We start from the raw sequence: 144,179 nt of genomic DNA, 5'->3' as shown, positions 1-144,179 counted from the left end.
GAGTTCGTTTTTTCTCTTGGACATTTCTACTTCATGAGGGGTAAGTGCTAGCTGATTTGAAATAAGCTAAAGGACCAATTAAATGCATCTTTCTTCCTCTCACTTTTCTTTCGATCCATACCTGGATATAAATTTCTGCTTATTTTCGGTCATTACCCTGCGTTTATTCTATGAAGAGTGTCGGATGAAAAGTACCTAAGCATCATATGCTTCCGCTATTTTGTGCCCTTCAAATTCGCAAATCTCTTTACAAAAATATAAGAAACTGTTTAGTCTAAATTTTTTTCTGTTTTTTATAAGTGTTCATTTAGTAGAAGAGCTTTCGAAATAAAATAAGTGTATAAAGCAGTTTCCAGAAACGAACTAGCTTTTAAACTTGATTTTAAAACATTACTCTGTAAAATTTCATTCTGTCAAAATGTATATTTGTAATTATTTTACAGGCTTGTTCTGCTAATTTCTTCATCTTTCAAGAGTCTCACCTTTATAAAAAGCGAAATTTCTGGGTGTCAGTTTTACAGCTATTGTGGAATCGCACTAGCGCACTGTAGCTACGTAGTTTTCATCAATGCTTGGATTACGATAAGCAGATTTTGCTTGGTATAAAGTGTTTTTTCTGCGACAAATATTGGGTGAAAGGGGGTTTTGATTTCCCCCATTTGATCTTAGCTGACTCCCTGACAACAATTACAATGCTCACACCCTGTGAAGCTAGCATCTCATTTCGATTACACCGTCCCTTCGACTTCAGAATCATAAATAGAATTTCAACTTAGTTTTGCCTTTTTCTCCTTCTTCGCAGTATCTGCCTGTTTATAAACCAAATGAAGAGGTCAGTATGTTTGCTGTTTGTTGTCTACTTTCTGTCTGTTCTCTCTGTTAAACGAGAACCTTGAAGTTTACCATTGTGTCTATGTATAGTCTGTCTATGTCTAGCCCCTGGACACTGTGTTTCCAAAAAACATCGAAAAGGAACAGGTTAACGAGGAATTAAAAACTAGATTTGCATCTTTAATGACCGGATGAAGAAGCCTCGTTCTGGGTAATAGATATCACTGAGTTTATAAAAGTTAAAGCAATATTTGGTACTTCATTTCGTCATTTTAAGTTAGTCGTTTCAGACGCGTTAAGTTTATATAAATTGGACTCGCCTGCTCGAGAACAGCGTTAAAATTATGAATGATTATACTTTAAACGAGGTTTTCCTTCATGAAGCAGAGGCTACACGTGTTTTCCCTTAAAGAGATGCTGGTATCCTCTGAAATGGTATTGACGTATATTGGAAGGGTACTAATTCAGACCTAATTGTTTTTGGTAATATTGAGGTTTGCTGTGCTTGAAATTAATTATTCGTAGTTTCCTTCAATAAAAAGAGTTTTTGTCCATTTAGGAACGTGCAAATGCAATACTTTATGCAAATAATGTTAGAAAAGTAATGGCAAGGTGAGAACAGTTTTTTCCCTACATCGCATGCTAAGTTTCCATTACGATGAAAAATTCGAGGTAACACGGATTAGATTAATTAGATAGTACCTCTTGATCGCCTTTGTAAGCGTATTACCGCATGTTGCATTTTGGTCACATTTTTTGATTGACTCATGGCTTGAGGGTCATTCAATCTGATCTCATGTCTGGTCTGGTGGTCACTCTTTCCAATGAAGCGATAATTTCTCAAAAATTCTTTGCATTCTACTTTCGTGCCTACTAGCTAATTTGAACAGACTTTCTCGTATACTCTTTGTAGTTGCTGTTTCATGCAAAATACTGCTCTGTGTCACCTTTCATATGCAGCCTTGTTCCCATTCAGATCTGATTCTGAATTCTACATTTACCTTTTAGCGCCCTTGGAGTGCCCACATTCGATCATAGTTTTGAAGATTGCCGCTTAATGTTGGAGGCACATTCAAAAGGCTTGCCAATGGAAGCTGGTTTGGTAGAGTACAGCAAAATCAGTCTAGATTTAGGGTAGGAACTTACTACTTTTTTATCCCAATTCAACGTTGTAAGCAACCAGATTTCCAGCAAAAAGAACCATGGAGCCATTCATGCTTCCACGTTGATACCAGATTTGAAATTATCATTTATCATCAACATCCATTTCTTATTATCAATGTTTTAATAATTTCGTTTAAAAATCATCAATCTTTTAATCGTTTAAAATTCCGCAAAATGCTAACAGCAGTCCTATTCCAATCCTCGATTCACTTGTTCCTTTGTCCTTTCAAAGGTTGAATACAGACAGATTAAAGGAGCTACTTGGACATTTTGCAAATATAGATATAAATAAGGATGGCTTGGTAACATTTGACGAATTTTCAGTGTATTTATGCAGTGTGGATAAGGAAACAGCAAGGTCAATATTCAAAAAAATCGACAAGGTGCTTCATTCTATTTAATAATTTATATTTCTTCGACTTTTTTTCAATTCCAAATGTTTTATTAATGTTTTCAGAAGATATTTGTTGTGAAAAAACATCAATGTCTTTGTTCCTGGTCAATTCTTTTCTAATTCAATTTGAGATAAAATTAGAAATAAGGGCAAAAGGCTCTCTCGCCTTTCAGTCTCATTTTGTACATAGGACCTCAAATTGAATTAAAGAGGGTTTATATCTAATCTAAGAGATGACTGCAAAGTAAAAAAAACTGACAACTTTTATGACAACTTTCATACATGATTTTTATTAGATTGCATCAAATAATGACAAGGAGCAGTGATTGCTGTTGAACTAACATCACATTTTAAGTATCTGAAATTGGACTGATTTAATTCTATTTTTATTTTAGGGTCAGCGTGGTTTCATAGATTTCAAAACATTTGTGTATGGTGTGACAAAAGAAGAATTCCCAGAATTTAATTTTAGTGAATTTAGTAGAAATTCACATGTAAAATAGTAATTTTCAACTCACCTTTTTTAATTTGAATGTAACGTTTATCGTAAAATAATAGACAATGATTTGGCATCATATTTTTAAACACAGTTAGATTAGTTTGTTGCAAAATCATGTAAGCTAGAATATCATTTTTATTATCCCTTTAATATTACTTGTCGTTTTTATACGAATATTACTTCTTTTATTTGTAATTCTTTTTTCCCCCTGTAAACTGAAAATTAAAGTATTAAAACATTTAGAACATTCGAGTTTCAAATCACCCAAACAGCTTGTTTTCTTTCACAAGATCGTATATGACTTGGTTGCTGTACCCAGGGACTCCATATTGCAATTCAACCAGCGGAAACAACGCACTTCAAACTCTAAATGTGTCAAAATAATGCGCTGCAATACAAATATCTATAAGAATTCGTTTGTACCAAGAACCATCAGTGATTGGAACTATTTGCCTGACCCAGTGGTTCTACACTAGAGCAATGAGGACTTTAAAGCTGCATTGACAAATTTTCTGAAAGTAGTCTAAAGCCTGATTTCTGCTGGGCGGACTATTCATGTAAAGCGACTGTTCTCTAGCTAAATTCATGTGAACACAAAGTGACGCCTATTAGCAAATGTTTCATCAACTCCACCGGCATGTGCTGGCTTCATCATTAAGCTGTAAATCTAATTTCCTGAAAATCAAACTTCTTGCCAGTGGCCAAACTTCATTTTGCAACAAAGTTTGTAATTATGCTCATGCTGAAGGTCGAGACAGCTTCGAATGAATAGAGGCGTTCAGTGGAAATCCGGAATCAACAATAGACCCTGAGCGTATGTACTCATAAGTAACATAAAGAAACAGAAACAGAACCATCCAAAAAACAAGAACCTTTTTCAAAAGATAATCTAAGTGTGTATGGAAGAAATAGTCTAGCAATGGTTGTTTAGTTGAAAATTCAGGTTATATGATGGATGTTCTGCTGTATTAAAGATGACAATTTTCACTTTTTGACAGCTGCAGAGAAAGATATTTGAAGACGTCTTTGAAAATTGACTTCTTGATTGAAAAATTTAGCTTTAATTTGCGTAGTGAAAGTCATTATCTTTTTTTTGGGAGTCATCTTCCTTGCCCACCGCTCCCCTACAACACCCCGATCTTTTGCTTCTGATTCATTCTGTGATGCTATTACTAGTCTCTTTCATCACTATAATTATCAAATCAACATTCTGCCTCCAGTGAACAGGGCTGAAGAGAGGGGGGAGGGCAAGGGGACATTTTGCCCCAGGGCCTCGCATTGTAGGGCCCACATTAAGTACTGAATTCCCTTTTCAAAACATACCTAAAAGTAGTAAAGCATTTTAAATGAACAAACGAATTTAAGCTTGATCGCAAAAACTTGATGCCCACCACTATTTGGCATACTTTCTTTGTGTCCCCTGTTTCCATTTCTGTTCATAATTCTAAAAAAAGTATTGTTAAAAAAGTATTGTTTTCTTCTTGTTTTGAAGTATATTATATACCTAGGTTGAATCTATTTCCCGTGTTGGTTAACGCTTACTGACATATTATTACAAACGCTGGTATGACAATGCCTCAAGGCAATTTAAAATCTACAGCGAAATTGACTGATTTGATGGACTAAACTTGGATAAGATTAAAATTTCCTAACACGTAAGACATGTCAATTTACAACTATCAGTTAAATACAGAACACGATCAAAGCAAATTTAGGCCATAACTGGTCTATTCCTCTAGTTCTCTATCAAGAAAGTCACTTTGGGACAGTACGACTAAACCAGTGGTCTATGATCAAATTTTATTATCCTTTTAATACGAATATTACTTTATTTCATAAAAGATGGTTCAGATACTGCAAGGAGGAAATATTTCGGGGCCAAATCGAAATCTATCAATCAATTCAAAGAACATCCACTGAAGAAATTGAAAATTCAAAGCGTTTGAAGAAATTGAAAACTAACCTGAATAACAACAAAATAAGAAATTCTGAAGAGGCAGGAGAAGTGTTTGAATTGATATAAGTGGTGTTCAGGATACATTGTCTGCCGGAGTCTGGTACCCAGGTGCGTCCAGGAGTGTGAGCATAGCAGCGAGCTTATATGAAGAGGTCTTTCTGCTGATCCTCACTCGAGCCAATCTCCTTTGATAATGGAGTTCCTTGGTTGATTGAGAAAATAACATTGCAAAGCAGAAGAAAATCTTTTTTTCCAAACTTGGGGTTTGATATCCATTCTAGGTGTCTATATCATGTTCTTGTGATTATAATGTATAGCTTTATGTATCCTATTAAGTCTGTAAATAATTGCTGGAAAGTGATAACCAAAAGTAAACGAAGCATTTTCGTTATGTTTTGTTGTCAGTAGAAACCTGCGAAAGGTTTTGTTTCCTCTAAATTAAAATTAAAAAATTGCTGAAAAAGCTAGTTGAATTGCGACTTCTAGATGAATTATTGCTTCGAAAACCTCTATTATGCGATAACATTATGTTGTTGAAGACAAGCAGGAGTCACCTAAAGAAAAACAAATTTCAGATTTCAAAAGTGACTTTGTTGCATGCTGATAATCAGGGCTGCCAAGTGATGTTGGAGGTCCTCGGGCAAAACCCAAAGACCTGACTCATTGCGAGGATAAATTTTTGTGACCATGCCTATCTATATTAAATGAATTTTAGAATATTTATTTTCTTCGCTATCCGCGCTAATTTGCGATCGCAATCTTTTTGTGGAAGTGAGTTTGCCAATATAACTCCCTCTGACAAACAACAATTTTTTTCAACTCAAGGGACCTCTTTTGAGGCCGTCAAAAATTGCAAAGCCGACGATATTTCACGTCGTCTTGCGGGATATTGGGAAAAGTTTTCAATTAGCAATAACCGCGTCTCGGTAGGACCTCATTGACTACGGTAATGCCACTGCGCAAAGCTGATCTAACTTGTCGCTTGATCACCCAGAGCAACAGAAGTCATGACACCACATATGGGATAGCGTTTGGCGCATGCGCAGATGTAGTTTATATGGACTGACACAATAACTAAAGTATATATACGAGTGTCATTTTGTAAGATGGATACTGATGGGATGGATGGTACGAGCTCTAAAGGCAAATATGTGACCAAAGGAGCCTGTTTTCTTGATAAGAAGATCATTCCACCAATGGTCAGACCAGGCCAGCAATTGGTAGTGGGCGCGAAGCTTTCAGTAACGTAACAGAGAGGAGGATTGCAATGCAAAGAATTGGAGGGAGGTTTTAGAATAAGCTTGAGATGTGAAGTCAGGTGAAGACGAGTGATTCGCAACGTGGACCCTGAACAATGAAACAAATCAATTGAAATAGCGTCAGTGAGAGAGAAAAAAAGGAGGAAGAAGATAGAGAAAAGAAGGAGAAAGTGGGTAGAAGAGGTGGGATAAAAGAAGAGGAAGAAGCGGGAGAAGTCAAAAAAGGGGGAAGAGAAGAAGAGAGATAAGAAAACGAATGGGAGGAACAACGATTATGCTTTCAGCTCTACGAATAATGTATCAATTCTTTATCTTGAAAACTTCCTACGTGTCGCAGCAAAATCAAGAAAACAAAAAGCAGTTAATCTCTAGACAAAGGCAGTCATTCATGTTTGAAGTATTATTGTATGTACGGAAAAAACGAAAATTTACACGTTCGTACTTATTTTATTTACGACCATTATCGATTGTTAATTATCAAACATACTAAACAAAACTAGAAGGCTAATAAATAACTGAAAGCCAGAAAATATTATAAGAACTGAAATCCCCATATTAACGTGCAATACCTAAACTAAAAACATAATGTATTTTAAGATAGTAATACACCCAACCCTGAATTAATATATCTTTGATATCTCCCAAACGGTTTTATCACGACGTCATACTGACGAAAAACGACTTGACATATTTGAAAATAAGCAAAGTTTTGGATATGCTACACTTGACCTAATGCATTAAATTGTGAGAATTCCAAAACTAATTTATGAAATGTTTAATACGATTAAGATACGAAAATATGAAGACCTCACAATAAACAAAACCGGATGTTGAGTATTAGTTTCTATGATTTCTGGTTATTCTATCATTCTGTAAATACATCTTGCTTTGAAAGGTCGGAATCAATCAACAACCAGTATCAAAACGGGCTTTCGAGTAATATCGGTGGAAGGAACGAATGATTTTGAAAAAATAGGACAAAATTAAACACGAGCTGGGAAATTCTGTAGATGATTGACGCTATAGCCAAAGAATGTGAAGTTTATCTACCCTAGCAAAGAATAGGTTTCAAATCTTTGTTTGGCAAAGAGTTTCGAATACTCAACAGGTTAGCGACCAATGTCTCACGGTTAGATTTTGGTATAAAACAGTGGGTGCGGGTCAGGCTGTTTTGAGGAGTATGACCAGCCTGATTTGGAGGCCGAGAAGGCGAAACGTGTCACCAGCCTCAAAACATCAAGAGTCTAAATTCGTTTTAAGGGTTATCTTAATTTTTAATTCCCTTCTATACTAATGGGTTTTAAAGATGAACGAAGTTTGTTCATCATACTGCCGGAAATGGCAACGGGGACTATATTTCTAATATATCTCGAATTCGTATTTCGTATTTCCTCGAAAATAAGCCGCGGCTTTTTATTATTTATAAAGTGAAATTTTTCGGCATACTTATGAGTCGGCTTATTTGCGAAGTGTTTTCTGAAAAGAGAAACAAAATTTGAACAAACTTTTAAAACAATTTGCCAGTAGATTCGAATGAACGAACGATTTGATTCGAACGCTTCACTGTGTCTAGGCTTATTTTCGAGGTCGGCCTATTTTCCCTGTATTTTCTAATATTTTTCGGCTTATTTTCCAATCGGCTTATTTTCGCAGGTCTGTCAACTTTCGAGGAAATACGGCATATATCAAACGAGTAAAATTGCTGAGAATGTTTTACTTGCTCAAAGTCAAATCCCTTAATTAATGCTAAACTACCGTCAACCCAAGAATTCTGAGATTTCTTAAATGATGTATACAGCTGATTTAATTAATCACATCCTCCATTCTCATCACAGACCTTAACTAAAATAACAGTTAACGACTATATTTGTCTTGATACATAAATAGATTGATACATAAATTTATTGAACAAAATGGCAATGAAATATGCGATCAATTCCTTTGAGCTTAAAACTGTACTTATTTAATTAATGCAAGGTACCCATATTCTGTACCCATATTCCCTCTATAACAAATGAAAGTCAAAGCGAAAATTCAAACATTCAGGGGATCCTCGCAGATTTGTGACCTTGTGCCAACAATTTACGCTACCTTTGGGTGGTATTAAGTAATACACTGCAGTATTCAACACTGCACGGTATTCTTGCAACAAGTTAACCTAAGTACCTAACTAAAACATTACGCTTAATGCAATAAAGTGCGTGTCTTTCATTATAAATATATAATGGATGGAAAAATTAAAATGTCCATATGATTCATTGCATGAAATTGAAATACGGTGATGCAATACCTCACATAGTCTGTCCGAGCATTATTTCATAAGCTGGATATATCCGGCAAGCCTGGAAAACAGTAATTCGCAAAGTTTCATGCACCAGCATCTCACCATCCATATACTTCTGGTTTAAGCTCAGTTGATCAGGAAAATCCATTCCAGAAAAAAACACCAGGAGAAAAATACAGAGAACAGAAGAGAACTGGTTGGATCATCTAACTTATAAAGCTCTTGTTGATAAACCATTACAAAAAGGGATCCACTAAAAATGACTAGGAATACAAGTCACAAGGAAGGGACAAAGAAAAATTTACCATTCATTTTCTTTTGGAAGGGGTTGTTCCAAAAGGTCCATCCCAAAAGGTTGAAGAAATGCCGAATCCTGCAATATAAATTACAAATCAGGACATCGAAAGCAGCACTTTATGAAATTTATCTATCATTAAATATTTAAAAGTATAAATAAGACAACCTGGCAACCAGTTAAAGATTAAAAAAAGGAACAGGATATTCAAGATTGGAAGTGTCCAATCTAATATCGGTCCCACTACAAGGCAGATTAACTTTAATGTTTGATAGTATTTATAGTGCCCTTTGCATTTTGATTTTGATTGGGTGTTCATTTGTGCTTCATGAATGGGACAGTTTCATCTTTCTCCATATCTTCTGGATTCAACAATACAACAAATTAAATACCTTTTTCCATAGCTTTTTCAATCTTAGTTCAACAGTACACTCTAACACTTCAGAAATTGGATTGTCCTAAAACTTTATCCCGACCAAATTTTTTTTTACTACAAAGACAAGCCTTACAACCTTAAGCAAAACCATCCAAAATTAAAGTTTTTGTCTGTCATTGATCCTTGAGCTCATTGAACCATATCAGCTTTGGTTTTGCAATGCTTTCATGAGTTGGTTTCAGAATTCTCATCCAGGGGTGGACACTTGGTCAAATATTGTGGGGGGGGGGGGGCAGCAAGCCTATCGTTTTAATAAAACAACATCACATTTCCTATTTTTTTAGAACAAAAGACTATTGTCCTCTAAAGTATTGGGGGGCAGTCAATCCACTCACCCCCCTCCCCCCAAGTGTCCGCCAATGTTCTCATATAAACAGATTGTTAAGGTCTCAGTGCAAGGAATTTTAAGAATCACTTGTTCACAACAAATGCTTGAACTCAACAGAATAGTAAATTTTCTAAAAGGGGAGAACAACTCCATACTGCTGTTATTAAAACTAGAATCTCATTCATGATGGGATAGTGAGAATTCTTATGATTAAGATAATGAGGAATTGAACTTACCCAAATTTTGATTTTCAAAATGATGCTTCAGATGATACTGCTTTAATCTATGAAGGTAACTTCCAGGAGTAGGCTGTCCATGGTGAATATAATAGTGAGTCATGTCATAGACAACATATCCAAGCAATCCACCAGCAAAGATTCCTTGGCCAATTGCAGATGGTAGAATGTTGACAAATAGCAAGTAAAATGGCACAGCAAAGGCTAGTGCTGCCACAGGTGGAAACACAAGTCGACCAGGATCAAATGGAACCTTCATCGGAAAGAAAAAACCGGTAAGAAAATGAGCACTAAAGTGTTTAAACAATTAGGACAAATGACAAAAGAGCAGGCTGCATGTATTTTTCTTGAAATGATAATTGCTTAGTGGAAGAAGAAACAGTGGCGGAAAACTGGGGGGGGGGGATGATAAGGGGACAGTCGCCATTAATACTTTGGAGGTCAATGGTCTTTTGTTCTGAAACACTGGACAATGTGACATCATCTTATTAAAACAATAGGCTTGCCCCCACCAAATATTTGACCAAGTGTCCGCCCCCTGTGAAGAAACAAAGTACTTGAATGGGAGAAGAGGAGTTATTCTAGCGCAAAACTGATTCTAGATAATTTGAGGTGAGTGATTGTGAGCTTTGGCACGTGCTTACGCAAGGTCATTTGATCATTTGGGAAAATATCTAAAACACTTTTGCTTGTTTTGCTTGTGACCCCTCTGAGTTCCCAATGTCTGATTATAGTATGAAACTGAATTAAGAGCAAGGAAGCAGCTCTTTGCCATAAAATGTGTAGAAATTATGTTCTTCAAAAGGTATCTAAACACAAGCTGTGATTTGAATAAAGTGAGTTAGATGAACTAGATGTAAACAAACCTTATGGTGTTGACCATGCAGGAAAAAGTGCAATGTAATCCAGAACTTTGAATCTCCAGGTGGGTTCAAATGGAACAAGAAGCGGTGCAAAATGTATTCCACAAATGTCCAAGTACAGACTCCAATAATAAATAGCACAGAAACAAAAATTAATTTTGCAAGATTTGAGGTGCTCCTTAGATATTCAAGATGACCAATGTTGACAAAGGACATGTATGTCATGATTAAAATGACTGGAAGCCAAACCATAGGGACAAGAAACCATGGTGTCTTTGAAAAGAATTCCAGAAACCTCGAAGTAAACAATTTTAATGGTTTGTTGACAGGTGAATGGACCCATTTCAAGTACTCAAACCCATATCTGTGGACTTGCAAAACTAAGCCTTGATTCCAATCTATTTTTTCCTGAAAAAAAAAGAAAAACACTTCTTAGTTTAATTCTGGCAACATGATTGGGCTTTTGCTCTCAGAAACCAATGCAAATGGGGAAGAACATTTGTGATATGTGCGGGATGTGAAACCAGAGAAAAACTTTTCAAAGAACCTATATTGAGCTAAACAAGAAGTTCTAGCACTAAAAAGATCACACCAAATTATTGCAGAGTTGTAGTCATAAAGTGCCTCTTTTTCTTTTAAATCAGATCAACTACGATTCTTTCTTCAATTAATCTGCAACCAATCTTAGCAAAATTAGAGCTGACTGTTACTATGTAGACCCTTAGTTTTAGATTTCTAGGGATAGTTAAAGGTAAAATTATGACAACAAACTACTATTGTGATCCACTACACACATCTGGCTTCCATCACTTTTCAATGAAGGCATCTGGTAAGCAGAACATTAGAAAAGGCCTTTCCTGGAGACAAGGGATATAGCCAGCATCGGCACAAACCCCATGCAGAATAAATTTGTGCAAGCTTCCTTCTGCCCGCGCATTTCTTTCAATACAGAAAGGGGGTCTAATTTAGGGAAGAAAGTTCAAGCGAGCAAGGGTAAGAGTGCCTGCGGGCACGGGTTGTCTGGAGGCCAATATCAGAAGATTTGAACAAGTGCGTTATTGTTGTCATGATCGGTGAAAATTGAAAACAAACCAATTTTGAATGAACATGGCGCAGAAAGGATGAAAGAGGAAAAACATTTTCTATTCTGGACAAGCTCTCACCAGTGAGGGTTAGCAAGTAGTATAATTCTATCATTACACTAGGTTTAAATACCATTTTATTCCATTTATAATGGGAAAGTTTAGCATCTAATACCTATTAGGCCAATAAGAGGTCGGTTGTGAGCGGCTCAAAACTTTATTTTTGACTGATTTAATTCTTTCTTGGTTATATCAGCCTTTTTAATTTCATCGAAGTGAGCAGCCCTTACCGCTAGGCAGAAGCTTGCTTTGTGCCGATAAATACCCAATCGACCGAGAGCTTTCACAATTTTTTTCGGATTTCACATGATCAATTTATTATTTGTTGATGACCATCGGACCGTAAAAATACTAGGTTACCAAAGATTCAGTCATACTGGTTTCTCTCACTTGTTTCTCGCAACATGTATGTAATACAAAGCGTGTAAAACCATTTTTTGGTAGAACTTTTGTCCCCACTTCATATGACCAAAATCTTTTTGCAATTTTTGGGGATCAAAATTTTGCGTTGGTGCCTCTTAAATACTAAAAATTAAAAAATAAACAACATTTCAGCGAGGGCTAAATAGCCCATGCAGCCAAACTGGCAAGGGCGTTTGACAGCCCACGCTGTATTTTTTCCCGGAGAGGCCTGATTAGAAGATAGTCATCTTGCTTGCTTTATCTGATAACATATCAAAGAGTTTTGTGACATCTTATTCGAAGTCAGAGAGTCTTATTTGAGCCAACAATCTACATAAAATCCCAGTTAAACAACTTTTATGATATTCACCCCACTTTCTCTTTTTAAAAAAAACAATAAATACAGAGCTTTCCTTCATTTACAGAATGGGAATTGTAAAACAGAAACTAGAGGTAAGGATAACATTGGTGTCAAATGAGATCATGTAAAAAACATTAGTTTTGATTTGGTAATTTGATCCCCTGTTGGATACTTGCTGTTTAGATTGTAGAGCTTCGATTAAGAAGAGCAAGAATATGTTTGAAAGATGCATCCGAAACCTGAATTCTGAAGAAGTTTCACCCCTAATAAAATAAATTTGTATTCATGTTTGGTTTGGCCCTTATCAAACTCTATTCACTCTCCCTTTTACTTTTAATTGAAGTTAAACAAAACAATGCAATCTTACCTCTTTCCATCCTTTCATTTCAGATTCTTCAACATCATGATCATCAATATTATTCTAAAATATAACATTGATATTTAATGTACTCTTGGTTTAAACAGTATATAATACAAAAGAAGATGCTGGTTACTTGCAAATATCAAAAGTACAATCATATTATGAAAATATCCAAAGGATCAAATGCAGAATGATAATAAGGGTATTTTGTTCTAGTTGTGCAAGGTGAAGCTCATCAGAGAAGTACTTAGACTTAAAAGGGTCTTAATCTTGTGAATGCCACATACAAACAAAACTGGCAGACTCAAAGATCATATGGGAGAACCTCTTTCAGTCCATTCCAACAACAAAATAAAGATTTGAAGACCAATGCAATGGTTATTGTTGTATGTTGCCTTGAATACCTAGGCTGTTAATTTTACAATGTTAGTGTGAATCCCTTACTAGTTTCAGGAGAATATTTGGTTGTGCTAGCTTGCATCCATGCAGAGGCTCCATGGAGAAACATGTTGGAAAGTAAAGGCTCATGCCGACGTATCTCACAAGATAAGTGCTGGCATACATTTGGAGAATCTTTAGCCATAGCATCCTTGTACCAAGATTGGTTGCTTATTGTAACTTTATTAGTGTATAAAGTGAGCCTGAAATGCATCTTACTACTCGCTTTTTTTATAAGGAACCTACCTCAAGGCATAGTTTCAAAAGTTCCTTATTCATAGACCTCAAATCATCAAATTGTAGCACCAAAAGTTCCTTAATAGTTCCTTAATTTTCGCTGCACACAAGTGCCGTAAAAAAATTGTACAGAAACAGGAATAACATAAAAATTTTGAATTTTGCCTTTTCTTTTGGCTAGAACTCAGGAGCAAAAACACAAAGAAGGCTATGTATGGTGAAAATTTCGGCCTTCTACCTGTAGGTTCCTTTTAAAGTGGTTCCTTATGAAAAAAGCATGTACAGCTGATTTTTTAATTTTCTGCAAATGTGTAGTATTTTCTCTGTTGATGCTCTAAATAAATTCTTTCTGATATTATCAATATAACTTCAAATTCAAGAATAAAATATGCAAAACAATGATATTTATTCTAGGCAAAATCTGACCATGACTTGCTAGTCTGCAAAGTTTTTCGCTTTGTCACAAAAAAGCTTCTGGTTCAATAATTCATTTAAAATAGCGCCAGCAAAATAACTGGAATAGGTTTTCCAGTTCAAAAGTTAAGGCAGAATCTTTCACCGACGATAAGTGATGCAAGACATTAAATTCCGCTTCACTGCTTCAGTACAAAGTTCCCCTGACAAACAATTAAGATGTCAGATTGTACAAAAGTTGGACTCTGGATTCACGCGTGCAGTGATTTGGAAGCAAGTGTGAAAAACTGCCATAGACTCCTTTCACGACCTAAGCTGTAGGATAAGTGACAAAAAATAAACGAAAACACAACTCTGGCTCCAATAATTAAATACAAAGACTGGTGTGACCACGTGTTGATTAAGACCTGAAAATGGGCGTATTCACATGAACATGGCAGGATTAGATGTTGAATTCACGAACAAACAATTCACCTCGAAGTGTCAGTACTGTACATAAAGTTTTTAACAAGGATGATTTTCAGCAAAAAAGCTGAGTTTTCACATAATTAAAGAGAGAGGCCAATTTTCCGAAAGTGAGGTAAAAAAATAAACAACTCTGGTGCGCTAAAAATAGTGAGCCTGCACATATTTTGGTAGTACAAAGTTTCAATTTAGGTGTCGAAGGCGATCTAGCTATTAATAAAAACCTAAAAAATACCGCTAATTTTCCAATCCTGTAGGTTTCTAGCAGCGAGTATGCAGCTTCAGAATGAACGTGGATATCTTCTTGTTTCATTAAACCAGTGACAATCTCTCCAGCATTTTGTAAAAGAATTTCTTTGCCGCCAGGATGAATTGCGGCGAATTGTGTAACATCGTAAACAATGCCATTCACTACAATCCACGCATCTTCTTCTGTGTTGTGTCTCTTTACCTCTTCAATGTTAAACAGTGACATTTCTTTTACTGCTCATACAGAGTACGAATTGCATTCAGCTGCATAGAGTTTTTGCTTTGGATATTTGTTTATTACGGAACATAAATCGATCCTCTTTTCTCGCAAGATTCTTATGAAGAACTGTTACGTGTTACGTTTCTCGAGGATATAATACCAGAACGAGGCAGTACAGTTAAATTTGATTTTTCAAATACATGCAAAAACTATGATATAAAACAATTAATATATATATAAAATGTATAGAAACAATATATTAATTTGAAATAAGAAAAACTACATAAAGCAAAAGAAGGACAAACAACACTACAGGATTTGCACGAAGATAAATTTTTCAGAAAGAATCTCTTAGTAGCAGTCATGCACTTCAAGCGCGAAGATCCACCAAAATATTTTTGGACGCAATTTGGTTTTCGAAATTCCAGAAACTAACGTCAAAGATCTCCTCAAAAAGATAGCTGTTGTTTGCAGATTTAAAAGAAAAATTGAAAAAACACGCTAACCTACACTGGTGTATTGTAAAACCACTTAAAAAGGGGGTTTTACAAACGTGAGTTCGTAGAAACGTACACGATAAATACGGCAAAAACTGTTATCCAATTCTCTATACACTTCTTCTAATTCATCAGTTCACGGCAAACGACTAAAAATATCTTAAATTGCTAACGGCGACAATGTAACGGCAAACACAATTCTGCAAGCTAGCGACAAGGTACAATGAGTTCGACAAAGCTTACGGCAAGACTGAACCTAACTATAAAGCCACCCCTTATATACCCTAAGAATAATACAATTTACAGAAGCTGATGCAATTGCAGGGCAATGATGCAATTGTCATGTGATGTCCTGCAATGAATGGGAACCCTGTGTTCTAACAGTATGAGTGGTGTATGACGATGTAAGTGGAATTGCAATTTGTCGAATGAAGTGTATTTTCTATCAGAACGTTCTTAACGATAAAAATAATTTAGCTGTTATTATCACTGGGTGAATTTCTGCACAAGATTCCTTTGAGCTGACGCCGAAAACAAATGTGTCCTATGGTATTCATTTTGCTGTTCTATGCTTCATTAAATTAAATTTTCTACGTTTTCTTTGAGGTGAAACGATACAGAGTAGTGGAAATTTAGTAAAATAAGATATATGTTATTGCAGCCAAGAAAAGCTGTTTTTTCGAATCGCCATCTTCTTATGATATGTAAACCTTGGTTCCCTAGCAGATGACTAAGTGTGCACAAATGCGTTTATCTCTGAGCGTTGTAGTGGAACGCCAAGTCAGTGAGACTGAGACAGTTTTGTGTCCCAACATGCATTTATATTCGCGAGTACTAACTTTAAAATGCTTGATTTTATTTACTGCTTTAGAAGAAAATTCCAAACTTTGGACTCTTTGGAGCATTCTCAGTAGAATTTGTTATACTTGGATATTTCATTATCTGAGAAAACTTTCTGACTTTCTGATAGCCTTGTATACTGATTGCAGATTGGCAGACAGACTGACCCACTGAATGAATGGGCACAAAGGCAGAAATCTTTATACCATTTTGTTTTCGTCGGTTAAACGATGCTGTTGAAATTTTCTTTGCAAAGTAAAGGCTATACCTATCTACTTGAGAAAAATGACATTAGTTGACACCACTTATGTAATTCATTGTAACAGGTCACCAAGGCCACCTGTCGATGCCGTGATGGTGAGCGCGTCCGGGTCGATACAGCCACAGGTGAACCCAGCTTATATTTCAAGAAACGCGGGATTTTCAAGCTGTTTAGGTACATAGCAAGTAGAGCCTCGGTGAGCAAAACACCGAACCGTAATGTCATTTGTCAGTGGTGGTTCTTGGATCGTAATTCCTAGAAAAGCAGAGCAATACCGCTGAATGGTTGCTGGAAATCATTTCCCGTACAAATTTCTTGAATTTTGGCATCACTATTGTACTGAAGTCTCTTGCTCAGTTTGTTATCAATTTGGCATGATCAATTTCGGGAATAATATGCTAACAAATATTAGAACATTGAATCGAATATTGAAGAAGTGGAGATTTCTAGAATCTTTTACAAGTAGCTTTGCTACAAAAGTGCATTACGCATTTGTAAATGTTGCATCTCCTGCCAATTAACGCACTGAGAAGTCTAAGGTCTGAAAAGGATGACAGCTAATACATGAAATTATCAAAAGAAACATCGTTTGAGTACATTATTCAATTATAAATAGCCATAAAATATTACTACTTTGTTACTGAGATATTCTATTGAGTTCAGTTTTGATAAGAAAAATGACTGGAATGAATTGAATAAAGGTATATGCAATGCGGAAACATCAACTCGATGATATCTGAAGCGAGTATTTGCAAGGTAACTGGTTGCTAGAGAAATGTCAGTAACTCAATTACAACAAAAAATTATACCATAGAATAGAAGTTCGCAAGGGCACGGCAAAAAGGTTGCCGTAACTAAGTAAATGTCCCTTGCCTACAGAAACTTCCCAGAACCGAATTGTCAGCCTTTCCCATAGAAATGCTGCGGGTGTGCTTGGCAGAACACTCAACCACCATTATTGGAAATACAGAAATTGGCCACCATTTGAAGGCAATCAAGGCCAGGTAAAACCAGTGAGCTTTATTGCTGTCACCAGCAACGTAGGCCAGAGATCACTCTTAAATAAACTACAAGTTAGTTTATTCGTGTAATATTACAATAACTACGAATGCATATGCAAATCAAGTAAGAAAGGTTAAGTAAAAATCAATATCATTCTAGCAAATTCTTATATTCAATTTAATGCCTCGGTAAAGCCCCCTTCAAATTACCAATTTAATTATTTTATCATATCATCAAATAATAGTTGATATCTGATGCTCATCTGTTATATTCATTGATCTTCAAGAACATTTGTAGCCTTGCCCTTTTGCTAAATTCAAGAACTACCAACGTGCATCATTTGTAAAGCGAGCCGAAAAAACTTCAGTGAATTTTGAACATTTTTTACTAGCTAGATTGCATCAAAATACAATGAAGAACATAACTCAAGAGCAGGGTTTCACATATGAGTGGAATTACGTCATAACTCGTCCATAGCTTCTACCCAAGGGATCCTAATGTGGGTAATAACGATTAACACGACAAAAGCATATGCAACCTACATATGAGAATGAGAGTTAATCAACTGGTTTCTCACAATCTGACCTTGGCTAGATATTAAAATTTATTTCCTATCATATGATTGTCAAAGTTTGGCAAAAGCAACAATGAAATGTATTCAAATTTGCACAAGCAAGACGGATGATGATAAAATATTTAATCGAAAAAATTAATAATGCTAACGAGCTTGACAGCATATATGACAAGAAGGGGTATTTTAAGGCACTGCACTGAACAGAAATATGTTACTTCAATGTAAGACTAGGCAGGAATCAGATCTATTTGAAAGGAGCGAAGGCGACCGCAATCATCTGATCCCCCAGCGGATCAGCTGAAGCTAGTAGTCATAGAGAAGGCCCATCGCTTCAGCAGTTCTTGACCGTACTTTCGGAGAAGAATCTTTCAACAGCATTATTAAAGCTGAAATTAATGCACATAATCATTGTTAGGCAGGAAATAAAATGGGATAAAAAAGCAGAAACAATGAGGGCTAAAGCAGTTCCCAAAAAAACGACATTCATATGTAACTCTTCTGTCAGTGGAGCTGCTGTTCTTGCAATGCTTGAAAGGAAAAAGTACTCGTAATAGCAGAGCATATAAATTGCTATAAAGAATAATAAAAAAGATATTATCAATAGAGAAGATAATTATATAATTCATTTACATTTGTTTATACGCAGCCATCTTGATATACACAACAGAATGTGTTCCTAGGTAAAATAAAGCAACTTTTAATAAGTGTTCAACTGAAAAAGTCTAACTCATACCACTGCAAACATGTTCATCAGAAATGCCATCCCTTTTAGCGGTTGGCAAATTGCCCAGCAAAAAGCCAGTAAGGGTCGCTGCGTTTGACCTTATGTCTTCATAAGAGCTCTTGAAGAAACCAACGCAGCCCATAACATAGAAATTAACTTTTTCTTGAAAATCGGCAATCTTGGAAAAAAAGTAGTGATAAACGACAAAAATTAAACATTATCAATCAGCAATATATTTAGGAGCAAAATGAATTAACAACATAAATTGCAAAATTAGCAAATTAGCAGAAGTATCAAAATAAAATTCAAAATTTTCGATGTTTGCTTTATTCACTGTCAACAGGAAAATCTAGTCGAATGTAAAACATATTTTGTAGAAAAAGACATGTTGCATGACAGAAAAGTACTGACAAAAAAGACTAAACCTTTGAAAATAGGATAGTCAAAAATTATACAGAGGCAAAACAGGAAACAAAGGAATTACTGTTTTTTATTGTTGCAAATTTTTGGAACCTACCATCAACCTTGATAAATTATTTGTAAATTCTCCATAGTGAAGCATTCCTCCCTCGATTAAATGCTTCTGAAAAGATTCGTTAATTGAAGCGGAGCCGAGTCGGGGACCAATTTTGCGAAGTGTTTCTTTGCAGGCCTACAGAAGAAAGAAATAAGGAACTTAGAAGACGAAGTAACATCCGCAACGATGTGTAGAGCAACCTTTGGGAAGGATTTCTTACAGGGGCATCGCCAAAGGAAGGCGGCACGGGGGGGGGGGGGAGGGGTGCGGTACCCCCAAAATTTTGTTTGTCGGCACATTAAGGATTTTTGTTGGCAAAAGATGGAATTTTTTTACTCACTCTGTAACCTTTTTGCAACAATTCTAACATATTAACATATCTGTGAAGCTGAAATTTCAAATTATGGCACTAGAGTATAAACTTTGAAACAGAAACGCATAAAAGTAGCACATAAAAGTAGTATTTATCTTTCGACCAAACCCTTAAAGAGTGTGATACGCCCTTTTCCCGACAAAAATCGCCTCTTCACCCTTCCAAACATGATGAGAACTGAACAAATATCACAACTTGGGAAATGTTGGAATTCGAAAAATGGTATCAACAGCCTATTCACCGGTGATTAAAAATGTGAAAAGATTGTCTACCTTTGAAACCTCTGGCTCTTCATCAAGATGGAGGAGAATGCTAATGAAATTCGTATGTATTTGCTCCAAAAAAGGCATTTCTGATGCACCAGTGCCGAAGCGGGAAAGATCTCCAAACAATGATATGGATGCTGCACGCACCTCTTTGCTCTCCTGAATTTAAAAAAAACGTTATATTTTCAAAGTATATGGAAATCCCTGTTTACTAAATAGTTGATCTTACAGACTGCTTTCATTATCTGAAATTAGAGGGAAGCACGCGTTCCCAAATGTGTGATTGATCACATTATCATCACGACCATCCGGGAATCCAACATTTTTCACCCACCTGACCATTGGTTTATGTCGACTTCAATTTATCTAAAAACTTGAATCCCCTTATATGAAAAAAGTCACATGTCATTCCGTTAAGGCACTGTCCTTCAGCGTGTCAACAATTAAGTCTCATAATGTTATCAAAAAAGGAAAGATATATGACGTCTATCATTATCTAAACAAATAAACTGATTGCTTGGCAGAGCAGAAGACTTCGAGAGATGTTTGTAAGCAAACAGACAAAAACGATATCGCAAAGCAACCAAACATATAAAATTGCACGCAAAGAATTGTTGTACAAGCCAAAAGGAATGATTTGAAACAACAGAAAAACTTCAATATGCAACAGGTGTGTGTACCTTTTCAAAGCAAGGTCTAATTCTCAAGCAAATATTGATAAGAATTTGCCGGACACTAGTTTCATCGAGTTGCGCCAAAATCCGCGATAAGCCAGACATTGCTTCTAAGGTTATGGTATTTTCAGGATCTTCTTTGTCATCCATGCCAGCCATCATCGCGGACAGGATGGTTGTTGAGTAAGTCTGCAACTGATAAAAAAAAGAGCACATAGCTGTTAGTCTTCAAAGTCTGCAATTAAATGGTCAACGATACTAGAGCTTAGTTAAGGATGACAGAACTGAGAATAACAGAGATAAATTTTACAATCTAAGCAGCATGTGTAAACTCCGTCATAACACTGACTTCTGGCACAGAAACAGAAAGATAAACAAAGGAATTAGAGACAAGGATAAGGTTAAAGATGTTTGGTATTTTATAAGAAGACAATTCACAGCTTCCTAGCAGTAGACATAAACTTTCAGAGCAGCTTGGCAATGGATAAGAACAACGTTTAAAGCTGTCAGGCATTAGGCAGAAAATTTATTTACAGAAAACGCTTTCTTTAATATCAATGGTAACACTCATAATTATCTACCAAAGAATCTAGAAAGGAGGGGCTTACGTGCAGTGTTTGAAACTTACTTTTTGACCACCAACACTAGATACATTGCCCAGTCCTTTAATGCAAAGCTTTCTCACCAGATGGCAAGGATCGACAAGCTTCGATAACATACTATTGATTAAGAGTTCTACCAGCTGCAGATCACCGCGACATCGCTGATTGATTAACTGTGAGGTAATAGCAAATTGTCAAGATGTCATAAGGTCAAATGGTAGCATTTTAAAACATAAAGAATGAAGCATTATAAAAGTAAGGCTGAAAGCTTTCCGATGTCTAACTTTGATTTCTTTTCATGATTTACAGCAATAAGCACTGATTACCTAATAAATTGTTTTGCTTCTTCATTCTGATCATCTATCGTTAGGTCTAGAAGAACTTTCCGTACTAAAGGGTACAGTGTTTAAACTCTAAACAATGCCGAAAATTCACGGACAAATCACAATTAAATGCACAATAGCACAGAGTTGCCGAAAAACATTTAACTCGTTTGTCTCTCACAGGTGTCTTTCAAGGATAAAAGTGATTCCCAACAGAGTTTCAGTTATCATCTAACACCCATATGACAGCTTTCAAGCAGAGCATTTTTCGGTTTGCTACTGAAAATTTTATCATTTCTTGTGAAATTCAATCAGTCCAAGAAGACCAACTTTTTTGATTCAGATTTATAGAATCAGGCATTCTTTAAGCATGGAATAAATTAGCATAGAACGAAGAAGGCAGATCAAAACAAAACTGACCTCTGCAAATAAGCCAGCAGCCACAACTCGTTGAGTGTCGTATGTGCTTTGAAGTGCTTGCAACAGGCATGTGACAATATCACTGATGTGCTTTGAAGCAACGTCGCACAAACCCCTATGGAAGCGAGCAGGTGATCACAAAGAGAAACCATCACTCACACGGCATGAATTTAGCCCTTAGCCCACTTCCGTTTGTACAACTATGAAAGTCAGGGCAAGTTGGAGCATTTGCTAGATTATTCTAAAAAAACCTGGTGATCATGCTTTATAAATGATTATTACAGATTGTTGCTCGAGGTTGTTACAGAGACTGAATAGCACAATAAGGCGAAAAGAAGACAGTTTTGGACTGGTGCTGCAGTGCTAGCTTTCCGACAAAAGCAACATTTAGAAGCACTAGTTATTAAAAATTCCTCTAGTCTTATTCCCATACTATCTTTCCATACTATTAGGCAATAGCCTTAATGATATTACAAACGGAAAAAAAACTAATTATGACTCCTATTGTGCGATTATACGTCATGATCTACCTGACAACAATCTCCAGGCCAGTAGCGAAGGTCTTTTCTTCTTCTAACATTTTCCAGCCATTCATTTCTTCAATATGTGAAAGCAGTTTCTCGAACTCACTCCGTGCGAGAAATTCCTTGCAACATTCTGTGGCTAAACTATCAACATTGAATAAAAAAGAACAATTAACACGTGATTAAATGTTGATTTTCTTAGGGAAAACCTTTCCTTAAACCAGTTTCAATACAAAATCTACTCTTGACTTTCTGCAGTAGGTATTATATCAGCAAGTGCATTAAACGTGCTTCCATACCTTGGTTTTATGCTCCACAAAAGCATTGAAAGAGATACCGGCATTATCAAGCAATGTAATGGGAGATATGATAATTTCTAAGAATGCGAGACTTGCAAAGATGATATTGTCTAAGACCGACTTTATTCAATCATTTTTCCATCATTGGTCTAATGTAGAACATCATTGCATGCTTGATAACTTTGTTACATTCACATGAGATTGGAAACTTTGTTTGCTCAATTCTACACTGTAGTTAGCAAAAGTTGGATGTCTAGTAGCTGCATTCTGGTTGCAGCTTTTTCTCTCCAATTGCTCGCTCATACATCAATTCATGACCAATTCGACTAGCGTTTCTAGCGGCCTCGTTTTGGAATTTTCTCTAAACTCCATTACACCACTTTTTCAAGCTCAGATTTTGTTTTATCACCATAATTTCGGGCTGGATACAATTTTTCACATTGTTTGTGCTGGTATTTTAGATTTTACATAGAAAGGAAGTTGTTAAGGATTTGACCGCAAAAATCGTTCCGGTGAAACTTTACCTCCTTCACGGTCAAACCGCTTCACGGTACCCAATCACAATCAAATCCTTTTGTCGTCATAACATCGATATCGTGAGCAATAAAATAATGAAAACTTCCGATTAGACCAAAATACTTGCTCTCAATCTGAATCTGAATAAAAAATTTCGTACATAGGAATTTGAAATTTTTTTCAAAAAGAGGCGTAAGTTGAATGCTTGTGACGAAAACAGATGCTTTGTTAACACAAACTTCTACACATGTTGGTACACGCAATTCTGTTAAAAATAGGACCAATTAAATTTTAAAGATATAAACGAATTTCTCAACTAAACGGAATTGGAAACAAAAAGAACGAATAACATAACTAAGGCACACCTCAATGGTTGCAGTTGAACCTGCTTTTGTGACTTCTTCTGATCTGGCAATGGAGGTTTAACGTTGAGACATGAACCCATTCGGAGCAAAATTGCAGAAAATAGCTTCGGGAAAAGCGTGGCGACCAGTTCTTCAGTCTCCGGAACGCGAAAGATCTCAGTAAGAGCGCAGGTTACCTATGAAAACAATCAGGCATAGATAAAAACCTCTTCGTGATTAACCTTCTTTGAATCCGTTAATCCATCAGTTACTAGATTGCAAAAATATTACTTTCTTTCTTTTCCATCCCGTAGTTGCGTAGATTGAAATCGGAAACCATATTTGCTCGGCTGATATTGAAATAAACTTACGTTCTTGCGAAAAACATAGCAGTAGAAATACTAGATTTCTATTAAAGTAGAAAAAAATTTAAGTAGATTTCCAGGTATCATCTACATCAATTAACACGTATGATAACTATTAAAAAATGAACAATAGAAAGCGTTTAGTATGACAAAAACTTGTGTTGAAAGAATAAGTATTTGATTATAAGTAGAGAAATTAATTGATATAGAGTATTAATATCTGTATTCAAATACAGAGATTTGCCTTCTTTAAAGAGAATTGACTCTTCTCACCGCTATGGGTAGCACTGTTGCAGTCCTGATCGAGCTCTTCTTATCTCTGGCATCTTCCTTTTCCGTGAACGGAGGTGATCGACTCAAAATGTCCAAAAGATGGTCAAAAGTGTCTTGAGTTAAGTCCTTGTCCTTTGCTAATGTCTGCCAAAACTCTTTAGTTATCCTGAAATGAATGACACAAGTATGCCATCTTTTATGCTATTGTTTAAAACTATGTTACAAAAGATTGTGCATATTTATGTCTACAATGTTAAAGTTTCCAAGCTTCTTTACTCAAAGTCCTGCAAGCTATGAAAAAGTATTCTATGGAATATATCTCTTTATCGCCGTACAAAAGAAATTTAGAAAAAGAATTTTTAGCAAAAAAACACAAAATTTCCTGAAATAGAAAGATAAACGAATGTAGAGGAGAATTATGAGTTAATGGTTGGCTTGTTAGATCAGGTTCAGAAAACAAGTGGATTTGCAAGTGGAACTCTGGCAGGAATTCTGATCTTGTTTGTGATCTATTTTTAAATAAATTAATAACTTTCGACATCCTCAATTGATAGAAACGATTTGCTGGCTTTAAAAGTTTATAGCATTTCTAAAATCAAAGAGAGTTACTTTTAGAAACACTAGATTGAATGAATTAGAAACGAAACCCATCGCGATCAATAGGATACTATGGTGTTTCAACTATCAGCTGTATTATTCAAAAGCTGTCAACAAATTAAAAAATTCAAGGCTTCAGATAGAATTCAATATTAGTAAAAAGAGTTTAGACTACGAAGTTTAGACTTTAAAAACAAGGTACGGAGCAACTTACGAGGAAAAAGGCAACGGGAAGCCAAGGATTGCTGTTAAAACAACTATCAAATGATGTGAGGCCAAAGTTCGCATTGCTACAATCGTTCCAGTTATTGTTGCAGGAAAAGACACTGATAATAATTTATTGTGTATTTCTGTTATGAGCTTCGTAATCTGTCAGGATTTAATAAAAATTGATCAAAATCACATGAAAAGAATCAAAATTTTTCAAAAACCTTGATAAGTTCAAGACTGAAAAGTCAATAATGATAGTTCCTCGTAATCTAGACTTGTCCCTCGTAATCTAGACTTTTCTTTCATAATCTAGAATTGTCCCTCATAATCTAGACTTGTCGTGCATAATATAGACCTGTCCCTAACAATCTAGAACTGTCCCGCATAATCTAGATTTTTCCCACATAATCTAGACAGGAAGCTTGCAAAATTACAGATTAGAGCAGGTTATTGATTACAACAAATTTGACAAATTCAGTTGATTGAAGGGATTATTAGAATAAAACGAAAAATAAGGAATATCTCGTAAGGTCATTGGTGCCTACATCAAAGCTAAAAAGTCTCTTTTTTATCATGGGCTACAGAAATGTCTTCTTGACCTTAATATAAGGCTTGTCTCAAAGTATGCAAGTTTCGTGAACAGTTTTGAGTCTTAACTCCCTTTTCAAAAAGGCAGTATAAAAATCGTTGTTACATTGCATACGATATATTAAGCACTTCCCATGAATACTATCAATGGAGAGTTTAAAACACATACAGCCTAGTTGAATCAAAACACTGATATTAGTACTATTGGTGATAATAATTGGACCAATGCTAATAAATATACCTACTTCAGAATACAGTTCAGCCCCCCTGTGTTTTAAAATGCAGTTCAATATGGCACATGCACCATTTGAGCTCTGCGCATGCTTGTCAGTCAAGCCATCTAGTAGTGAGTATATGAGGTGTTTTAACTGGCGATCCGGGGTCTTCTTGCTTAAGACCTAGAAGTGAGAGATATGAACTCAGAGAAAATGAAGGTAAGGTATGGCAGTTAGAGTGACAAGAAAGATTTTGCACCACTTTTAATTTGTCAAATAGCCAGCCAGTTACAGATTAAAAGCAACGACAGCTCGACTAGCTGTAGGTTCAATGAAATAAAATATCAACTAAATCAGAAGATATAATGTTAAGAGCAGCTTGTAAACTGTAAAACAATAGCCTCGATAAGCATACTAAAGTAACTACTTCAAATTGTAACGTACCGTAGCTAGCTCATTCACGACATTGAAAAGGTCAGAAGCTTCACTACTGGATACGTTTTCCTTCAATGCTGAAAGGTTTTTCAATCTTTCGTCGCTCACATCTGCAGGTATGCCTAAAATTCAAGGTTTGAGGTACAATGCCTGCCAAAAGTCTTGGAACAATGACATCAATTTCCAAGGTTAAAACCAATCATCCCCCTCTCCCCTACAGAACAATGTTGGTTTACTATCAAACGGGTTAGGATTTTAGGAAGCACTTTCTTTTGCGCTTCTTTTATGATATTTCTCTAAATCGTCAACATTGTTTTAGGGGGGGGGAAGGGGGCAATTTTTTCATGAAAGAAATGGAAGATATCAAATACAACGTAAATTGCTGGGTGTTCTAAGTACTTTTGGCAGGCATTATATGTGCAGCATACGACAAATGTACATAGCTTAACAGAGACAGTTCACTTTGATAGGAACTAGCTATTGTAACTAGTTCATATAGTGGTGACAACATTTAAATAGACATAAATTATTTGAGGATTTAAAAAAAACTAAACTTTACTGAAAAAAATATTTAATTTGTTTCTAATGAACTTCGTTAAGAAACCATAACTCATTATGGTCTGCAGGCAGCTCTTTACTATGCATATTTATATTATTGTTCTAGATATTATGTTTTTATTAACCGTCTTGTCTGTCTCAAACCGGATATGTGGAGACGACATAATATCGAGAGAGGACATACTTCTCGCAGTCCCTATAGTAAAATATGACAGCTGCACAAAGTGTAAGTATTCACATTAACCTGTAGTTCATCGGGCAAACGATTTGTAGAGTTCATGACGAAGTGGCATACCTTGATAACGATCATTGATGTTCAATAGGATGTGAATGCAGTCGATACTATCTTTTCTAACAGAAACCAAGGGGTCTGTACAACGTGGTAAGACTTTGCCCAGCAACAGGCCAAGCTGTGAAAACTGGTCCTCTTCCTGTACACATGAAAGGAATTAGATTCAAAATCAAGGAGGTCCACAAAAGAACAATACGTAAATAAAGGGCAGATTTCTTAGGTCCTGTTTGATAAATGCTACGGTGGTTGTCGTTGTTTTCTTTTCAAAAGTGAAGAACTTCCAGAACATCTCACCTGATGTGAGGCAAGTGTTTATGATAAATGCTCCGTAAGTGCGTGACGCAGCCTTGTCTAATTCAATGATACAACCTCAATCGAAGCCTTTACATGGTCTAACTAAAAAGTTAAAAGCCTGTTAAAAAAAGAACTAAGCACATACGGTTGCTGTTACGGATTCCATAAAGTGATCCAAAATCGCCTTTACGGTTTGAATGGCTCCTTTTCGTTCATGGTTGTGACATGAGCAAAGAAACGGCTCGAGATGCTGAAATGGAAAAATTGACGTCAAAACCCCTGAACAGGATGTGAACGATAATTATTTGTTATTTAGGATACAGTAGTTGGTAAGTGCATTTCAACTTTGTTATGGGGTTAGGCAGCTGCTAACCTAGCTTTATCAAATCACACATTATATTAGAACATCTCCTGGATACAAAAAAAGAAAAATTAGGCTATGATACTTGATTACTTACGGCATGCCTAACGTAACCTTTATTGACAAACCTTTACAAGAGACTTTAATCCTTCAGGTGTACCATCTTTAGCAGATATCTGTGTCATCAGCTCATTTATATTTTCCAGCGATTTAGAAAAGGTATTATTCGTTTTTTCCTGCAAAATGCAAAAACTAAATAACCAAATCTTTAAAACATTAAAAACTTTAAGGTACCACAAACTCAAGAATATACTCAGAGTACTGTTGAAAGTGAATAATTAAAAGCATTAGCGTCAAAATCACTGAAAAGTAAACGATATTACGCGAAATATCCATGGCTACATATCGTATGTCCACAGGCGAACCAACATAGGCTAGTAAGAAAGAGGGACATGCCAACTCGATCAAAGATTGGCTACTGGCAATGTTGAAAAAATCATGATTGGCGAAGAAGTTATCTCATTATACATAACCTCTGCTCGTTTATACTGGTAAAGACAAAACCGAAGATTGAAGATAAAAGGCCCCATCTGTTCCTCTAAAATAACTACCTTTTCATGGAAATAAATATATGAAAAGCAGCAAATATTAAATGAAAATAAACAGTTTCCTTGAACAAAAAACCTTACTGGTGCTGTCAAATGCTTTCAAGGGATTCTCAGTAAATTGAATGTTAATAAGGGTTTTTATAGACAAAAGTGGAAAATATCAAAGCACAACGGCTTTGCGATTTCACAAGTTATATAAGACAACTAATATTGTGTAAATTTTGAAATTCCTTGGTATCCTGGCGTTTTAAAGGAAAACTAGGTTTATAATTAAACTTATGAAATAGAAGCAATATAAAAATAAAATCTTTTGCAGACCTTCATACCAGACGTCGCAGCAATATAACAAAATAAACGCTCCTTAGAAAAACACTAATTTGATTTTGCGCAAATCTGGCAACACTAAACATAAAAGTAAGGACAATTTTTTGTTTGAGATTTTTGCTGACATTAGTTAAAAAAGCGACAATAAAAGTTGCCCTCTACTATGCTTATATGCTAAATTATACTTATATGTGAACTCTACCGCAATACGTCTTCACCTGAAAGAAACACAGAAATGGTAGAAATAGTACTGCTTTTACAAAGCAACATACACTAAGATCAACGTCAGGATCAAGGTTTTCCAGTGCCGGGAACACACTGTCCGAACAAATTTTGATCAGTTCCTGTACTTCTTGCTCTGGTAGCTTGGGATCTAAAATACTGGTAATAAAGTTAAGAAATTTTAATGCAACTTGATGCAAATGACTCCTTGTGGGTGCCTTGTTTAACTTACGGTTAAAGTTAAACTTTGCTTGTGGTGTCTCGTCTGACTAAAAGTAACAGTTGATCCCTGTTTGTGAATGTCTTGACTAACTTACGGTTACCGTCAAACCCGGTTGGTGGCTGTCCCGTCCGACTTACTGTTACACTGAAACCCTGTTTGTGAATGTCTTGACCGATTTTCGGTTCCAGTAAAACCCTGTTTGTTGATGTCTTGACCGATTTTCGGTCACAGTTAAACCCTGTTTGTAGATTTTTGTCTGACTAAAGAAGCTTCTTTGCTTCTCTTTATCGTATCAGTCCATTGGAATTTTTTTTACTCAGCCTTACGAAGTTCAAAGAAAAAAAATATGCAAAAAGGTCTGATTTCATGGAAACTTAAGCCCCGTCTTTTCGCCAAACATTAGAAAAACAATAAGAATTGGACAAGGATACACTAGATTTGTTATGGCTTCGATGGCCAGAGGACGCAATTCTGAATTCGAAGATCTTGGTTCTACCAACAAAAATCCCTGCAAACAAAAACAAGAAAATCATTTCCAATAGAAAGTTTCGGTGAAAAACATTGAAAATGATGAATCTTAAGGATCTGTCATTATTCTAATACAAGCTGGGGACAGCATTCGAGAAAATATCCGAGAACAGGCACTTTTTTCATGATTTCTAAACTTTAAAGTCCAGCTAAGACAAGGCCACGTTTTGAAATGCAGATAGAAATATTCCAAAAATCTCAAGAATCATTGCTAGATTTTTGAATATGAAATATAGAAGAAATACACTTCATACAAGCAACAGGAATGTTATTTTTTAGCAATCATGAAGAAGATTGCAGCACCGTATACGTAGAAAGATAAAAAACCTTCACAATGACACAAAGAGTTGGCAAAATTTCAGTAAAACTTTATTGCAGTCAGATCTTAATTGGTAATGTAATTGAGTGACGAAAAAAATAGAAACATGAAAGAAGAAAGCCAGAATTCAAATTAAAGGTAATATAGGGCTAAAAAAAGACTTCGATAGTTCCTGGTATTAAAGTGTCTTAAAATGAATAAAAATTTTTGGAATGTAACCGAAATTGCTTGGGATACAGTTAACTTCGTGATTCAAATTTTCATATTTATCATTATATAAAAAAGTTGATTCATGGTCAAAGCTGCCACCTATGTGTGTTATTATCAAAACGAGCTTCACATAAACATATTTTATTTCTCTCTCATCAAGTCAAAGGAATTGAACAGAAAACCTAGACATGCCGAAAGTTTAAAGGCAGGTTTGCTGCGCCAGTCTTATTACGAAGTCGATAAAGTCTCTGGCAAAATCACTACGCGGCTGATAATGCTCTTTTAGATTGTAACTCTCACAAACACCATGGCCATTGCCCTTTTAAATTTCATTCTGTTCTTGTGAGTAATTTTGAAGGCAAAATGTCTTTATCAGTTCTTTTACATCAAGATAAACACAAAACTAAATACAACTAGGCCTACCTGTATAAACTTGATCATCGAATCTCTCTTAGCAAAGACGTAATGCGTATTCAAGTGGTCTGGGCTCAATGCTTTCCCAAACAGCGAGGCAGCTTTCACTAAGTTTTGCTTGACTCTGGGATCTTTTGCAGACGTAAAATATGGACTCAAAACACGGAGGACACTCGTTTCAAGGCGGGATGTAATAAGGCTGAAATCGAGAAATTAGTGGCAATTGAGATCAAAGGTATTGGCAAGAAAGGAAACAATATAGATGAGAAAGCGAACACCGAGATAATAAGAGGGATAGAGAATAGTAGTATATTTACTTAAAGTTCTTTGCATCAATGAATCAAGATATTAGCAGCAAAGCTTGAAAAGTATTGTCATAAACAGAAAGAGAAAACTCACCCAGTTGGTCCATAGTATATGACATAACCATAGGAAAGAGCAACCGTACATTTGATGCGCCCCACGTCGGCTTCCGTCTTGTCCTAAAAAAATGGTGCGCACAAAATCTTCAGAAACAGACATTATGAAGTTTTCTTTATACTTTTCAGCTGTCTAACAGCGTCTAATAGGTCGTTTAAAGCACCCAAAGATGCCTTCATACCAAATTTAAAATGTGAACAATAGAAATACCTTCATGAATCCCATAAAACCAGTAGACTTTCTAACCATATCAGTTTTGGTAATTTCTTCCAACTTTACGAGGCACTGATCAAGATGCGAGGCAGCACAAAAGCCAAGTGCCATTGCACAGCCTTCCCTTTCGATCTGGCTTGAGTGATCAACAGTAGCAAAGATGAGATTCAAGTGTTCGCGAACAAAATCGGCCGTGTTTGTTTTCCTTAGTACAACGCCAATGCATTTGTAGAGAAACCCCTGGGAAGAAGCAAATCAGATAAATGATAAGACTAGAATATCGTATATCTACTGACAAACAGTGCAAGACAATCAATTTAGTTCTTCTTTAATGCATCTGTTGCTTTTCGAACTTCGTTTTCAAAAGCAGAAACCGAAGATTCTCGGGGCTTTCAAATAAGATTTCAATGTCATTCATCTTATCACATTACTTTCTAAGCAGTCTAGAGAAACACCAGCATGAAGATGCAAAATTCTATTTGAAATATTGAAGTAGTCGTTTAATAATAATTTCTCAAAAACAAAAACCAAAACCAATTTAAAATTGTATTTGCTCAATTTGACAAAAATAACATCTTGGATTTTACCTTTTCTTCCGGGTAATTTTGATAAAGAGCTATCTGTTCACCAAGAAACCGTCCGAAGCTTAGGTTCCAGTCTTCAGCTTCAATTTCACTCAACGTCTTCGACAAAAGCTAGATTCAGCATTTTGAAAAAATGAAAACACTTTAATCAACTAGACAAAGAGATGTCAATAAACCATTGCAAAAAAACAAACAACTCTAATACGTTTAATATTTTTTCAATGTTTTATACCTAAATAATTTTCAAAGCCTTGGCACCATTTCAAGTGACTTAATAATAATATAAAAAGCAGAGTCTTGATTTAAAACTGACTTAAGCTTTTTCTGTTTACCTCTTTAAAGCTGCAACTTGGAAGCGAAGTGAATAAACCTAGTTTTGAAGAAAAAGCTTTAGGCAACGCTGCTTTGAAGCAGCCAGTTCTAAAACTAATCACGTTGCAAAAGTCAACCTAATGTAGTCATGAAAGCAAAAAATGGTTTTTATACCAAATGTTGAGGCTCTTTATGAAACCCTACTAAAAAGATCGTGATTTTGAAAAAAGGAGGAAGATCATCATTATGCAAGTAACGGCACTCAGGCACATGTTATGCCGACGTTACAACAGAGAAGCAAGCCAAATCAAATAGCAAAATGCCAATTTGGTTTTTCTCTTTTCTCAATTTTTCAATGCTTTTCGTAGAATCCTTGTTGTTCCGGATCGGGCTGTCTTTCGTAAGAGTCTTTGTCTTTCCAATTGTAAACCTTTGGTACCACAAAATTTGGAAATAGCATGGAAAATCAGACTCTTCAAATAGGTGAGATATAAGTGGCTGTGGTAAGGCAAAAAAAGAACCAATCAAACGATTTTCTTTCTCTCATGCTACTTTCGATCCCCATCTCCATATGAATTTTCTGTTTACCGTTGAACATTATCCGACGTACAATATACTCTGAGGAGTGTCGGACGGAAACTACTTTAATATGACATGTTTCCGCTTTTCCGTGCAATTTTCACGGAAAGACTTTCCAATAGTCTTTAAATCGTCAATCCCCCACCCAATGGGCCTAACGCAGTACCATGAGACGGCAACTTCCCATGCATTAATAACTATGATATTATCTTTTCCATTTAACTTTGCCTCAAAACCATTTTCAAATTAAGCCTAACATTCCATTGCTTCTGCTTCAGTTGATCAATTTCAATCAGCTAACCCTAACTTTGTCATATGCTTCATCAATCAATCCATGCCATGGCGAGTTTGGTGCGTCTCCTTTAGCTATCTTTAAGTATCGCATTTTCAACTAGCAGTTGGTTCTTAGTCCTTTTGCTCCCCATCTACACCATTAAGGTAAGATATTGTTCTCCTCTTTGCATTTACACTCGATCACAGCAATGACATCTGTCATGATCTTCTATATTAAGGGGAGGCATGAAATTGATCAGAAATTTTCCACTGCATTCCCTTTGTTTGAAAAAGCTAGCCAAATTCAAAACATTTCGTCACCATTCAAGATCTTCTTATTCATGTTCCCATGCACGGCACTCAATCATTTCAATCAAAAGCCTTGAACTACGTCCCTAGCTGGTACTTGCCAGGCTGCCTTCTTTCTACAGTGGACTTCTTTCATTTCAAATGTTACGACCAAGTCAACTACTGTTCTTCATCGATATTATTTAACCATTTAGAACTTTAATTGTATTTATTCCATACATTCAAACCTTTTTTCCAGAAAGATTGGCTTTTCTGGTCATCAGGTATGACATCTTCAAGGCCATACAGTTCCTGATAGAATCCCTTCAATTATTGTTAACAAAGATACATTCTGTCTGTACTGTGCTACCCATTATTCACACCTTTTGATTTTTGTAGCTTTTGCAATCAACCTCTGCTTCAGTAGACACTAAAGTCAAAACTCGACTCAGAACTTGACCAACTAAAAAGGATCTTTCTGGAAAACGGATACCCAGAAGATGGTATTGCTACATGAGTTAAGGAGAAAGTCGCAAGTCTTCAGCCACAGAAAAATTTAGTTCACAAGAGTACCAAGTTTCTCTACAACTACAATGAATCGGCATTATTTCCTTGCGAATTGAAAGTCAGATTCAACAGGCCATTACAAAATATTTCTCTACTGTAAGTCCTCGTACTGTTAACAGTACAAGGAGAGCCTTTCCATCCATTCAAAGGATTGCATTCCTTCTCTTTCAAAAGAGTTATGTTGTTTATGAAATTACGTGCCAGTGTGATTCTGGCTACGTAGGACGCACAACCCAGAGACTGGGGATAGAAAAACAGCATGCCTCCTCCAATCTTGGAAACAAAATTCTCCCCCTAAGAGAACAGCCTTCTTGGTCTTGCAGATCCAGAAGGCTAAAATATTTGGCTCTGTCATCGGACAGCGTTTACAAGATAACCCAGGTTGTGTAAACGATTATCATAGGAGCATGATTGAGATTATTGGTAGAGCCCGGTCGCCATTCTATCGAGCAGCTTTAGAATCTATCTACATAAAAATGAAAATGCCACTACAGTGTAGACTGGAGGAGTTCATTTTCACAAAGGACACTATTAGTAATATTTACAACAAGCAAGCGGCATTGATTGGGCAGCCTTTTAAACAGCCATAAAATTGTTTCTCCTTTTTTAATGGATTTTTTCCATTCCTTTCCAGAAAATTTACATCCTTTTTTAACATCTCAATATCCCTTTCAAGCTTTCTTTTCCCTAAGGTTGCCTCCCTTGCTAGTTCTTTGCTTTATTAGTCCTAGGTCCTTTGCAACAGAAATACAGACAACATTTATGGGTCTGCTAGTTTTTGTTACGGTTTTGACTGGGATCATTTCCATGATAATATTTACTTTCTTCGTTATCTTTCCTAATTGTTCTCCATTTTTAGAAATCTCTGGGTTATTAGCATGGTCAATAAACATCTCTAGAATCTCTGAAAAACTCTTTTCATTCTCTTAATTAATGTCCTTTACATTTTCAATGTATTTCAATTTCATATCTTACATAATCTTGGGTATTTCCTTTCATCTTATCAAGTTTTAGCTGATTGGTAGACAGATTTTCTACTCTTTTTGAATTTGTTAAGATCTGCAAGACCGCATGATGAGATTTATTTTGTAATTTCATTATCCGTTGTCGAGGGATATCTCCAAAGATATTAGCCATAACAAAATAAAAAGTACAAAAGATTTGTAACTACCTTCAAAATGAGATCTTCCCAAGCCTTCTGATTCCAGTTATCCATTTCCGTGGAATTTTCTAAAACACGAAACACAGATATTTGCCAAGGCAATAATATAATTAAAATGATTTTTACTATGGCGACATAGTTACGGCTTTCAATACTGTCTGACTGTAAGGAGATCAGTTCTGTGTAACTAGCGAAATCGTACAGTGCTATGACCAAAATCAGTTGAAAGGAAAGCGCAGTTACCTTCAAGATATTGAAATAACTTCGGTATCACAGTGTCCCACATTTCAACAATGGCAGGGTGAAGATTTAATGACATTGCTTGCAGCAACTTTAGAATGGGCGCTCCGCGACCATTGCCGTTGTGTGGATAGCCTGCAAGCACCTAAAACAGATATGCTTGTCATTGATAAAAACATAGGTGGCAGAAAACGCATCACACAACACAGTTTTAGGTAAAAAGTGTAGTATGAATGTATCTGTACGGTCAACCTGAAAAATGTAGTCTAAGTAAAATATTGCAAAACCAACTTACTATTAGCCTTGCTATTATGGCAGGCGGTCTTGGGATGTTGACTGCAAAGGATAATCGAATGCTAATTAGGTATTATAGCAAGCATATCAGCTGCATCAGCTCGAAAACAATGAATTTCTACATGGAATGCATGCAAAACAGAACAGAACAGCTACTTGTATTGCCAATCCATCTCGGTTTTATATTTGTTACAAGTGCTCTTAAACACACAATAGCTCTTTTCTATAGAAAAAGCAAACTAAAAATGCACACACATTTTACATTCTATAGAACTGCAAAATGAAATTTTAAGCATTCGTCAATTTATCTTAGCGTTGTCTTCTTTAAAAGCTGTCAATCGTTTTAAATGAAAGACTTGCGTTGTCAATTCTCTAAAAAATCTCAAAATATTTCTTGCCTATGGTTTCATTTGGAACTTAAAAATAACACTGTGAAACTCTAGTAACAGTCTTGGATATACATATAATTCACTATGCTCCTAGATTTAAGTTACTATAGATAATAATGGTCTTTTAAAAGAATACAGAAATATGGGTGGAACAAATTACTTCTAAATTGACGCACACACAGTGATTCTTACTCTGAAACTGAAATAGCGGCTAAATTCACAAGAGACTGCAAACCTTGCTGAGCGAAATCTATTTGATAATCTGCAGACTCTTCCTCCCGTTTCTTCGTGGCTAAGAATGAAAGACTTTTGCAAAGGCAGGCCGAGGCCTCTGTGTACTGTACAGGCACTAACAATTGTAAGAGGTAAGGCCATAAAACCTACAAGGAAAAGGAAGTGATGACGTGTCATCTCACCAAAGTTGGTAGTTGATCAGGGATGTATCACAGAATGAATGTTTATGATGCTTAAAAATCTTGAAAATATTCAAACTTAAAATGTTGTTTAAAAAATTTCCAGCTTAATATAACACAAAAGAAAGATAAAATTTCCGGAATCAGTTAATTAGATCTTAAACTTACTGCACATTTCATATATAAACATTCTTATATACAGCTACATAATTAATATCAAATTTTGTAGTTGAAACTAGTTTTAGAAATATCTATGGCGCTGGCACTTCATGGTTACTTTCGCTCGCATAAAACTTTGAAAACTCTTATGAAATATCAAATCGAGCATTCATCGATACCAAAATGTGTTTTGTGAAAAAGAGAAGATATATAAAAACCTCTTCCATGATTTCCACAGTCGTTGTCAACAAATGCAGAATATTCTCGCAAAGCAACTTCAGTCCATTTAAATCGGATGACTTTGCATCAGAAACCTAAAGCATTAAACACTCAATGTAATGCTTTGGGTAAAAAGACTGCCACGATTTGCAAAACAAGATACCATACAAAGCAAGCAGACTATCTGTTTGAAAAACTGCGACATAGTTTACTTTTCGAGGTTTAATTCAGGTTTGCAATGAGTCTTTCATAGTACGATTTATCACTATTCCTCTAAGAGAATTCGACTAGATCGAATGGTACAATTTCAATATGCTTTAAAGGCATTTGACACAGGTAAAAGTGGCTTACAGCCATTTGACCCCCAGCTCTTGACCAATCAAATTGCACACAGAGAAAAACACGTGAACAGTTTCCGCCTTTCTGCAAAACGGCGAAACCCTAGAGCAAGCAGCGCACAGTGGTTTCACGTGAGTAGTTTCAAATTCTTTTCAAACGCACGTGCTCTGAACAAGTTATTTTTGGATTCACTGTACTTATGCATATCAAATGCCTCTAGCTGCTGAATCATACAAAGGGGTCATTTCGAAATACAAAAATCCTGAGAAACATCCTGCATGCAGATACGCAATAAAATATTGTAATAAAAATTGAACACAAAACATACACAATGACATACCGATGAAACTGCCAAAGAGCACTGCCGGGCTATGAACTCTACAAGCTGATCGCCTCCTTCCAGAGAAAGGTAGCCATTATGAGCCATCGCCGTTATGACTTGAGCCAAAGCTTTCCGTATCTAGTAATATATTTGATAAGGGTGTTCAGGTACAACACTCAATAGACAAAGAATCATGCTTGGCTCGCATGGACTGATCAACTCATAACAGAAAATGCATGACAGACTAGCTTAAAAATTACAATGGCATAACAAAAGGGAACTATTTTGGAAAAGAAGGAAAGGCCTCTTACATAATTTGATAATTTCGTATTTGTGCCGATAGTTCATTTCAACCTAGGCCTTTCCAATACCTTGAAATAATTTGTAGACATGAAAACCCACGATAACAATCAGAAAGGTGTAAACCATCGATGCCCTTTAAGCTTGGTTCCCACTAGGCGACTAATGCCATTGATGCCCTTTCAAGATCTTTGCTTACCTGTTTGCTGGCCATTCTTTAAAAATGATAAACATGTGATATATTCTAGAATCGTATATCTGAATTAGGAATGGTTAAAAATCTGAATTAAAGTTAGAACAGGTCACGTCCTACAACGTTCGTTGAAATAATAAGTTCAATAAACAACTATAAAGCATTAGCAAATCTCAAAAACAACAGATAATTAGAGAACATACCTTTACACTGCTGTCATTGAGTACTGCGCCTAAGCCACTTATTATAACTTCTCTCTTGTTTTGTAAAAGCTCGTCTAAAATAGAGTAACTAAAATAAGACCAGAGCCTCTACAACCTTCGACTGCAGTTGGACCCAGAGTCCCGCTGCCACGAAAGTCACAAATCGGCAGGTTAAAACAGAAGACAAATTAGTTTGATAGCGATATAACTGTTTGATGTATTCGTTGATCCGGGAATAAAGTATGAAATACGTAGAAAACAACATTGGGAATATATAAATAACGGTGTCAGCAATATCCGACAACTGTCTAATTTCCAATATCCGAAGTATTTTACGATACTAAAAAGCAAAGCCAATGTAAGCACCCAAAAAATAAAAAACCATCAATTAAAATTAAAAATTAAATTAAAAATTAAAATTAAAAATTAAAAAAATGGAAAATTAAAAAAAATAGTTATGAGTGACAATTACCGGCCGAATAAATAATATGCCTCATCACATTCAAAGTGGCTGCTTTCGACTTCTCATTTCCAGATTCCAGCTTTTGCAGTAAAAATCCAACAACACGATCCGAAAATGCTTTTGCTAAAAAAATAATTTAGGGTTAAACGAAACGAAACGTGGTCTATGAAACGGAATTCAGTTTTAAAAGTTTCAGAAAATAAGTGCATCAAAATTCAAAAACGCTTAGTATAAAAACAACATAATTTTTTGAAGATTCAAAAGCTGGAACTAAATCTGATTACTGCAAGTATCATAAAACAGGTTTCTCCATCGTAAAGCAAGTAAGGTGCAATTTGAGTCATTAATTTAAGCTGAAAGAATAAAAAACAAGGACGATTTTGAGCTTAAAAACAACTTATTTGCTTGATTGGTCAAACGCTGAAAAACTCTCTGTAAATACGGTAGGCCCTTTGCCTTAAGTTTTGGGAGTTTAAAGAAAGTGGGAAAAAAGGAATACCATGAAGGAATAGCATGGAATGAAAAGAATATATCCAGGTACTAAACGACCGACACACGAATGGTACTACACAAGTAAGAATTGATAAAAGCTGAACAGAATTGTTAAATTATCTGGCATACACTTGGTTTTCAGATTTGTTTTCAAATTTCAATCTTCAATAAGTCGTGACATGGAAATCCAAGAAGAATTGCTGCGCTGTTTCAAAGCCCAAAATTTTCCTTTCTTAAACAAAAATGAATCTTACTTAAGACTTGAAAACATCTTAAGACCTCGTTGTAGTTTTTTACTGTATGGATGTCCGCGTAGTTTGGTTCATTGCAGGCCTAGAAAAAAGTGCACATTTCATTAAAAAGTCCTGGAAGTAGCCAATTTAAAACATGAATCAGCCACGAACAGTTTGTTGACATTGCAGAAATTCACTGAAGACCATCACAGAGGCATATCATACTTCTTGTCGTTCGCATACAAATGATAAAAAGGTATAATATAGTAAAAGATCATTAGAAACTGTTGACTTTGTGCCTTTTGTTAAGTGGCTCAAAGTTTGCTGTTAAACACATAAGCGGTAATAAATTAAAGCTTCTGCATTACGTGTGCGTAGATTCCATTTAGCAAGTTGTCTAAGAAGGAAAGCAGGATTTGAGAATTATCTGCTGTTGCTGCATCCAAAACCATGCACATGCTCTGAAACAAATAAAAAGATCCTTAAAAACCATAAAATAGTTGCAGGATTGCAAACAGAAATACTGGACAGAGAAAAGCTGAATAGAAAACATATGTTCCAATGAAGAAATCGCAGTCATTTTGCACTTCAAATTCTACAATCGCAAACGTTTTTCAAAGCACCATACTTTGCGAAACAATTTATCGAAAGTAAGCTCAGATGCAGCTTCGAGATGACAGCTTCTCAAAAGATCTATCAAAACCTGGCCACAGTGCACCAATAATTGCCTTTCCCTAATCCCGAAATAAGGGCAAGCATGACATTTGACTAGCATATTTTTGGAGTTCTAATGCCGGAATCAAAGTGCAATCTGCTGAGAATTATCCACCCTATAAATAGCCAAAACCAAAGAAGAATGAAGTTAACAACAGGCGTTACTTCATCTCGTGGAAGTTATTGATTCGACATTGACATAAGGTTATTGATTTGACATTCCGGAATACTAAGACAAAGTACCGACGTAAACGGTTGTATGCAAATGACACAACGGTTAGAGTTGACTCAACATTTCAGATAAACGGTTGTGTTATAAGATGAACATTTCGGTAGGTCCCCTATCATTCTGAGTTAGAAAGTAACAGTGGAAATTTGGGTTTGTAACCAAATTATCATTCAGCATGCATAACTTATTAGTTATCAAATAAACAAGCAGAGTGTCTGTGTTTACAGATGAGCGTGGCTCACAGCATATTAACGTCAGGCTATCAGCAGTGGTTCAAGTTGGAAGTAATCGCCGCATGATCAATTTTCGATAACAACATTGATAGAAGTGCAGAAAATCTATTCAACAAGAGAAACATGAGCAGCAAAAGGCTGCAAATTCCTGCCGAAAGTCTTGGAACACTGAAGTCAGTTTGCAAGGTCAAATTCAGCCATTCCCTCTACCCCACAGAACAAGGTTGGTTTACTACAAAAAAGCAAAGGGAATTAGGAAGTACCTTCTTTTGATATTTGCCTAAACTATCAACATTGTTTTAGGGGGAAGGGGCGGAAGTAGTAATCTTTTTTCGGAAAAAAAAGAATGAAAGACATAAAATGCAATGCGAATTGCTTGATGTTGCAAGCAGGTATAGTTACATGAACAGAAAAACATACTGTCTAACAATATCAAGAGGTGGGCGAGAAAAGCAAGATGTGGACAGAGCAAGGCGGTCTGGTGGCGATGTATCAAAACCAAAAGGAAAGAGCATCAACCATGACAAAAACTTGAAGCCAATTAAATATGTCACCTGAGTGATGATATGATGCTCCTGATTTTTCTTATACATCGCGGTAATTCCTTGGAGAAGTCGTAGTGCTTGCTCTTCAAGTTTGTCTTTTGCCATGAGATGACTCATGTGACCCAAAGCACCGACAATTGCAAGGCGAATCTGAAAGCAGACATTGAATTTTTATGAGTGTATATACCTTTAAAGAGGCACAACAGATTACGATTAAATTTCAATGCATCGGGCGTTTTATAATCATACTTCTCTTTTCTGAAAATATTTGCGTTTTTAATACAGTGGATGTTCTCGTACCTTCGGTTCCTTGGACTGAAGCCAGACATTAAACATGATCTCGTAGGCAGAATAGATTTCTCCAAAGAATCGATCCTTCGTTATGTCCGGATATGGAGCATTTTCAATGTTTGCACAGTAGTCCAGAATTGCCTCACTAAAACATCCAATGCCTATAAAATGCGGAAATGAAATGATCACAATACACATTTGCAATTGAACATTGAGCTAGCAGCACGGGAAAGCAGGCGGTTTTCAATGAAATTTAGCAATGCAGTTATAGCTTTCCAAAGTTGAGCCATCACTTGCATTGAGCCCTCACAGCCAACACCATTTCACAAATATAAACTGATTGCCGTCATATCATCTATATACAAACTAACACAAATGCAGTTCCTATTGAGACATAGTAGTTTTCTCGTTGCTGGCAGTTAAGCTAAATCTACCAATAAAACCTAATCAGGCACCATCTAATGGCTTAAGTTAATAAGAAACACTACAGATTAAATGATAGCTGTCAAGCAACGCTGGAAATTATATGCAACAGCAAAAGAAAGATTGTGCCGAGCTTCGGTAAACTAGAAGAAAACAGAGAAATCGCCAATGATGCAGTGCTGACCAAACCGCGGTGGGAAATACCATCATGAATCATAAATCATTGAAAACTTACAATGAGAGAAGACCCATCTCATGTTGTCCTGCTTCACCATTCCAAGCATAGCAAGCATTCTACTGAAAATATCTTTCAAGAATGGAACAACACCAAACACTGAAACCATAATAAAAAAATAAGGTTACGTTACATCCGTAAAATAACTTAATACGTTAATTCTGACAAGAACATGCATTAGAGATGGAGCCATGTTTATCAAAGGGAAAATATATGATTGCTAAAAAAGAACATACCATTTTCGGTTGCCAAGTTTGCTAGAGTGAGAACAACAAAATAATGCGGCAAAGTGCCAGGGACAATCTTTTGCAGTAGCTCATCCATGACGTCATTGCTAGCTTTTGACCCTAATGCAACCAAAACTTTTGATGCAGCTGTCTGCCATTCTGGTTGTAGGTCCTGGAAAGAATATACATTTCTTAATTAAAATTTGTAATATATACTGTCAAAAACATAAGATTTTGCTTAAGTTGTAGATAACATTTATAACTAAGCCTTCAAGTAACATGTAAAAGTGATTGAAATCATATTTTTTTGTTTTCTACTGTCTATGAAAGTAATGTTTTCCATTTCTAAGAAAAATCAGGGTGTCAGTAAGATAATTAAAAAACTTTAGTCTGATCGGAAATCATCAAAGAACGATAGCAAAGTATAGTTGACCATTCAAAAGAGAGATGCCTATCCTTTGAGACAGGATGTGCAAAACAGATAGAAGAAGTATAAAAAATAAAGACCTCAGTATTTGCTTTGATATGATTTAAACCTAACAAATAGTATGACAGAATGACAATCGCTGGACTAACGGAACGTAATTCAATATAAAGTAAGACATAAAGAATAAACCACATTTACAAGAAATAAAAGCTCTTATTTCATTAACAGCAGATTGTCGGATTCTCCCAATGAACATGATAAGCTTTTGAATTTCATTTTACAATATATCTTTTTGAAAAACATAAACATGAAACAGGATCACTGGTGCTCCTGGAAATCACAATATCATGAAAAACCAGTCTCTGCGAAACATCTGTAAACTCACTGTACAGCACTTAGATTAATGGCAAAAAATTGATTTACTTTGAGACAATAAGGGAGAGCAGGTTTTTTCACTTTACTCTTTATTGGATTGCCAAAATAATTACCTGCAATTGTTTAATTTGCAAATACATATGATATTGCTTGAAGCAGGGAAATTCCTCAATTGTTTTCTTCTGGTTGCCTACTGTTACTTTCTATGTTAATCTTAGTTGTAATAGTATTTGGAAATTTGGTTTCTTGCAAATTAAAAAAACATTCAGGTCATCAATGGTTCTCAATTCCATGCTCCTGGCAATCAAAGGTTTATGGCAACCAAAGCACTATTTCTTAGAAGACAGTGGGAAACGGCACAATAGAAAGGAGGATTAGAGTTTGTAGTGACTATTGTGGAACTGTTATCATTTCTTTCATTGTACCTCTCTAATACACACCTTAAATTGTCTCCACAGTATCTTAATCAACATTACTGTTGTTGTATGTGTATATGCCATGTAATGTAAGTCAGTCAGTAAATGAATCAAGATGCAACAGTCATGTAGCATTGTCCCTTGCTGGCTCTATGTTTTGTGAATGTTCAAACTAGATCTAAAAACAGCAGCACACTCAACAGAAGCAAGTAATAGAGTTGATATAACATCAAGACATGTTCCTATAAATGGGGATGCCAATGGTTGCTACAAGTTGAGGAAAGTAATGTTAGATTTCTCCATGAACATGACATGAACCTAACCCAACAATATTCTGCAGTCTACTCATAACAGAATCATCATAAAAAGTAATATTAGGTAGAAATAATAAAACTTTGTCACACAGTTATAAGCAAACACATTTTTAAATTCTAGCAGCCAAGCAAATGATACACCAATAGATTCCATACCTTACTTTTTGTCATTTCAGAGGAAGCAAGATGTATCAGTTCTTTTGTCAAATCAATGTCTTCCCAGTTAGAGGTATCTCTTATGATTCTTGCCATTGCATCTAACAGAACAATCCGGTGGCCTTGTATCAGCTGGTTAAAGTAAAAAGACATTAGTAAAACAGGCTTTTTACCTTAGGAAATCAAGTTCTTAAACTTGCTCACAAATACAACTACAACTTTCTGACATTTTTTAATTATATAAGGAAAAAATTAAAATGTGTCAGTCATCAAGATGGAAAATGAGCATTGATTTTTGAAGTGTGGAACTTACATGACTATTTTTAACACTAAAAACAACACAGGCACCACTGGAGGCTTGCAGTGGTACTGGTTGTACTAGTCTAGTCTCATCTATAAAGGAAATATTTTTCTACAGTATCATTTTACTTCTACGGTATGATAAAGACACAAACATGTTTCACTTATGATGAAAACAAATAGAAGGAAGGGTGGCAGAACACACCACAGCAAATATCTGGCTGTCAGACCCTATTCATCTTTGAATGTTTGGCAATGAATAAGCTCTTCATGAACACCATGGTACTAGACCTCATTCATCACCTACTGCAGAAGGCTTGTCATTGTTACTCACAATTATGTTAAAATGTTTGTCTTTCAATAATCCAACAAAGGAAAATATGCTTACAGCAGGCCTTTCTGGGAATAAAAAGCATGCGGGCTAAAAAAGACCCCTGCTGGATTGGCTGGGTGGGCTTTTTAGCCCTTGCAGAATTTGTTGTTTATCTATTTATATTTGAGTATATACAAGCCAAAAAATATATTACTGTCTACTTGTAAACATGATTTATCTTAAGAAGACTGTTGTTTTGTGTGCATTACTACTCCTTAAAATGACAAAAGAGATATCTGATAAAAGTTGGCGAATAATATATACATAAACCTCAAAGCATAAAGGGAAGCAGAAATCTGATCGAAAGTAACAAGAGAGTTCAGAAAGGGTGAATGATTGATTCTATATTTGACAAATCCCAACCGCTTACCTCTCACCTTGTTGAAGAGTCAAAGAGCAAAAACGAATTATTTCTGAGACTTTTTTAATATTTTTCTGATTGCCCAGTTATCATTTCTTATAGCATGTTTCTTATAAAAAATGAGTGTACTCGTAACACAAATTTCGTACTTGACAGTGTTGTGTAACAATTCTCATTTTTGCTATTTTACGCTATCTGTTGTTCCTATCCTACACAACCATTTTCTATTCCTTTGCTAGTTGTAACAGGTAATACTATAGTTTGTTAACATTTGATGTCAAAAGAAACAAAAATTTCCTTTTTATAATGATATTTATAAAAACCATATATCTCTTTGACAGGATGTTATTTATGAAAACCCTGATATATAGCAGTAAGTAGTTAAAACATTAGAGAGTGAAAAGTTGTTATAAACAACTGCGTGGGCGGAAAGAAGCCCTTGCAAAACTTTTTTGCGTGGGGTTTGCGTGGGGGCAGGCTATAGCCCACAACTTCGGGAAAGGCCTGGCTTACAGTACTGAATTCCTTTCCTTTGTTATATAAAATGCTACATGGCTGTTTAACTCCTGCCCCCTGTAGCCTAATGAAATGGTATCAACAAACCTAGGAATTCAAAAGGATGTTGGTAAACTTTTGGTCTGTCTGCTGTTAAAAGACAATACAATCATACAACTTAAATAAAAAACTTAAGGCCAACCATGTGCATCCCTATCTCAAGCTTGTTCACTCTGTCCACAGATATTGTGGCCTTTTGATTTGCATGCCAAGCAAAACTAAGACCATTATATGGGCACTGAAAAGTTGTGGTAAATCATCCTCAAAATCACATTTCAAAGGCATTATCTATGTAATGGTTTAAAGCCAATACAACACAGAGTAGGACAAAATAATGGATGCATAAATCTTAGAGAAACACAAACAAGAAAACTGACCAAGGAGATACAAAAATGTATCCCTTGTCTGTTTAGCCACAAAAGTATAAGATATATACTGAAAATAAATAAATACTTCTCCCAAACAAATTTAACAGATTAATTCACCGTAAATAAGTAGAAACAAAATGCAAACCCTTTGGTGCTTATTCAAATATGAGTTACAAGAACTGAGAACCAAAAATGGCTGTCGTTTTCCAAGCTCAACCAAAGTCCTTGAGATATCATCTCTAACTTCCTGTTTCTTGTCATGGGCAACATCAATCAATGCAATTACCATTTCTAGGAAAAAGTTTTTCGATCATGACAATTATTATTTCAGTCATATCAAATTTGTAATCTAATAACTTTCTTTGTCATTTTAAAATGACTTCAATACAGAGCCTATAATTGCTGTGGCAGGTAATCCTCTTTTTAATCTGGTAAACTGGAGGTCCAATGTAAGCAATAACAATTATTTCAATAATTTCACAGATGCTAATAGTTAAATTGTTGTGTGTTTGATCATTAATAATTTAAGGGGGAGTTGGGCTTTCCTGGCAAAACTCATATGACATAACAAAATCACATAGCAATGACATAGCAAAATCACATAGCAATAGAAATTACATTGCAATGTCACATAGTAAAATTTGATAAGGGTTGCTTCTTGTCATCAAGGCCAGTCACCAGTGTACATCTGTCATTGAATAATAGTGCATATTACATCAGCCATTAGATGCATGCAACAAATTTTATACCATGTCATAAACACAATAAACTCGTTTTTCTTTAAGAAACTTGCTATATGAAGCGAGTACTAGACATTCAGAAAATGTTAGGAATTTTTAGTGCACAAATCAAACAAAATATTATCAAGAATAGCACCATCTTTGAATTCACAAGCATAAAGTTAAGTGACATTGCGATTGACCTAGTTGGAAAACTAGCACTCATTCGCAATCAAGCATATTCAACACGAAAGGCTATTGTAAATTTCTTCTAAACTGCTCAAGGTTATCGTCGCTCTAAGAGGTACGTTAAAGTATCAGCAGGGCTCCCTCAGTTGTAAATAATTACTCTGCTAGGGTGGAGGCGTTTAAAGACAAAACAAAATCTCACCATCAATTTGGCCACCAGTCTTTCTGACAAGCTTGTCCATTTTGAACAAGGGTTTTCAGCAAAAATTAGCGCTCTTTTGTCACAGAAACACTAGAGTTTAGGGACATCGTCTGTGACAGTCACTTGATCTTCCACTTTAGTTCCTTTTTCAGGAAACAGGGAGTCAAAGTTCTCTTTGCAAACGAGGATCGAAGATCGCAATGAATTTATGGACTCGAGGCTGTAAAACACAAACCAACCAACGTCCTTTAACCATGCTTTAAATAAAAATAAAAAGAACCAATCAACCATGAAAAATTAAATATAAATAAATAAAATCAATCAACTATGAAAAAAATAAATAGTCGTCGAAAAATAATAGTTATGATTTGTCTGTTATACAGCACATATCATTACCTAAATACACTATTTTAAAAGTTTTAATTGAAATGTCTCATGAAAAAAGGGAGACACGAACTTCATTCATAGTTGCCAAGCCTTGTGAATCTGTGGGACTGAAGGATTTCAAAGCCAGTTTTCTAGCGAAGTACGTATAATAACTTGCTAAGCTTTCTCCGGTTACAAACACAAGTTTGTTAAACTACAATCCTTGCCAAAAGTCTTGGTACAGTAAGCTAAATTTTCGCTTAACGTCAGTAGCATCCCCCTCTTCCCCTTAAAAAAAATTTGAATAACAACAGTTTCAAAGCTTGAAATTCATCCAATGCCACTTCATCAGCTACAATCCCGGACAAAATTGTTGAGAAAAAATGCAATTTCTGCAATTTTTTACTTTATTTCGCCCCTATAAATTCAAATCCCCCCTTTCCCCCGATTCAATGTTGAATTTGTAGTTCTATCATTTCTCCTGCAAAATCATGCATTCAAAATTGAATTGGGGGAGGGGGGAGTTATTATTGAAAGGAAAGTAAAAATATAAGCTTTCCTTGAAAAGTCTCAACCATTTTTGTCCGGAATTGTAGGGTAAGCAATAGGCTTTTCAATCAACATTATTTTGGGGGGAGGGGGATATTTCTGCATCATACGGCTGGAAACCGCTATTTCATCAAAAATATTAATTGGCTGCAGGTTGTTCCAAAGACTTTTGTCAAGGATTGTAGTAGATAGAATTTCTTTTTGAGCGAGGGAAGCACCTTAACAATTATGTGGTAATGATTGTAAAATATTTATTTTCAAAACCTAAAATCTCTTTAATCAAGGCAATTTTAGAAGCCTAATTTAAAATGAATTTGAGGGAGACATTTTGCCTTCGAGTCGATACCAGATAGCCTGACATATTTAAAAAATGCCTTCAAAATAACTTCTTTCAAAAAATAGGAAAGTCAGAAATGTTTTTTGTAGCCTTAACAGCTCTCTTAACATGATTATGGTCTCCTGCTCTCGAAACAGGACCGAATCCAGGGAGCGTGGGAGTGAACCCCCTAAATTTGGTAGACCAACGTTTGCTTTCATGTTATTATTTTCTTCAATATGCAGCTGTTGTGGCCAAGAGCTGCTACCTTTGTCAGTGTGAGACTCCTTTTTAGCCTTGCCCCTTAACGGCTCGCCACCGTCGGAACAAATACGCCCCCCCCTGCTATGCTGTATCCCTGGAACTGGCCCTACCAAAGACTACCTATAATATTTTGAAACTTCACTGGGTGCATTTTATTGGGGATGGAAGAGGCTCTTTACTCTAGCTTTTTTGCCTGGTGTCACTAAATCACAGTCTCAAATCACAATCAGAAACAGAGCCTTTAATGTACAAAACTTAAGACTACGTGCTCGCGAGTTGCGCCTCTATCTCCCAATCAAAAATTTCTAAGCTATTTCGAAGCTCGGGGACAGGAAAATAAAGGCAACGCTTCGTACATTATGTACCAAAAAGTCCGGTTTCTTTTTTTGGAAATCTTATTTTCGACACCATGCCTTTCTTTTCTACTTGAAAAATCTACTCGGCAACCTGACACTTTACACATCCATAAGAAACTTTTCTAGCATCGCCCCTGTTTATCTAATTAATACAGCTGGTCAAACTTAAATTATATATATAAATATATATATATATATATATATATATATATATGGCTCAGTGGAATGAGCGGGGGTTTTCGACGCAGCAGACAGGAGTTCGATTCCGACCAAGAGTAGTTCGATACAATTGGGCAGCACCCTTGTGGAAAGAATTTTCCTCCTGTCAGCATTTGCCTTATGATTATATATATATATGTATCAATTCTATTGTATTGATTTTATATATGTTAGCTCCGTTTGATTTGTAAAGTATTACTGATGAAGACTTCGGTCGAAACGTTTAAGCGATAGTGTTTTTTCTGAATATCTATGTTATTTTTATTACACTCGGTGCATGAGCTTTTGATGGTATATATATATATATAGTATAGATCGTATTTTCGGATCGTATTTTAAGGCCAATATAGTTTTTGCTGACAGTGTCTTCGGTTGTTGTGATATGTGCGATGTAGATGACCTGTTTCTTCTTTCACCCACACGAAAAAGAAGAAACAGACAGCGCAACATAATCTGGTACAATCCACCATACAGCAAGAATGTACAAACTAACATCGGCAGAACTTTCCTCAAGCTCATACAAATACACTTCCCCAAGAATCACAAATTTCATCAGATCTTCAACAAGAACAACGTGAAAGTAAGCTACAGCTGTATGGATAATATGCAAACCATCATCGACAAACACAACAAGAAAATCATCAACACCAATCCCACCACTAGCAACGAGAAAACATGCAACTGCCGAAAAAAGACCAATGCCCACTAGACAACAGCTGCCTCTCTTCCAGCATCATCTACAACGCACATATCACTAGAACCGAAGACACTGTCAGCAAAAACTACATTGGCCTAACAGAAGGAACCTTCAAACAACGATTTACACAACACAAACTCTCATTCCGCAACCGAAAATACGCCAACAGCACCGAACTATCAAAATACATCTGGGACCTTAAAGACAAAAACAAGGATTATGACATACAATGGACCATCATCACCTCATTCAAACCATACAACAATATTACAAAAAGGTGTGACCTGTGCTTAACTGAAAAACTATACATCATCAAAGCAAATAACAACACTCTTCTAAACAAACGATCCCAATTAATCTCCAAATGCCGACACGAAAACAAGTTTTATCTCATGAACAATAGAACTCCACCTAACTAATTAACCTGTATTAAATAAAATTTCTTTTGTCTAACTTTATCACACCTTTTGTATATTTATACCGCAGTAACAGGAATATTCTTCATTATAGTCTGTCTGATGAGTGCCCAAGCACGAAACTCGGAGTAACAGAGAACATGTCTCATTTCTAGACTATAATAAAATATTCTATTTTATTATATATATTTATATATATTGATATATCAGCAAAAGATATCGTGGCCAGGAGATATCTGGAAAGAACCTCAAATCATCAATGTCAACATATACATTTTAGAAACTTTTGTTGTCCTCTTCGGTCTTTGAAGAAACAAAAAGGGTTCTAAAATAAAAAGGCCGCTCCAAACGGGCCAAGTTCAGAACGAAAAATGCAAAAGAGATCAAAAGCAACTTGCCATTGAAAATTTAAGTCATAATCCCCTCGGCGTATTACCTATATGGAGGCTTAATTAAAGCTGAAGTTATCTAAGAGAATTTTCAGGTCACTATTGTTAAACATGTTGCGCCTGGGTCAAAGGTAGATAGTGATCAACAAAGAAACAAATAAGTGACCTCTTGTATCATCCAAGAAACGAATAAACAATCTTGTAGTCGATTGAATGGTATAAACAACGCAGCTACAATCCATTGTGTCAGAATAAAGGTTGAGCTATTTTATTTTGTACCAAAGCAGGGGTATAGCCGACGCAAAAGAATTGTGGTGGACTAAAATGAGGGTTTTCAAGCAGCTTTCTACGGGCTTCTAGAGAACACGCCGATAAATGCCATTTTTAAAATGTTGTTCTATTTCTAAATACTTGTAAAACAATGTTTCATGTTGATCCATATTCTTTGCTGTGAAAGGGGTCGGCCATAATACACAAAGGAAAGTCAAGACAGAAACGTTCACTCTAGCCCTGTTCCCGATGGCCTTGTACCAAAATGAGTACAGATTGGTATCTGGTTCAAAGTTGATTAGTTAGATCCACAGTGAATCTGCTATATGTACCAGATTTGAAACGGATCCAAGCGGTCGCGGATCAAATACGAGACAATGAAGGGTTGGGAATTAGTAACAGTGGTTTTTAACCTGTATATAAAAGAAAAGGAAAAAGACACTAATATGCATAGTTTTCGTAGCCAGAACAATTCCTTTATTCAAATACCGTGCCTAACTGTAGAAAAACAGAAATCTTTTTGAATACGCGGCCAGTTGAATCGAGTAGCTCCAGAATAATTCTAAGTCAGTGCAAACACGAACTGATTCAGATTCGTCCGAACACAAAGTAGATCTTGCTTATTCGATTCCTTATCAGCGCAAGCGGTTTTGTCTTTACCCGGTTTTGCCTTGATTTTTAACCGGCTATTATTCCGGCTAAAGCAAACAACGTTCATTTTAGCCGGTAGTACATCCTTAATCTGCAACCTCTCTTTTGTTAAAAAATCTTTGCACTTTATGTCTTTTAAACATTACTGATTTCAATTTTGAAACCGCTAAGCTCGTAGAATTGTGTAAAATGGAGGGAAATAGACCGTAGCTCGTATAATTGTGTAAAATGGAGGGAAAAGTTTTTATTAATTGTTATGTAACTTTCTTAAAACGCTTACGTCACCATGATAATGTGGAATAGAAAACCAAACATTATAAAAACAAGATGCAAAATATATGCAGTAAATATTAAGCAAATAACCCAGTCCAGAAAAGGTTTTGGAATATTTAAACATACACAATGGTGGGACAATTACCCAAACAGGCCATCATCCACCCCCTCCCCACTGCAGTAGGATTTGATGGCCGCTTACCCGCTTATAATTACTACAACTTACACGTGTGCTGTTATTTAGATATAAAAGCTGGGCAGCCTTAGATGAAATAAGTGAGTTTCTCTTAATTTGAAACTGCCTGTGTATAATTGCTCTACCACACCACCACTAAGGAAATTTGCCCCACCAGGGACCAGATCCATTTAAAAAATTGAATCTTTTGATTATTGAGGAAGACCCAGAAATCTGTCTTGACCCAGAAGATTCTTGCTTGCTTGCTGGCTATAAACGTTTTCTGAAAAGCAAGCAGTTGCAAGAAGTGTCTCTTCTATAAAAAATAGTCTTCACTTTCTAAATCACCTAGCTATTAAGAGAGCAATTCAAAAAAGAGATTGAAGTAGAGTCTCAATTTTATAAAAGTGGAACAACAGAACACAGCTTGGAAATTTCGGGATTTAGAAACAGCTACGCAGACTAAAATGTTTCTAAAAAAGGGCTTCAGTTGCATTTTTTGAGTTTGATTTTCAACTTTCGGTTGCTCCGGAATGAATTTCAACAATTTTAGATACCCAAGCACAAAGTACGTATCTTTGAATTCACCATAACAAAATCCCCAAAACAAAGAAAAGTTTTTTTAATGGAAATATTTTACAGGTACACCTATCATCAAAGCTCAATTTGCGTGTTTTCGTAATCATGGATATTGTTCATAAATAGAAGAAACTCGAAAGCTTTTTGCAATTCATATCTTAACTACAATTTTTTGATAAATATTCTATTATTTCCTGCTTGAACTAATTAAAACTTTCTGTTACTTGTTGCGGTTATTTGAATTTTTTAGTTAAAAAACTTTGGCGGCTGTATGGCAATTTTTTAGCTAAGGGTGCAATACTTTCGGGCCGTAAGTGTAAAACCTTGAGAGAATTTTGGGGCATCACTCCTTAATGTATTATGAAAGTTTCATACATTTGGAAAAGAAGGTATTGCTTGATTTTTCTCAACAACGTATTCCGAGATGGCATATCCTTCATGCTTTGATTTATGATGCTTCTAAAATTGTCAGTGTTTCATGGGCTCTGAGGCAGGATGGAAAGTTGGGGGGGGGGGGGGGGCTTGTGAAGGGAAAATTTAGAAATCACAACAAAAGATTTTGAACAAAGCTCTCTTGTTTTGCAAAAAGAAAGGATGGGATATGCCCTGTGTTCATTTCTTTCTTGCATCAAACACATTTTACTTTCCGCCTATACTTTCGCTGTCGATCAATACTTCAGACTTCATCTCGAGGCGAAGATAAACATGTGTGCGTCGAGACGAAAGACAGAAATGTATATATATGTTGCTGTTGCTTGCCTCGTTTCTGTTTTGTTTCCCCAACTGGGCGGACATTGAAAAAAGAGATGGGGGGAAAAGACCATAAATTCAAAAACCAAGTTAAGGCAAAAAGTAGCAATAAAAGTGCGACCTAAAGAAAATTTTCAGATTTGCCCGACAGATACACTGGCAGCCATAAATCTACCCGACAAAATTTGCTTTCTTGAAGATTTGGGGGTGCAGCACCCCCCTCCCCCCATACCCGCTAGCAGTTTCGCCTCTGCATTCCATCCCCAATCATATGCCTCGTGGAGGCATAGGGATTTTAGTTACCCTGTAACCAATGTGTCCATGTGTTCCAAAGTGACGTGCTCCTTCTCTTTCTATATTTTTGTCTATTTTTGTTTAAAGTTCTTATTATTTTTCATGAATTGGAGGTTGTAGAATAAAGACACTACATATTGGCATTTCCTATGGACACAAAATAAGGGAGCACAGCATGCCCTGTTCTTTGGGGTTATTCAGTTCATTGAGAGTGATATAAGTTTAAAAACTGACTAATATTTACGTACCAGAAAGATAAATGAAGTGTATTAATGAGATAGACTTAGAAACTTGAATGTTACATTCGACATAAAGTTATGTTCATTAAGAATTTTAGCAAAGGGCTACAAATCTGTAAAAACCAAGTACCGATGTTTCAAAACAAGGTTTGTTTTCCATTATTGCTCTTCAGAAAGCAAAGCACTTCGAAAAGCTAGAAACAGTTATACAGAGTGCAAACGTCCAGCGCTGTAGCAGTATTGACAACAACAATATGCAAATCGAGAGGAATGTGTTGTACTGTTGTGTTCGTATTTTTTCCAGACAAACTGTAAAGATCAAACCATTAATGATTTTACTTAACTCCCATTTCTTAGAAACTTTTAGTTCAAAAGGCGGAAGGAAAAATTTTATCCGGGAGAAGGCCGAGAAGGCGTTTTCAAAACTCTGCAGTTATGGGTGCATTTATAAATGGAAAATCAAAGAGCGCCTTACTACGTAGATTAATTAATAAATGAGAAGATTCTTTTATTTATGCATTTAAGCGCTGCAAAAAGGTCAAACTTCGCATTAACTTTTTCATTGTGGCACGTTATCCTATTGTCCGATTTCATCAACGTTACTCGCTTCCACGTTAATATACGTACAACCTTGGGAAGATTATTTTTGTACCGATAGCTAATTCTTTCTAACACTCACGCTTTCTGGCTCCAGAATATGAAAAGATCGTAGGATCAAAGTCCCACCCCCTCTCCCGCAATAGCCGACATTTTCTGCCTTCGTAAAAGCAAGGATTGTAATAATCTTGATCTAAAAACCCTGAAGCCCCAGAAGATCTAGAATTCATCTCTATTGGCAACAATCTTTTCAAAGGATTACTCAAAAGATATAACGTGGACAAAAGTTATGACAAATATTGTTTTTAAGAAGGCACTGAATTTCATGATGCCATTTGTTTTTGTGCAGGCTGAAATCTTTTGAATTTCACAGCTTTATCTATTTTTGCCAAGGTTGTTTACTGACATTTGTTTCCATGTCATTATTTTGCAAGCTGTTCATTTGCTAATGATTTGTTTTCCAGCTTGGCCTCAACAATGGCCACCATTGTAAACCACGTAGCTAAGCGATAACAGATTACTCCAACAACGCTGTTGTCATGGAGGACGAAGGAAAACCTCTTGCAGGCCTTCGTTCAAAAATGACCGCAAAACTGCAAAATAACACTGGAATGGATCACTTGATAAAACATATGTTCAAAGGATATTGTGTAAGTAAGAGAATCGCGCCTTAATAAAAAGTTGGTCTGCCTGTTTTCCAACATGGCGCTGACTCATGGACAAGGACGTTTAGGACTACTGGGCCTAGAAATTGGAGACAGGGAACAAGAATTTGATAATAATGGTTGGGCACACGTGCACCATGCAGCTTTTAATGGGTATCAAAAGAGTGTCTTACGTTTTGTAAATACTAAACCGGACAGGTTGGAAATATTAACAGAAGATGGCCAGGGTCTGACCCCTTTTCTGATCGCATGTGTAAGTGGGCAAAAAGAGATCATTGAAACTTTGATAGACCTTGGAGCAAATGTAAACGCAGTGGACCGCAAGATGTTAGGGGCTGTGGAGTTATCGTCTTTAAATGAAAATACACATTTGCTAGAATTTTTTATAGAAGCAAATATAGGCATAAATGTCTTCAGCATATTATTTCAGTGTTTATCCGGAAAACACAATAACGCAGACCTTGAGATGGCAGCATGTAAATCGATTCATTTGTTGTCAAGAAATTCTGCATTTTGTGAAAAAATAGTCGAAAACAGTGGCATAAAGTCCCTACTTGACTACCTTAAATCAACAATTGCAATTGATTCTTCAAAGGACACGTGCCTTGAGATATTACTTAATATTTTCAAAACTTGCTCTGTGCATGATCAGGTGTTAAGAAATGGTGGAATTGAAATTTTGATAGATAATTTGAAATTGGCAAACGAACCTTCAATTTATTTAAAAGCTGTGAAGATATTAGGAATGCTTGCTATGCACGCTGGCAAAGACATCAAATATAAAATTGATGACCTGTCTGGCATAACCTCAATTGTGACCATTCTAAAAAGTGCAAAAGAAAATGGACCACTTGTTTTGGAGTGCTTGGCAACATTAATAGTGTTAATTACTGACGATAAAAAAATGCAGACAAGCTTCTGTACAAAGGCTGCTTGTATGAAAGTTTTGATAGATTTGATGTCAGAATCAACTGATCCAAGGCAGAATGTTGCCACTTTGCGAGTAATAGTGGCTACTGTCTCTGACAACAAACAAGCCCAAGCCATGTTTGCAGAGCTCAATGGTTTTAAAGCATTATCTTTAATGTTGAAGTCAAAATCTAGTGATTGTGTTATTAGTGCTGTTATTGCTGTTGAGAGATTGGCAAAAAAAAATGAGCAAAACCAAGACATTCTCTTAAAGCAAGGAATTATCAATGTTTTGATAAAAATTCTTAAAAAGAGTAGACATGTAGAAGGAAAAGCTGCAACAGCTGGAGCATTGTGGGCAATTGCAGGAGATAAATTTCACCAGCAAAGAGCAATAGCAACATTGATGGGTACTGGAGTGTGCATTGAGTTTCTTGGAAGCTCGGTTCCAAGTCAGTTGCATTTTTATGGATCAGAAGGCATACAAACATTAACAAAGGGAGTTGGCAGAGAAATTGATGAGATTGCTAATGCTGGGGGTATCCAAAGGATTTTGCATATACTTGGCAATGCAACTACACCCTCTTATGTTGCTTTGAGTATCCTGAAGTCTTTAAGATGCTTATGTATTGCCCCTGGTTATGCACCACATATTGTTAATCAGAAGATGTGTATGAATGAAGGTGCTGTGAGAATTATAATAAATTATGCCAAAAATGCAAGAACAGAAAAAGAGCAGGCAGAATCCTACTACACACTTGGAGCTATAGCTTATGGCAACAAGGAAAATGTCTCTATTATCACAAAGACAACTGACTTTAGTTACATTGATGTGTTAACATTGCTGTACAGTAATAACATCCATGTTAAAGAAATATCAGGCAGTGCCTTAGCACTTTTTGCTTTTAATAGTCAGAAACAACTGAAAGAAATTGCTTACTCTGGTGGAATTCCTTACCAACATTTTGTTCCTTTCTTGATGTCTAAAGACAAAATGTGTGTGGCACATACTGCTTTTCAGATGAGTGTTCTTTCAAAAATCATCCCTGATGAAGCTCCTGCACTTTCATCAGCTACAGGAATTAAAATATTGGTTGACCTTCTTGATTCAGAAAATGAAGAAGTCCAAGCACTTAGCAGCAACCTTATATCTGGTCTGTCAGCCTTGAAGTCTGGTGTCCCAAATGCCATAATATCCATAGGAACAATAACAAAGCTGTGCAAACTACTCAGTAGCCCATTTGATATTGTTCAAGCAAGTGCAGCGGTAACCTTGTGCCAGCTAAGCCAAGAGCCAGCAGGACAAAGACAACTGCTCAATAATTGCAGACATGACCCTTACTTGTTCAAAGTATTACAGAGGTTTCCTCACAGAGTCAAGTTTACAGAACAATTTGTCAAGAGATGGAAGCACAACAAGGATGTTGGATTGCCACCGATAAGGTAAATGAATTATTTCATTTTATGTTAAGAAGAATCTTTCATTTTATAATAAAAAGCTATCAAGTTTTCTCTAGATACAAATATCTTGAAAAAAATTGAAGCATTATAATTTGCTTTAGGCCTCTACTTTTAATGGTTCTTGTTTTAGAAAATGATTGATAAAAATGAAATGAAACTGAACTTTCAATTGTTTTTATTAATTTGGTTGGTTGAACTTCACAAAAAAGTGATCCTCACATTGCATTGCAAAACAGTCTTTTTCCAATCCACTTGCTAGGTGGTTAAACAAATTCAAACAAAATGCAAAGCTTGAAAAATTGCATACATTTCACCTGTTTATTCAAAAGTTACCTTTTAACTAATTGTAAATAAGATTTTGAAACCTCTAGAAGACCTGCAGAAATTTGAATGAAGCCTTCAATCGAAAAAGCTGTTGAGATATAACAAGTCGTATTCAGAATAGCATTTTTGAGCTCACATCATCTTATTGGATGGAATGCAACAATGATCGTCATTGAGCTTGTATTTTGCAAAGTGGCAAATTCTTCAACTCTTTTTAATAGACTTAACAGATACATTTGAAATATATGGTGGGCAAAGGAATTGGTACCTAAATCATTCATATACCAAGGCATGTACTTCAGTGCAGCCAGACAGCGCAGGCCATTGTAGGCTTAGAAAAAGCATTTTACCATTTGCTTTTAAACATTTTCGAGCCACGATAATCAATTGGTGCAAAATTCCATGACGAAATCCTTCTATAAAACCTTGCTATGAGCTAAGGTGCGAGGATGGCTCAGTTGTTAGAGGCACTGACTACAGACCCAAGGGTCCGTGGTTTGAGTCCCTGACATGACCAAACCTTCACCCAGAGCGAGGAGAGTCGCAAACTCTCTGTTATTCCAGGCATAGGAATCACGAGGTGTGGTCACATCGAGAGGGAGGATCAGGACACTGCTCGATAAGCATAGCTTCTCAGTGCCCTAGAAACTACCTTCTGGTGCTAGGTGGAAATACAAATACAAATAAAAAATAAATGCTAAAATCTTTGCTTGCACCTACAAAATAGTAAAAACAGTAATAAACATATGATTTTGTACTAAGTTTTTTGTAGCTATACCGCTATTCTTGTTTTAGGATATGCATTTCTGCTGTTTCCCACACTCTTATACCAACTGTATAAAAAAAGCTGACGGACAGTCTAGAGGTTTACAGCATGCAGGAAAAAAGCAAAATTGAGAAAGAAACCCGAGTTTCATAATTATCCTAACTGTCTAACTTTAAACTTTACAATCTACATATTCTGTAAGTGGGAAAGACTTATTTTGCAATACAATGACATGATGCTGTCGTTTTGGGGTACAAGTGAGGGAAGTAGATTTAATCAGGACCAAAATGAGCTAAACGATTAATCACTTTTCTCTGGTTTGCGACCAGATTTTGATAATTGGGATGGCAAGGTTTAGATATACTCTTTTACTATGTGTAATTGCATAAAACTCTGCGATAATGAAAATTTTCGCGTTCGGCGATAACTTTTTATGGCGGTGGTTTTTTCTCACAGCTTTTTCTACGAGATGCGAGCTGATCCGATGCTATTTTCTCTCCAGGCTGCTATTATCTTTTTCGCAGTTGCAATTGGCTTGCTGAAAATGTAAAGAAACAATCTGATTGGATTAAAACATTCTTCACAAGCAGTTGTTGCAATAGATGCAAGTGGTTTCAGGCAACCCCCAAACTTTATCTGCTTCAATGAAAGCGTAGACCTAAAAGTGTTCGACACCAAGCTGAAGCCTTGTCTAAAGGTATCAGGGGCTAATTATTTTTTTGGCAGAGCTCTCGTTGCTGGGACGATTGCCCATTCACTTCCAATTTTCAAGGTACTCTAGTTATGACATCGAAAATATTTTAAGGATAGGCAATGAAAGGTACTGTACTTTCGAAGCATCTACAGTCTATCACTGAAAGATCTTCATACAGGGTATTCTCGTACATCTAGTACACAGGGTATTGCATAAAATACTTAAGATAGACCATGGATCCAGTTCCCTGCTCTGTGGAGAAAGTAGTATATAATTTCAGATATATTCAAATATATAGGCTGGCTAGGCCTTGAGGCAGGTAACTCTCTTGAATTCAATTGTTCTCAGCAATGGACTGTCGATAGAATCCATTGTTTGAACGTTTGAAAATCATCATCAACAACGGAAGGGTCAGGTGTTGCTCGCCGTGGCAAACGAAATGGTTGTCTGCCAAAAGTCTCTGTCCTGTGCACGTAGCAGCAGCTCAGCCATGGACATTCCCACAACCTCCTTAATATCGTTCTCAAGCTTCCTTCGTGGCCTTCCTTTTCTTCTTTTACTGCTCACTATACCAGACAGGATATCATATCCTATGCCTTTATTTATTGCAACATGGCCAATAAATGACAATTTTCTTTTGCTTATTTTGTTCATTAGGGCTGCTTGGCCGATTTTTTGTAGGATCCAATCTTCGGTTTCCTCGCTCTCCAACTGATGCGTAAGATTTTTTTTATAGCACCAAATCTCAAACGATTCTAATCTATATTTGTCAGCTTTCTTGAGAACAAAATATTCACAGCCCTATTTTGCCACAGGGAAAATCAGGGTGTGTAGTATTGGAACCTTCATTTGGAGTGTGATGGAACAGTCTTTCCAGATGTTGCTGTTGCTGATGACTGCATTTATTCCGATTGCTAATCTTCTTTTGATTTCTTTGCTGTCATTACAGTCATTTGTGAAATTTGCACCGAGGTAGATGAAATCTTCAACTGTTTTAATTATTTCACCGTTTACAGTAAGGTCTCTCATTTCGATGTTTTCTAGATCACCAGCCATTTTCATAACATTCGTTTCATAACATTGTGCCATTTTCTATCTTTCCAAATCTTTTTGCAGAGAACATGGAAAAACTCGACGACATTTTCTCTTCCGTTATTAACAAGCTCCGCAGCCACTTCATTGATAGCTACCTGTGCTTTTGTTGTTCTTTAACCCATTTATTGGTTTTCTGATTTCGCTTCGCAGAGGCCGTGTTCCTCTTCATTTGGGTCCAACACAATGTTGTTGCGCATTAAATTGTCATGGACTTTATAGAGATCTTCACCGTATTTCTTCCACCTTTTTTGACATCTTCTCCATTGCACAATGCGTTCCCATTCTCATCTTTTATTGTCTCGGTGGTTAGCTTGTATTTTCTGGTTAGATCTTTAAAGCCTCGGCACAAATCTTTGGTTGAGTTGGTTATCAATTTTTTGGCGGGCTCTGTTGATTTGCTGCTTTTGTCTTTTCTCGTCATTCTTTGAACGGTTGCATTTTGTTTCTTGTACTTATCAGTTGTTCCTTTCAGACATCTTCGTTTCTCAATTTCTGCTCTTTTCTCTTCTGAGATTCAGTTATTCTGTATCTTTTTGCATTTTTAAATGGTATTCTTTGCAACTTGTTCTAGACATACCTTCCCTAACATCCAGAAGTCGTCAGGGGGAATTTTGTCCGTGTCACATTCCAATAGGGCCTGAAACCTGTTGTTAATGTCAACCTTGCATGTTTCACCTAGAGTTGAGAAATCTAGGCGTAGTGTTGGTGGTGGTTGGGCTATCTTTTTTAGTCTCACCTGGATCCTAGCCGACAGGAGTTGATGGTCACTGTTGCAGTCTGCTCCTGGTAGAGTTCTTGCATCTTTCTTTCAGGCAGCTTTTCCAGTTTTGTTCTATCATGGTTCAATCAGTCTGATGTCTAATAGTTCTATCAGGCGTCTTAGGTGTTGATCAAAAAGCGTGTTAACTATGACAAGATCGTTTGCTTCGCAGAAACCGTTAATAGATTCTCCTTTTTCGTTTCTGAGGCCAAGTCCTGATGTTCCATAGGTTGATGTGGCTGTTTTTGCTGTTCCTACTTTGGCATTCAAGTCTCCCATCACGATTTTGAGGTCACGGCGTGGTATCACGTTTGAACAATAGGTCTAAAATAGATCAAATCGCAACTTTGCCTCCGTATAGGGCATACAATTAAACGAAAGTTGACCAAGGGAAAGTCGCTAGAAACATGAACTAAAACACGATGAAATTTTTTACAAGAGTTTTGAGTCATTCGCCTCGCCATGGCTTGCTCTAGTCAAAGGTGGTCTTGTTTCAGACAAGAAAGCCCGTTCCACCGAGAGCTGGACTGCGAAAGGGGAGATAAATCGAGGGGCTTTAAGTTAGACTTGTCTTTTAAAATTGAATTCTGGCAATGTTATGCCACGCAGACACCACATAGCCTCAGCACAATTTATTGGCATACCTTGTCTTTAAATACAATCGTTCTTTCGTGTGGATAAACATTGTCCACTTTATTAATGGAAGCTTGTATTTGCAGCAGTTGTTCACGCCGTTCTGCCTTTCCATGATTCGTTTTCAATTTGAGAAGCATTTCGGTCATCCTGACCTGGCAAAGATTTCAAGAGAAACCATTTACTGATACGATTTTACAATTGTTTAAACAGAAGGCTTTCAACGGCTAACTGTTTCGGCAGTCCTGCTATAGGATTGTTCATTTTCGTTAACTAGTTGATTCTTACATTCAAGGATTTTATTCCTAATTCTGTTCTACAACAAAATTTGTTTAACTCTAACCACAACTAGAACTTTCATTTTATCGATGTTTAGCACCTGATACTAAAGTGCTTAGATTCTTTTTACGATTATCTGATCAAGCAATATTATTAGCGTGTAAAAATACGTTTGAATTGTTAATGATGTCCAAAATAATACCTTTGCTAAGCTGTTCAATTGATGATATCACAAGTGTCACTTGTGCAGTTTCAACTTACAGAATTTCTTCTTGCTAAAGACTTGCAGCCCAAGCCAGGCACAATTCAAATTCTTGCAAAAATCCTAATTACAGACACCGAAAAAAAACAGTTTAATCATCTTCGTAAAAATAGACACTGGGCTAGATTCCACATTGGGATAGAAGCGGTAACTGCTTTTTGAAAACTGTCTTTATTTCGCCAAGCAAATGCACCTATCAAGATAAATAGCAACTATGCTCGATAAAATATTGTTGCTGCCAACGAACAGGTGGAAATGTTTTGTTTGATAATGGCAAATATTCCGTTGATACTTATTTTATATCTCTCTTCAAGTTTGACTAGGCCCATTTTATTAGATGTGACTCTACTTAGCAAATGTAGGATGTGACTCTTATTATAAAAAGGCATGAAGCATAATTTGGAAATAATCAAATGTGCAACATTTAATCAGTGTCCAGAGATATTTTTTTTAAGAATTTGTTTCACAGTTGATTTATTCAAGCAATATAACAAATGTTTTCCAGGTATCCGCAGCAGCAGCTCACAACAGGCAACTGTATATTTGGAATGGATCGAGCTAGTGCATGCCTTACGCCGTCTGTCTTAATGGACGATGAAACAGATGACACTGTTGATGGAAGTAGCATTACTCATTATGACAATGGCTCATCTGTCAAACTGCCGTCAGTATAAGGTTTGAATAAACAAAAGGTTTATCTTCATGTCCGTTGTAATATTGGTGTTTTTAGATAAATGGTCTGACGTCATAGGAATACATCGAAACGGCTTTTTATGACTGTGCCATTATAAACAATTTTTTTTAAGAATGCAACTTATGAATTTCAGTTCAGGCTTGAGGAACGTCTATGAGAGGACCATTTAAACTAGCTAAGATTTATTTCAGGCAGTCAGTCTTTTACTATTTGTTTGATTATGGATTAAAAGTGCAACACAAACTCAGCAATTGCAGGATCCGTCTGGTTGTTATGCGTGTGATGGGTTGCTGCATCTACTTCTGCATTTGCCGTTTGACTTTTAATTGCTTTCTATGACGAGTTTGTCGGTGTTTATATCAGGTTTGGGTCGTTTAGAATATTTTCTGCACTGTTTGTAATGATGAAAGAACAGTGATCGATAAAATGTTTTCACATTTTCACGTCCTCATGCCCCAAGAACGAGTGAGAATTGCCTGCTTGATAAAACTTTTGGTTTTTCAATAAGTATTTGCATTAAAATTCGTCATTTGAAGTAAATTGTTTCAAGATAAAGACTGTAATATAATGCTGAAGGTTTTAAAGCCTGTCAGCACTTTTGTGTGAGCCTGTGTTGAATGTCTATCATTAGTAGTTAGTTGTTCCAACGGATGACAAACCCAGCAAATGTTGTTTTTGCATCTTCAAAACTAGCAAGAATGCCGCGCCAGCTCAGGAAATTTGTTAGGTTTTGTTTTAGTAGATTGTTCGCGGTTCTAAACTCTGAAAATATGGGATTCCCTATCCTCAATTTCAACTATCACTTTAGGGGTTGTGGTTAAATTTTTATTGAAAAGCTTTCTTGACCGATCTTTATAGTCATTGATTGAAACAAGCCAGTTCCAAAGTGCCTCTAGAAAACCTTGTTAAGCAAATTCTAGCTTCGAAAGATTAAAGAAACAATTTTAAACGGATTTTGCTCGCAAAAATCATTTTATGTTGCTGTTGTCCTGGTTAAGTTTAGGTTTACATCTACTTTTTAACATGAATTCTGTGGCTGCTTTAAGTTAGTTGCCTTAACAAGCGTTAAAGAAGTAGCGCGTTCACAAACTTATCAGTAACTGACAAGCGTAGCAAACGAAAACAAGTCCAATCTTTTTTGTAAATTTACAGTGCTATGTAGCATAAGCAGCCTGTTCACTTTTGCTACGTAACAGCAAGTATGACGACTTCCTTATTTCAAAACTTTTTTCATCTTTTATTCTAACTTCAACCCTCTCACTACAGTTGAAATGCTTAGAAAAAATGGGAGTGAAGGACTTTGCAAAGTGGCACCCTTTCTCATGTGCGCTTTGCATTAAACAAGTGAACATATTCAAATGCTTTTTATTCTTTTTTGAGAAAATAAAAATGACAAATTCTTTGCAAATTCACACAACGAGGATGTTTCACACGTTTAGTGACGAAACTGTATCAATATTATCAAGATTAGATAAGAGAATTAAGATAGCCGAACTAAAACCTCTCGATTTACCTCCCTTTTCGCATCCTGATTCTCGGATGAACGGGCTCTGTTGTCCAAAACAAGACCACCTTTGACAAGAGCAAGACTTGACGAGGCGAATGAGCCGTTGCTCTCACATTTCTATCACGTTTTAGTACCGTTTTTAGCTACTTTTCCTTCACCAACTTTCGTGTTTTTTATGCTTTTGTATGTCCTTTTCGGAGGCGAAGTGACGAAGTAATCGATTCATGATCTATTTTTGCATCAAATTTGATTGTTCTCAGCTATGCGTGACGATAGAACCCAATTGTTTGAGCGTTTGAACATTAGTTTAAAAGTAGATTAGAAAGGCCTGCTCTTGTCAAAGCTGCTCTTGTCAAAGTCGGACAACAGAGCCCGTTCCACCGGGAATCGGGATGCGAAAAAGGAAGTAAATCGAGAGGTTTTAGTTAGACTATCTTAGTTCTCTTATTTTATCTTGATAATATTATAAAGTGACGGTGTCACGTGTTTTATAGCAAATTGCAGGCAGCTGATACCCGATGATGAGCAAAGTTGGCATAATGAAATCACGTGTAAGATGAAGGTCGCTTTATAGTGTAAACGATATGGTATGGGCTAGATTATACGATATCGCGATGATTCTAGACACAATTTTTCACTTCTACTGATAGCATATTGTATATTTCTATGTCAGTATATATTTCTTTATCTTATAACCTACACAAAGTTTAACTTCACGTGTTGTTTATTAGAAGTATTTCCTGTAATATTTTACTGGTGAATCGCTAATATATTAATGATCATAGCATATAAAGATGTATGATTTAAATCTCAAGTTTGTATATTTTGAATATTTGTAGATTTATTTTGATTTTTGTGATAAAATGATTCTAAGAGTGTGATTGAATTGGATTGTTTTTTCGTTAGAAATATGTTCCTAAGCAAATGTTTGCTGGATATCTCATACTATTCGCAAATCAAATCCCAGAGCGACTTATGTTACAAACGGTTTATGTATTGTCGTCCAGTAAAAAGTTTGACAATGGCTCCTAGTTTGTCCTACGGTGTAACTAGCTCTTCTCTACCGGTATCTCCACTATAGCAGCATAGAATTCTAAATGAGTTGCAAAAGGACGGATATACGTCCTTAGATAAAGGATTTGCAATCATTTTGACTGTAGATAACCTGTTTTGGGATCGTTTTCCGTTAGATCAATTTCTAACATTGTTTTATCTAAACATCTAGTCCGAAATATCTAAACAAACTTATGTAGATTTAATAAACTACTTGAGTCGTTTGTTAAACAAATGCTAGCAACCTGCCGTTGCTAAGCAACAGCCAGTTTGTTCTCTTGCATTTGATTTTTTTGTTATTTGATTCTATTGTTATCAAGGGAGTATCTGACATCATCTGGTGATTTGGTGTTTATGTTTATGAATTTTGAACCTTGTTTCGTGTTGTTTTTGAACTTCTGAAACCAGCACCTGATGATGTACTTCAAATCATATCGGTCCAGTCTATTATGACTCCCAGACCAATATGACTCTGGTTGGACCAGTATGACCCCTGAATCGGCCAGCCTCTCTTGCAATCTATTTTAGAAAAAAAATAAGCTAAAAATACTTGCCCGTTTCTGCAAAATTAAGGAGCTTTTGCACTTTATTTTGAAAAGCTTGGTTTATCAACTATATTTGGCTTGCTTCTTGAGGTCTTGCGTTGTTCCTGTCTATACTAGACGATTCCGGAGCTCGCAATGCCATAACATAAAAGGGGCAAAAGCTGCGTAAATTGCAACGACAGCCTAAAACATTGAGATTTGTAAATTTTTCTGTAGCTCAAACAAGGTTTAGGCTAAGGAAGAGCTGGAAAAGAAAAGGCTTTCCTTGCGTCGCAACTCCGTTAGCACTTGCAAATATCCATGCGATATTTCCATGCGATATAGCTTGACGGTTTTAATGGGATTCGACATATTCATTGTTATTAACTGCATAGAACGCCCAAGAACTGCAGTTGTCTTTTCCTTATAACCTTCATCAGGCTTCCCTCATCTCCTACTCTTCTTAAAACATCTTCATTGAAAACTCTGTCAGTAAAATTGATATGTAAAGTTAAATCACATTTCCATTGATTTAATACTGCTTCCATGCTTTCACTAATTGTCCAAGCATCACATCCATAGAGTAAAACTGATCACACACAACATATTAACACTCTGGTCCTAGTTTTCACTTTTAGCTGCCTGTTCTTAAATACAGCATTCATCTTGTCGAAAACCTCCTTTGCAATCCCAATTCTTTTCTCGGTTTCAGGTACACTTTCCATCTAATGCTATCAAGCTTCCTAGATACGTAAACTTCAAAACGTTAGTTATTGCTGTGTACAAGGAACATTTGTTTTTCCGTTGATATAAGCATACATTCTGTGTATTTTACATCAATTTGAAGACTTGTCTTTTGACTTTCTGACACAACTTTATTCAGTGCTGCTTAATTTTCCACAGTTTATACAGTGTCATCCGCATATCTAAAGTTGTTAATATTGACAACATTAACTTTCACACCTGGCATATTCTTTATCTCCCTCGGAATGACTTCACTGTATAGATTAAAAAGATGTGGGGATAACACATATCCTTGTCTGACACCTCTCATAACTGATGTCAACTTGCTGGTCTCTCCTTAAATTCTAATGGATGCGCTCTGTTCCCAACATAAGTTCTCTATCAGTTGTAGATCTTTTCCATCAATCTCTAATGCTTCCAGAACTATAATAAAATTTTAATTGCTTACTTTATCAGATGCCCAATAGCGTAGCTAGGGTGGCAAGATTTTGGAAAGGGGGCAAAGACGAATTGCGCAAGGGAAAATTGGGAGTCAAAACCCTTTTAAATGCCAGAAAAAACTCTTTTTCAAAGAGAATTCTTGCCAATGGGGGGGGGGGGGGGGTGGGGGGTTCTCCCTGGTTATGTCATCGCATAACAAAGCGTAGGCCTAAAAGACAAATGACGTCATAAACTGATTTTCATTGATAAAGAAAACGACGAAGAATAATATCTTTTAGCTCCTATCTTTTCTTTCTTTACTGGAAAACCGCACAAAGCTTTGGGAATTTTTAAGCTGCCTATTACCCAATATAACAGGTGTGTCCCAGTATAAAAAAGCAATAGCAATCCGGGCCTTCCGATATGTAATGTAAAGGTAGAGGAGATTTTTAGAAAATAGTCAGGTTTGTTGACAAGATGGCTGAACAATGAGCAGGTGTTGCTCATGAGCTGGACTTTGTACGGAAAAGAAGAGAAGTGACTGCCCGAAAAGGTAAGCAACGATGATGAAGAGGTATATAATACAAGTTTGGGAAAAAAAGGCTACGATAGATTAAAAGAAGGTTTTCGACGAACCAGAGATCACTACCTATATTTGGTGGTAAATATTACAGCCTTGAAGATTTGCCGAAGCTAAAATTATGCTGGCAAGCAATAAAAGCCTTCTAGTGTAACATATGTCGACTTGGAAGCGCTCGGGGATAAACTTCTGGCATACCAGCTGTATTCCCTTTGTGTTCAAAACGTTATCCTTTTATAGAATGCATGTTGCAGCCATGCCTCGCGCAACATTGCGTATAAATGCAAGATGACACTTTTGCTGCATATGTTTCTTGCGAAAAACTATGTAGGGAGCTGGATATCGTCAAGAACAGGCTGCACCTTTTTAGAGTCCTGTATCTGATGTTTTAGTGCGTATGAGTTTTGAGGTGACTGATTTTGAAATTGTGTCAAGTTACTAAACTGATGACAGGACTACAAGGTGACAAACAGGTTGTATTTCTTGGCCTAATTTGTAAATTTCACATTTGTTAACTACTATTTAAATGTCTTATCAGAATTGTATTGGAGTAGCATATATATGTTTTTATTGTGCATATAGGTTAGGTTACCTGTAAAGAGCATTTGATTCAAATACAGTACAAACTTGCAAAAGTTGCATCTCAAATTAAAGATCATCTCAAATTGACTGACCGTATCTGATATCGATTGAGCATGCAATGGGTGTGGGTCAACAAATTTCATCTGTCACACCGTGAACCGGGCACTTTTAGTTTCTAGCCACCCTGTCAGAATGATGCCAGACCGCCCCTGAGTATGGAAGAAGGTTCATAATCTAACAAGCATTCGTTGTTACATTTAACAGAGAAAAGTTCCTTTCTAATCTAGGGGAGGTTATTGCATGATGCCCTAGTCTGCGAAACAGGCTATCATGAATAAAATGAATAAAAATATGCTGCTTTCTTTAAAAGAAACTGATAAAATGTCACGGCTCTGGCGCAGCAGAAAGATTATCGTTAACCAATCATGTACATTGGTCGATTCTGCTCTTAGCTTGCCGAGTCGCATCGCACCTCTTGGGATGAAATTTTTTCATGTAAATATTAAACTGTTTGGAAAGTGGAATAAAGATCTTACCTATGTACATGGGTTAGCATTCTATAAATGACCTGCTGTGGTATTAGGGAAAAGCTCAAAGGTAGGGTAAAAGAGAAGCCATACGCTTGAAGGTGGGGTAGAATTTGCATGTAAACTTGCGATGATTTAGTCCAGCCTGCCTATTCATAGATTGCAAGGTGGAAAAATATGTGCAAATAAGCATGCCTTAAGACACATTCCTATCGTGCTTGCCAGAAGACACTTTTTGCAAAGAAGCAAGAAGCCACACCACAGCCCAGGATTATATGCCTCAAAATCAGCATCTTTGACTTTTCTGATTTTGAGGAGCCATAGAACATGGATAATTTTGCCAAAAATTTGAGAAAGCTCTTCACAAAGTTTGATTCGGTTTCATGCCCCAACTTTTTTCCCAAATAGTTTAATTTCCCAAAAATTGTCCTCAGAAAATTTCCTACCTTTGTAAGTTTCCTTCCGCCCCATTATCGGTCAGACTAAATGTCTTCTCCCTCGTAGGAAAACGCTTTGGCTCTCAGTGACTTTCTTAACAGTTGATTATAAGTTCATAGTATGGTGTCAACATTATTTTTAGTTGCATTCCACGAAGGAGGTTAGAGTCTGCACGCACGGTAGCCTCGATGCTGCCTGGCACATAGTACAAAAACTAGGCAATGTTTGCAGAAGTTCGGTAATAGACCGCTAGATACGTTTCTTATTAAAACCTTGCGCTTTGCTAGTGCAAGTAAAACTTTCAACAGAACAATTTACGTTTGTCTTTGAGAGTGGTTGCAAGCTTCAGAGATTTGCCCTTTCACAGCATTGAAATGGTTATTTTCCTGAATTTGCAGGTTCCTCTTCGCAAATTCAACCATTGACCAGATCAATATTACAAATCGAACCTCTTTATTAGGATAAAAAAGGTAACCACAAGAATAATCTATTAATCATGCTTTTATTTGTCATTTTGTTGAATGTGAATTGGATCCCTGCAGGTCCAGCTAAATGTATTACTTATTAATGAATTCAGATCTTAACGAGACAACATGCCATATGAAGATACTTGACCCAAGTCGCTCATAGGGATACTGCAGCCAAGCAATCAAGATGCGAGCTGTCTTTGCAACAAAAGTCCTGTTCGCAGTTATTCGTAAGTACTGCTTGAGTTGTGAGTGTTATTGATTAATAAACTTTCTATTGGAACATGACACAGATCGACACTGAAAGTATTTGGAAAGTACCTGTTTTTCAGCATTTTAAAATCTTTTAAAGACTATTCTATCAAGATGATTTTCCGTGATCCACGAATCGTTCGCAGTCAAATTACCTGTTTGAAATAGCAATGATTCTGCTAAGTAATACTATAATGACTTCAGCTAAGTAATACTATCGACTTAAATCAGAAGCATACTTAACGAGTGCGGTTTTGTCAATATTGATTGTGCGCTACAAGATCCGCTACAAGAACTACTTGATCAAGGCTATAAATATACAGTCTGGTGGTAAGGTTCCACAATCCTATTCAGGAATACTTGTCGAGCTCGCTTTGATCACTTTTCCAAACTTTTGCTTGTAGTCTTTGAAATAATAGTTGGTCTTTAGCAATCATGAATATTAATACCTGCAATTAACAACTAGCAAGAAATATGCTGAACGTGAGCGAATCTAAGTGATTGCCTATGGAAAATCTCACGTTTAAGCACATGTTTTAGCGTAACTTTCGATTGAAGCACAGCTTGGAATGTTGGATTTTGCAATGCTTGTAGAGTTGCGGAGGTGTTCCGGCAGAAACAACATGCACCGGTCCTGATCTTTCTGAATTTTCAGCTATCTTGCAGCAGGTGGTGTAATTGTCAACCGGATACGTTGCAAAAAGTTACGATTAAAAATGGAATTGGACAGAAGGAACCTTCTTTGAATTATTGCAGCTGCATGAAACGCAGTATATTTGAAGCTTGAAAGAAAAGAGGGAAGATTAGAATAGAAAGACTCGAAAATAGCGAGAAAACTTTTTCTGTCTCAATTTTCATAGGCTATCAACAGATAACTCTTCCTTCTACATTTATTTCTGCCACTGACAAAGCACCATAAAATTGACGCTTCTTCCAAATTTTCAGAAAGAAGGATAAAAAAGTTCGCTTAATATGATATATATCGCATGATAGATTTTATTATAATAACACATGTTCTGAATTTTAAAGGTGATTCCTTTTAAGGAATAACAGGTACAATAAGCTTTAAAGGTGATTGCAATAATTCGTCTGCAACGAAGCTACATAAATCTCTAAGGGAACTCGTTGATTTCATTTACAGCCACCATAGAAATTCAAGCAAAATCTTGTCAATATGATGTTTTAAAATACATTTTGGTGAAAAGTTTGAATTAAGATGAAAACTGATGTTTAAAAAAGCAATTAAAAATTTCGGGCAAAACGTTTTTGCGAGCAACTTAAAATCTGTTTGCAGCAGCAAAAATAGATTCTATTTGAAACAGAAGGCATTTGACAGCCGCAAGTATGTCAGCTAATATTTTTTTCTGGTATTTTTCCAATTTTGAAGTGCAAAAAGTAGTGGAATAAAAACCTTCTAGTGTTGAAACTTAACAGGAATTGAAACGGCGATCACGATTAGGTTGTTTGCTTAATACTTGCGAGAATTTATTTTGTATGCTCTAGCATGGTGAGAAAATTTCTACCTTGCCTGTGATCGAACAAACCTTTCACCGATGATGCCATTGGTTTTAAAAATGGCATCATGCGGGTAATTCTTCTTTGCACGTTATACAACATCTTTTGTTTTGTTTTGCATTTTAACAAAGGTTGTTCTACTATCTATGTAGGACAATGTTTGAAAAAGCACTAGATTTAAAAATAAGGCTACGGGCATCTCTTCAGTCTTTTGATAATTTGCCAGCACCAAAGCAAGAGTGACATCATTAGAACCCTGACCATGGTGCTTCAGTTTGATGGAATTTTAAAAGTTTTCCAGTTTGAATCTAAAACGGGTACATTGCCCTTTCAATTTTGAATCCTTTTCTCTCTGCGCTGTTTCAGCGGATAAAAAAAGGCCATAGTCTATAAAAAATCTATTGACTATGCAATGACAAATTACTTGCACGCACGATAGATGTGCTGAGATGTTTCAGAAATAACAAATAGTTTCTTTCGAGACTAAAGCGTTTCAAAGACGCTTCACTTCTTCTACTTAATGTCCAAATTTCGATTTATTTAATTTGCATCTCTAAAGGTCTCTCTTTGAACTTATAATAAGTGACTATTAAAGATAGACGGCAGGAGCATTGACATATACGGAGGCAAGTGCTGTCAAAAAGGAGCAAATTTGTTGTAATGTCTTATAATAAAGTGAAAATTATTCTGGTTCAATGCTTCAATTCAATGCAAAACAGCTTCAAGTGCTGACGTAGTGCTGACGTAGTGCTGACGCAGTTTACTTGCCCCGCGTGATGGATCAGAGAAGCTGCTGGTCCCAGACCTCAGATAAATTTTAGTAGAATTTAGGATAATAAAGATTTACATTAATTAAGACACTGATCAGCACTTAAATTATATCATCTTTATAATTTCTGGTCTTTACATTCAAGCTTAAATTTCCATTGCTGCAAAGTTCAATTGTAATACTGAAGCTTAAGCAGCTTGTAACTAAGAAAATTACATGATGCAGCCTTAACAACTATCATGAACCTGTTGTCTCAATCCACCACTCAGTTATAAAAATGTCTTATAAGGCAAATTATTACTATCGGCAGGGTTTATGCTTCACTCTCTTGCTTATTTTACAACGAATACTATGAAAAGTCCTTTTTGCTGTTATACGAGACCAATTTTGTTAAAGCAAATGCGGGACAAAAGTCTAACTGTAAAGTTTTTTGAAATAACGTGGAATCTCAATAAATTGCATTTTTATATATAAACTTTCCAGCAAAATGAGACTTAACGTCAATTCTGCCTTACATATCCTAACGTAAGTACATCAGGTTAACAAACCCTCAGATTAATGAATTATTAATATCATAAACCACACACTCTCAATTTGACGAACAATTAGATTGCATTACTTCATTTTCCCTACTTTTTTGCATCATTGCAATCTCTTTTGTATAGTGAACTGTGTATAGTAAACTTATTGTTTTAAAACGAAAGCTTTAACCTGAAATGCGTGGTTGTTACGTTTTTATAAAAAATTTAAATTTTCAAACGGAAATGAAGGACGACAAGAGACTATTTTGTAGTATGTCCTCAAAATAGCTTATGAGGATGTAAATTACTGATATATCTTTGGCGTCCAGGGTTACTGGCTTGCTTGCTTCAGATTCCAATTGGCTTTACTGTTACCGCTAAGGTAGTAGAAAATTGTTTGATGTGGAATATAATGCGTGTTTATCAATCTTTGTTAAAATTATCTTGATTGGCTCTTTTGCTTATAGACACGAAAATTCGAAAGCCTTACGTGCAAAAAATTATTACCACTTGCGCCCTTTCTTCTTGTCAACATGGAAATCCAAAGTCCAAAATGGTGGAAATTACCAATTTTCTGTACTTGTGACTTGTGCATATAATGACGTCATCAAAACATTGACACATGATAGTCTTTAATGCGTTGATTTTAGAATATAAGCTTTCAGGCATTTTTTGTTCATTTTTTTACTGTTACTATTTGCGTCACCGATCACATGACTTCTCGGGAGAAAGGTTTTTGGACACCCTTCAAAATCTTAAGGTTTTACCCCAAGGAAGTGGAAACAGGTGAGAAACATCCGGTTACCCTGTATACCAGTTTGTTGGGAAAAATTCCCTGTCAATCAGGATTCCTTGATATTTCTTAAATTCCTTTACATTGCGTTATGGGACACAACTGTATCACCACCCTAACCCCCCCTCCCCCCACAAGGTTCTATCAAACTCTAGGCTACTCGAATTCTTAGATATGAAAATTAATTAATGAAATTGAATTAGCGATTTTGACTTTTCTCAAAGATCAAACCCAACCTAAACTTTGTTAGCTGTAGTATCTTGGCGATGCCATAGTGATAACAGTGACAGTGTTGATAGGGCCCGGTCACAACCATTTTGCTGATTCAGTGGAAATGGGCGCGATTAGTAAAATCATTTTGCCATGACAACAAACTTACAAATAAACTTAACCATGACAACAAGAAAACATTGACTGGGTGACATCAACCACCAGCATTCTAGAAAGCAGCCGCTTGAAGCCAGTTAATCCGGTTTTGGTAATTCTTTTCAAAACCAAATTTACTCAATTTGGTACCTGCTTTTCATCAAGAATAATTATGATCTGCATAAAAAGTTTTTCATTCACAAGGCAATGGAAATTTTCCCCCATCTATTCACATTTCACCTCCCTTGTCAGGTTTTCTCATACGCAGCTTCGATTTAAGAAAGGGCTGACAAAGCTGTTTTGAAAATTTTATAAATACCAGCGTTTACAGTGGTTTTTGGCAGGTATTTTGAAGGGAAAAATTGACCACCTTTCAATTGCAACTTTTAAAGGAATATTCACGGTGAAGCAAGAACTTTAGAATTCAAACAATCTTTTGGTGGTACAAAACTTGTAAATGGCTTTGAAAAAAGCAAACATTTAGTAAACTAAAGCTTTTCGTCTATCACGTGTTGTTTATAGTACGAAAAAGGCTCATTTACAAGGCAATGGAAATTTTCCCCCATCTATTCACATTTCACCTCCCTTGTCTGGTTTTCTCATACGCAGCTTCGATTTTAGAAAGGGCTGACAAAGCTGTTTTGGAAATTTTATAAATACCAGCGTTTACAGTGGTTTTTGGCAGGTATTTTGAAGGGAAAAATTGACCACCTTTCAATTGCAACTTTTAAAGGAATATTCACGGTGAAGCAAGAACTTTAGAATTCAAACAATCTTTTGGTGGTACAAAACTTGTAAATGGCTTTGAAAAAAGCAAACATTTAGTAAACTAAAGCTTTTCGTCTATCACGTGTTGTTTATAGTACGAAAAAGGCCCTTCCGTCCATTCAAAAGGACTGCGTTCCTGCCACAAAAAAAGTTCTATTGTATATGAATTTACGTGCCAGTGTGATTCTGGCTACGTAGGACGCACCACCCAAAGATTGGAGGACAGGATAAAACAACATGTTCCATCTAATATTAGAAACAAGACCTATCTCCGAAGAGAACAGCCACCTCGGTCTTGCAAATCTAAAATTACAACTAAAACTTGCGATTCTGCTATCGGGCAGCATTTGCTAGAAAACCCAGAATGTGCAAAAAACTATAATGGCGACATGTTTCGGAATTATTGGTAAAGCCCGATCGTCATTCCACCTAGCAGTTTTAGAATCTATCTACATAAGCACGAAAAACCGCTACTGTGTAGACAAAAGGAGTTCGTTTTCACCTCCACTGGTAACATTCTAATAGGCAAGCGGCACTGATTGGTCAACCTTTACAGTCATGTGCTCGTGTTTCTGATTGGCCTATTTCGATCCACAACTGGGTATATATATTTCTTAGCGTAGAGTTTTCGATCTATGTTCTGACGTTTTAAACTCTGAAGAGTGTCAGACGAAAAGCTTTAGTTTACTAAATGTTTGCTTTTTTCAAAGCCATTTACAACTTTAGAATTCAATTTTCAATTAACAATCAATAATTGCCGAACTATGCCACGCGGATTGAAATCCACACTGGCAGCAAAAAAACTTTTAAGGCTTTTTTATAAAAGTATGGACTGCACAATAGGTTCACAATGCAAAGAGCATAATCTTTGGTAGCGTATGTAGACATAAATTTACGTGTATATGTTAAAAATATTTAAGTCACACATAAGGATTTGTCATAAAGAACAGGTTACAAGTAACAACTTACCGTAAAGGCAGTTGAAGAAAAGCTCGTGGTTTTTTAATGTGTCACTGCAATTATTTCACAAACTAGCATTGTCTTGGAAAATAACAATTGATCTGTGTTAGTAGAAGAGGAAATTTTGATTGTGACCTGGCCTTTGAATGTGAATACAAGAAGTAAGATTTACGTCAGCGATTCACAGGAAGGTCAAATGTAGTAATTGTAGTGGCCATGAGCGTAGCGCTTTGCCAAGGACAACAGGGCATCCATTTATGCAATGAAAAAAGGAAGGAGTAAAGTAGTCTTTTTGGATTAACGACTTCCAAGTGTGTTGGCTTGATGGGGAATGAGCTCAGTGCCCCTGTCATAGTCCCCGTCTGCTAGTAGCAGCTCTGTTGCATTCGGAAGCATTTTAATCGTATCCAATGTAACGATCAGGGTTCTTGTTATGACGGTGAAGAATCAGTGAATAACCAAGCTCGTTGGTGGAGCGATGGGCTAGGCCAAAGGGCCTAGGCCCCGAATAAGTAAGGCACAAAAGATACTCGTTCTCTGATGTTTTCTCTAATGCTTCAATCAGAAGACTAACTCATATCGTGATCAACACACACTAATACATAAAAGGAAGCTAATTAACCGGACAATACAAGCATCACACTACATGTTGAAAGACAAATACATTGCCATAAAAAGGCGTTCACTAACACAACAGGACTAAGCGAAACGTATAAGTGACCTCATTTATGGCCGCCTTTAGAAGCAGGCCAAACGTTTGGCTGACCATATATTCGGCCGGCCTCGTGTGAATGCAGCCAAAAGCATTATTCTTAGTAACTAAGCCTCTCATACAAAATTTAACAATTAACTGTTATATTTCTACATCATGCTGCATGTTTATTTCTAGACTGCTTCAGTGTTGCGACTGCTAATGAGTTCATGAAAGACCGACCGCCTCCATGTGATGGCCAGGTATGATCTGCTTGTAATTGATTTGCATGAATAGTTGCTTTATGAATATGGTACTGTATATCGTCTAAAAAAATGTTACATGAAAGCACAGAAACTTTATTTAAACCTTGGAACATCGAAGAATCTACTGGGTGACGCTTCATAAAAAAAATATAAGAAAACTTGTCACTGCATTTGATTCTCCTCTTGTCGTAAAAATTTCCACTGCTCCTAATTCATGAAGCACAGCAAGGAAGATGTTGGTTTTTTACATTTATATAAATTATTATCAGAATAGCGTTTTACGTTGACGACATTTCAAGGTAACTCGTTCATAAATCATAGTTTTCTTCAGTTCTTGACTTTGTTTTTCTAGATATGCCCTTCGAACTCAATTCAGTTCAGCAGGATGATGGGTACAGTTGCAAAGATCGAAGTCACTCGTTCTTTGCTAGGCCAATCAGCATGGAAACAGCATTCCCATTACATCAAGCCATATCCTATGCCATCACCGAAAGATCACCAACTGCATCATTCAGATAAACTAGCAGATCCAAAGGAATCTCTTGCAAAATTCTATCGCTATATTTCAGCATTAGTCGATGCTGGACGTGCCATCCGTCAACAGCAAAACGATGGCTCCACATCTACGGAATTTTACCACAGCACCCACTACTCAAGTCTAAAGCCCTCTCCTCCAGGAACACCGGGTCATTACCAACCAGCAAAAGAAAGCTTTTTCCGAATTGCCGATTCGCTACTGAATTTATTGATGAAAGATGTCGGCTTTAGAGCACGGTCTTTGAATGCCTCCATGTCCATAAGACCTACAGCAACTTTTGAAAAACCTATCCGTGCTTCTCTCGCTTCAATGGACATTGACAAGACAGGGTCGGCAGATATTCATACTGAAAATCAAAATATGATGAGGAAGTTCATTTTACATATAGTCAAGAGTAAACTTCCATCTATAGAATCTTTTATGCTGCAAGAAAGGGTTGATATGAGAAACATTTCCGCTTTGAAACATTTAGTGAGCAAAAATTTGACCAAGATGGCAGATAGCTACTTGAAGTTTCTCAAAATGTTTTTGGATTTCAGTAAATCATATCCTTGTCCTGGAGGTAAGAAATAAGTGAACAATTTTCTGCTTATATTATTTATAAGTATCTTGAAGCCTCGGTCTTTTAGAAAAAGAATTTAAAAATTAATGTCTACCAGGTGTATAGAAATGTTCACATTGTCGAGCTGATATTCAGTAAATGGAAGTGTTTCCGCATAAATCTTTCGTAGGCGTTTAAATTGTATTTAGACTGACTGGAAACAGCGAGATAATTGAACTTGGCAAGTTTAAATCCTTCTGTTATAGAATTATGTGAAACAGAGCAATATGATTAGATTTGAGAGATAAAAGAGCAAAGGAGATATAAGTTAAGAAGTCAAACTCGTATATCTATTTGGAAAGATATTTGCAAGAAATTGTTCGGAGATCTGTACTTAAAATTATATCTTGAAGAGTCCTAAGAATGAGAGAAAATTTTGAAATGAAGAAATTAAACATCGCTGCTGGAACGAGACCTCTTGGTTCGAGAAAAGGCTTTGATATATCAATCCAATAAATTATAAATGTATGTAGAAGACACTGCAGCTTTTCTACTCCATGACCTGTTGATGAAACGAATATTTTCTCTGTATTTTCTCTGTATTGTAAATTGTGACAATTGTGTTATTTTATGCACAATTGTAGGTCCATGTTTCGCGTAAAATTGATAATCTCTTTACCGATTTTAGTTTGTCAACGGATTGAGGAAATGGTTACCTTTTGCAAAAAGCAGCACATTCGTTGTAATCGGGATTCATCTCTTTCATCGCTTCAACCAACTGTAAGCCTGCATGATGCTCCTGAAAAACCATGTCCTTCGGGCACTCGAAGGTGTCCTTTTCAGCGTGAGTGTGAGGCTGAATCGAGTCCTTGTATTAAAGACATGGACCTGTTTCTACATACTCACCCCAGACCTACCGCATCCAGCAAGGAGCCGTTGTCGTTCGCGTCAAGGACACCAAACATGGGTAATGCCAACAGCCGTGTGTTTGCCTTTATATGCGTAGAAACCAGAGACTCTTTTATTGCTCAAGAAATATATTTGCATAAATAGTCTTACGGATATCGCATCCATATATAGTTCAAAATTGTCTTGCTTCGCAAGATGGCTCCTATTTTGAATAAGAGGAGTCAAAACAAAAAATGCAGTGATTCCTTGCCCAGTGATTTCAAAATTTTATCATGGCATAATCTAACGCACTCTGGATTTTATTTAAAAGTCATATAGATGCATCACAGCTACCTTTTCAAGTTGTAGGAAAAGGTGCATCCACCATAGCTTTGTTTCAACAGTTTTAATATAGTTGTCAAGTATTAGATAGGATCCCTTCACAGGGTATCTGAAATATTTGCCTTGGAACTTCCAATACAAAATATTTTTTGTGCTAACTTATTCAACAAAATATTAAATTGAATTCTAGGCCCGCAAAGACCAATGGCCAACAACAGCATGCTTGGGTTTGTGTGGAAAGAGGTTGCAAAAGTGAACTCTTCAATGAAATCCGAAGGCTTACAAAAGATATTTGATGCATTGCGTGAGCGGGTCTTGGGTGAAGGTCGAGGCGGGGAGCCAAATAGAGAGCAGGAACAAATGCCTGGCAAATGTGCAAGAATGTGCTCTCAGAGAAACATGACATTTTGTTGGTCGGAGATGCGTTGCAAAAGAATCGGTGAAAGATGCAGCTCTATGCACTTAGCGTTGATGATGAACCGATCTGCCTTTGAAGATCAGTAGGTGTTTCAATCTTTGGCTACATTAGTGCATTTTTCTTCCTATGTAACGTTGAGTGGGAACCAGTTGTCTGAGAAAAATGAGGGCGATCAATGTTTTTAATTCCCTTTAAGAATTGGTGCAACAGCATCAATTTCCTTCAGCAAATTAAACACCCGAACAGTAGCATATTGCAATGATTCCAACAATGCTACGTGGCTGAGTTGGCAGGGAAAACATCTTATTGGTTGCAAAATTAGGCCTTTGAAGAGAATTAGACTGCTTGCTGCCAACTTGAATTATTCTGTGTTAAATGTTTCACATCGCTAAATTAGTATTCTGTTAATCCTTTAATGCTATTTTTATTTAGATCAAAATGCCGTGAAGGATTCTATTGTCCTGTATATGGCAACTGCACCAGGAGCCCGGAAAGCTGCAATCCAAGAATATTTATGAATATCTCTTGTGACGAAGAATGTATGAGAGTTACTGGTGGTAAGGGAAGAGCCCCAAGCCCAGAAGATGTCAAAATTTTTAGACTCAAATGCAAAGACGGTGAAAAATATTGCCCTAGAAAGTTTGGTTGTGTTTTAACTGCAGAAAGATGCGACGCTGATCCAAAGCTGGAGGTTCCATTGGAAATGGGTCATGCAAATGAAAAGAAGGTTTTCTGCAGAATGCGAGATCTTCTTTGTCCAAGGCAATTTGATGTTATCATAAAGTTTTTGACATTAGTACTCTTTCATGATACATGATTTTGAATAGCTTATTGTAAGAAAAAATAATGCTATTGGCAGTCTTGTATAAAACGAAGTGGTGGAATTCATAGAAATGATTATCTTAAGTATCATCAGCCAGAAGAACTTAGTATTAGCTAAGATCAAAATTACTTTACCATGATTTTAACTGGCAAATGATTACAGTTACTTTATATTCCATGTAACAAAGCAAACCAAGATTAGGGGATAAAGTACTCTTTTGTGGTTAGTCAATATGCAAAAGCTTAGAGGCTTTCCTTTAAATTGTTCCAAAACAAATTCTATTCCCACCTTTAACATTTATTGAAAACAAAACCTCTAAACTTTGCGTAAACATCTTTGACTTAAATTATTATAAAGAAGTGTCATTATTATATTTATGACTTTTTTAGTAACCAATGCTAAAGTGTTCATTGTATCATATTTTATGTTTTGCTGTGTTAGTTTTAATTTCCTTGTATTTTTAAACAGAGTTTTCAAGCATTGGATGAGGAATAAAAGAATGTGTGAATCGAATAACGACAACATAACCATGACAATAAAAGCGAGGTCAGTAAGAAATTAGTTAACTTACTTTTTTCTCTACATTAGAAATTGAAGTCTTTGAATTTCATTCCAATTTTGTACATTAAAAATATGTTTAGATATGTAAAATATGTATGTTTACTACTTATACAAAGCTTAGACAATTGCGATTAGTAGAATAATTAATTTGGGTAATGTCTGCCATCTACTATTGCAATTGCATAACGTCTAGCCGTCGCTATCGGGACAGTGCCTATGCCAAGACTTAGCCCGGACCACCGAATTTTAGAGATTTTTCCTGATCTTAATAGTTTGTCCCGATACATGTTCTTCAAGCTAAAAACAAATAACAAAGACACATGGAAATTGCTTATGTGCATCCAAATAGCTTTTCATCATTTCACCTTAGTGGAATGTATTTTCTAAAGATATTGCTTCTAAAGGGTGTCCTTCCAGTGAAATTGAAGAATCAATATTCAAATATTGAAGCAAATATTAATAAAACAAGAAATTAGACTGATTTGGTATAAAACTGTTTGATTTTCAACAAATACTTTGGGTAACTCTAATCATTTTTAACCTTACTATCAGCATTGATTACGCCCCTTTATTCTACCTTAAAAAATGAGTAATTTTAATACGTTTTTAGGTCTGTATTTTTTGCAGATAGCCATTCAGATTTTTATCGAGTAAAGATATTTTTATCTAATGTAAACAACAATCTTTCCTCAGCCCAAAGCCAACAATGGTGACCAGACCCACTCGTGGCTCTCCTATATCAGCCAGTTATACAAAGCCCGTAACACATTCGAACCATAACTCCAAAGTACCTGGACTAAGAACCAGTCCTTCTTCGGCTCACAGACCAACACCACCGACATCAACAGAATCCAGTGGACAGAATGAACCATTTATAACTTTGAAAGACTATTTACCTCTTCGGAATCAAATCAAACTGCCAGGAAGAAGCAACTTTGTCGTCGTAGCATCCATGCCTTGTGGATCAGCCTTCAATTTCAAGCTACTCACTCGCAGCAGTAGAACTGGTGAAGAGGTAGTCATGCCAGAAATAAAAGCAGGAAACAGCCAGATAAGGGGAGTTTTGCTGCCTTTAGATGCTGTGCTAAGGTAACCTATTTTTGAGGTTGTTAATGGCGATTGACATTTTCTCTAGACACCTATAACTTTGAGCGAGTGCTCATATCCTTTCAAGAGCAAGTGGCTTAAAGAGAATAATCAGTTCTTAACTCTAATAATTTTGGCAGCATGGAAAAGATGGACATCCTCTTAAAACAAACATGCCTTTTTGCTATATTGTAAAATAGTCTACGCCGTGTTTGAAGCATACATCTCAATTTATCATTTGAGATTAAATAATAAAATTGCAAATACAACAAAAGATATTTAACAATTTTAAGTAAAGAAAGTTAATAAATTTATGATGTTTTTACATTCTATCAAGATTCAGCCCAGTTGCAGAAAACTTCTACGGTGTATGCATCATAAAATATTCAGTGTTTCTCGGATCAAGGCCTAGGCTCCTGCAAGTTGCTGAAGTGGCCGCTGAGCAAATGTATGGGTCGATAGCATTGGTCGTTTTACCTAAAGTATCCAAAGCTGAAGCTACTTTGTTACAAAAACGACAAATTGTGGAGATGAACGAAGACACCAAGAGCCCCCCGTGCTTCAAGGTAGGAAGCAGCTGCAAAATTCGTTCAGCAATTTGCAATGCATCTTTAGATAAAACATAGATGTTAATGGCGCTATTTGATAAATGCATCGTGCCTTTTAAGTTGCTGGTCTAGAAAAGAGATTCAATATGCTTTTTTTAAGAGTAACCGTGATGTTACCATTTAGGCTTTTGTCGTGAAACAGTGTTCTGCTCTCAACACATGCGCCCAGTTGAATTTTGGCTCAACATCTGTCAAAAAAGGATGACAGCATTATATTGTTGGGCATCAGGTATACTTGGATCTGCCCATATTTAACTATTGAAATATATGTACAAATTACCAAAATTATCGCTTTTTTTTAGATCAGTGACAAGTTAAACGTTACGAAAGATGCATCTTTAGCAAGACAAGCTATTCCTGCAGAAATTGCAACGAAACTTGATTCTAAGGTTTATGAAAAATATATCTCCCTACTGGCAGCTCAAAGGAGTGCAAGAATGAGCATAGCAGTGGTAAGCTGTGAAGGACATCCTTGGAAATTTGGTATGGTATTATCTTCACTTTTCTCCGATTATCCACTTTAGTAGAACGATGACTTACTTTTGCCTCGGAACTAAATTGCCATAAATATACACCACGATGATAAGCTGCTTAAACACCACGAAATTTTGCTGGCTCCATGCAAATTAACAATGATTTTTTTCAAAACATAATTCGTCCAGTTTATATTTATTTGAAAATGTTTGTGAAAAGATTCAAAATTCTGCAACTTGAATCGGAACAATGCATTTTGAACATTTTTAACTTAATGTTACATTTATAAAGGTAGTGCCGTCAAATGGGGGTATTTAGTAGACAAGAATGGCTAATATTATGATATTATGTAGTATGTTTTATCATATGATTATGTTATTAATTAAAATTAACAATTCTCGTGTATGTAGGTGATTTGTTGTTGCACCATCAGCTTGTATAAGAGGGTACGTTTTGAACATCCTTGACTTGCTTCTTTTTAGGCACATGGAAATACAGAGATGGCCAATCAAGAATGCTGTCATTTCCAAAAGAATGTAGCAGAAAAAGACCTTTCATTATAGGCTTGGAAACCTGCATTGCCTTCTATCCAAGAGAGGATTTTAACGGGAGACTACATTTAGGCATTTTGGGAGCTGTTACTCCAGCAGATATCAAGGTTTGTGGACTCGGTGTCCAGTTTGCCATTTTATAACGTAGAAGCTGTAGTACTGCTAGTTCTAGCGCTAGAGGGGCGACGACCTCGGCCTTTTGAATATTGCAATAGTTCAGCAACTTATAGAACAAAAGTTTTTCAAATGTTGATTGAGAATTATTGTAATTGATAATTGAGAAAAGCAAGAATTGTTGTAAATTTTCCACTATATTTTCTACATCAGCATAATGTGAAACATTTATGAGAAAAAATGACTCAATTAACTTACAAAATATTAAAACCTTGATAAATGCTGATGTAGAATATTTTGATGATAAATGGAAAATATTTTGATCTGAATCGCAGATATCGTCCCCGATACTTGGTGACAGAATCGTGAAAATTGAAGTGAATGTAAAAGAACAGCCTGACGCTCCTGAATTGTCGGTTGTGGACACCTGTCTTCCTTCTCTGCCCTTCGATTTGCAAAGATCTTCAAATGCTGGGTTTCAAGTTGAAGATATCATTAGAACTGGAAACACACGTTGTGGCAATGCAGGCGGTAAAAAGGCGACCGGGGAGTCATTGCTAAGGAATGATGGCAGGTTTGACCGAACCAAAGTTGGACTGGCAATTAAACACGTGTCAGAGTGCGGGCATTTAGGATACTGGGAATACAAATTACCGGGCAGATCCTTCGAAAGAGTCAATATTGCACAGGGTAAGCTGGCAAGGCAACACTTTTCAACTTGTCATGCCTTCCGAAGTTGATATTGTGTTTTTAGAAGAACGATTTCTTGAATTTCTATTTTTAGACGATTATGCATGATGGGAATGATTTGCCTATAGAAACGTTAGCCTCCTAGAATGAACAAATGAATCGCTCCAATAAATGAATAATGAATAACAACAGGTATATTAGTACAAAATTGTGTCATTTGAAATAAATACTATTACCATGCGGGCATAAACGAATATCTAGTTACTGACGCACCATTAGGACCATGAAATACCTGACTAATGCTCTAATTGCGCCATTTTTCAGGAACAAATTTTAAGAAAAAATGTATTTATATTTAGTGTGTAACATGCAACACATTATTTCATTTCTGTATGAAGATATTTTTTTATTAGGTGGACTAGCTCTTTGCTTGAACTCATCTATGAAGATCCGCTTTGTACCAGCCAACTACTCAAAGTTATGGAGCATTCAACAAGCAATGGGTTGCTCATGGATCAAAGCCCGTGTCTGGATGTCGCTGTCTCATACCGAGTCCGGTTCTTGCAATATCTCTGGAGATGCAAATAGACTGTTTAGCCAGCAAGCTGTACAAATGTCTGTGACAAGAAACGGCTGTGACGATGTGCCAGGATCTATGAGGCAACCAGACGGCTGCGGAAGGTGTGGCAGCAAGAAAATCTCAAACATCCATTGTCCTTGTGACGGTGTTCCTGCATCGGGTGCTGTTTTGGGTAATCTAATTTTCACGAATCTTCTGATTCACCTAAATAGGTTGTCCCTTGCTCCTAGGAAGGAAGTAATTATAATTTTTTTATTATCAATCAAGCAAAGAACTGTTTCAAATTTGGTTTAATATTTGTTTAAAACCTTAACCCCTTTGTCAAACGCTCTACTGTTGCACTCAACGTTTGACAACCATTTTTGGTCACCCAGAATGGTCATTTTGGAAGTTGGATCAAACTGGATTAAGGTAAAAAATGTTGGTGGCCGATTTCCAACAGTTCCATTGTTATAGAATGATGGGTAAAACGTTGGATCGTTTGACCATCATACCCTACACTGTTAGCCGTGCGAAACCTACGGTTGGTTGAAGAACGCCAAATTCAATATTACAACATTGTTGACTTCGCAGGATGGTTTCGCTTCTATCTACAATTAAGTACATTTGCAAAATGGATTAATGAAGACAGAAAATGAATTCAGGGTAAAAGAATGTGCACCAAACGCCAATGAAGAGCCTGCGTTGTAGGAATACTTGATCTTCCAATGCCACTCTCACTCAGTCCCTTTTTAATTTGCAAGAAACAATTTCGGATGAACTGTTGGGTGCAATGTTGAATGACATGTTCAATTTTTTGAACAGCAACGATTGAGCAATTTCCAACATCGACGAAGTATGTTAGGTGATTTGTTGGGTGACATGTTGGAACTTTTGAGTAGGGCTTTACAAGACCAATATCACTGGATTTTTCTACCATCATCACCATTTTTAAAAAATAATAGTGATAAATCTCTAATTTCCTTAATAATTAGAACGTTCATTAGAATTTCATGCAAAAATTGAAATGTGTCAAAAAAGTTTCAAGTAGTGTAAGTTAACGATAATTCATTAAAAAGGAGCATATGATTTTTTTCCAATTTATCGTAAAAGGTAAAAACCTAAGAAGTTTAACTAAGGAAAAACCAACTCAGTAGAACTGTTTTGTGCAAAGTCAAAACAAGGCAACAGGAATCTAAAAGGAAAAGCAGAAAACCTCAGATGAATGTAACTTCACGTTTACATTTCCCTGTTGGACTTTGCAAACAATATATTTTTCATGACAAACTAACCGCTTGAAATGAAAAAAGATTTAGAAAGCGCCTCATCAAAGCAGTGAAAAATTTTAAAAGTACCCAGGGCGCTTTTGAGAGAAAAAACGGTATTGGGAGATGGGACAGTAAATGGCAACCGTGATGACTTCATAAAAACCTGCTTTATAAATTGTTGGAATATGAGTACATGAGTAGAATAAAACATGGTGACATGCAAAATCACTCAAATTTGTCAGTGAGAGTTTCTTTCAGTTGTTTTGTTCGAAATTCCTTGTATCAGAAAATAGGACTAAGTATGTTCTAAAATGTTTAGTTTATTCGAAGCCATTTTAGAATTAAAAACAAAATTCCTTTTCGACAGATGAATGTGGTCGATGCAGTGGTGGTACCACTGGTAGAGTATTTCACAAACGAGATTGTGCAAGAAAGTGCTATGCAAATGGAACTCAAAGTGAAAATGTTGTTGATGCTTGTGGCAGATGTCAAAAAAGATCGTTTGTAGGAAAAGACGCAAGGGATTGCAACGGAGACTGTGTGTTTGGGAGAAGCAGAGCTTGCATAAACAAATGTGGCATCTGTGTGGGTGGAAGAACGGGAAAACCACATAACCAAGGTGAACATTTTTTATTTCATCAAAATGTCATTAATAATGTAGGGTTATCAAAAGCATTAGTACGCAATAATTGTGTTTTAATGTCCTGACTATGATATCTTATGCATCTTTCAAATTTTTGATGTTTCCAAGGGTACAAAAGGTCCCCAAAAGAAGTTCCAAAAATCATAACTAGAAAGGCAGATATGAGTTCAAATTTTGGGTCCCAAACACATACATACAAGGGGCTAACAAACTTGGTTGACTCTTTCGATTGTTGATATCAAGCTCTTTGCAGTCTATTACTAGAACAGCATTCGTGCATACATTCTTATTTACATCTGTTATTATGTCGATAGTGTAACTTAAATCGAATTTTTTTAATATAAAAACGTTCGTGGGAAAAGCTCTTTATGTATTTTATTCATCTTTACAAACAAAGGTGTCTAGGACAAGACCGCATTCGTATTATTTCGGTCAATAATTTCTTAGTTATTTGGCTGGTGTCATCGACTGCTTTCATTTGAGAATAATCAGTCTTTTACTCGGCTACTCAGCAAATAGATTGTCAGTGATGGAATGATAGATTAAATAAAAGCATGCTTTGTATAAACACTTGATAACAAGCTCTGCTCAAAACGTCGTTAATTGATAATCTATTTTTTATTCCTAGTACAACTCTATTCAAATTTCTAGCTATTTGCCATTATATTGTTCAACACATAAACTAGTGTATTTATGGAATCTTCATGCTTTGCAAATGTAAGAAAACATAATATGTATTTCTAGTTTACGCGCCAAAACCAGTAGCTTCCAAAATCAAGAATGCTTCTACTTTGATGACAATGACTTTACAGCTGTTGGGTAGACCGTACTTGGACTAGTTTAAAGGAAGCAACACTATGGAAAATTACATCTCATATAGAAATTGGATCTTATCATGAATAAAAAAACAACTCACAAGAGTATATATCAATAAGATAGGTATATTTTGCAAAACAGAATTCACCTGTCTAGTGGCGTTGGTGCTCAAAGAAAGAAATAAGCATTATTCTTTAAAAGAGCTTCACTTTTCGGCTTTAAAAACGTTACATTTTCTCAAATTCAAGTAAATGTATAAAAAAATACTTTGCATAAAAAATAACATCCTGTGTGTAAAAAAAATAGATATTGAGACTTTACCCATATAAACAAGAAGTTAAGTGGGAGAAACTTGTTTCATCAACATTCACCCATGCTTTTTCTGCTATCCTCGCCTATTAAACGATCATTCAAAGTATTCACTAAAATTCCTTACATGCTATCAAATAAGCAATTTTAGTGCTAGTTTCTTCGAGATAAAACCAACACAATTAACTGTTACTGTAATTGCATTGCTGCTTTTGAAGGTCACTGGTTGAAGCCTTATAATGGCAAAAATCTTTTATAGTACATCTAATCTTGACAAAAATGCTACAGTTACTCACGAACATCATTTCATTAAGTTAAATTTCAACATGAATTCAAATCAGTAGTTTTAGTGATCTTTTCAATACGCTCGATTATTCGTTCAATAGTTCGTTCAATTAAATCTTAAATACCTGGGATATTTGATTTGAATCTTCTGATTTCCATTCAATGCATTATAATTACAATTTTATAATGGGTAGTTTGCATAAGATATTTTTTCTGGGTTGAGGCGATCACAGCAGTTCATTCAATTGCATAGTGTGCACTTGTTTCTACAACAAAAGTTGCTTCCATTAGCTGAGCTGGCAAATTTAGAGATGTTGCTGTTGCTTATGTTGACGTTTTAATTGATTGTAAACCTCTTGCAGACATCAACCACTGTGGAGTTTGCAAAGCCAATGCCACCTCTGCGTGTGCAAAGAAACTTGAATTGGTTAGTGAGAAGGAGGTAAATTCTGAATCAATGTTTGAGATCAAAATGAAAGCAGTTGGATTCTCGCGCTTCCAATACTTGTCTTGTACCCTGGAGAAATCTGGAGGGTCGCCGAGGTAATAAAATGATAGTTTCGTTTCCATTGTGGGTACTGTCTTTATCAAAGACACTGCTTTTGAAAATATTGTCTATGCTGGCAAGTACTTTTACTTAAATAAGGTAAAAATTTATCATATCCATAAATAATTTTTAACCTTAATTCGTTAATTTTGCTGAAAAGATAATTAAAGCTTTGTTTACAAAATAGTGTTCCTTGTACAGCTATCTAGAAGGTTTGAACGATACCTGTTGAAGACGTTGCTTGAAAGGAGCTGTTGAATTGAAAATGTTACAAGTTTTTGAATGAAATTGAAAGACGTGTTATTTTTTGCACAACTAATCTAACCTTCGTCACAGCGACATCATCCAAATCGGCAAAGGACTATCTCGACCCTTTATACAACAGAAAAGGACACAACAGAGTGATGATTTGTGTGAAGATCCAGTCATTTCTGAGTACCATGTTCAAATCTATACTATTGTGAAACAAGTCGGTGATTACACAATGAAATGCAAAATCGATGGCGAAGGAAGCGATATGGCCGTTGATGGCGGAGTTTTGAAAGTGACGAGCAGCTCTTCTTCGGTGCAGGGAATTTTTCCGTCAGAAATCGACAGCTGTCAAAATGGCTCTTTTGTTATAAAGGTAAATAGCTTGATTCTTTGATGCCTTTAACTGACTATCTATATATCAATGTCTATTAGCAATCGACAGAATCCATTTACTGGAAAAACCGCTACTGTGTCCAACAGACGGCGCTCATTTTCACCCTTGAACTCCATTAAGTGATGTTTTTAATAATCAAGCGCCACTTATTAGGCAACTTTTACAGGGATGTGCATGGGTTTCTGATTGTTTTATTTCGATTCACAACTGGATATACATATTTTGAGTTTTCGATAAATATTCTGACACTTTTTACTTTGAAGATTGTCTGACGAAAGCTTGACTATGACTTAAAATTTTTGCTCTTTTAAAGCCATTTTCTCATTCTGCACTACCAAAAACGTTTATAATTACGTAAAAAAAACCACGGAGGTTCCACAAGTCTTTTTACAAAGCATTTGAAATGAATTTTCTTTTTCGATTCAGTAAGTTCAAATTGCTTTATATTACCCAATGTTTTTACTAACCTGACTCAGTGACACGGTGAAGATAAGTAAAGCAATTTTGATACCCAAACAAGAGACAAAGTAAGTTGTAGCACAAACATTTTGTTAAAAGGGGTAAGAAAAGTACGTTTAAACCAAAAGCACGTTATTACCGAGTGCGCTAGAAAGGGAATGTTGTGTACTAAATTCATGTCTAATGGATACATTTTTTTTAATAAGTACACAGAAAATTTCTTTGGTAAAAAGTGAACCTTTTTACAGAGCTTCTTTATATAGTTTGCTTATGCAAACTATACAAAAAGGATTTTTATGAAAAAATTATTTTTTGCGACAATTTGCTTTGAATTTGTTTCAGGGATCTGGATTCCAGAACTCTGTCAGTTTGGCTTGCGGTGCATCGTGCGAGAGGTATTGTGATTTCAAGACCAAAGCAAGGTTTATCAATGAATCAGCCATTCAATGCAGCATAATCATAAGCAGCAACAGAAAATCTTGTTATGCTCAGATGTTCAATCTACATGTTCTGAAGAGCTCGGCTGTGCGGCCACCGCCATTTGCAAAATCGTCGCCGACCGTATCCGTACGCTGCCCACAACCCAGGGCAATCTCGGCTGCATTCTCTACCGGCATGAGACGGCTGCTAATCAATCTTGATAAACCAGCGTCTTTTGTTGCGGCAAGTCAAGGTGCAAGTCGGGATAAAGGGAACGTGAGACCAAGCTGTGAGTCTTTTTTCCATCATACGACAGTCGAAAAGCTTGGCGGTTCACGCTGTCAACTGACGTACAAGAGGATTATCATAAACATCGCAGTTGGTTCAATCTTGATATCGACAGCTAACGGCTCCAAGGTCCAGTTAACACTCAATAGAGAAAATTTGAAGTGCCTCAGGGAAGAACAGTATTCTGTACTCAAAGGCGAAAGGTTGCAAAAAGTGGATATCAGTTTGCCGGGAACCAACATCCAAGCAAAAATAAGTGGCCAGTCGTCAATCGGTACGCAATTACAATTTCATCTGTTCTTGGTAGGAATCTTGTTCATGCTTTGTTACTTTCATCCCATGCAAGATATAAATGGCTGATCAGATTAAATATTATTTCAAGTTTGATATTAAGAAATATTAATCTTTGCTTAGTATAGTGAAATAGATCCAAATGTAAATTACTTATTCATATAAAAATCAATATATCGTCCAATTGAATACCCAGATAAATATTATTTCATCGTAAGACATTTTTTTGGTTAAAATATTTGCAAAACGAATCATTCTCTTTGCTAGGAACGTGCGAAAAGACAACTTTCAATGGTATAAAATCTTCTGGAGCTGGTGGTGGAAAGCTGAAATATAGTTGGGAACTTCTGGAAAAGGAAAATAGAAGCACTGTGGTCCAAGCAGAACAAAGAAGATCTTGGTTCAAAGTAAAGTAAGTGCTATCAAAAATATATTTGATGTGAAATATTATCGATCAAAAAATCACAAAATTGAAATATACACAAATTAATCTTTTTTAGCACGATGAAATTTGGTAAAATTTGATTTTGATTATTTTCACTCTGAAGAAATTGGCCCCATTGCAATTCAGACATGTCAAGTTAAAGACAAAATGTTTTGTTTTAGCGGAAAGACGCTAATTGCGAATAAAGAATACATCCTTAAACTCTGCGTAAGAAATGTATTTGGCCAGCAAAACTGCATGGAGAAAGAGATCAGAACTATTGATAACCATAATTCTACAATGTTGGTGAAAATTTTAGGCGATCAGCAAAGGAAACTAAAAGGAATGAGAAGATACCACTTAAAACGTAAGTAGAAAAAGCTATGAACGAAACTAAATATGAACAACTTTGTTTCTATAAATTTTCACGTGAATGTTAACTCAAAAATTCGAATTCAAAAGTATTTTCTATCCAATCGTTTCTATCCAAATGACAATAAACATTTAATTGTTTATATTTCAAATGATTTACAATTTCTATAGCAATCGCAAGAGTTAGCCAATGTCAGACAGGAAAAAAGCCAACTTCAATGAATTTCTTGTGGGAAGTTATTGGCCTAGACCAAATAATTGTAAAGAATTATGAAGGAAGAAATCTGCTGGTCAAGCCGGGAGATCTTGAGCCTGGAAAGGTATTCTTTTTTATGTAGATATTTCAAGGTAGTTGGAGTGTGACTTTTGATTATCTTTTCACAAAGTCTTAGTGATTTAAAGCAGGTTGCTCAGGTTTCTTTCATTGCAAAGATACTAGCTTTAAATAATCAAAAAGTTTATTAACCAAGTTAAAGAAATAACACGATAATTTTACTATGACATATTTCTAACATACTGTTCGTACAATTTTTAATTTGTTCCTGCATAAATATAATCAAATTCTCTCCCGTAGAATTACACATTGAAAGTTGTTGCAAGGGCAACTTTGGATTCAGGCAAAGTGTTGACGGGTGAATCTTCAATCAAAGTTGAAGTTGATGGATCACCTTTGAAAGCCAAGATAAGAGGTATTGATTTGTCAAACTGCTATATCCTTTCAACCAGTGTTTTACAACCGTTTTTTATATACGGTACATTTTTTCATTGAAAATTCGTGCGCCACCCTACCATCAGAAAATATTAACAATGAAACTCTGTGGCCTATATTCACAATATAAAATCGCTCTCATCGAAGTATCTTGGATAGGAATAAAAAACACAAAGAGAATGATGTAATATGGAAAAGTATTACATAGCTGATCACCAGACTACACAGCACGGCACATTATTTGCGGATAGCGATTAGTTTTTTCAGTTTTTAAGACCATAAAGGTGAAAATTTAAATTTTTTTACTGCACACAAGACATTATCTCGAGGCACAGTTGTTGAAAAACACGGTTTATTCCACTGGATATCAAATTTCTCCTCTCAACTATTGAAGTTTTGCATTTCAATTTGAAATTTTGTCTTTCATAATATTTTTAAGAAAATAAAATGAAAAACTATAATATAAGCACATAAGATAGAAATATAGATACTCAGAGCAAGCTTTAACGGAGTCATTCACGTACGCACCTTAAATGTACAGATCTTTGCAAATTATAAAGTTTTATAACGTTAGTTGTAAATATTTTCTCGGAAAATTTTAACTAATTACTCCTAGGACTTGATTTTTTGACAAAGCATAGATTTTTACAAACGAGAGTACTCAAGAAAGGGTACATCTCAGCTCGACCACTGCTCTAACTAAATTGGTTTTTTTCGTTTTCTTCTGTCAAGGTGGAAAGAAAATGACTATTGGTTGTAAAGACAAAGCTGTGTTCGATGGACGACCATCAATTGACCCTGATGAAACAAGTCAGTCTGCGAGGTATGCTTGGGAATGTACAGAAGAAGGCGGAGAGCCATGTTTTGAAAAATCCAATCCGACAAAAAGGCTTGTGCTGGAGGAGAAAAGTCGCATTGAGTTGAATGCTGACGAAATTCTTGAATGCAAAAAAAGGTATGACTTCACTTTCAGATTCAAAATTATTTCACAAGAGTAAACCATAGCAAGTGTACTCGTGCCAATACAAAGAATGTTATTTTGCCTAAAGTACAATCCGAAGCAGGCAAGAAGAAAGGCCTTTTCTTTTCAAGGAGCAAAGGTTTTTAATAAATTAACAGACAAAATGAAGAGTGAAACTTTAATTTCAAGAATTAAGACTTTTTGTAAAAATTTTAATATTTTATTTTCGTCATTGTTACTTTAAATGTCAATTTCAGACAGGTCCTTTATTCATAACAGCACGTTGTTACTGAACAAATTTAACCTGTATAAATATGATATTATTATTATTATCATTATTAATTGTGGTTGTTTTTTCTCAGTTTTCTCTTTTACGTTGCGATTGTTAAAGTCATATCTTGTAAACACAGTTCTGCCAGTTGCAAGCTACCGATGTAATAGAGAGATTTGTAATTGTCGTTAAATTGAATTGAAATGAAAAGCTTTCATTTATATTTGACCTAAAATCGTTTCAAGTTCTTACGCAGTTTTTAAATCTACAACATAATGCTAACGATTTGAAGCTAAATGCGTTATTAACAACTGCAAGCTCTTACGGTTTGCTACAATTGACATTTTATTTTGCATATTTTAACTTATGTCTACTTATGTATTATGTCTACTTATATATACTTATGTCTACTGCAGCTATGTGTTCAAATTGACATACTCCAAAGGTGAGAGGCAGAGTTCGTATAGTGTAAATGTGAATTTAAAGCCCGGAGAGCCAGCAGAAGTGAAACTTGATCAGAAAAGAAACAGAAAGAAGATCATCGTAATAGGTTACATCAAAACGACGACTACAGCGAACACAACTTGGAGCAGCATTGAACAAGAAGGTGCAAACTCTGCTAAGTTTATTTCATATTTTCTTAGTATCTTTCTTTGATAAAGCGATGAAGTCTGCTATTAAAGATATTTCGTGACTCAGTCTGTACAAGTGTCAAAGAGATACCTGGCATATTTCAAGCGAATGGTTGTTAATGTTTTGCGCAAATAAATTATGAAAACAGACTATTTCCTTACCAACAAAAGATACAGAGGACCAGAGCTATTTCTCTTCTGAGTCTTTTTGCAAAATTTTCCAGATGTTTGAGTATCGTGAAAGAAAATATGTTGTAGCTACGTTTATATCTTATAGTTTCAACCAATCAGAAATCATTAAACACATCTAGTATTCCTTAAAGACCGCAATTTGTTAGCTCAGTTCCCTGTGATGGTTATCTATTACTGCGATTGCCCCCAGATGAGTTTAAATGGTCTTAGCTTGTAAAACATACCCAATTTTTTAGTTGATTTTGTTACCATATATATACACATATATGAATGTCAACTTTGCATTTTCAGGCTACACAAAACTGGACCTTTCTGACCAAAGCATTGTCAGATTAGTAGGTTCTGAGTTTGTTAAAGTCAGAGGACCCCGCCAGAAGACATTCCGAAGGAAATTTTTGGTAATAGACAGCGAATTTCTACCTGAAGGAGAGAAATACCTAATCCAGTTGAATGCAACTAATGAAGATGGCTGGAGTACAGCACACATTGTTGTTACAACACCGTCACCACCGACTAAAGGTAAGCTCAAAAAGACTTGTTGTAAAGGACTGCGTATCAGACCAATACTTTTATTACATGTACTGACAAAAGTCATCTAACAATAAGGTGACAAGAAGTTCTTTGATTTTCACCAACTGCACCTTTATTCTGAAACTATTTCTTTCCGTTGTTATGTCTAGTAGTTGATTTGAAGCAGTCAGGCTGCAAGACACTTTAATTTCTGTGCTCCTAATAATAATCTACCAATAGGTCAGTAGTTAAAACCTCTCTGCCAATAATTACCTTAAACATGGGTTAATCATTTCAAAAAATGTTTTATCTCTTACAGACGTACTCATGCAGACTTTTCTTGACTGAACAATGTTGTAAAAAAACGATAAATGATGTAAATTATTTTGTAAAAACATAACTATCTTTCATAACAGTTTGGAAACAAATTAGACAAACAGACTAGGTTTTTTGATAACAATATATTTAGATTTTATATTCTACTGAAGTATGACATTAGTTTGTGTGATTACCGACATGTTTGTCTGAAAGGTGAGATAATTGTGGAGCCAGCTAATGGAACAGCCTTGAATACCAGTTTTACGATTACTCCTGGTGATGGCTGGGTACAAAAAGACGAAGAAGAAATTAGATACGAGATTGGATATGAAATGGAAACATCTGAGGGGAAAAAAGATGTAATATTGAGGCCGTTCTCGGAACAAAATTTCATTGATGGAGTACAACTGCCCCCAGGTAGGTTGCATAAAATAAGACTTAAGAATTGTCAAAACGGTGAATAAATAAATAACAGAATTTCAAACAAGCTTTGTCTTGCAATATTCTGAAAAACATCAGCTTTAAAATAAAATTGAAAGATAGTTCTTATCAACAGGTTTGATTTTAAAAGTTTAACTTAGTAATGTAATTTTTTGTGCTGAGACTAAAGAGTAATTTAGCGCTATGGATTTCTTATTGAAGAAAATATTCTATGCTCTACTTAACAGGAGATAACGCTAGGAACAGCACTATAAAGCTGTATGTGAAGGCAAAGAATAGCGAAGGAATGACTGCAAAAGCAACTATAGCAGTGAAGGTGAGACAGCCAGAAGCAATCAGTTTAGAAAAAACAAAAGATATGCTGGACATGGCTGACCAGGCAATCAAAGAGAGAGACATGTCAAAAGCAGTTGGTAAGATGATTATTTTATAGAATGATAGTCGTCACATTATTCAGCAATAGATGACAGCAAATGAAAATGAAATAAGTATCGATAAAAAACGCGTTTTATTGAAGGAGAACTCATCGTGACCGACAATTTACTTTCTCTATAGAGATTTTTGAGCAAGCGTGACTTTCAAGAAAAGGTTGAAGCAAACACATCTTGTATTAAGCTAGTTCGTATCATTTACTAGAATGTTATTTGTGAGGAAAAAATGCAAGTATTTAAAGTTTGTAAGAAGGATTTAAGGATTCTTTTGGCTTAGAATCACAAAATGTTTTATTGAAGCTGAGCAAAAAATTAAAGTATCATATTAAAAGAAACAGTATACGTTTTGTAGGACTCCTTGCTACAATGGCAGAGACAGCCAAATCTGTGACTATGGATTCACCCAGCGATACCTCAATCAACGAAGATCTCACTAAACAGGTAAACTTGGCCTATTTTGCACTTTACTCTCTCAGTCAATATACTCTCTTTTCTTATTTTTGTCATATGTTAGCTTGTTTTTGCAATTCTTCATTACTATTTCGTCTCTAAATAACGAGCTAGAATTTTCAGCATCTGAAATCAACCACTTAGCTTCTATTCAGTTCCTCTTCGATCTTCTCTCCATATCTGTAGTTGTGGGCGTATTTTCATTTAGTTTAAAAAACTCTTTTGTTCATGTCTAAAAGATGATTCGTGTAAACGAGAAGGGCTTTTCAATTGAATCAGCAGCGAATGAGTTGATGCAGTGGATAAGATCCACTTTAATCATTTTAAATGTAATTATTTATATGCATATTTGAATGTATAGGATATTATTTACACAACAGGTATCATCCATATTGGAACAAAGTCCTTCAGATGAAACAAGACAAGCTGCATTGACTGTTTTAGAATCAACGACACTCCCAAAGGAAGGAGTGGAATTAAAAGGAGAGACCAAAGAAAGCATTGGTGCTCAAATTAGCAGGGTGTTTGTCACAAGAGAGAAAGTCAATGAGCCATCTGTAAGTAAATGGATGCAGTTGTATTTGTTTTTGATTGGATGATTTAGATTGATTCCTATAGTACAGAACATTGAAGATGGCCTTCTACCAAAGAATTCCCTTAATTTATTTTAACCATGCTATCTTTGGTAAAGTACTTTGATATGTCAGAAATATGCTTCTAACTACATTGAAAGATTAATCTTGGTTTCATCTTTCTTGTCAGTAGAAACAGAGAGAATATCAAATGGATGCTGAAACCTTAAAAGATGCACAGTTTGAGTTTTCATCTTCTAGAAGTATTTTAAACGAATTTTGATCGATGTCAAACATAAAATGTTTATTTCAGACATCTAGAAGACGTAGAAGGAGCGCCGAGCAAGGCACGCAATCCCAAGAGACATTTACTGCAAAGACGAAAGAAGAGGTGATAAAGCATTGCTTTCTTGTGAATTCAAAAGCTATCTCTCACTATTTTGTTGAAAGAAGCATTCAAGCAACCAAGAATAACGAAAATCTTTGCGGTAAAAAGAGAGCAGGGGCCTGTTCCTGGCAAATCATACTGATTTTTTAGCCGATGGGATTTGTTTTATATGTTTATTCAAACCCTCAAGATGCTTTTATGCTTTCTTTAGACTAAGAAAGTTTCACTTTTTTTTAAATAAACGTCTTGATTTCAAAAGATTTATGTCATTTATGGCAAGTAATAAGGAACATTGTACTTTTTTAGGTCGATTCAACAATGACCATTTTTGATAATTTAATTGATGAGCACACATCAGGAAGCTATCAAGATAATTTGAAAGACAACTTCACCACTACTGTGCCTCAATTGCTGCGGTCTCTTTGTGCTGGTACAGTGACAACTGGCGACTATCTCGTTTCCAAGAGTAATCTCTCAACCATACGAGCAAACCGGCTTCCGGGATTCACGTTCGATTCAGAACACGTGAATGTGAGCCATAACGATATTGGTCCACAAGTGCTCCTTGGTTCTCACTTCAAGAAGATTTATGAAAGTTGGAATTGCTCTAAGAGCGGTCTGCAGTGTACTGAGGTCTGCGCCGCATCAGTATCGGTAAGTGAACCTGTGTCCGTTGCGAATTGCTTATTCATTCAATGGAAAAGCTTTTAACTGAAAGTGCGATTGCCAACATCCGCGATGTATTTTGTGCATTTTAACGAATCTTTTGCGCAGATTGTTTGAATGGGAGCGATCATTATCATGTCACTAAATTCTATCATGTGAAGAAAAGAAACAGCTATCCAAACGTCTTAAATGCGCCTGTTGCGCATCAATTACGCGCATGTCGCGAACTAAAATGTTTTATACTTCCTCTTTAAATTTCTACTACATATAAATTGCACCAATAAATTATTTTAAAATAAGTGGACTGAAATAGCGCCATGTATCGGGTCTTTAACAAGAGCTTAAAAACAAAATGTTCTTGACATTAACAAATAAGTGTTTCTTAAATCCCTTGTTTACAAAATCAATAATGTATGTTTTAATTTTGCAGTACCACTACAACATGTTTCCAGGCGAATTTGCAGGCAGAATCTCAGACGTCGTAAAGATAATGTTGATCAACCCTGAGAGCTACGAAATTCAGAAACACGAAACAATTTCACCTGCAGTCCTGTTCAAGATGACCCTAAAGGAAGTCCCAGATGACCAACATTATGTAGAGGTAGGAAAACGTGGATATCAAACATTTGTGTAATATCTTGAGCTAACATTAAAAAAAACTTTATGCGAAAATATTTTCTGTTTTAAAGCTGCTAGAAGCTATTTTGATGCTGAAAGTCACCTGTGTAACGTTCTGGGGTTATTCTTACGACTTTGAATATATGGTCCGTAAGCATACCCATGGGTAAGACCAAAGGGGCTGCGCCACGAATAGACTAGAAGTTGGTTTATCCTCTATTACTCCAACAGCTAGACTGACCAAACAATTCTCTTGTCAAAACAACAACAAAACACATTTCTCTTTTGAATTTGCGACGATACATTCTTGATAGGGGACATCGTTTCGCTGCGACGAACATACCGTCTTGCAGACTCTGAATTTTCAATTTGATTGTGATAGCACACAACCAAAACTTTACTAAACTGTCTGAATACAAAAGCAATCGTTTCACCTGAAAGTCCAACGCACTGTGCGAAATAGTGTCTCGTTGTAAACCTCATTTTCAGGGAGTTCCTCACAAAATCGTTAAAAAGTTGTGAAAAATTTATTTTCATACTTCTTGAACTTTTATGTTTAATGAATAAATGCTAGTCTAAAATGTGCGTTGATCTCCTTTGAACCTAGTGCAGAGCATGGAATGCAGCCGGTTCAAACTGGACTAAAGATGGATGCGCTACTTGGTATAAAAGTGGAAATACAGCAACATGTAACTGCACCAAGTTGAAAACAGTTGCTGTTTTTAAGGTTCAATTGCCCGTTGTCACCACTTTCTTTCCACCCACTACAATACCAGGTAACTAAATTTCCGCTTCCAGTCACATATAATTAGCGCTTGTATTTTCACAGAATGCTTTATTTCTAAGGACTGGTGACTCGTTATTGTGAACTTCAATGCGTAGTTATCTAAGTTAACTAACTTAAAGGCATTTGACACAGGTAAAAGTGGCTTACAACCACTCGACCATCAGCGGTTGTCCAATCAAATTTCGCTCAAAGGAAAGCACGTGAACAGTTTCCACCTTTCTGCAAAATGGTAAAGTCCTGGAGTAGCGCATAGTGGTTTCATGTGAGCAATTTCCAATTCCTTTCATACGCGCGTGCTCTGATCAATTTGGCCTAGGTTATTTTTGGATTCGCTGTACTTATGCATGTCAAATGCCTTTAACCTAGAAGAAAAGTCTTGTTTATATGGTTAGACAATTAATTTGAGGCAACATATAATTTTCAAAGTGCACGCTTACTTTGTCACTTGAATAATAGCAACAAAGAAAGTTCTTTCTCTCGCTTGTCAGCATACGGTAACTCTATAGTCACGTTATGATATTCTGTTGCTATTACACAATAGTTAGTTAGTTAGTCAATCAAAAATTTGATATTTTTCAAGATTCATCGCCTACACAATCAATGCATCGCAATGGTTCACAGTATATATCTAGCAACGAGACAAACAGACCAACGAATCCACGAACCCGCTCAAATCCGTCTCCAATTCAAACCACAGGAAAAGTTGATGTTCAGCTTCCAATTGTGGTGAGTACGACGCACAAATCCGTTATTCGTGTTACTCAGTCCCAAGAAAGGTGAAAGAAAGAACAGCTATTGCTCGAGCTCAAGAGATTGTGACTGTGATTCTAATGTTCTGATTTCCATTCACATTCTTTGCGCTTACTTTACTTGCCGTCTTTGCACCTTCAACAAATTATACCACTCATGGGTTTGTCATGTCAAACACTCAAACAAGCTATTTGTCATTTCATGAATATAAATAAGTTACTGTCTGAGGGCCATTGTTGTAGGAACTGTCTAAGGGCCAGATAAAAAAATTTTTATGTGCTGCCTGAGCAAACATTTGCCGAAAGTATGAAACATTTTTAGACAATCAAGTCCGATTTTTAAACTTCTCATTAATTTCTTTTAACATTCTGTTATTTTGATTAAAAATGTTCAGCAACATCTTCTCCTCGATGGGTGTATAAGTAGTTTTGAGTTTTGATGCCAATGCTACATATGTTTATTCAAGGTATCATTCAAATTCCCTGTGGATTTCGAAGCTTTCAGTAACAAAGTTGATGATCTGAAGAAAGCAATCGTCGATATGCTGTCCATGAAACTGAAGATATCTAAGATGCGTATTGCCAACTTGGAAGTAAGAGCCGGAAGCATAATTGTCACGTTTACTCTTCTTAACAATACTTACCATAACAGTGAAGGCAATATAAACGAAGTCAAGAGTTTATTGGTTTCAATGGCAAATAATGGAACACTCAACTTGGTTTTTGACGGGAAAAGTTTAGTAGCAGAGGGTGCAAGCCTCAAATTTACAAGCCCTGCCGTCACGCAAGCACCAACTCCCAGTAGCAAGCAGGAAACTTCCAGTAAAACTATTATCATTGTAGCTGTAGTTTCATCTATTGTGCTGGTTGTGGCTGTGTTCATCTTAATAGGGTGCTACATGAAGAACAGACAAAATAACCAAAAAACAGATCAATTTGCAAAATCAAACATACTCTTTGCTGATAACATAAAGCTGCAGGAGCGGGATCCATCTCCAGAGTCAATGGGCACTGATAACCAGAGGTTCTTGAGCAGTCCAAACGAATTCAAGAGCTCTTTTGAAAACCCCGTTGCAACTAGCCCTTCTCCTGAAGAACCTCGTGTTGTAACCCCGATGAGAGATGGGCCTCCTGCTTCGGATAGATCCAGTGCTGGCACACCAGGTAAGCACATTTCTTATTCCTGTAAGGAAGTAGAGGAGAATCGATGAGACTAAAAGTGTGAACTCAAATTCAAGGAAAGTGGGCATGCATGTTCGGCAATGTTTCTGCATTGATCAAGATTTTCTATACTGTTGAAAATCGAAAGAATAGGTTTCAATCTTTTACGTGCCATTCGCAGAGCTGATTTGTCAAATTCTTCGTATTTTTACTTTGGATTTTCCTATAATTCTTTTAATCAAGCTACTGATTTTATAAACGTCCAGCTACTGATCTCGGTTATTTGAAATCTGATGCCTTTCTGTATGACTAAATATTGTCTGAAACTACATCTCAAGTTGATTAAATTTTTTTTCCAACTATGTTTCTTGGTCTATTTAGTTGTTTTTTGAAGGAGATCCTAAATGAGTGAAGCCTGAAACCAGACTTTATAAATAAAACAAACCTTACTGATACTTAATCTTATCTCTGTTTTCAAACCACATTGAACGTTCTTTCTGCACTGTAGAACCAAGGATCTTTCAAGTTTTGTAATCGAAGCCGCAATCACGAAACCGTATTTTTTGCAGGTGCAATGGTTTCAGTTGGGATTGGCTCATCTGCATCTCTAAAGAAGTCCTTGTTCAACACATGAAGCATTTAAGCTGAGGGAAAAGACCCTGGTTTATTTAGTAGCATATCAAGATTTTGTAAAATAGATGCACTAAACCTTAACTAAAAATAGGTTTTAAGTAGTAAAGAGCACATGAAAAACCTACAAAAGTCTGCAACATACTTCTAAGCAACAGTCACATTTATTGCGATATTTTGCAAGCAGCTTGAACATTTTAAATTTCACACACTAGCTAGTTAAAAGTCTTTTTCGGTATAAAAGTAGCTGCATCTTTCTGTTAATAAATTCTAGCATTTAAGTTATGTAGCGATTTTGAAGTGTGAATTCAGGGCCGGTGAAACGTGTTTCACAGTACAGGGGCCAAAGTGGTAAACTATGGAAAGTACTAGAAAAAGTCACCTGGATTGACAGCATGATAAATTTTAGAAGCATGGTATTCAAAAGATGGCCAGAAACTACAATGGCTCTCTAATAGTTTTGATCAAGAATAGTTCTAGGTAGTTTTTCAAGCCTTCAAGCCCACTATGTCCCAAAATTTTATGTATTTTAATATTGAAATGAAATAGGAGAAGTCTTGTCAAGTTTTATAATAACCTTTATATTGGAGCGAGTAAAATAATTTTTTGCATGAAATGAAAATAAGATGATGATGAGAAATGAAGAAAACAGAGTTTAGCAATAAAAAACATGAAAATAGAAATATCAACAGAAAAACTTCATCGACTAGAAATGAAAGATTAAGCAATTTTGTAAAGTTTGGGAATTATTTTGTAGAATCTCATTGCAAAAGTTTTAAGGAATAAATTGCCTTCTAATAAAAACCAAAAATTTTCAGACTGGGCTCGTCAATACGAATTTCAATAGAATTTAACACTTTGGCTAGATTTTAACAATGAATACTTCGATTTTAGGGTTAAGACAAGGAAGAATAGTATTATTTGAGCTTGCTTAATTCTCCCTCTACTACAAATGTTTCAAGATTTGCATTTGCTCTTTTTTGGCAGTACAGGATCATCAATAAAATCAGACTCTGATGCTTTCTTCACGGTACTTCACGGTACGGTACTTTCAAAGAAAAATCTGCCAATTCTTTGTTTCTCAAGTTCTCAAAACTATTTTCGGGCGACCTTTTTGAACAGCGAAAAACATGGATTCAGCTCTTCAATATGGACCCTTCCTCGCCTAAAACAGTTTATAATAGACCTATTTGTTGTATACTATACTTTTTACTGTAATATCTAGTGGTTCTCTCTTTCTGAGCTTTCTGAGTGATTTTAGAAAGATATTCTCTCTTTCTGAAACGTTTTTGAGGGTTTTAGGCCATAGAAATAACGAAACCTTGTCATATGGCATTTGGAACAAGTTATTCAAAATCAGTTTCTTTAGAAATTCCTAGAAGAAAAAACTTCGCAAAGATTGTACAGTTGTTTGTAACTGGCCATCAAATTTTTAAAGATGTTAAAGAACTTGAAGAATGATTCAGTTTGCTCAATCAAATTAAAAACTATGGGCAAAGAACTTTTAAGCACAATAAATTACAGAATGGTACACGAAATTTCTTTCTGCTTTTGCCTGAAAATTTTATTTTGCTCTGAAGGAAAGTGGCTTTCCGGTCCCCCGGCACCCAACACCATTTTTCCGGCTCTGCAATTAGTTTTGTAGACAAAGGTTGGTTAACTTATTTTGTAATCGATAAAAATTTGACATTTGAAACTGGTTTTCGGTCACACTTTTTACTTTTCTCTTCGTTATAATTTCTTCGAAAACCTTCGTTAACTATTTCTTTAACTAGCACATCAAGCTAGATTTTAGTAGGGGGCTGCCCACTGTTCCATGGGGGGGGGGGGGGGTACTCACTTCTTTTATATATGGCAGGTCCAAGTCAATATTTGGGGCCTGAGACTTCAGAGAAAAAATATATTTAGGGTCTGTAAATTACAGCTTAAGAAATATTCAATATTTGGGGTCTGAGAATTACACCTTAAGAAAAAATCAATATTTGGGGCCTGAGAAGTGAAAACGAAGTTGTAAAAGAAAACCAAATGTTAGAATGACAACCTTATCGCAAAATCATATTCAGAGATTGCCTACAATTAAATGATTCGAACAGCTCTTCATTACTGCGATAGTTATCTAATTACATTAAAACCACTCAATTGTAAGTCAGCTATTACTCTTAGATTCCGAATAAACGGGGGTGGCACTTATCAAATTTCAGTTTTTTCAATCCCCCAAGCTTATCACGACCCCCTCTTGCTTATTAAATTTCAAAGACTGAAAGGATTTTTTTAACTTCTTCCCTTTCTTTTCCTTGGTTATTAGGACCCCTGTTTATTTGATCTTAGAAATATTTCCGAACCCCCACCCGTTTCTTAAGACCCCCGTTTATTACGAACCTAAGAGTAAGCGGCACAAGAATAAGAACCGAACATAATCATTAAGTATACGTGACAAGCATCTAATAAGTGAGAGGGCAAGATCGAAAAGGGGCACATGGGCACGACCAGAAACAGTCAAAGCCTTTAAAATGCGGAAGGTATCCAGATCAGTTTGGCATCGTATATTAAAATTATTCGCTGGTATCTCCACAACTCTAATTTTTTATAACAGTTTGCTAGAAGTAAAAAATGTCCAAGGTTCCTTCGAAATACTGAAAAATCAGAATATTTTTTGACTAGTGCCTAATTAAAAAGGAGACTTTTTCCATCTGGAAGGGGCACATTTGCATAGTTCGTAAAAATGTGAGGGGCAAGGCCTCTCTGGCCCCTGGTTCCTACGTCCCTGGTCCTAGGTCCCTTGGATTAGTAATATCAAAAACTAGTGTTTGTGTGTGTTACATTACGTCCAACTCGTCATCTGGAGCTTATTGAGATGTGAATTCTCCTTCCATCGTCATCAATGTCTTATATTCCACGTAATCTGTTGAAATGGCTTTCTAATGATAAAGTAACGCACTCAGTGGGTAGTGACCACTATCTTGCTCCATGTTCATTTCTACACAAAACATAACATTGTGTATTGGCGCTTCAAAATTTCATTTGAATATTGATAACCCCTGTTTTCTGTTTGCAAAACGTTAACTTTGAACATTATTTCAGGAAGAGGCTCCTTAATATTCACTAGCCTCACATAATCTATTTTCTTTGATCACCCGCTATTTGTCTCATGCATTCTCAAAATTCTAATGACTTTTCCGATCAAAAATTCATTACCTTTATCATCTTTGATTGCAATGAAAATTTAAAAGTCCGATTGAGTAGTTGTCGGTCAGTGTTATATCAGTCTTGTCATTACCAGAGGCAACTTCTCTTACCCTTGTTAACCTGTTAGCAGATATTTTCCCATGCGCTGCTAGCTCTAAAATTTCTGGTGTCTTATACTCATACACTTTAAATTCTGGTACCTATATTTTAGGCTGATATTTTCGTGTTTGTGCTCCTCCATCTAGTTCTTCTGAAAGCTGAGTCTGCACAGTGTTCCGACATTCATTGATCAAAGCATTATCAATGATCCTGGATGCATCTGTATCATTACTCTCTTCAGTTGTTACAGTTCCGTTCTCCATATCATATCCGATCAAGTTATCCATTGTAATGTTTTCACTAAACCCTAATTCGTCTTCACTGCACATCTCGTCAAACCCTAATGTAAAGGGTTTGAGCCTGAAAGGTTTAGTAAAAAATGCATCATTGTTACAGGCCGACAGATTTTTGTGTGAATCAACCTCTTTTGCTAGCTTTCTTCCCAGTTCATAGCCAGCTCTTCATCTTTCTAATAACTCAGCTTTACTTGGATATTCTCTCAGCTTCATTTATATTCCTGTTTTGAGTTGTTCTCTTTCCTCTTCGTTCTATTGTTTCACCCAAATATTATCTTGCTTGCAATGTGCTTTTCGCAATCTAATATTTTGATTTGATGATTCAATTTGACTAAGTCGATTCATGGAATTCAAATTCCTTACCATCTCCATAATTGTGTATGTATGTTTGTTTATTACAGAGGACCCATTTTGGCTGAAGCAAACTTCAACAGCGTCTATCCCAGTAAGGTGCAGATGACATTCTAAACATGAATATTGTTCACTAAAGATGCTAATCATCATAACTGCAAAGTGGCATGACAGGACAATATCTTGAAATGTTTCTCGCGTGATAAAATTCTGTTTCAAATTAAGATTTGGATGCAATATTACATAATTTCGCCAGATACCCAAAAACGTCACAACTAGGGCTGCATTTAAAACTCTTTCCTTCAAATCTGCTTTCAAGCCAATAAAGATTTTCATTTTTCATTTCATTTTTTTTCTTTTTATAATATTTAAACAGGTTAAAGGTTCATAAATATGTTTTTCAACCTGACCTGTTTAAAAGAATAGAATAAGAGCTAATGACTATGTTAAAATACTAGTAACAAAAGAAATTTACCAATCAAACCTAATTTACAATATTTAATAATACTAAGGCTATAAAAAGTGAACGTAAAGATGAAATAAAAGTTGTCCCCGACTATAGTTGTACCATATGGTGTGTAAATTTATATGAGTGCCTTGCACTGATGGGTCATAGATGCTTTTCTCGTTATCCCCTGTAACAATTTTTTTCAAAAACTTTCGTACAGACGGGGAACAGGTTCTTTGAGCAGTTGCCCAATTTTGACGATCTTTCTTGTTCACATCTGAATCTTTTAAACTATGTTCGTGTTTTGAGAATGTGTCAAGGACAGGTCGAAGATAATTTCTGTGTACAGGATATCTTCCTATTCTTAGATCTCTAGTCACAAAATCCAGTCGATTGTCTAACTTTTTATGATTATGAATATGACCATTTGGTCCACAATAACCAAGCACACGGTCTGTTTTTTCATCATATGTTGGCTTTCCAATTATGCCTGTCTCGCCTTCCGCTTTTAAACATGGTATACTTCTGGATTCACCTAACAGTTCTTTGCAATTTCTGTAAAGGCAGGCAATGAAATTCAAATTCTTTGCAGGGTTAGAAAGATCATAGTCAAATGAGTTCTTTTCTGTCCATGATTTAATTGTGTCAACATGTAGGCCATCAAGATTATCAGCTAATAAGCTACAGATTCGAGGCCCCCCAATCATCAATGCTGATTCAAATAAATCTGTGTATGTAGAGTTATCCTTGGACTGGTATCGATGACCTTTCAATTTTTTTGACAGGCTTTATGATATGGTTGTAATTATGTTAATTATTCCTTCCTTATTGCAAAGCACTCCTTTTTTATGCAGTGATTGAGGTTTACTGCAACCTCACCAAAAGGACCTTTTTCAGTAATCATTTTGCACTCTTTTTACAGTCTTTCGGCTCCCTCTTCAACAACTTCTAATTCATCACATGCAACTGTTTCTATAAAACGCTTTGCCATTGCAAAATATAATTTTACTTGATCGACGGCAGCAGCACATGGCATATCATGGCCTAAAATTGCATAAACAATAGCTCTATGGGTGGGTGATGTTCGCAAATGAGTTTTCACACATTCTGGGATGCTACTAACTGCAGAAACACAAATGGGGCAGTGGATGACTTCTCTTTCTTTACCACTGGTTACAACAGAGAATAAACATTCCATTCCATATATCCTTTAGTGTTCTTGTCTCAATTGAGGAACATGAAGATTTCTTTTATGTTTTGATAAATATGCTATCTTCAGAAGGTGAAACTTCCTTCCTGTCTGATACATCATTGAATGAGTCCTGCTGGAGGTCGCGATTATCCAGAGATGTATTGCCAATGTGACTGTTGGAATGTTGCTCCTCTGCAAAGGTAGTTGACGAGTCTGAAGCGATCAGTGTATCTTTAGAACTTATTGAATTCTGGCTGTAATTTTTGGTGCAATTATCTAGTTTTGCCTTATTTCTTGTTCATCTGGGGAGTAGTTTCAAAGCCTGTTTCACACTCCAAATTTTGCAGCGCTGATACCTTTTCTCTAGAACTTATTGACGTTTTTTTCAAAGTGTAAAAAGCAATAAACTTTGAAACATTATCTTCAAAAATTGCACTGGAAGGCTCTTCTTCTCTGCCAGGCAAGTGATCTCTTTATCATGGCTATCGGTACAAGTAACGTGGCTTGGCCCACCAATGATATGTGCGATTGACTTGAAAACTTTGTGGCATTCTACGCATATTTTACGTGTCTTTCCATCAACAACTAACTTTATTTTTTTCGTAGTTTTTATGTTGTTTGCCTGTGTCCATGTCGTAGTTGCCTTTATTTTCTTTTTGTAATAACCTCTTTCTGATAACGGGATTCTGTATGAAATTTTGAAGTTTTGGCGCGTGTTGAAGTTGAAAACTTGGAAGCACGACTGTGGGAAAAACCTGTCTGGGAATGTGAAACCATATGGTGGTTAAACGCGATGTTTTGGCGACAACAGGCCAAGTAGAAAGACCCTTTTCGTATAGTGCCAGTGAGGTAGGCATTTTATCACACTTTTATGACAGTGCCCATAAATTAGGCGGGCTATCTCTAAATACAGTACAAACTGCCAACAGAGACCGCCAATCTGAAACCTGCAGGCCTATAATAATTCTAGAATTTTCAAAACCTGATTCGGAAAATGATGAAATGCCCCATTTTCATTAAAATGCTGGCACACTTGGACCTGTGCATGAAGCCTCTGGCGTTATGGAGCCACCAAAAATGTTGCAATGTTTTTTGCTAATTTATGCACAAACTTTTCTCAGTTGAAGTAAGATCTGTTTTAAAAGGCAATCTATTTCAAAAGTCAAACAGATGTTTTGTTGTTTTTGTTCTGTTTTCTTGAAAGCAAAATTATTGAGGTATAGATAGGTGTGTATGAAAGTACAAAGCCTACTGGGAAAATTTGTTTGAGATACTTCAAAAAAGATATTGAACATCCCTTTGAAACAGATAATTTTATCAGAACTATGAGAGGCATTGTTTCAATTTTATGGGTTTACAGTCAAACCTCTTCTGTCTTCTTCCTTTTGCTGAGCTTAATCATAGGTCCCTAAACTCAAAGTAATGGATTTTAAATCTTGAAATATTTCTTTTAGTTGTTTATTGTTTGGGGTATTAAGGAAATTGTAAAGGGATTGAAAATTTTGTGATATTCAAGAATATTTTACAAAGTGGTAGTTCAAAATTTGTAATAATATTTAGGGTCTCAAAATTTGGAGACTCAATATTTGGGGTTTTTCAAAACTTTAACTCATTATTTAGGGGTTAATAAAAAGTTGCTGACATGGACCCCCCATATAGAAAAGTAGTGAGTACCCCCCCTCCTCTGGGTCTGTTATAAAGGAAACATACAACAGTTTGACAATTATTGGGGGCTGGAGCCCCCTAACCCCTCTCCACTTCCAACGGCCCTTAATTATTATTAAAGAATTTGGCAGTAAAAACAAAGGTAAGTCAAACCAAGCAAACTGCCAAAGCCAACTGTCAATTTTACAAACTGCATTCCTACTAGAATCTGCTTTTCTTTTGGTTGGAGAGTAAAGCTCCAAAGAACGCTGAAAACAGTTTGGAAAAAGAAACTTCTTATTGAAACACTTTTACAAAAAATACCAGCAGATAGGCATTTCTCAAGAAATGAACTGGTTTAGAAAAAGAAGTTGGTCAGGAGCTCAAGCATTAAAAAAACGTCCGAAGTTTTTGGTGATGCAAAAATTGTTACTATTTTAAAATAGAACGTCTTGGTCGCAAAGATTTAGCATATTAAGGGAGCCCTGTTGTAGAAGCTAGCAACTGACTGAATCAGTATCATATCTTGTCAAATAAATTAACTTAGCAATCATGAAACACCCTTATCGTCTTCAGCGATTATTACATCTTCATCTGTCATGCTTTCGTCATAGTTAACATTAATATCTTTGTTTTTTGTAAATTTTCTTCATCTCGCTCTATTTCGTCCACATGTAGTTTCCATGAATAAATTAATGTTTTAGCCGGACAAGATACCTTCGTATTTAATCTGATATGGCTTTGAAAAAAGCAAACGTTTGAGTAAACTAAAGCTTTTCGTCTGACACTCTTCAGAGTTTATAACGTCAGAACATAGATCGCTAGGCAATATATATACCCAGTTGTGGATTGAAAAAGGCCAATCAGAAACGCGAGCACATGTATGTTAAGGTTGACAAATCAGTGCCACTTGCCTATTGAGAATGTTACCAAGAAGTCCCAAGGTGAAAACGAACTCCTTTTTGGCACAAGTTTATTCGTCCGCAATCTTTGGCGTTTAATCAAAATTATGACTTCTTCCATGAGCAATAAGCTGATAAGGCTACCTTAATTCGAACTTTTAGCGTTTAACCTTTAATTAACGATAAGTCATGCATCTGAGAAGGGTTACTTAGCTTTTCTCCTTGCCATTTTATCAGTTCATAGAAACATCTGCAATGATTTCTAAACTGCATTTGATGACTTTTGTTCTTCCGTGTCATACCGTTGCATACATGGCTGTGCTGTTTTAAGACCGATAGGATTTCGTTGGCACCTTTTTGCAATAACAAAGAGGCTTTTGCATTCACGATGCAACATTTCTTCTGCCCGTCGCATCAGTTGGTTGGACGAGGATAAAGAACACTTGTGATTACCCATGGAAATAGAACCTGCCCTGCTTTTGTACGACATACTACATACAAATTACAAATTACAAGTGTCTCTTCCAAGGTATTTAGAGCAACTGCCCTTCTACAGTTTGCTCAATTCATGCTTATGCCAGTATGTCAAACGCTGCTGAGGTAAAACGCTAAAATTTTCGGTATTGCTCTTCTTATTAAGCAAAAAAAACGTAGATTACAAAACAAACTAAATTACAGATAAAGAAGATTTAGTCTTTAGTACAAGCGTAACTACATTTTGATACAATACATGAATTACAAGAAAGAGTTTCAATTGTTCAATGTGCAACAGCGATATTGGTATCGTATTTTGGTATTGTCCTTGTTCTTTTCTAAATGAAAAAATGAAAGTCCGTACTCGGGTTTACAAATTACAGACTGACGATCAAAATAAAACACCTTTCCATTACCTCTGTCAGTATAAGATGTATTATCCGTATAGCATGAGCCGTTAACTGACTTGTCCTTGACATTGCAGCACTGATAACGATATCGTACTTGATCTAGTCCGCTATTTGTCTCTAGTTTCAAATCTTTGATAAATCCGTTTAATCCGCAATCAACTGAATGCTTAGTAAAGTCGTACAGTTTCCCCTGACTGGCTTTTTCGAAAGAAGTTGTTTTGAACTTTAGGCTACAGGAAGATTTCATTACTTCACAGCATTTGTACTGGAAACGCATTTCTTCCATCATTCGTTGTAAGTGAAACATTGACAACACCCCCTTTTCTTCGCAAGTAAGTCGATGTCGATCTAGATATGCGAAATCTCCCCTGTTATGTGTCTGGAAAACAGTATACTTCGATTTACATATATTTGTGCTAACAGTGTAACGATCACCCTGACAGTCCTGTGTATTACAGCTGACAATTTCCATGGCTGGTCCCAGCCTTGAGCAGTCTTTTCCGCCTATGGATGGTGGAGGCTTGTTACATGTGCGGTTCCTTGACTTTGTTCCTCCTCCACAGGACCTTGTGCATGCGCTGTACGGTTCCCAGGGTCCGTAGCCGCCATCCACTAGTTGAAGTAATAATCAAATATTAAGCTAACTGAGCAAAGCCAAAAGGTATCACTTGAAATTAAGTATTGACAGTTTAGTTGCATTTTTTCGTACTTGTCGTGAATTTGTAAAAGTTCAGAAGCTCTTACATGCGAAAACGTCATCATAAACGCTTCCTTTTTACAGCTGCAAAAAGTTTCAAAATCTTATCTATTATTACAGCAAAACTATTTGTTCCTTTAATGACGATTTGTTTTAAATTTGACACATGAGAATGTGTTTGGAATAATGCCAGTAACTTTTTTTCTGAAAAAAAGAATATCTTTGCATTCGAGCCCAATTATTTTAAACACAATACCATCCTACAGAATGCCATTTTTACTCAAGCTTTATTGAAAAAGATGGGATGTTTCTTGCTCAAATTTGCTTTCTTAGAAAAATCGTCTCTACCTGGACATTCATGTAAATTACATGGAGCAGTCTGCTTTTCAGGTCCATGCTTTTCGCAATTCTCTCCACCATACATAGGAGGAGGGTTATTACAGAGCCGTGTTCTGGCTTTTGTGCCTCCACCACACGACTTGCTACAGGTTGTAAATGTTGTCCAAGGTCCGTAGTCGCCATTAACTGAAAAAAAACACCATAATTATCTGTGAAAATAAGGTATCAATGCAAAGACAGCTTATTAAAATACTAGTTTTGGTTAATTTTCTTGATTCAAAAGAAGGAAACTCGCGAAACATTTGAAGCGAAAATGCTTATGTTTACAGATATTTTATAACAAGGGAGCATAAGCTAGAAGTGATATTTTGATAAACCTTTTTGGAATTTGAAAGAAATGTTTGGATGAACCTAGAGACTTACCTTTACAATAGCCGCAAGTAATGGGACATTTGTATCTTAAGAACCGATGGCTTAGTCTGTTGTTGCAGAATCGTTTGAAGTAGCTGCATAACCTGAAATCACTGCAAGCTAACAAGAAAGAAAACATTGTAATTGAATTGTAAAAATTAAAAGATTATCTTGTTTGAATTTATGGACGAGTTTCGTTATCACGTTGGCATCATTATTACGTTGGCCAACGTCAAATATTTTTAATCATTGATAATAGCTTTTAAGCGTATAAAATGCCTTAGTCAACCTTCGTATCTTAGAAAAACATTCTTTGAACTGCGACTAAACATTTACGACTTAGTGCATAAAAAATTTATCTATTAACTTTGCAAGCCTTTGATGAAAAATGTTCTTATTGTTTAAACAATTCAATATAAACAGTAAAATAAGGGTAGACTGAAAAATAAAGGTGTCAATCATTTATTGATAATAGATAAGCAGTTCTGTAAATTGTATGAGATGTGTTTTGCTCAAAACATTGCTACCTTAGACAACAAAAGCAATTGATTAAAATAGATATAAAGTGTCAACTTGAGCAACTTGAAACCTCAGTAAAGAATAAACAATGTAATAAATGTATATTTGGTCGGATATAGAGCGTATATAGAGCGACTTGAACTCTGCTTATTCTTGGTTTTTGGAATCCTTGGTCTAAGCTTGATAATCACGCTCATGCTCTTGATTAATAAAAGCTTTGCTCAAATGCTATTTCTACGGTTCTTGATAGCAAAACCATTTCTATAACGATAGATTTCCAGAATTCATGGCTTGACATGTAACTATTGGATTAAAGAGTTTACTTGAGAGCAGTAATTTCTCTCATCCTTTGTAAAACATTTTCTCAACGCCTGAATTCTATAATGGAGTTCGTTTTCAGAAATGGCCAGATTGTCAATTCGTGTCAATTTCTTGTTTAGGCACGGCTCTAGGAATCTTAAGTAAGTGGACCCGGACTGGTAACTTACTTCGGCATTCATGAGTGTTACATGTAATGGTGTCAGTTGATGGGCCTAGATGGCTACAGTCTTTACCGCCATTAGCAGGAGTGGGATTGTTGCACAGACGTTGCTTTGTTTTGATTCCTCCTCCGCATGATTTACTGCAAGAACTGTATTCTTCCCACTTTCCATAACCTCCATCAACTGCATATAATATAAAAAATTAAACAAACATCTACAAACTAATTGAAAAATGCAAAAATGAAGCATTAAAACTATTTGAATCAAAAATGCCAAGTTCCCTGAAACTTAAAGAAAAAATATCTAATTTGTTCTTGTTTTCCAAATACGTATTTTGAATCTACAAAACAAAACATCATTGCTTTTTTTAGGAAAAAATAGAGCCACTTTTGAAAAATGAAAGTGCAGAGATCGTCAATGGAGTATATTCATGTTCAAATTAGAAAATTCTGTGTTAGCATTTGTTTTTGTGTTTATCTTTCTTGTATATTATGCATACATAACCAATCATACCAGAGCATTCGGAACATACATAGCATTATGTGCTCGAAGCATACATAACCGATCTTACCAGAGCATTCTTGTGAATTGCAACTAGAAGTCTCTGTATCCTTGCCCAAACCTGAACAATCTTTGCCTCCAAAAGCTGAAACAGGACTGTCACAGGCTCTTGTTCTTGTCTGCGTGCCTCCTCCACATGATTTGCTGCAAGTTGAAAATTCTGTCCACGGCCCGTAGCCACCGTCAACTATTGCAAAGAGATATCAGCAGCATAGACGATTTCAAAAGCCAACAAAACTTCTAACATAAATTTAAGGTCAAGCCATTTGGAGCGAACTGCAATAGCTATAACAAATTTTGGCGACAACACGTCAAAATTAATGAAACACAAGAGTAATTTTCAATTTTCAGAGCTTAAGAATAAGTTTATCCATACATACCTTGACATTCATGTGTGTTACATTGAGTACTTTCTGTGGCTGGACCAAGGCTGTCACAGTCTTTTCCACCAAATGCTGGAGCTGGATTGTCACAGTTTCTTGCTCTAGTTTTAATTCCTCCTCCACAGGATTTGCTGCATTCACTGTACTGTCCCCATTCACTATAGCCTCCATCAACTAGAAAGAGTACTTTTTGTATTTTCAATCTGTTGCAAAATAATAGCAAAGAAATTGGAAAAAAGTACGAAAATACTCGAGAACGTAACAAGAATCGCAGAGCTATGCTTTTCTATTCATATGATTGAGAAACGTTTTTTACCAGGACATTCATGCATGTTACATTGAGCGCTATCTTTGGCAGCACCAAGGCTTTCACAGTCCTTCCCACCAAATGCTGGAACAGGATTGTCACACTTTCTCGCTCTATTTTTCGTTCCTCCTCCGCAAGATTTGCTGCAATCACTGTACTGTCCCCACTCCCCGTAGCCTCCGTCAACTAAAGAGAGTTTGTTTCGTATCTTAAGTATGTTAACATTGTTATTAATGGAAAATTATCAAAGACAATAATGAATAAACAGCCTTACTTTTCACATTGTAAACGAAATCATAAATATTGCTTACTCGGACATTCATGAGTGTTACATTGGGCACTTTCAGTAGCTGGGCCTAAATCTGAACAGTCATCTCCTCCATGCTCTGGCTTTGGACGGTTGCATGTTCTTTTTCTAGTTTTTATTCCTCCGCCGCATGAAACACTGCAGGCGTTGTATTTTTCCCAAGGACTATAGCCTCCGTCAACTGTAAAAAGGTATTTTGAATTTGAATGTTTTTAGAATCTTAATCGTTGTTGTAAATTATTGATCAATGACAAAAGGTAAAAATTGAATTCTTTGAAAATATCGTTTACCGGGGCATTCGTGAGTGTTACACTGAGCACTCTCCGTGTCTGGTCCTAAAGCTGAGCAATCACTTCCACCAAATGCTGGTTTAGGGTCATCGCAATGTCTTCGTCGCGTTTTTTCTCCTCCTCCGCACAAGGCACTGCAGCTATCATACTCTCCCCAAGGCCCGTATCCACCATCAACTAAACATCAAATTTTATAAAGGAAGGTTTTGTTTACTCAAGTACAAACATTTCAACGCGCATATCAACTGCCATACACTTCTTAAAAGACACCAACCAGTATCTACTTAAAGATATGAATTAATGTGAAAATCATTTTTAAAACGAAATAAGTGCTGCAAACCTGATATGAATATTCTAAAAGAGGAAACATCTTTCATGTTTAAATCCCGCAAAAAAGCTGTTTGTCATTTGCAGATAAAAAGGGCTTACCAGGACATTCGTGCGTGTTACATTGAGTACTTTCTGTGCCAGGACCAAGGCTTTCACATTCTTTTCCACCAAATGCTGGCACAGGATTGTCACATTTTCTCGCTCTAGTTTTTGTTCCTCCTCCACAAGATTTGCTGCAATCACTGTACTGTCCCCACTCCCCGTAGCCTCCGTCAACTAAAGAGAGTTTGTTTCGTATCTTGAATATGTTAACATTGTTATTAATTGAAAATTATCAAAATACAACCATGAATAAATAGCCTTACTTTTCACATTGTAAACGAAATCATAAATATTGCTTACTCGGACATTCATGAGTGTTACATTGGGCACTTTCAGTAGCTGGGCCTAAATCTGAACAGTCATCTCCTCCATGCTCTGGCTTTGGACGGTTGCATGTTCTTTTTCTAGTTTTTATTCCTCCGCCGCATGAAACACTGCAGGCGCTGTATTTTTCCCAAGGACTATAGCCTCCGTCAACTGTAAAAAGGTGTTTTGAATTTGAATGTTTTTAGAATCTTAATCGTTGTTGTAAATTATTGATCAATGACAAAAGGTAAAAATTGAATTCTTTGAAAATATCGTTTACCGGGGCATTCGTGAGTGTTACACTGAGCACTCTCCGTGTCTGGTCCTAAAGCTGAGCAATCACTTCCACCAAATGCTGGTTTAGGGTCATCGCAATGTCTTCGTCGCGTTTTTTCTCCTCCTCCGCACAAGGCACTGCAGCTATCATACTCTCCCCACGGCCCGTATCCACCATCAACTAAAGATCAAATTTTATCAAGACGGTCAAAATATTTATTCACGCGTTTCCACTTTGATACAGCTCTCGAAGGCACTAACCAATATCTACTTTCGAATAAAATTTAATGAAAAAATCATTTCTAGAAAAAGAATTTGTGCTTCAAACTAAATAGCAATGACCAGAGAGATGTTAGTTATTTCATAATAAAATCCAGCAAGAGGCAGTTGCTCATTTGCAGAAAAGTAGGCTTACCAGGACATTCATGTGTGTTACATTGAGTGCTTTCTGTGGAAGGACCAAGGCTTTCACATTCTTTTCCACCAAATGCTGGCACAGGATTGTCACATTTTCTCGCTCTAGTTTTTGTTCCTCCTCCACAAGATTTGCTGCAGTCACCGTACTGTCCCCATTCCCCATAGCCTCCATCAACTAAAGAGAGTAAATTTCATAAATTCAACTCATAGATTATCAGGATGGATGACATCAAGTAGAAAATCTACTTACAGAAATAGATGAACTATTACAAAACTCACTTAATCTTAAAGTGAGGTATCATATGAGCCTATTATTAATCAAAATTGGGAAAATTTTGACTAATTTCTTGAAAGTTTTAGGGCCTTCTAGTTAGAAGTTAAAATCAGCTACGAAATTCATAGAGGAACAGGAAGAAAAATCCCAACCCTTGGCAGGATCAATTTCTTTTTTTATCTTGAATCCAAAAAGAAAATGTTTAGAAAAGTGTAATGTTTCTGCAAACTGTTTCATCTTTATGTACTGTCAGACTAAAAAGGTAGGCAAACTTAAATGGTGTTCGTAGTGTTAAATGGTGTTCAATTGTAAACATAGGCGTGTCCTATTAGGAAAAAAGAGCTGTATGATAGCAAAAGCTGAAGTAGATGGTTAATCAGAGTCTGCTATTGGCTGTATAGCTACAGTGCCATGGCCAAGTCAATTCTACAGTACGGTCAACAGGCCAAGTCAATTTTACAATTGCTTTGTGAACATCAACGTTTTTTTGCTGATCTGACCCTGAGCATTGAATGACGCGCTATTTGGCTCTTGTCAATCACCTCTTTTCGAGAACGTCAACATACGTGTTTAGAACACACTCTAGAAAACTTCAGTTTCTTCTGCGTAGTGTCAATAAAGCCTACATCTTTCTTGAAAAGAAAGCAATTTTCATTCCTCCTGTTGGGACTCCTGGCTCAACAAATGTTGTTGCAGACATTTTTTTTGTAAAAGCTCACAAGAACCTTCCTAGTTGTTCGAAACTACGAAATTGTTATATGCTATCAGCAATTATTTATGTAAGTTTAGCTTAAATTTGGGATGAAAAATTTATAATTCTAAAGAATGTTTTGAATCTGGAATGCAATGCAAATCAGATGAAAAAAACTTTTTCTGACAGCCATCTGATTCGATAGTGCTTTTTAAGTAAATTTATTTAACTGTTCAAAAGTTCTTCTTTTCCTGTAAATCGCTTGGCATTCATAGAACTACGGATTTCTGACATTTCAAATGGCACGGTACTTGATTAATATTCCGAGTATCTTGTAGCACTCCATAGAACTTGAAATCATGAAAGCTAGCCCACGACACGAACGGGTCCTCTCCTGCTTCAACCACCACGAGTAAGATAAAATGGAGACAAATTTTATCGCAGGTTTTACATTCTTTCATAAACCTTTACCGATTTTACAAACTTCGGTAGCAAGCCAGTATTTACTTAAAAAAGTTTTCTTGACACGTGCTTTCTCACAAGAAATACCCAAGTTTTAGAAGTTGGGACTTCTGGTATGGTCATAAACTGATTCAGTAAATCTATTTGTGGAAAAGTAGTTCTAATTGCAGACAGCGTTGCTCATGCAGTTCGGAATGCACAGTCTTTCTCCTTTTTCGCAACAAGCTTTCTGTAAAATCATTCGCAATGAAATGCTTATTTATCTAGACAACATGCCAATATTTTATCCTTTCTTTGAAAATGTTCCATTTTCAAATTCTCTGAAAAATTGATGGCTACATTATAATTGGCTTGTTCTCAACATAACAAACCATTTCGTTTTCCATATTTTTTCCACGTAAAGAATAACTTGAACTTTAAACAAAGCTTTCAATTTTTTTAGATTAATTCAAACTCTATAATTAGGGCGCCTGACACTGGTTTTAAATTTGCTAGACATATAAAAAATAATGATTTTATAAATTTTCCAGAAATTATACATCTTTCAGCTATCCTTTTATCTACGTTAGATGTGTCGTTATCTAAGGACTCTATTCGTTTGGCTTTTTCTGCGATTTTCTGCACAGTTGAAGTCACGAAAAATAACAGTTTTAACAAGCACAACATAACAGAGTTACAGGCCTTGAACTATAGTAATTACTTGACCTGATAAGGAGACGAACTTGCATCTAAACCCTCTTCTATGAATAATGGCTTGTTCATTATATAACCGATTTATGTTAAGTTCTATATCACCTCCCTGTAGAATGAATATACAATGGCATTGAAATGAACCTCCTTCTCAATGCTATACCAAGTACTCTTTTGTAGACTGCTATTGAATATACAGGCAAATTCTTAAGGTAAAAAATAATAGAGCACTGCTGGTTCAATTGACAAAAATCAAAAATATATCTTACTCGGACACTCATGCATGTTACATTCAGCGCTTTCTTTGGCAGCACCAAGGCTTTCACAGTCCTTCCCACCAAATGCTGGAACAGGATTGTCACACTTTCTCGCTCTATTTTTCGTTCCTCCTCCGCAAGATTTGCTGCAGTCACTGTACTGTCCCCACTCCCCGTAGCTTCCGTCAACTAAAGAGAGTTTGTTTCGTATCTTAAATATGTTAACATTGTTATTAATTGAAAATTAACAAAAGACAACAATGAATAAACAGCCTTACTTTTCACATTGTAAACGAAATCATAATTATTGCTTACTCGGACATTCATGAGTGTTACATTGGGCACTTTCAGTAGCTGGGCCTAAATCTGAACAGTCATCTCCTCCATGCTCTGGCTTTGGACGGTTGCATGTTCTTTTTCTAGTTTTTATTCCTCCGCCGCATGAAACACTGCAGGCGCTGTATTTCTCCCAAGGACTATAGCCTCCGTCAACTGTAAAAAGGTATTTTGAATTTGAATGTTTTTAGAATCTTAATCGTTGTTGTAAATTACTGATCAATGACAAAAGGTAAAAATTGAATTCTTTGAAAATATCGTTTACCGGGGCATTCGTGAGTGTTACACTGAGCACTCTCCGTGTCTGGTCCTAAAGCTGAGCAATCACTTCCACCAAATGCTGGCTTAGGGTCATCGCAATGTCTTCGTCGCGTTTTTTCTCCTCCTCCGCACAAGGCACTGCAGCTATCATACTCTCCCCAAGGCCCGTATCCACCATCAACTAAACATCAAATTTTATAAAGGAAGGTTTTGTTTACTCAAGTACAAACATTTCAACACGCATATCAACTGCCATACACTTCTTAAAAGACACCAACCAGTATCTACTTAAAGATATGAATTAATGTGAAAATCATTTTTAAAACGGAATAAGTGCTGCAAACCTGATATAAATATTTTAAAAGAGAAAACGTCTTTCATGATTAAATCCCGCAAAAAAGCTGTTTCTCATTTGCAGAAGAAAGGGCTTACCAGGACATTCGTGCGTGTTACATTGAGTACTTTCTGTGGCAGGACCAAGGCTTTCACATTCTTTTCCACCAAATGCTGGCACAGGATTGTCACATTTTCTCGCTCTAGTTTTTGTTCCTCCTCCACAAGATTTGCTGCAATCACTGTACTGTCCCCACTCCCCGTAGCCTCCGTCAACTAAAGAGAGTTTGTTTCGTATCTTAAATATGTTAACATTGTTATTAATTGAAAATTATCAAAATACAACCATGAATAAACAGCCTTACTTTTCACATTGTAAACGAAATCATAATTATTGCTTACTCGGACATTCATGAGTGTTACATTGGGCACTTTCAGTAGCTGGGCCTAAATCTGAACAGTCATCTCCTCCATGCTCTGGCTTTGGACGGTTGCATGTTCTTTTTCTAGTTTTTATTCCTCCGCCGCATGAAACACTGCAGGCGCTGTATTTTTCCCAAGGACTATAGCCTCCGTCAACTGTAAAAAGGTGTTTTGAATTTGAATGTTTTTAGAATCTTAATCGTTGTTGTAAATTATTGATCAATGACAAAAGGTAAAAATTGAATTCTTTGAAAATATCGTTTACCGGGGCATTCGTGAGTGTTACACTGAGCACTCTCCGTGTCTGGTCCTAAAGCTGAGCAATCACTTCCACCAAATGCTGGTTTAGGGTCATCGCAATGTCTTCGTCGCGTTTTTTCTCCTCCTCCGCACAAGGCACTGCAGCTATCATACTCTCCCCACGGCCCGTATCCACCATCAACTAAAGATCAAATTTTATCAAGACGGTCAAAATATTTATTCACGCGTTTCCACTTTGATACAGCTCTCGAAGGCACTAACCAATATCTACTTTCGAATAAAATTTAATGAAAAAATCATTTCTAGAAAAAGAATTTGTGCTTCAAACTAAATAGCAATGACCAGAGAGATGTTAGTTATTTCATAATAAAATCCAGCAAGAGGCAGTTGCTCATTTGCAGAAAAGTAGGCTTACCAGGACATTCATGTGTGTTACATTGAGTGCTTTCTGTGGAAGGACCAAGGCTTTCACATTCTTTTCCACCAAATGCTGGCACAGGATTGTCACATTTTCTCGCTCTAGTTTTTGTTCCTCCTCCACAAGATTTGCTGCAGTCACCGTACTGTCCCCATTCCCCATAGCCTCCATCAACTAAAGAGAGTAAATTTCATAAATTCAACTCATAGATTATCAGGATGGATGACATCAAGTAGAAAATCTACTTACAGAAATAGATGAACTATTACAAAACTCACTTAATCTTAAAGTGAGGTATCATATGAGCCTATTATTAATCAAAATTGGGAAAATTTTGACTAATTTCTTGAAAGTTTTAGGGCCTTCTAGTTAGAAGTTAAAATCAGCTACGAAATTCATAGAGGAACAGGAAGAAAAATCCCAACCCTTGGCAGGATCAATTTCTTTTTTTATCTTGAATCCAAAAAGAAAATGTTTAGAAAAGTGTAATGTTTCTGCAAACTGTTTCATCTTTATGTACTGTCAGACTAAAAAGGTAGGCAAACTTAAATGGTGTTCGTAGTGTTAAATGGTGTTCAATTGTAAACATAGGCGTGTCCTATTAGGAAAAAAGAGCTGTATGATAGCAAAAGCTGAAGTAGATGGTTAATCAGAGTCTGCTATTGGCTGTATAGCTACAGTGCCATGGCCAAGTCAATTCTACAGTACGGTCAACAGGCCAAGTCAATTTTACAATTGCTTTGTGAACATCAACGTTTTTTTGCTGATCTGACCCTGAGCATTGAATGACGCGCTATTTGGCTCTTGTCAATCACCTCTTTTCGAGAACGTCAACATACGTGTTTAGAACACACTCTAGAAAACTTCAGTTTCTTCTGCGTAGTGTCAATAAAGCCTACATCTTTCTTGAAAAGAAAGCAATTTTCATTCCTCCTGTTGGGACTCCTGGCTCAACAAATGTTGTTGCAGACATTTTTTTTGTAAAAGCTCACAAGAACCTTCCTAGTTGTTCGAAACTACGAAATTGTTATATGCTATCAGCAATTATTTATGTAAGTTTAGCTTAAATTTGGGATGAAAAATTTATAATTCTAAAGAATGTTTTGAATCTGGAATGCAATGCAAATCAGATGAAAAAAACTTTTTCTGACAGCCATCTGATTCGATAGTGCTTTTTAAGTAAATTTATTTAACTGTTCAAAAGTTCTTCTTTTCCTGTAAATCGCTTGGCATTCATAGAACTACGGATTTCTGACATTTCAAATGGCACGGTACTTGATTAATATTCCGAGTATCTTGTAGCACTCCATAGAACTTGAAATCATGAAAGCTAGCCCACGACACGAACGGGTCCTCTCCTGCTTCAACCACCACGAGTAAGATAAAATGGAGACAAATTTTATCGCAGGTTTTACATTCTTTCATAAACCTTTACCGATTTTACAAACTTCGGTAGCAAGCCAGTATTTACTTAAAAAAGTTTTCTTGACACGTGCTTTCTCACAAGAAATACCCAAGTTTTAGAAGTTGGGACTTCTGGTATGGTCATAAACTGATTCAGTAAATCTATTTGTGGAAAAGTAGTTCTAATTGCAGACAGCGTTGCTCATGCAGTTCGGAATGCACAGTCTTTCTCCTTTTTCGCAACAAGCTTTCTGTAAAATCATTCGCAATGAAATGCTTATTTATCTAGACAACATGCCAATATTTTATCCTTTCTTTGAAAATGTTCCATTTTCAAATTCTCTGAAAAATTGATGGCTACATTATAATTGGCTTGTTCTCAACATAACAAACCATTTCGTTTTCCATATTTTTTCCACGTAAAGAATAACTTGAACTTTAAACAAAGCTTTCAATTTTTTTAGATTAATTCAAACTCTATAATTAGGGCGCCTGACACTGGTTTTAAATTTGCTAGACATATAAAAAATAATGATTTTATAAATTTTCCAGAAATTATACATCTTTCAGCTATCCTTTTATCTACGTTAGATGTGTCGTTATCTAAGGACTCTATTCGTTTGGCTTTTTCTGCGATTTTCTGCACAGTTGAAGTCACGAAAAATAACAGTTTTAACAAGCACAACATAACAGAGTTACAGGCCTTGAACTATAGTAATTACTTGACCTGATAAGGAGACGAACTTGCATCTAAACCCTCTTCTATGAATAATGGCTTGTTCATTATATAACCGATTTATGTTAAGTTCTATATCACCTCCCTGTAGAATGAATATACAATGGCATTGAAATGAACCTCCTTCTCAATGCTATACCAAGTACTCTTTTGTAGACTGCTATTGAATATACAGGCAAATTCTTAAGGTAAAAAATAATAGAGCACTGCTGGTTCAATTGACAAAAATCAAAAATATATCTTACTCGGACACTCATGCATGTTACATTCAGCGCTTTCTTTGGCAGCACCAAGGCTTTCACAGTCCTTCCCACCAAATGCTGGAACAGGATTGTCACACTTTCTCGCTCTATTTTTCGTTCCTCCTCCGCAAGATTTGCTGCAGTCACTGTACTGTCCCCACTCCCCGTAGCTTCCGTCAACTAAAGAGAGTTTGTTTCGTATCTTAAATATGTTAACATTGTTATTAATTGAAAATTAACAAAAGACAACAATGAATAAACAGCCTTACTTTTCACATTGTAAACGAAATCATAATTATTGCTTACTCGGACATTCATGAGTGTTACATTGGGCACTTTCAGTAGCTGGGCCTAAATCTGAACAGTCATCTCCTCCATGCTCTGGCTTTGGACGGTTGCATGTTCTTTTTCTAGTTTTTATTCCTCCGCCGCATGAAACACTGCAGGCGCTGTATTTCTCCCAAGGACTATAGCCTCCGTCAACTGTAAAAAGGTATTTTGAATTTGAATGTTTTTAGAATCTTAATCGTTGTTGTAAATTACTGATCAATGACAAAAGGTAAAAATTGAATTCTTTGAAAATATCGTTTACCGGGGCATTCGTGAGTGTTACACTGAGCACTCTCCGTGTCTGGTCCTAAAGCTGAGCAATCACTTCCACCAAATGCTGGCTTAGGGTCATCGCAATGTCTTCGTCGCGTTTTTTCTCCTCCTCCGCACAAGGCACTGCAGCTATCATACTCTCCCCAAGGCCCGTATCCACCATCAACTAAACATCAAATTTTATAAAGGAAGGTTTTGTTTACTCAAGTACAAACATTTCAACACGCATATCAACTGCCATACACTTCTTAAAAGACACCAACCAGTATCTACTTAAAGATATGAATTAATGTGAAAATCATTTTTAAAACGGAATAAGTGCTGCAAACCTGATATAAATATTTTAAAAGAGAAAACGTCTTTCATGATTAAATCCCGCAAAAAAGCTGTTTCTCATTTGCAGAAGAAAGGGCTTACCAGGACATTCGTGCGTGTTACATTGAGTACTTTCTGTGGCAGGACCAAGGCTTTCACATTCTTTTCCACCAAATGCTGGCACAGGATTGTCACATTTTCTCGCTCTAGTTTTTGTTCCTCCTCCACAAGATTTGCTGCAATCACTGTACTGTCCCCACTCCCCGTAGCCTCCGTCAACTAAAGAGAGTTTGTTTCGTATCTTAAATATGTTAACATTGTTATTAATTGAAAATTATCAAAATACAACCATGAATAAACAGCCTTACTTTTCACATTGTAAACGAAATCATAATTATTGCTTACTCGGACATTCATGAGTGTTACATTGGGCACTTTCAGTAGCTGGGCCTAAATCTGAACAGTCATCTCCTCCATGCTCTGGCTTTGGACGGTTGCATGTTCTTTTTCTAGTTTTTATTCCTCCGCCGCATGAAACACTGCAGGCGCTGTATTTTTCCCAAGGACTATAGCCTCCGTCAACTGTAAAAAGGTGTTTTGAATTTGAATGTTTTTAGAATCTTAATCGTTGTTGTAAATTATTGATCAATGACAAAAGGTAAAAATTGAATTCTTTGAAAATATCGTTTACCGGGGCATTCGTGAGTGTTACACTGAGCACTCTCCGTGTCTGGTCCTAAAGCTGAGCAATCACTTCCACCAAATGCTGGTTTAGGGTCATCGCAATGTCTTCGTCGCGTTTTTTCTCCTCCTCCGCACAAGGCACTGCAGCTATCATACTCTCCCCACGGCCCGTATCCACCATCAACTAAAGATCAAATTTTATCAAGACGGTCAAAATATTTATTCACGCGTTTCCACTTTGATACAGCTCTCGAAGGCACTAACCAATATCTACTTTCGAATAAAATTTAATGAAAAAATCATTTCTAGAAAAAGAATTTGTGCTTCAAACTAAATAGCAATGACCAGAGAGATGTTAGTTATTTCATAATAAAATCCAGCAAGAGGCAGTTGCTCATTTGCAGAAAAGTAGGCTTACCAGGACATTCATGTGTGTTACATTGAGTGCTTTCTGTGGAAGGACCAAGGCTTTCACATTCTTTTCCACCAAATGCTGGCACAGGATTGTCACATTTTCTCGCTCTAGTTTTTGTTCCTCCTCCACAAGATTTGCTGCAGTCACCGTACTGTCCCCATTCCCCATAGCCTCCATCAACTAAAGAGAGTAAATTTCATAAATTCAACTCATAGATTATCAGGATGGATGACATCAAGTAGAAAATCTACTTACAGAAATAGATGAACTATTACAAAACTCACTTAATCTTAAAGTGAGGTATCATATGAGCCTATTATTAATCAAAATTGGGAAAATTTTGACTAATTTCTTGAAAGTTTTAGGGCCTTCTAGTTAGAAGTTAAAATCAGCTACGAAATTCATAGAGGAACAGGAAGAAAAATCCCAACCCTTGGCAGGATCAATTTCTTTTTTTATCTTGAATCCAAAAAGAAAATGTTTAGAAAAGTGTAATGTTTCTGCAAACTGTTTCATCTTTATGTACTGTCAGACTAAAAAGGTAGGCAAACTTAAATGGTGTTCGTAGTGTTAAATGGTGTTCAATTGTAAACATAGGCGTGTCCTATTAGGAAAAAAGAGCTGTATGATAGCAAAAGCTGAAGTAGATGGTTAATCAGAGTCTGCTATTGGCTGTATAGCTACAGTGCCATGGCCAAGTCAATTCTACAGTACGGTCAACAGGCCAAGTCAATTTTACAATTGCTTTGTGAACATCAACGTTTTTTTGCTGATCTGACCCTGAGCATTGAATGACGCGCTATTTGGCTCTTGTCAATCACCTCTTTTCGAGAACGTCAACATACGTGTTTAGAACACACTCTAGAAAACTTCAGTTTCTTCTGCGTAGTGTCAATAAAGCCTACATCTTTCTTGAAAAGAAAGCAATTTTCATTCCTCCTGTTGGGACTCCTGGCTCAACAAATGTTGTTGCAGACATTTTTTTTGTAAAAGCTCACAAGAACCTTCCTAGTTGTTCGAAACTACGAAATTGTTATATGCTATCAGCAATTATTTATGTAAGTTTAGCTTAAATTTGGGATGAAAAATTTATAATTCTAAAGAATGTTTTGAATCTGGAATGCAATGCAAATCAGATGAAAAAAACTTTTTCTGACAGCCATCTGATTCGATAGTGCTTTTTAAGTAAATTTATTTAACTGTTCAAAAGTTCTTCTTTTCCTGTAAATCGCTTGGCATTCATAGAACTACGGATTTCTGACATTTCAAATGGCACGGTACTTGATTAATATTCCGAGTATCTTGTAGCACTCCATAGAACTTGAAATCATGAAAGCTAGCCCACGACACGAACGGGTCCTCTCCTGCTTCAACCACCACGAGTAAGATAAAATGGAGACAAATTTTATCGCAGGTTTTACATTCTTTCATAAACCTTTACCGATTTTACAAACTTCGGTAGCAAGCCAGTATTTACTTAAAAAAGTTTTCTTGACACGTGCTTTCTCACAAGAAATACCCAAGTTTTAGAAGTTGGGACTTCTGGTATGGTCATAAACTGATTCAGTAAATCTATTTGTGGAAAAGTAGTTCTAATTGCAGACAGCGTTGCTCATGCAGTTCGGAATGCACAGTCTTTCTCCTTTTTCGCAACAAGCTTTCTGTAAAATCATTCGCAATGAAATGCTTATTTATCTAGACAACATGCCAATATTTTATCCTTTCTTTGAAAATGTTCCATTTTCAAATTCTCTGAAAAATTGATGGCTACATTATAATTGGCTTGTTCTCAACATAACAAACCATTTCGTTTTCCATATTTTTTCCACGTAAAGAATAACTTGAACTTTAAACAAAGCTTTCAATTTTTTTAGATTAATTCAAACTCTATAATTAGGGCGCCTGACACTGGTTTTAAATTTGCTAGACATATAAAAAATAATGATTTTATAAATTTTCCAGAAATTATACATCTTTCAGCTATCCTTTTATCTACGTTAGATGTGTCGTTATCTAAGGACTCTATTCGTTTGGCTTTTTCTGCGATTTTCTGCACAGTTGAAGTCACGAAAAATAACAGTTTTAACAAGCACAACATAACAGAGTTACAGGCCTTGAACTATAGTAATTACTTGACCTGATAAGGAGACGAACTTGCATCTAAACCCTCTTCTATGAATAATGGCTTGTTCATTATATAACCGATTTATGTTAAGTTCTATATCACCTCCCTGTAGAATGAATATACAATGGCATTGAAATGAACCTCCTTCTCAATGCTATACCAAGTACTCTTTTGTAGACTGCTATTGAATATACAGGCAAATTCTTAAGGTAAAAAATAATAGAGCACTGCTGGTTCAATTGACAAAAATCAAAAATATATCTTACTCGGACACTCATGCATGTTACATTCAGCGCTTTCTTTGGCAGCACCAAGGCTTTCACAGTCCTTCCCACCAAATGCTGGAACAGGATTGTCACACTTTCTCGCTCTATTTTTCGTTCCTCCTCCGCAAGATTTGCTGCAGTCACTGTACTGTCCCCACTCCCCGTAGCTTCCGTCAACTAAAGAGAGTTTGTTTCGTATCTTAAATATGTTAACATTGTTATTAATTGAAAATTAACAAAAGACAACAATGAATAAACAGCCTTACTTTTCACATTGTAAACGAAATCATAATTATTGCTTACTCGGACATTCATGAGTGTTACATTGGGCACTTTCAGTAGCTGGGCCTAAATCTGAACAGTCATCTCCTCCATGCTCTGGCTTTGGACGGTTGCATGTTCTTTTTCTAGTTTTTATTCCTCCGCCGCATGAAACACTGCAGGCGCTGTATTTCTCCCAAGGACTATAGCCTCCGTCAACTGTAAAAAGGTATTTTGAATTTGAATGTTTTTAGAATCTTAATCGTTGTTGTAAATTACTGATCAATGACAAAAGGTAAAAATTGAATTCTTTGAAAATATCGTTTACCGGGGCATTCGTGAGTGTTACACTGAGCACTCTCCGTGTCTGGTCCTAAAGCTGAGCAATCACTTCCACCAAATGCTGGCTTAGGGTCATCGCAATGTCTTCGTCGCGTTTTTTCTCCTCCTCCGCACAAGGCACTGCAGCTATCATACTCTCCCCAAGGCCCGTATCCACCATCAACTAAACATCAAATTTTATAAAGGAAGGTTTTGTTTACTCAAGTACAAACATTTCAACACGCATATCAACTGCCATACACTTCTTAAAAGACACCAACCAGTATCTACTTAAAGATATGAATTAATGTGAAAATCATTTTTAAAACGGAATAAGTGCTGCAAACCTGATATAAATATTTTAAAAGAGAAAACGTCTTTCATGATTAAATCCCGCAAAAAAGCTGTTTCTCATTTGCAGAAGAAAGGGCTTACCAGGACATTCGTGCGTGTTACATTGAGTACTTTCTGTGGCAGGACCAAGGCTTTCACATTCTTTTCCACCAAATGCTGGCACAGGATTGTCACATTTTCTCGCTCTAGTTTTTGTTCCTCCTCCACAAGATTTGCTGCAATCACTGTACTGTCCCCACTCCCCGTAGCCTCCGTCAACTAAAGAGAGTTTGTTTCGTATCTTAAATATGTTAACATTGTTATTAATTGAAAATTATCAAAATACAACCATGAATAAACAGCCTTACTTTTCACATTGTAAACGAAATCATAATTATTGCTTACTCGGACATTCATGAGTGTTACATTGGGCACTTTCAGTAGCTGGGCCTAAATCTGAACAGTCATCTCCTCCATGCTCTGGCTTTGGACGGTTGCATGTTCTTTTTCTAGTTTTTATTCCTCCGCCGCATGAAACACTGCAGGCGCTGTATTTTCCCCAAGGACTATAGCCTCCGTCAACTGAGAGAAAACAGAAATTCTTTGATGTTCCCAAAATCATAATGTGTGTAAAGTAGAGGCCTAACATAGAAAAACATCCAATAGTCAAATTGATATCTGGAGATCAACACTTACCAGGGCATTCGTGAGTATTACACTGAGCACTCTCTGTGTCAGGTCCTAAAGCTGAGCAATCGTTTCCACCAAAAGCTGGTTTAGGGTCATCACACAATCGTCGCCTTGTTTTGACTCCCCCTCCACATGTGACGCTGCAACTGCCATATTCTTGCCAAGGGCCATAGCCACCGTGTACTAATGAGAAGATTCGGACTATGTAACGTTTGACTCAATTTTGCCAGAATGAATGAGACAGGTTTAGATAGAGCTCTGAAATGGGGTTTTTGGAAAGAATTCCATACCAGAGGGATGCAAAATGCCATGGAACTGATTCAATCATCCTTGATTATGTAAGACCATTTTTATACATCAGATCGCTATTTTCTATATGCATAAGGAAGGAAGGATCGAATTTTGTATTGCTTTTTGAATCCAGAATGATGATGCACACGCTGATTTTAAAAGAATCGCTGTAACTTGCTTTCTTTCAACAAAATGGAAACTATGGTTTTCATATTGCATATTATCATATTATCATGATACTCTTTCAGTAACAAAAAATTGTATTTTTATAAATAAAAGTATTTACATACAAAACAAAACAAAGCAAATACAAAAACTGGTCTACCAGGAGATCATGTTTGGGGATAACGTATTTCTATATTGATTTTACTTTTTTTGGCCCAAGATGTAGGTTTTCATTTTTTATTAGAAAAGGTGAGTAGATTCCATGTTTCTTATGTCGTTTGGGATATCATTCCAGACCTTTACACCGACGTATGAAAAACTTTTTTGAGATTTCTAACGTGGATTGGGTATTTGCAGATTGTTTATTCTACGAGTTTCATATTTTCAGATCTGAATTTTCCCCATAAACTTTCCCCTAAGATTTTCGGGCACGTTTCCTTAAGAATCTTGTGTACCCTTATTGCTCGGTCATATGTGATAGCCTTCTCAACGTTTAGTCGTGCAGATTTTTATTATCGTTACTATAACATTATTTACAGTTAGTTAAAATAAAGATAACTCTAATTTGAACTAATTAAGACCGACTATTTACACAAAAGGAATACTAATCGCAATAAATAAAGACATAACTAAACTATAAGTATGCTTCTGGCGAGATTCCACCGGTTTTTTTATCTACATATTTTGCATGATGAACTTTCACCTTTCCACACGGATGGTATCTGAACTTTAATAGGAGCGGATTCAATGAGGTAAAATGCCCTATCCTGTATCTTCTGCAATCAGCAGAGTTTCTTTTCTGGCAAATGACCTAACATCAAGTTGCCATATCTCAAGTGGCTTTCCCATAGTGCTTGGTATATAAGAAACAATCGTGATTGTAGTAGTTTTCTCTGAGTTTCCTGATAGAATTGAGCCCACCTATCAGTTTTTCCTTAACTATTTTAAATTGCTGTTTCCAGGATTGGTTTCATTATGTAAGAGCAGTGAGTGGAATATTTTGTATGGATATTTGGAACAATACCAGATCTCGATAACACTGTACCGTTCTCCAGCCACATAAATCTTTGCTTGTAACCACAACCATAAGCACTTGGTATAAACATGGATATTATGAATATCTTTAAAGAGGAAGAACAACTTTTGAGATATTAGACATGATGGAACGTTGATTTTTAGATTGCTGTATGATTAAATCTTACCAGGACATTCATTTGTGTTGCAACGGCTACTTTCTGTTTCAGGTCCCAGCTGCGAGCAGTCCTTTCCACCGAATGCAGGTTCAGGGTTGTCGCATAACCGACTTCTTGTCTTCAAACCTCCTCCGCAAGAAACACTGCAGGCACTGTATTTGGACCAATCCCCATATCCTCCGTCAACTAAAACGTCAAAGTTAGTAAAATTGAAAACACAAATGAAAGTTTTGCTAAAAAGATATTGAAAATTTTAGCCAAAGAGATTTGCATTTGGCATTTCCTTCAGTAAAGAATTGCATATCTAAAAAGTATCGGCAGCCAACATTCGGTCTAACATTCATACAATGCTCAATACAAAGATTTTGTTTGATACACAAATAGATAATAAATTTGATAATAATACAGAGATTCTGTTATTCTGGCCCCCTTTATATTATATTAGTATTTTCTAGTTAACCTCTTATGCTCTTATTCTTTAAATGAAAAGAATGTTCATTGTAAGTAAAATGAACAGAACTATGCGTACCTTGCTTAATACAAATTTTGCTAGGATGCTAACCTAGTTCAATAGAATTTTTCTGGCTTCCTTACCTAGCTTAAAAAATTCTTGCAACTTTGGTCACTATACTTGCATTAATCGGAAAACAGCGTAGGATGAAAAAGGCGCTTAATGACTATATTTTACAAGGTTCTACCTCCACCTTTCATTATGCCTGCGTTAATTTTATTTTCCAAATTTATTGTTATACTCCATACGAAATCATTTGATAAGAATTCTGCATACCAGGACATTCGTGCGTGTTACATTGAGTACTTTCTGTGGCAGGACCAAGGCTTTCGCAGTCTTTTCCGCCAAATGCTGGCACAGGATTGTCACATTTTCTCGCTCTAGTTTTTGTTCCTCCTCCACAAGATTTGCTGCAATCACTGTACTGTCCCCATTCCCCATAGCCTCCATCAACTAAAGAGAGTTTGTTTCGTATTTTAGATACGTCCCTTTTATCAATAATGGGAAATCAAAAAATTTCTATGATCTTTCCTTTGAAGACAACAATAAATTAACAGCCTTACTTTTCACATTGTAAACGAAATCATAAATATTGCTCACTCGGACATTCATGTGTGTTACATTGAGTACTTTCTGTGGCAGGACCAAGGCTTTCACATTCTTTTCCACCAAATGCTGGAACAGGATTGTCACACTTTCTCGCTCTATTTTTCGTTCCTCCTCCACAAGATTTGCTGCAATCACTGTACTGTCCCCACTCCCCGTAGCCTCCATCAACTAAAGAGAGTTTGTTTCGTACTTTAGATATGTCATCTTTATTAACAATGGGAAATCAAAAAATATCTATGATCTTTCCTTTGAAGACAACAATAAATTAACAGCCTTACTTTTCACATTGTAAACGAAATCATAAATATTGCTTACTCGGACATTCGTGTGTGTTACATTGGGCATTTTCGGTATTTGGGCCTAAATCTGAACAGTCATCTCCTCCATGCTCTGGCTTTGGACGGTTGCATGTTCTTTTCCTAGTTTTTATTCCTCCGCCGCATGAAACACTGCAGGCGCTGTATTTTCCCCAAGGACTATAGCCTCCGTCAACTGAGAGAAAACAGAAATTCTTTGATGTTCCTAAAATCATAATCTGTGTAAGGTGTAGGCCTAACATAGAAAAACATCCAAAAGTCAAATTGATTTCTGGAGATCATCACTTACCAGGGCATTCGTGAGTATTACACTGAGCACTCTCTGTGTCCGGTCCTAAAGCTGAGCAATCGTTTCCACCAAAAGCTGGTTTAGGGTCATCACACAATCGTCGCCTTGTTTTGACTCCCCCTCCACATGTGACGCTGCAGCTCCCATATTTTCCCCACGGGCCATAGCCACCGTTGACTAAATTGAAAATTTATAATATAGATCATGTGACACATTTCTGTCAGTAGCAGTAATTTATATTTCAATAAGGTTGGGAAAATTTGATTGGGACAAAAGGAAAGAATCTGTACCAGAGGGTTGGAAGCAAAGAAAGGGAGAAAGAACTGATACAATCAGTGTCCTAGATCAAAGGAAAGAAGGCCCTAATCGAAAAATTGTACCATTGCTTGGTAGCCTATAGCAAAGCAAAGTCGCAGAAGTTGCACAGTCAATCTTTACGGCTCTACCGGGTTAAAGGAAACGAGGTTTTTTAAGAGTACCTCGACTGAGCAAGAATAGGAAGAAGGATTAGTTAGTTGCCATGAAGAATTTTGCCATGCTATTATAAATCTAGGAACAAATTCTTATAAATACGAGTTGTTTGTCTGAACAAAAATCAGTTGAAGTCAAAAGATTGCTTTCCTGTCGAGAATGTGGTCTTTTCCACTCTTAAACGAAAGTATGTGGATAAACATCTTAAGTAGAACAGGTCTAGACCAGCTTCTATCAGAAAACCTCGTGTGAAAGAAGCGTTTATTCGAGAGTGTCATCACAGTCAAGTCATCACATCACATCACAATCAAGTCATTACAGTTTAAGGTTTTCACCTGGACATTCTTGTGTATTGCATTGGGTAGTCTCAATGTCGGGCCCTAGCTTTGAACAATCTTTGCCGCCAAATGCTGGAGAAGGTGAGTTGCATTGTCTTGTTCTTGCTTTCGTTCCTCCACCACATAGAACACTACATCTACCAAATTCTGTCCATTTGCTATAACCTCCATCCACTAAAAATTAAAGCCTCTCAAAGAATTTTCCAAAAAAAACAATTTTCAAGTCAAAATGGTTCAGAAACGATGACTTTATCAAAAATATTTAGATACACTACCGGGGCATTCTTGTGTATTGCACTGCGCAGTTTCACTTGCGGAGCCTAGACTTGAGCAATCTTTGCCTCCAAAAGCTGGAAGTGGGTTGTTACATTTCCTTCTTCTCGCTTTCGATCCTCCTCCACAAGAAACACTACAGCTACTATATTCTCCCCAGTCTCCATATCCACCATCAACTTAAAAATAGAATCAAACTGAAAGTCACCAAAGAGTTTTGCTAACCTTTTAAAAAATTTAAGATTGTCACAAGTTTGAGGCCTAATTTTGTCAAGGAGATGTCAAATGGCTTTTTAAAACTTAGTAAAATTGCGTTTGTTAACATCCTCTTACTCGGGCATTCTTGCGTGTTGCATTTTATGCTCTCTTTAGCTGGTCCTATGCCTGTGCAGTCCTTGCCACCAAAAGCTGGTTGCGGATTGTCACACTGCCTGCTTCTGCTTTTTGTTCCTCCTCCACAGGTAACTGTGCAACTGGTATAACCTCCCCATTCACCATATCCTCCGTTAACTAGGTGAAAATGTAAGAGACAACAATTTCATCTTAAAAAAATTCCAAACAGCGACGCTATGGAAACGACTGAAAATGTGATGCAAAATATATTGATAAATTGCAGAAATTCTTTAAACAAAAACGATGGTAGGAGAAAAATGCATCAATTTGGTTGCGCGAAAGAAGAGAAATTATCTTTCAGCACATAAAAATCTTGATAAAAATTAATGATTGTCTTATCTTTATATACATAGTGTGACCTACTTGGGCATTCGTGAGTGTTACATTGGGTAGTTTCTTTTGCTGGACCTATACCAGAGCAATCATTTCCCCCGAATGCAGGTGCTGGGCTATTGCAAAGTCTGTTTCGTGACATTGTTCCACCTCCACAGCTTTTGCTACAAACACTGTATTCTCCCCATTCTCCATAGCCTCCGTTCACTAAAACATAGAAACTGGATTTCTTAAAGAACGCCTCTTGTTTTCCCACGACCCTCTGTTTGTTGCAAAGTCATAGATATTCATTTGCGTCCTTTCCAACTGGAAATAAACAAAGTAACATGTATTTGATCCATGGGTGCATGGACCAATGGAATGCCGGGAACGATTATTTTGGATAGGATTATGTTACACAAACTCTAGGATACTAAGTGATCAGTTGAATTAAATATACTAGGCTAAAGTATGATATGATTTCACCTTGCTATGCGTTTTTGAAGCATAGCAAGCATGACATGTTGATTATGTCAGCATTCATTGAAAATTTAAGTATGATATTTTTATTTGTAAAAAAGATTAAAGGTAAATTCACCATAAAGTTGAAAAAAATTTAAAATGTGCTAGAATATAATGAAAATGCATACCAGGACATTCGTGTGAATTGCAATGGACACTTTCAGTGGCAGGGCCTAAGTGGGTACAATTTTTTCCGCCATAAGCTGGAGGCGGGTCATTGCAGAGCCGGTTCCGGCGTTTTGATCCTCCTCCGCATGAGACACTGCATTCTGTGTATGATCCCCATGCTCCGTAGCCTCCATCAACTGCAGGTAAAAACGACAAAGAGAATCAAGTAAGGCCTAGAATGCAATTTCTACATGGGTTTTGAGTGAACATAAACCATTCTCAAACACACGTAAAGTTTATTGTAGCTGACTGATAATAACGTGAAATACAACTAATATACTAGTTTACAAGGAGAATGACTAATTCACCAATGTTAAATCACATATTGCATTATTTGCAACCAGATCTCTTTCATAATAGTTTCATCGTGGTTAATAAACTGACCAGGGCATTTGTGAGTGTTGCATGAAGTACTTTCAGTTGCAGGACCCTTTAATGAGCAGTCTTTTCCGTTGTAAGCAGGCTCAGGGTTGTTGCATTGCCTTCGTCTCGTTTTAACTCCTTCTCCACAAGTTTTGGTACAATCACTGTAAGGCTCCCATGCCCCGTAGCCACCATCAACTACAATGAAACAGTTAGGATGTATAGCATCTTTGTGGGTATATGCTGAAATGTTACCTTGTGTCGGAAATTAAAGAAGAATTGTTTTGGCCCATTGTAAAGAAGCGGTAGTTAAGATATTTTTCCTGGAAGATATAATCAGATGTTATTTAGTTTGAATATTCTAGAAACTGACAAACCTTGGCCAGCATGTACTGGTCCAGCAATCCTAAAGCTTGAATGTTAAATATTTGTGCTGTTTGTGTTACTTTTTGACTTATTTGTAGAATATCATTGCTTCAAAAAAGCCTAAAAGATCTGATAATGACAATTTATTTACATAACAAAAGAAGTATTTTGCAAATTATCTTGTTGCAAACAACATACCTGGGCAGTCCTTGAGTTTACATGCCCTCGATTGAGTATAATCACCAATCAACCGACAATCTTTTCCTTTCCCAGCCGGTTTTGGGTTGTCACATGTTCTTTCTCTATGCTGCAAACCTGTCCCACAGAATTTATCACAAGGCGTCCATTCTTGCCATTCACTGAATCCACCATCGATATCTGTCGAGAATGAATTATGACGCTAATCTACCTTTAATTCATCTTAGATAATATATCAATGTTGAAAATTAGTATGCTGTGAAGCATTAAGTGCCGCAACCATCACTTTTTTCTACAACGAGACTACGAAGAGTCCTTTTTGCCTCTTGCCCTAACTTGGCAGAGAAATATGCTTTCGTGCCATTAGAATTACTTTTAGCACCCAAGTAATATGATAAAAACAGGCTTCTGCTAATTATATTGCAGCAGCTGTAAATTTTTATAGCATCTTCAGCCATGATATCATAGAAGCCTATAAACGTTTCTTTTTTGGTGACAGAAGAAGTGAGCTGAAAAGCTTTAAGCCTATGGAGTCCTTTAAATTCACAAAATGATTCACTAACCTTCTTCTGCGCTGACTTTGAAAGCGTAAACCGCCTCTGCAAATTCTTTTCCAACACAGTGCTGATGGCAAGATACGTTGCAACTCGAATATTTCTGATCTCCGATGCATTTGTCATTTTGTTGTTCGACCTCGTTAAGAATTTGTAGCTGTTCCTCGGTTTTACCGTAACATTCACCCCAGTAATGAAGAGCAAATCCAGAGAAGCCTTTCTCGTGCGCTTTCCGTGCACATTTGCATGCCAGTCTTCATTAAGATAAACGAGAGGTTACAAACACTTTATTTTTGACAAGCAGGAGCGATTGGTGGGATAATTGATAATATTCATTTCTTTCTCATCCCCGCAATGTTTTAGTAGTCAATATTTTGTTCTTTTTGGTTCTTCGGTTCAGTATGTCACCACTTCCTACTTTCTTCCATAAATTTTTTTCGGCCGTACATTTGAACCTAGATCTGGACCGTTTGTGAATTTTTATAGGTTACAGCATCATGCTTAAGCTATACACTTAAAAAAATTTTTTCATCATCAAAAAGCACTCACCTTTTCATATAGCCAACAATATCATGCCAATCGATATCATGTTTGTCGTTAAACAAAATATATCTTGGTGACTCTTCTTCATAGCATCCAAGCATTTGATAGTTATCTATGCATAGATCTTTTGCAGCTGTAAACAAAAGGATGTCTATTTTGAGTGCATCTATCAAAAAATAGAAAACAAAAATCCGTAATTATGCTTTCGGGCTTCATCGGGCGTAATTAGGCTTCATCAATTTTTACTCTTTATTGCAACTGTATGCATGTGCTCTTTGCTTATTGACACGTTGATTGAAGTTCAGTTTCACAAAGTTTCACAAGGTGCAAATACAGAGATGGACTCATTGTTGTAGATTAGCAGTCACTCTTGAATCAGAAGATTTTTAGAAAATCAAACTCATTTTCTAATCATTCATGTTTTTATGAATGCGTGCTTTAAAGACTATACGAGCTTTTTAGAAAGGGATTTAGTATAAATTTTTGTGTATACTAAATCCCTTCGATCTGCTATTTTTTGCATCTTTTCCAAGACTGCATCTTCTAGCTCGATTTTCATCCAAGTGACAAAACATTTAATGTGAATAGGACCAGTAAATTGATATTAGTGAATGATATTAGGCCAAAATTTGGGTTCAAAACTCGTTGTAGCGATAAACTTTTGGACTATGATAGCAACCATGATTTCTAAAAATTTGTTTAATGAGAAGTATAAAATTAATGTATTCTTCCTTTTAATTCAACTGGAGATTAAAATAACTTACCAGTAACTGCAACGAGTGCTAGCAGTATTGCTATAATCTTTGACATACTTCCAGCCTAAGTGGATAATAATATTGAAATGCAGTTGGTTTAACGCAAGTTTCAACTGCCAAAAACTTAAAGTTACAAAATAAGGCATAAATGCAGTAATATTTTTTCAAAACGGTTTCTTTGATAGCATTGAAACGTACTGTGCAACCTAGAATATTTTCTCGACCCACCTTCTCCGTCAGCAAAAAATAAGTACTTTGAGAAATATCAAAAAAATGGTAATGTAAAAATCTCGGTTGAATTTTATTGTTAAGCGTTGAATTTACACAAAGAGAAAAAAAGACAAACATACCTGTCCTCCATGCAATAAAACTAAAATCGAAGTGATTTAAAATGTTGCGAATGTTCCTTGATTCTTTTAATCAGTTATCGAACTCATGTTTCGACACTTCGTACTTTGCCGTTAAACATGGTTCGAGGCATTCTGTATACACTCCCCTCACGATAGAATCCTGATAGTTTGGCGATCGATTGTCCTTTCGAACAAAAATAAATGCAGGCTGGCCAGGCACGTAAATAATAGGGGGGCGTGGGGGGCGTAACGCCCCCCCAAAGTTTGGAAAATCCAGTTACAGTTGGAAAACATAACGGTTGACTTGGAATTTTTTTCTTAAGACCAAACTTGTGAATTTTATATTTTAAGAAGTTTTTTATTTTAAATATAAAAATTCTAAACATTAAAATTCACAGGCTGAAGCTGACCCATCCAATCGTTTTCTATTGTGAATCCCGTCTCCACTGGATCCAAATTGCACACTTGCCCCGTTTTCTTTTTCTTTCTTTCTGACGGAAGTTGAATCAAATTACGAACAGGCAAGGTGAACTTACGGATAAGAAACTTGAAACTTACAGTTTGGAATAATAATACCCGCATTGATCAGAAAATATTAGAGTGGGAATTTTTTTAGAAACTACGAGTAGTTAATTCAATAAAAGATTAAGAATCTTTCAGTACTAAAAATTCTCAACGCTTCTTATAAAAAACGAGTTTATGCTAAACTCCCCCTGTTATTTGTTAATGTCCTTGAGTCCTTATCATAAATTCCTATGACAAAACTGCTGTGGAGCAAGAACACATTGCAAAAACTGCAGTAGAAGTATTTGATCAAAGAAGAGTATTTCATCTTTCGAATCAGGCATATGCACAAGTTTATTCTCAAATCATCATTTCAATTGTAAAGAATGAAAAGGCATTTGACACTCTGAAAAGTTTAAAGGTAGTTTTCTTCGATCAAGAACGAAAATAAAAGGCCCAAATTCTTGGTGCTTCTATATCGTGAAAAAATGTATTTTAGATAAAATTGATCAATTGATCTGAAAGAATACTACTAATCATTAAGTATATCTAATACTGGTTTTGCTTAAATGTTGCTTTACTTCTTACAGTATGTTTAATGTTTGTTTCATGTTAATCAAAATTTAGAGATTTAGGCTTATTATTGAGTAAAGATTTGGTAATTATAAAGAAAATAGAACTATGGTGTTCGGGCTATTTACAAATATCAATTTGGTAGGTACAACAGATCTACTGGTCGAATGAAAAATTTATCACTTAAAGTTGGAATTTTCATACTTCCACGCCCCCCCAAAATTAGCAACTTGTTTTCGTCCCTGAGGCTGGCGATAATTCAATGGTGATTTTCAGAAAAACTTTCCAAAGTAAATCAAGACGATAAACTTTTCCAAAACTTCTGAGCTTAAAATAAAAGACCTTTGGGCCTTACATAAAATAAAGAGATTTTTGCATGGAGATGCCGCCAATCGATTAAAAGAGATGCCTAACATTTGGTTGCATTTAAGCAAATCTTAAACAATCTTGCAACGCAGACATACTATCATTCAGTGCAGGGTCATAAAGTTATACCATTTGTTTACCGCTGCAAGTCTTGCTGATATCGATTGGTACGAGGGTACATTTAAAATTCCTTTTTCCTTGAAATATTTACCGAAAGCTTTTGAAAATTCACATTTAATGCAATTTTGCGTTTTAATGCCAAGCTGTAATGATGGAATGTTCGGCCGTTGTTGCTGCAGCAGTCTTTGTGCATCCAACGATATTTGCAACTTAATGATAGCTTTTTCCATCATTGTGATAAACCATTATATCTAGACACTGTTTATAAGTCCACACTTTTGTTTCGGTCGCTAACATCTCGACATATCAGTCCGTCATAAGGTTTGCTTTCATATCAGTCCGTCATTTACAAATAACTCAATGTACAGTAGCTTTATCTGGAATAAAGCTAATATTGAACGACGAAAAAGATATCATTCCTGGAGCCGAAAGAAGGGTGACTGAAACTTTGCTTTAAACGGATAACATACAGTCGTGAAGTCATTCATTTAAATCCCCATTTCTACTTCTATGAACAAATTTAGAATATTTCTGTTCAAACATCGTTTCTTTATAACCTATTTGCGCATTACCAAAAATTTGAAGAGGTGCTGCTGAAAACATCATTCAAGACTTGGTAAGCAAATTGGCCTTGGAAAGTCTCTGATATTTCAGGCAGTGCCGCTCATTGCAAAGAAACTAGGCTTTTTAGTGAAATGTAGTTAATAAGGAGCAGGAACACCGCAATACGCCGAGAATAAACAACAACAAACACACGTAAATCAGTGAAGGCTAATATTTCGCCCCGGCATACGGGGCTTCATCAAAGCAAAAACATTCTTTTTGTACAAAATTTATCAATGATTAGCATTTTATAAATGCATTGTGCCAACTTTAATTTCATGCTTCGCACATGCTTTTGTTCCCTAATGGCGTTTTACACCTGATTTGATTGGATTCTTAGGCAGAAAAGTCTTGTCGACTTTATAGAGCTATATAAAATACATTTGCGTTAAGATTTCCAAAAACTCGGCTGACTACTGAGTACCGTTGTTATTTATCCGACAGTTTGGTTTACAGGCCTAGTTTCCTTCCAGTCTGTTAGATTGACCAGGGGCGGATCCAGCAAAAAATCTGACTGAGTTCCAGGCCAAGGTCAAGGTCTTTCATGTAATGCATTGATAATTGTGCCTAAGACAACATTATTATTCACATGTTTGCATTTTGGTAGGGGGGGGGGTGGGGGTTGGTAGGTGCTAGCCACTCGCTAAATCTAGATTATAGATTTTTTTCCGACTGAGAACAGTGCCTCTGTGAAAATTTCTGCAAACCCTTCCCTTTCTAAATACCCTCTTGTTTGTCTTGGATGCCACAGCAAAGTTTTCCCTTTTGTTTTACTCTATTTTGTTGTTTTGCCCATGTAGACACCAGCCTATTTTTCAAAATATGGTGTTCCGTCTGACCATAGGTCACTCTTGTCATCAGCGACTGCAATTTAAAATAAAGGTAGTTAATGCTCTTGGAAAATTAACGATACTTCCTGGTTTTATCTCAAAAATAAGACATCTGCAGTCGCCATTTCGAATTCAAAGTTTTGCAGTTCTACAACAGATTAGAAACAATAGGTAGCCAATCAACTACGGGCTATTGTACAGCTCTCTTACAAATATGGTATCATTTCCGAGTTCCAGATGCTGTTTTGACTGAGTTCCATGCGTCTTCCAAACAAAAATTTCATTGTTTCAATTCATTGACTTCCGAGGCACAAAACGTTTATTTCTGAGTTCTAGGATTGACTGCTGTTGTCCTCCACAGCGTCTGGAAATTCGTTTCAAAATCACAACACAGAAGAAGGAAGGAGAGGGCAAACGAATGACATCAAACTGGCAATTTTAAGATTTTGAAGAGACTGCGATAAAACTTACAATTTCTAGGTTTTACTTTTTTAGCCTAAATATTACTTATTTCAGGCAACACTATTTTTAGCTATATGTTGGAAAACTGACTGAGTTCTGTGCACCAAGGAACTCACTCTGGATCCGCCTCTGTTGACTAAGGGTCTTTCAAATAAGTCCACCGGAACGATGTCAGGGCACACTGAACCAGACTCTCTTATTTTATGTAAAGTGAGTCTGGTACCCAGGGTAGGTCTTCCAGAAAGAGCAGTTTCAAGGAAAAAAGTTATGGCCAGGGAAATGGCTCCTGATGAAATCGCCGACCCTGTTTTCTGTTAAAGTTTGTATCGAGTTAAACTATATAAGAAAGGGTGCCCAGGAGTGCTCGGCCCCCTTCTACCTCTCGAAGAAGGGCTGGGCCCCCTCTTTTTCTGAATAATTTGAAAATGATATGACTAATTTTTGCCTAAATGACCATATTTTATCAAACCAATAATCGTTTTTGCTTACCCAGCACTCCATTCCTTACAAGCAAAGAAGTGAAAGCGTAAGAAACCAAACTAACGGAAACATTTGCACTCTTTTCTTTTACAAGAACCAGTAAGTTTCTTAAATTTTACAAGAACAAGTTCTTAATTTTTTTCGAAAATCTGTGGCTGGATTGTTCTTAATTTGTTCTTAAATTAAGAGGGTGTAAGCAGTGCTATTGCTAGCTTTTTCGCTCTAAGGAGGTATTGAGGCCTCATTTGCCAACAAAGTGAGTGAGATAGCCTTTATTTGCTGACAAATTTGAATATTCACCGAAAAAGCACCCACACATCGCTAAAAATCCTCGATTTTGAAAAACGTTGTTCAAAATTGCATTTTGCAGAAGCTCAGCCTCAGCTTGTTCTTAATTTGTTCTTAACTTTTGACAAGTTTTTAGGCTCGTGTTCTTATAAAATTGTTCTTTTAAAAAGAGAGTGTATTATGAATAAAAAATAGAGGAAATAATATGCCCTCCCTCCTCTACATTATTTGGCTCCACACCACTGACACCAACCCCAAAAAGAGAAATGTGGTCCCTAGAAAGAGGCAGCACGATTGACTTTGGTGAATAAAGGGTCCTGAGAGAGATCTCCCCGGCCCTTCTTTGACAGCTAATCCGCGCCTGAAATGTTGATGAGAGTTCTTGAATGTCAAAAAAATATCTTCTGCGCATGCTTGTACAGTATACCGTTTTCCGTTTTCCGCCCATACCGCGAAAAGGAAATCCGCCTTTAATCTGAAAATTCAGTCATTTCTGCTAGGTTCTAGATTTAATTTTAGTAAACACGTTTTAAAACAGTGAAAGCTGCAACTCATCCTTATGTGATAAAGAGGCATCGAACTTAAATTAGTTTAAAAGAGATAAAAATGCTTGTTCAGAGCTTTGTTTATTAAATTTTGATATATTGACCTAGAGCATGGAATGTTTGGTTAGGTAAACCATTTTGTACAATCAAAATATACAAAAATGTACACTTTCGCTCCTTGACAATAACCAGGCGAGCTGTAACAATGACCTAGGTGACAACAAGGTGATAAGAATATTTCCTGTCATTTTAAGACATCGAATGAACCAGACTCATTCTTCATGAAGTATAAAGTTTTCAAGTTGGTTCATCTAATCGTGAACGGCAATCACACGCAATTTTATTAAAAAGTGCTGTATAAAGAAAATAGTACTCGAACAGTCAACGATATAAAGAATACTGGATGGAAAACTGCTTAGGAACATGCAAATTGTTTTTTATCTGAATAAAAGATTTAGACACCCTTCATATTGTGATTAAAGTTTTTGTTGAATGGATACTTTAGAAAGTGTAAATGGTACTTGAGTAAATATTTTTAGTGCTGAGCTTTGTGCGTGCAATGCCTGTAATTTTAAAATCCGGTAATCCCTGTTGCTTTCGGCACTCACGGTCTCGGGCAGTATCCACCCACGTTTTTCCCAGAATTCGATTTACTAATTCCTCGAAATCCGTTGAAAACTCGAGATGTTTCTTTTGAGGGCAAAAAACTGGCAAGAAGCCACCGTTACGAAAAATGCTGCTTGAGAAAGTTGCTTGTCCAAAAATTTTAAAATGGATAGAAGATACTAAAAAAGGATTTTCAAAGAGTATGAAGGGCGTGGCCGAGGA

The 144,179-nt window shown here is 36.2% G+C and overlaps 6 protein-coding genes, 1 non-coding gene and 1 pseudogene across 10 annotated transcripts in view; 3 read left to right on the top strand and 5 right to left on the bottom strand.

The window, feature by feature from the left end:
- The window catches only part of LOC135690505 (lysophosphatidylcholine acyltransferase 2), a 19,917-nt gene extending 15,936 nt beyond the window's left edge, over positions 1 to 3,981 (top strand). Inside the window, exons 10-14 of the mRNA XM_065208071.2 lie at positions 803 to 832; positions 1,391 to 1,443; positions 1,840 to 1,965; positions 2,228 to 2,378; positions 2,785 to 3,981. Coding sequence (XP_065064143.2) covers positions 803 to 832; positions 1,391 to 1,443; positions 1,840 to 1,965; positions 2,228 to 2,378; positions 2,785 to 2,892 — 468 coding nt within the window. The 3' untranslated portion in view covers positions 2,893 to 3,981. The remainder of the gene's footprint in view (positions 1 to 802; positions 833 to 1,390; positions 1,444 to 1,839; positions 1,966 to 2,227; positions 2,379 to 2,784) is intronic.
- A 1,692-nt stretch (positions 3,982 to 5,673) lies between these two features.
- Positions 5,674 to 5,812, bottom strand: LOC135691450 (U4 spliceosomal RNA). The gene has a single exon (XR_010516748.1). It is a non-coding gene; the product is annotated as a U4 spliceosomal RNA (small nuclear RNA).
- Positions 5,813 to 6,489: 677 nt separating this feature from the next.
- LOC135690507 (fatty acid 2-hydroxylase) lies at positions 6,490 to 17,359 on the bottom strand. 2 transcript variants are annotated; one of them, XM_065208074.2, is made up of 6 exons: positions 14,602 to 17,359; positions 12,819 to 12,872; positions 10,550 to 10,954; positions 9,684 to 9,936; positions 8,694 to 8,761; positions 6,490 to 8,446 (listed from the first exon to the last, which is right to left on the bottom strand). In XM_065208074.2, the coding sequence occupies exons 1-5, from the start codon at positions 14,839 to 14,841 to the stop codon at positions 8,697 to 8,699; spliced, it is 1,017 nt and encodes a 338-aa protein (XP_065064146.2). In that variant the 5' UTR covers positions 14,842 to 17,359; the 3' UTR covers positions 6,490 to 8,446; positions 8,694 to 8,696. The 2 variants fall into 2 exon arrangements, with proteins under 2 accessions (XP_065064146.2, XP_065064145.2); XM_065208073.2 differs by having other exon boundaries at positions 6,490 to 8,761.
- Positions 17,360 to 17,508: 149 nt separating this feature from the next.
- On the bottom strand, positions 17,509 to 47,104 carry LOC135690504 (maestro heat-like repeat-containing protein family member 1). Its single transcript, XM_065208070.2, has 39 exons — positions 46,938 to 47,104; positions 45,973 to 46,118; positions 43,871 to 44,002; positions 42,192 to 42,354; positions 41,956 to 42,054; positions 41,307 to 41,458; positions 41,016 to 41,156; positions 39,654 to 39,746; positions 39,307 to 39,385; positions 38,570 to 38,683; positions 38,098 to 38,171; positions 37,420 to 37,539; positions 36,740 to 36,835; positions 36,185 to 36,329; positions 35,562 to 35,602; positions 35,270 to 35,411; positions 35,036 to 35,094; positions 31,849 to 31,956; positions 31,259 to 31,501; positions 31,028 to 31,110; positions 30,638 to 30,827; positions 29,589 to 29,665; positions 28,985 to 29,093; positions 27,909 to 28,016; positions 27,565 to 27,669; positions 27,129 to 27,264; positions 26,285 to 26,397; positions 25,871 to 26,023; positions 25,042 to 25,196; positions 24,231 to 24,396; positions 23,614 to 23,789; positions 22,440 to 22,577; positions 21,910 to 22,024; positions 21,193 to 21,339; positions 20,571 to 20,759; positions 19,897 to 20,049; positions 19,252 to 19,386; positions 18,744 to 18,912; positions 17,509 to 18,396 (listed from the first exon to the last, which is right to left on the bottom strand). Exons 1-39 carry the CDS (start codon positions 46,975 to 46,977, stop codon positions 18,314 to 18,316), a joined length of 4,887 nt encoding a protein of 1,628 aa, XP_065064142.2. The 5' UTR covers positions 46,978 to 47,104; the 3' UTR covers positions 17,509 to 18,313.
- Positions 47,105 to 54,550: 7,446 nt separating this feature from the next.
- On the top strand, positions 54,551 to 67,278 carry LOC135690813 (uncharacterized). 2 transcript variants are annotated; one of them, XM_065208484.2, is made up of 2 exons: positions 54,551 to 57,354; positions 58,965 to 62,684. In XM_065208484.2, exons 1-2 carry the CDS (start codon positions 55,040 to 55,042, stop codon positions 59,002 to 59,004), a joined length of 2,355 nt encoding a protein of 784 aa, XP_065064556.2. In that variant the 5' UTR covers positions 54,551 to 55,039; the 3' UTR covers positions 59,005 to 62,684. The 2 variants fall into 2 exon arrangements, with proteins under 2 accessions (XP_065064556.2, XP_065064555.2); XM_065208483.2 differs by lacking the exon at positions 58,965 to 62,684 and adding an exon at positions 62,691 to 67,278 and having other exon boundaries at positions 54,556 to 57,354.
- A 2,497-nt stretch (positions 67,279 to 69,775) lies between these two features.
- Positions 69,776 to 103,781, top strand: LOC135690621 (uncharacterized). Its single transcript, XM_065208222.2, has 35 exons — positions 69,776 to 69,951; positions 76,555 to 76,619; positions 76,975 to 77,722; positions 78,390 to 78,668; positions 79,122 to 79,431; positions 79,782 to 80,111; positions 80,641 to 80,718; positions 81,427 to 81,822; positions 82,157 to 82,385; positions 82,730 to 82,910; positions 83,384 to 83,559; positions 83,902 to 84,256; positions 84,670 to 85,008; positions 86,451 to 86,702; positions 88,499 to 88,679; positions 89,020 to 89,308; positions 90,131 to 90,770; positions 91,055 to 91,199; positions 91,394 to 91,578; positions 91,755 to 91,903; positions 92,158 to 92,272; positions 93,025 to 93,247; positions 93,941 to 94,131; positions 94,640 to 94,867; positions 95,390 to 95,593; positions 95,845 to 96,030; positions 96,401 to 96,489; positions 96,879 to 97,055; positions 97,384 to 97,461; positions 97,765 to 98,112; positions 98,555 to 98,725; positions 99,350 to 99,518; positions 100,110 to 100,255; positions 100,746 to 101,442; positions 102,009 to 103,781. The coding sequence occupies exons 1-35, from the start codon at positions 69,909 to 69,911 to the stop codon at positions 102,071 to 102,073; spliced, it is 8,457 nt and encodes a 2,818-aa protein (XP_065064294.2). The 5' UTR covers positions 69,776 to 69,908; the 3' UTR covers positions 102,074 to 103,781.
- Positions 103,782 to 103,996: 215 nt separating this feature from the next.
- LOC148960285 (uncharacterized) lies at positions 103,997 to 108,384 on the bottom strand. Its single transcript, XM_089115302.1, has 2 exons — positions 106,521 to 108,384; positions 103,997 to 106,331 (listed from the first exon to the last, which is right to left on the bottom strand). The coding sequence occupies exons 1-2, from the start codon at positions 107,154 to 107,156 to the stop codon at positions 105,903 to 105,905; spliced, it is 1,065 nt and encodes a 354-aa protein (XP_088971428.1). The 5' UTR covers positions 107,157 to 108,384; the 3' UTR covers positions 103,997 to 105,902.
- Positions 108,385 to 110,802: 2,418 nt separating this feature from the next.
- On the bottom strand, positions 110,803 to 138,285 carry LOC135690876 (SCO-spondin-like; annotated as a pseudogene). Its single transcript, XR_016145215.1, has 47 exons — positions 138,240 to 138,285; positions 137,482 to 137,608; positions 136,942 to 137,186; positions 136,379 to 136,558; positions 135,836 to 136,012; positions 135,412 to 135,588; positions 134,813 to 134,989; positions 134,390 to 134,566; positions 134,059 to 134,235; positions 133,781 to 133,957; positions 132,975 to 133,151; positions 132,684 to 132,860; positions 132,360 to 132,536; positions 132,001 to 132,212; positions 131,258 to 131,474; positions 129,606 to 129,782; positions 129,315 to 129,491; positions 129,012 to 129,188; positions 128,584 to 128,760; positions 128,298 to 128,474; positions 127,995 to 128,171; positions 125,607 to 125,783; positions 125,196 to 125,372; positions 124,910 to 125,086; positions 124,607 to 124,783; positions 124,179 to 124,355; positions 123,893 to 124,069; positions 123,590 to 123,766; positions 121,202 to 121,378; positions 120,791 to 120,967; positions 120,505 to 120,681; positions 120,202 to 120,378; positions 119,774 to 119,950; positions 119,488 to 119,664; positions 119,185 to 119,361; positions 116,797 to 116,973; positions 116,386 to 116,562; positions 116,100 to 116,276; positions 115,797 to 115,973; positions 115,368 to 115,544; positions 115,082 to 115,258; positions 114,461 to 114,956; positions 114,091 to 114,267; positions 113,526 to 113,702; positions 112,531 to 112,638; positions 112,117 to 112,293; positions 110,803 to 111,683 (listed from the first exon to the last, which is right to left on the bottom strand). The product of XR_016145215.1 is annotated as an SCO-spondin-like (transcript).
- Positions 138,286 to 144,179: the final 5,894 nt, after the last annotated feature.

The sequence above is a fragment of the Rhopilema esculentum genome, chromosome 4, assembly GCF_057945365.1.
Source record: "Rhopilema esculentum isolate cy_ngs chromosome 4, ASM5794536v1, whole genome shotgun sequence".
NCBI lineage: Eukaryota > Metazoa > Cnidaria > Scyphozoa > Rhizostomeae > Rhizostomatidae > Rhopilema > Rhopilema esculentum.
The sequence above is the reverse complement of the archived record's forward strand: the minus strand, read 5'-3'. Positions and strand labels throughout refer to the sequence as shown.

Bases quoted from the DNA above. Each gene is read 5' to 3' on its own strand.
- LOC135690507 (XM_065208073.2), bottom strand. From the start codon at position 14,841: ATGTCACTGTTTAACATTGAAGAGGTAAAGAGACACAACACAGAAGAA. The intron at 12,873-14,601 runs GTATTTTTTAGG...GTTATATTTTAG, and splicing joins ACAGGATTGGAAAATTAGCG to AATAATATTGATGATCATGA. The intron at 8,762-9,683 runs GTAAGTTCAATT...TTTATATTGCAG, and splicing joins TTTTGAAAATCAAAATTTGG to GATTCGGCATTTCTTCAACC.
- LOC135690504 (XM_065208070.2), bottom strand. From the start codon at position 46,977: ATGGACAAGCTTGTCAGAAAGACTGGTGGCCAAATTGATG. The intron at 37,540-38,097 runs GTATGTTCTCTA...ATATATTACTAG, and splicing joins TCAATGACAGCAGTGTAAAG to ATACGGAAAGCTTTGGCTCA. The intron at 36,836-37,419 runs GTATGTCATTGT...TTAATGCTTTAG, and splicing joins GCTCTTTGGCAGTTTCATCG to GTTTCTGATGCAAAGTCATC.
- LOC135690813 (XM_065208483.2), top strand. From the start codon at position 55,040: ATGGCGCTGACTCATGGACAAGGACGTTTAGGACTACTGGGCCTAGAA. The intron at 57,355-62,690 runs GTAAATGAATTA...AATGTTTTCCAG, and splicing joins GTTGGATTGCCACCGATAAG to GTATCCGCAGCAGCAGCTCA.
- LOC135690621 (XM_065208222.2), top strand. From the start codon at position 69,909: ATGCGAGCTGTCTTTGCAACAAAAGTCCTGTTCGCAGTTATTC. The intron at 88,680-89,019 runs GTAATAAAATGA...CCTTCGTCACAG, and splicing joins AAATCTGGAGGGTCGCCGAG to CGACATCATCCAAATCGGCA. The intron at 92,273-93,024 runs GTATTGATTTGT...TCTTCTGTCAAG, and splicing joins TTTGAAAGCCAAGATAAGAG to GTGGAAAGAAAATGACTATT.
- LOC148960285 (XM_089115302.1), bottom strand. From the start codon at position 107,156: ATGATTGGGGGGCCTCGAATCTGTAGCTTATTAGCTGATAATCTTGAT. The intron at 106,332-106,520 runs TTATAGCCTTAG...TGAAAAATGAAA, and splicing joins TTCATCTTTACGTTCACTTT to ATCTTTATTGGCTTGAAAGC.